At 37.8% G+C, this 144,179-nt stretch overlaps 4 protein-coding genes, 3 long non-coding RNA genes and 1 pseudogene across 9 annotated transcripts in view; 5 read left to right on the top strand and 3 right to left on the bottom strand.

The window, feature by feature from the left end:
* LOC123611121 overlaps positions 1-26,794 on the bottom strand; it is a 206,884-nt gene extending 180,090 nt beyond the window's left edge. Inside the window, exons 1-2 of the long non-coding RNA XR_006718447.1 lie at positions 26,698-26,794; positions 26,439-26,592 (exon numbers count right to left, since the gene is read on the bottom strand). This is a non-coding gene — a long non-coding RNA (uncharacterized LOC123611121). The remainder of the gene's footprint in view (positions 1-26,438; positions 26,593-26,697) is intronic.
* Positions 26,795-31,155: 4,361 nt separating this feature from the next.
* LOC123611126 lies at positions 31,156-36,714 on the top strand. Its single transcript, XR_006718450.1, has 3 exons — positions 31,156-31,169; positions 32,019-32,020; positions 36,555-36,714. It is a non-coding gene; the product is annotated as an uncharacterized LOC123611126 (long non-coding RNA).
* Positions 33,762-35,356, top strand: LOC123611114 (annotated as a pseudogene).
* A 10,150-nt stretch (positions 36,715-46,864) lies between the features above and the next one.
* Positions 46,865-54,266, top strand: CCNG1 (cyclin G1). Its single transcript, XM_045502624.1, has 7 exons — positions 46,865-47,209; positions 48,311-48,574; positions 50,540-50,793; positions 51,363-51,441; positions 51,521-51,619; positions 51,849-52,043; positions 52,837-54,266. The coding sequence occupies exons 2-6, from the start codon at positions 48,311-48,313 to the stop codon at positions 52,038-52,040; spliced, it is 888 nt and encodes a 295-aa protein (XP_045358580.1). The 5' UTR covers positions 46,865-47,209; the 3' UTR covers positions 52,041-52,043; positions 52,837-54,266.
* A 7,476-nt stretch (positions 54,267-61,742) lies between these two features.
* Positions 61,743-67,501, bottom strand: NUDCD2 (NudC domain containing 2). The gene is made up of 4 exons (XM_045502615.1): positions 67,176-67,501; positions 64,945-64,993; positions 64,588-64,739; positions 61,743-62,244 (listed from the first exon to the last, which is right to left on the bottom strand). Exons 1-4 carry the CDS (start codon positions 67,362-67,364, stop codon positions 62,161-62,163), a joined length of 474 nt encoding a protein of 157 aa, XP_045358571.1. The 5' UTR covers positions 67,365-67,501; the 3' UTR covers positions 61,743-62,160.
* Positions 67,500-108,211, top strand: HMMR (hyaluronan mediated motility receptor). Of its 2 annotated transcripts, none has more exons than XM_045502601.1 (18): positions 67,500-67,708; positions 72,147-72,245; positions 72,712-72,791; positions 76,116-76,163; positions 79,738-79,926; positions 81,375-81,461; positions 81,549-81,649; positions 83,177-83,251; positions 83,384-83,562; positions 84,230-84,378; positions 88,821-89,035; positions 92,032-92,148; positions 98,995-99,141; positions 99,411-99,563; positions 99,654-99,753; positions 100,441-100,617; positions 106,713-106,875; positions 107,354-108,211. In XM_045502601.1, exons 1-18 carry the CDS (start codon positions 67,696-67,698, stop codon positions 107,371-107,373), a joined length of 2,112 nt encoding a protein of 703 aa, XP_045358557.1. In that variant the 5' UTR covers positions 67,500-67,695; the 3' UTR covers positions 107,374-108,211. The 2 variants fall into 2 exon arrangements, with proteins under 2 accessions (XP_045358557.1, XP_045358550.1); XM_045502594.1 differs by lacking the exon at positions 67,500-67,708 and adding an exon at positions 67,846-68,075.
* A 15,820-nt stretch (positions 108,212-124,031) lies between these two features.
* Positions 124,032-142,191, top strand: MAT2B (methionine adenosyltransferase 2B). Of its 2 annotated transcripts, none has more exons than XM_045502574.1 (7): positions 124,032-124,206; positions 132,908-133,102; positions 135,422-135,536; positions 135,725-135,877; positions 138,772-138,965; positions 140,546-140,659; positions 141,266-142,191. In XM_045502574.1, exons 1-7 carry the CDS (start codon positions 124,177-124,179, stop codon positions 141,434-141,436), a joined length of 972 nt encoding a protein of 323 aa, XP_045358530.1. In that variant the 5' UTR covers positions 124,032-124,176; the 3' UTR covers positions 141,437-142,191. The 2 variants fall into 2 exon arrangements, with proteins under 2 accessions (XP_045358530.1, XP_045358524.1); XM_045502568.1 differs by lacking the exon at positions 124,032-124,206 and adding an exon at positions 126,455-126,631.
* Positions 124,360-126,874, bottom strand: LOC123611083. Its single transcript, XR_006718424.1, has 3 exons — positions 126,721-126,874; positions 125,047-126,221; positions 124,360-124,824 (listed from the first exon to the last, which is right to left on the bottom strand). It is a non-coding gene; the product is annotated as an uncharacterized LOC123611083 (long non-coding RNA).
* Positions 142,192-144,179: the final 1,988 nt, after the last annotated feature.

Here is a 144,179-nt window from a genome sequence, read left to right as displayed (position 1 = left end):
ACCTTGCCCTTACAACCCCACTTTTCATACACACAGAGATGAAGTGAGGCCAGCAGGATAATCCAATGTGGGCTTTGTTTTTTTGATTTTGTTTCTTTTTTTTTTTCTTTCATCCTCAGTCATTATTTTTTCCACAACTCCCTTCTATACTCTCCCAGTTCTTTGAAAAGTTTCCAATTAAGATCAAATAAATCACTCATCAAAAATATTTCTACGTCTTTCCATTGATTAATTTAATTCAATTGCTAAATTGCCACTGCATGATTTGATTCTTTTGGGGTTTTTGTTGTTGTTGTTATTGTTGTTGTTTTTTGCTTTGTTTTGTTTTGTTTTTGTTTTTTGAGAAAGACAATGCACGCATGTGCATGAGCAGGAATGGGGCAGAGGCAGAGAGAGGGTAGAGAGAATCCCAAGCAAGCTCCATGCTCCCAGTGCAGAGCCCAACACCAGGCTCAATCCCAAGACCGTGAGATCATGACCTGAGCCAAAATCAATAGTCAGGCTGTCAACCAACTGAGCCACCCAGACGCTCCTGTATGATTTAATTCTTTAACTATTATTTATAAGGCAGTGGTTTTTTCATATCCAATGTTGTCCCTCTTTATTTAAGCTGATTTTAAAACTCCAAGTCACTCACTGTTTTTCAACAAGGAAAGAAATATAACTTAAAATCAGTAAAATAATTAAATATTGTATCAGAACATGGTAGATATAATTAATTGCAACCCTAATTAGGTTTATATCTGAAATATTTGAGTGATGGCTAATTACCTTAAAAAAAACAAAATTGCAATTATTTGCCTATATTACTTAATATAAGTCCTTTTTTTTTTAATTGCAAATAATATACCAACCTGTCAATAATTTACATGTTAAAGATGTCAGAATTTGATGCTGCAGTTTTGAAGTTTTTAGAAATATGTCTGGCTTCTTGCCCTGCCTGGAAAAGAGAGTAATCATATCCTACTTACATCTAGAATTCTGAGAAAATTTATGCAATCATTTTTGTTTCATTTTTCTAAGCCCTTTTAAGGTAAAACTCTCTACTGATTGATGAAATGAGAGGTCTGATGAATGTGAAACAAAGCATTGCTTTTCAATTCCTTCTTGAATTTCATATCAGGCTACAAAACCCCAACTAGATAATTCTGGGCTGAAATGTTTGAATTTTCCTTGAGTAAACTTCCAAATACAAATTATGATTGTTTGCAAAAGCCCTGTAGGGCACAACTTGAAAATTTTTCATACTTTAATTGCTAAACCAGAAAACATATTTCAATTCCAAAAGGCCACCACATTGCATATCTTCAAGCAGGACTATGCCGTCCCAAGCCCCTAGGAATGATGCACCTTGGGCTGTACTGCATGGCTGTGGACAGTTGCCCTCACCTCTGGCAACTGCATGTTCAATGTCATAAAAACGCTCTACCAAGAGTAAACACTCCATAAATATTGTTAATTAATTAGTAGTTTCGATAGCAGCAGATTCAGTTGAATATTGGTGAGATATTAGAAGACACAGACTGAAAACTTTCTTTACTGATTAAGTAGTACCTATGAAACAGTTTTTATCATATTAAACTCTCCTAACTTGGGCTATATCCACACAGTGCAAAATGAGTAAATATTTGGCAATCTTTGCATTCATTTATTAAGGAGAGATATACAAACTAGATCTATATTTCAAACCAACAGTGTGATGGCAGGCATTGACCAAGCAAATACAATGAATACCAAAAACCTGTTTTGCTCTTGGAGAAAGACCTAATTAGTCATTTCAATGTCCAATATAACATGGATTTCTATCTATGATTGCCCTGCTCTTAACAAAATGCTACCACAGGGGTGCCTGGGTGGCTCAGTAGGTTAAGCGTCCGACTTCGGCTCAAGTCATGATCTCACGGTCTGTGGATTTGAGCCCCACATCGGACTTTGTGCTGAATGCTTGCTCAGAACCTGAAGCCTGATTCAGACTCTGTCTCCTTCTCTCTCTGCCCCTCCCCCGCTCATGCTCTGCCTCTCAAAAATAAATAAAATGTAAAAAAAAAATTTAATAAAAAAATTAAAAAATAAAATGCTCCCACAGACATCTTATCTTTTCCTTCTTTTTAACATCATGAGGTGGTATTATTATCAGTATTATTGCACACTGGAAGAAACTGAGACTTGGAGAATTTAAATAACTTAACCATGGCATAGCAAGTGATAGTACCAAAACTGAAATCCATGCCTTCTAACTCCAAGACCTGAGCACATTCTACCACACAAGGTCAAGTTCCATTTTAGTTATTCTTTAATTCTCCCAACCTTCTCTCTTGTATTTTGAATGTAAGAGCATAATGAAAAAAGGACTAGGTTACAAGAAATAACTGTGATGAGGAAAACTGCCAAAAATAAAGATAGGCAATCTTTTGATTTGCGAATTTTTGCTTTGGAAGTTTATAAACTGAATGGCATGGAACATGGAGCCTACAAATTGACTTTCTCATTAAGAATTTTTTTCCCCTTCAGTGAGTAGCAAAAGTTGGAGGCAGAGAGAGGTAGAATAGACCAGTAGAACTGGAAGCACACCTTAAAGCCCAGATTTATTCTAAAACTCTGGGTTCAAATCCAACTATGTATTCTTGAGCAATACAGAATGTCTCTGACTCTTCCTCAACCTCATGCATATCCTTGGCTCTCACCTCTGAGTTCCCCTTAACCTTTCCCTCCTGGGCCTCAACTCCCAGGCTGCACTTTCCATCAGCCACCGTCTTCCCTAAGGAAAGGAAGATCAGATCAGATAGGTTACAGGTCAATAAGCCTGAAGGAGGCATGGCTGTGGCCCGGTGTTCCAGCAGGATGGCATTTAGGAAAAGTAGCTGAGGGAAAGTATAGCATGCTTTAACATGGGCGGGCAGGCAATAGCCCTCCTTCTCCAAAATTCCTCTTTCTTAAGTCCCTACTGATATCTCTTTAATTTAGAACACTCTTTAGTTTGATATTCCCTCTATTCCCTAGATTCCATCCCCTTCATCTCTGAGCCCAAACTTCTTTTCCTAAGAACTTACAGAAAGCCCAGCTGTCTTCCCCTCACCTGTTCTGGAAAACTCTTTTCCTCTATTTTCTCCTACCTACTTCTCTCTTTATACTTTTTAATATTTTAATGTTATCTTCATCCCTCATATTTTAATCTCAGTTAAAAGAAAAAAGAGCCATTTTATAAATATTAGCTCAATAGTAGTATAGGTGTAATGACATATGAAAAAAATGAAAAAGATCATGTGGAAACTTAAGTTTGAAAAACAGTGAACTAACCCAAATCTTTTCCTTTGGAAATGAGAAACTGAAATCCAGTGATGTTACATGAATTGCTCAAAGTCACACAGCTGACTAGTGCCAGGGCCTGAACAATCCTTAGTCTTTCCAGCAGCCTGTCTCCCAAAGCAGAGACATATTCAGATTAGCTATGGTTATTCAACACAAAGAGATATAGCATGCCCATTATAAAGAGGCCCAGTTCCCCACCCATCTGGAAATAGTTAAATGTCCTTTTGTTTAAAGACCTCTCAGCCTCTTCTACTACTCCATTTTCAATTACAATCTCAAATTGTAGAATAAATGTTTGTTAATAGTGGAGGAGATATGCTTGGCTGGCTCATTCAGTAGAGCATGCAACTCTTGATCTCAGGGTCATGAGTTCAAGCCCCACACTGGGTGTAGAGATTACTTAAAAATAAATGAATAGGGGCGCCTGGGTGGCTCAGTCAGTTAAGCGACCGACTTCGGCTCAGGTCATGATCTCATGGGTCATGGGTTTGAGCCCCGCATCGGGCTCTGTGCTGACAGCGCGGAGCCTGGAGCCTGCTTCGGATTCTGTGTCTCCCTCTCTCTCAGCCTCTCCCCTGCTCATGCTGTCTCTTTCCATCTCTCAAAAAAATAAATAAATGTATAAATAAATAAATAAATAAATAAATAAATAAATAAAAACATACCCAAAAATTAAAAAAAAGAAAAACACCTCAGTGTACCTGGGTGACTTAGTTGGTTAAGCATCCGACTACAGCACAGGTCATGATCTCACAGTTCATGAGTTTGAGCCCCATGTGGGGCTCTGTACTGACAGCTCGGATCCTGGAGCCTGCTTCAGATTCTGTGTCTCCCTCTCTCTGCCGCTCCCCTGCTTGTGCTCTGTCTCTTTCTCTTTCTCTCTCTCTCTCACTCTCAAAAGTAAATAAATGTTAAAATTTTGTTTTAATTGAAAAAAAACCTGGGGAAAGAATGTGTCTAGCAAAATATTTTCACATAGTAGGCCCTATTAAAGGACATACACACACACACACACACACACACACACACACACACACACACTGACTCTAGACCCAGAGGATATTGGTGATAAATTTCAGTAAAAAAGGAAAGCTGCATCTCTTTTCTTTTAGTGATGAAAGACTAAAATGAGAAAAAAAAAAGTCATACTAGGGATCTTTAAAAATGCTGAGTGACAAAATCTGAAGTTTTTATAGGGACCTCCAAATGCTGCAACCATTCCACATCTAGAACTTAGTCGGTTCTTTTTCTAAGAAAGTAAAGTTAATAAAGATCTATTACCTAACTCTGGGCTGAGGCTGAGTCACTGTGTAAACAAACTTCAGTTACCAGCCTGCTTTCTCAAGGGTGAATCAATTGCCTTGAACAATGAATATAGTGAGTCTCCAGGCTTAGTCCTGCAGAATAGAACCACCCAGCATTGTTCTGTGGGAGAATGAAGTACAAGTCAATGTCTTCTGGGCTTGCTTCTTCTCTTCTATTTTGGAATTTGAATTTGTCCAACAAGCCTGCAAAGATGAGCAACTAAGAGAGGAGAGTTGGTATAGTGCCGTGATGGCACAAGAGACCATAAGCTTAGAGATCTGGATTCTTTTCATAGCCAAAACAAAATAAAATTTCAAAGTCCCTGAAAAGAAAACTTACCAATACATTCACAGTAAGATGCAAAAGACTAATTCACAGGCTCTCCTTCTTTCTTTCTTTCTTTTTTTCAAGACTGCTCTCAGGAAAAAGATGGGGCACTACTATTCCACTGCCCCTTACATCACTTACTAACTAGTCAGGCAAATCATTTAAGCTTTATGACCCTCAGCCCCCATCCCCACTCCTCTAAAATAAGGTGATATTAATATTATCTACTGTTAGTGTAAGAATTAAGTGAGGAAATACATATAAAGCATTTAGTAATATGCCTAACATACAGTAAAAACCCAATAAATGACAGCTATGAGAGCTATCATTTTTATTGTAATGCATGGCAATGACAGTGTTGCTGGAAAATAATTTGAAAATTACTCAATCCAGTTTACATGTGGTTAGGGAACAAGATAAAGGTAAAAAGTTAAAAAGGAAATAGATTTTGTTGAAGAATGGTTCCAGGTTTATAAATAGTCAACACCCAAGCACCAGGAGGTGTTTTATTTTTCTTATAAAATCCAACCAGTCTTCACATGAATAGACCCTGTGCTGACCTAAGCAGACTAGAGTTGCCAGATTTAGCAAATAAAAATACTGAATGCCCAGATACATTTGAATTTTAGATAAATTAATTTTTTTTAATTTTAATGTTTTTAAATTTAGTTTTGAGAAAGAGACAGAGAGACAGAGATAGAGACAGAGACAGAGACAGAGACAGAGAATGAGCAGGGTAGGGGCAGAGAGAGAGGGAGACACAGAATCTGAAGCACACTCCAGGCCCCGAGCTGTCAACACAGAGACCGACGCTGGGCTCAAACTCACAAACTGCAAGATCGTGACCTGAGCCAAAGTCAGATGATTAACCGACTGAGCTACCCAGGCACCCCAATAATTAATAATAATTAATTTTAGTAGGAGTATTCCATGAAATATTTGAAACATGTCCTTATTTAAAAAGGATGTGTTGTATACCTGAAGATCAAATTTAACTGGGCATCTTCTATTTTATCTGGGAACTCTAATGAATACCCCAGCTCCAGAAATCAGATGAATCTAGATGATGTACCTAGAGCAACCTTCAAAACCATAAGTATAGACTGGGAGGCTGATGAGGCTATTTAAAGAAAATAGACACGTGATATTTACTTTCACTGACTTGAGTTTCTTTTCCTTGAAACCAAAAAAGTTTCAATACCAAAACACTTACCTTGTCTGTTTTAAGTTTTCCTTCCTTAAAAGATGAAGGAATAGGGGCGCCTGGGTGGCGCAGTCGGTTAAGCGTCCGACTTCAGCCAGGTCGCGATCTCGCGGTCGTGAGTTCGAGCCCCGCGTCGGGCTCTGGGCTGATGGCTCAGAGCCTGGAGCCTGTTTCCAATTCTGTGTCTCCCTCTCTCTCTGCCCCTCCCCCGTTCATGCTCTGTCTCTCTCTGTCCCAAAAATAAATAAACGTTGAAAAAAAAAAAATTAAAAAAAAAAAAAAAAAAGATGAAGGAATATACTCAAAAGGTTCTTGTAAAGAGAATATAGAAACTGAATGTGAAAGTGCTTTGTAAACTTAGGTTTGGGGGATTTCCAGGTAAAAATACTAGATTAAATACATGCTCCCTCCAGAAATTCTTCTCAAATAAAAGGAAGGGTATTTTTTAAGGCATGAAGCCAAGAGGTAAGGGAGAAGAGAACCCAAAAAGGCAGAGAAGAGACAATAGGAACCCCTCCAGTGCATCACACAGGTAAGTGACATTGTCTTCCACCTTCAAAACCAGACCAGCTAATACCATCAAGTGACTTCAGTCAACAACAGATGGAGAACAATATCCCAGCTAAATCCTATTCAAATTCTTGACCAACAAAATGATGAGCAATAATAAAATAGTGGGTATTTTAAGCCATTAATTTGGGGTGATTTATTACATAACACTGGAACACACAAAAAAGGCAGAATGGGGCTGGTGTCACTAAGACATAGAATGCTATGGGGACATATGGGTGGAGACCCATTTCTAACTAAGCAAGTTGGAGGAGTTTGCAAGGAAGGTAGCATTTCAGCTGGTCCTAAAGGATAACTGGAAAACAAGCATTTCAGATGGTATAGTATAAGCTTAAAGACCTTCTGTCTTCCAGATGGCTTTTGAAAGCTCTGGATACTAGTCTGAATGTTCCCTCAAATTATGAGGAAACACAAGAGTAAACTAAGAAGTAAGATCCCAAGTGGTAACAGGAAAGAAAAGTAACTCCATTAAAAATATTAGCTTCAATTCTAAAAATATATAATTATGAAAAATACATTATTTACCAATACCTTTCAAATATTGTTATCTGCAGAAAGTTTTCCTTAGCAGTGCAGAGACCCTGAACTTTTAATATAAGTATTACTGCTTTTACTTTTTATTGACTGTATTAGAAAAAGATCATTTCTGTTGCAACTGACAGAACACCAACTGAAATCAGCTTAAGCAATGAGACAACTGTATTGACTCAAGAAACTTAAAAGTTCAGACATGAAACCGACCTCCGAGAATTCAAATGAAAATTTCATTATCTCTCTCCTTCCTTCTGTGTGTCATGTGTGTGTTATCCTTTCCTATCATACAGAGGCTTCTGTCATAAGATGTTGAGGAGCCTATGACTTCAGATAAGACTAAGTCATCCCAGCTTAGTAAACCCAAAACGGAGACATTCTTGTTCACAAAATCTCCTTACTAGTATTTAAAATCCCAAGGAAGGTCTCTGATTGGTTGACTTGTTCACATGCCCACCTTTTGTCTAATCATTTTCACTAGCTGATAGTGTAATATGATTGGCCAGTGCCCAAAGAAGTAAGTTATTATCATTGTCATCCCCAAAAGAACCACATGTAATGAAAGAATGACAGTTCCTACAAAAGAAGGGATAAGAGTGCTGTATACCAAAAGCAGAGTAGGGGAACCTGGGTGGCTCAGTTGGTTGGACGTCTGACTTCAGCTCAGGTCATGATCTCACAGCTCATGAGTTCAAGCCCCACGTCAGGCTCTGCACTGACAGCTCTGAGCCTGGAGCTTACTTTTGGATTCTGTGTCTCCTTCTCTCTCTCTCTATCCTCCTCCACTCATGTTCTGTCTCTCTCTGTCTCAAAAATAAATAAACATTAAAAAAAAGGAGAGTAAAAGTATTCTAACTAGATATGAAAAAACAGATGCCTAGCACATGGATACAATGACTCATTTTTTGTGTTTTTGGTTTTTGCAGAATTACAATTTAATCAATGAACCCTCAGACTTTTAAGGGCAGCAAAATTTCAATTCATTCCTAATGCACTCTTTCCTCATCCCACCTCTATTTAGCCTGGTTAACTCAAGACTTAAGAAATCATAGGGACACCTGGGTAGCTTAGTTGATTGGGCATCTGACTCTTGATTTTGGTGCAAGTTGTAATCCAGGGTCATGGGATAAAGCCCTCAATCAGGCTCTATGCTGAGTGTGGAACCTGCTTGGCATTCTCTCACTCTCTCCCTCTGCCCTTCTCCCCTACTCACTCTCCCTCTTTAAAAAAAAAAGAAAAAAAAAGATTTAAGATATCATAATCCTTGAGGGGCTAAACAACTTACAGATCACAAAGAAGGTCAATGAATAGACCAAGTGCCACATCTCACTTTTTCTGAATTCCTTACATGTGTAGCAAAGGCAAAGCATTCAAGCAAGGATACATACCTCTTGAGAATGCAAAATAAAAATATAGACAACAAAAATAATGTGAAGAATGGATACATTTTCCACTCCTGCACAGCAGATTTTATTTTCAAACATCTCATTCCCTCTCAAAAACTGCAGTGCAGATTTTGCAAACACGATGGGTTACATAAGTAGGATTATGTACTCTTCATGCAAACTCTGAAGCCAGCTGTCCATCCAGTTCTATTTCCCAGATAGGAAAAAGGATTACTACACAGTTCCAACACAATACTGGATAGACATTGATAAATTCTGACTGTCTCACTTCAAATTAGGAAGAGGAAAATATATTTGAGAAGTTCCTCTTAATGAAACCAATGGCATTTTGATTGTGATTAGGGTTTTACAGTTATATATGCACATGTATATCAGCAATCCACACAATATAATTGAGTATCACAGGTTTCACTGTGTCCTCCCAAAATTCATACATTAAGTCCTTACCTCCCTTACCTGAGAATGTAACCTTATTTATTGATAGGGTCTTTAAGAGGTACTTAATTTATAACAAAGTCATTAACATGGGCTCTAATCTAATATGACTAGTATCCTTATGAAAAGGGGAAATTTGAAGTCAAACACACACACACACACACACACACACACACACACACACAGAATGCTATGTGAAGATAAAGGTAGTGAGCAGGGAGATGCTTCTAACAAGCCAGGGAATATCAAAGACTGCTGGAAAACTACAGAAACTGGGAAAGAGGCATGGATCATATTCTCCCTCATGGTTTCAGAAGAAACCAACCAAGCTGACACTTGATCTTGGCCTCCGAACTCCCAGAACTGTGCAATAATAAACCTCTGTTTTTTTTAAGCCACATAATTGGAAGTACTTTGTCACACCAATTGTAAAAAACTAATATGCTAAGCAAGAAACTTCACATCATGGGAGTAGAAATAAAAGAGGGAATGTTTTATCTCTGAGAAACTTAATCTGTAATTATTGCATTCATCTTAATAAAAAAAATGGTTTAGTCTATTCTCCCCAGACCAAGTAAAAGTCAGAAATCAAAGTTTAAATATCTTTACAACAGAGGCCAAAGATTCTCCTATGTTTTGTTCAGTAAAATCAGATTAGTGGAAGCAAAATTAGGCTCCTTCCTGGTACGGTACCTAAAGTATCCAGATAATGGTCTCAATCCTAGACTTTGGTTGATCATTGTGAAGTAAACCTGATTTCAAGTAAAGGAGTTTAGATCCACTTTGACCAACAAGGCTTAACACCTCCATCAGTCTCTGTTCATTGGCCCATAGAGAAGAGACCATACAAAGGCAGGATTATCCTCCCCTAACCTGGGACTATCTAATAAACAATCTGGACACAATGTGGATTTCAGTGTGTGACTGACTTTTCCCTTTCAGTTCCATGTGGGTTCATGTTTCTTCTTATGAAAGTGGTAGTGGGGGCGAGGGGGGGGGTTGGGGAGGCAGGGTAGAGATGACATTGGAAAAGCAAATACAGCAATTCAAACCATCTATCTATGTGCCTATGTCAGGTGAATGTCAAGACCAGTAGCTGCCTGGGAGAATATCCAGACTTTTTAACTTTTTTTTTTAATGTTTATTTTTGAAGGAGAGAGAGACAGCACATGAGCCAGGGAAGGGCAGAGAGAGAGGGAGACACAGAATCCGAAGCAGGCTCCAAGCTCTGAGCTGTCAGCACAGAGCCTGATGTGGGACTTGAGCCCACGAACTGCCAGATCATGGCGTAAGCTGAAGTCGGAGGTTTGACCGACTGAGCCACCCAGGTGCCCCTATTTTTCAACTTTCCCATTCCAGATACATTGAAATCCCACTCAGATAAGAAAGGGAATCGGACTTTTACTAAAGAGATTATAAAGCTGATATCCCTGACCCCATAACTCCAACAAGTTTCTTATATAAGCAAATGTTTAGTTTTGGCAGAACTATTTGGTCCCTAGCTCCTATGTTTTGGTCAATCTGAACATGAAATTTAATGGTTTCCCGAATAGGTAGCAAGAAGCAGGATGCAGTGAAAGCAGTTCTCAACTGGTCCTAAGGCAGCCTAGAAAGTTTGAGACTTATTGTCATTTCAACCTCATTTGGGGTTACAGGCAGGCATATTAAATTCAATTAAGTAATCTTATCTGCATCCTTCAAGAAACGAGAGGGTTCAAGGAGATGCATGTGGTCCTGTTCTTGTCTCTGCTGTCTTTTTTTAGAAAACAGGGCTATTTACCCAATTGCAGAAGCCCACTTAGGAATAAAAAGAGCATAATAGATGATGCGAAACTATGATGCTAAACTGGCATTCAAAATGGCAAATGCCAAGGTGTCTTATGTAAGTAGATGGTGAGCATTTGGAAAAGGTTTTGAGGTCAATAGGTTAGGAACAGAAATAAGACTGCAAAGCCTCAAGGAATCCCTTCAACTTTAGCTCTATCTCCTTCCCAACCCTACATAGTTCCCCCAGATGACACTCCTGTCACTTCAGGCTTGGCATTGCCTCTCTGCAATACCAACCTTCCCTAGGATCCCACCCTTCACACTGCCTCTCAGTTTTGAAATTTGTTTCATTTGAATTACTCTATTCATACCACATTGTTATCCTACCTTGACTTCACCCCTAAAGGTCATCTCTGTCTCATTCCTACATCCCAGCAGCAGCTTACCAGACTGACGGCTTAAAGCCTTGGTTTGTTACTGCTATTTTGAGCTTGTTCTATATAAAGAAACATACATGATTTTATCCCAAATGCTAGTTCCTATTAATTGCTATAGACTGCTTCAGGTGCTATGTTAGGAAGGATTCTGAGGTCTCATCCTAACTTAGTCAGAAAAGGATGTCTTGGCTGTTAGAAATATTTGCCATAGTCAATGGAGAGGAAAATGGAAAAACATCTGCTATATATCTGCCAAACATCCTCTATATTACTAAATCCTGTGCTTTGTTTTAGTTATTTCCTCAAACACACACACACGCACACACACATATACACACATAATTTTAAATGAGTGATTTTCGTTTTACGTTCTTACATCTAGTAGTTCAACCCAGGTAATCAAAACAATTTTAACCACATGGTAGCAGCCTGGTGTTGCAAGTCCAGACATTTGAAAATGGGGTTTGTGAAATTAACTTGTAAAAAAACAAGAGTAACGTAACAAATTATAAAACATTTACATGTACATTTATGTTTACTAACCACATTGCCTCAAAAGATCTGGAATAAAAACAGTACAAAACAACTCACTTTGATGGACTAGAAGGGGAAGAAGATATGGTCTAAGCATGGCATAAGGTCTGGGAGGTCAAGCCTAAAGAATGGAAGGTCTTTGCCACACCCGGTTTAGAATCACCCAAGGAGATCCTGGAAAAAAGGGAGGTACCTCTGAAAGAAAAAGACACCAAAATCAAGTTGCGTTAGTTCAGGGCTTTCGAGGGTAGATGCTAACTATAGGAAACATCTTGTGAATGAGATGGTATTAGACTCTGTCCCAAAATGAATAACCTTGAAATTGAAATCCACAAAAAGAAAAATCATATGAGTTAAAGCTTCCGTAGTCTATCTTTAAACAGAATTTTGGGGAAAAATCTATTTAAAACAAGCATTTAGAAAAGCATCATTTCCCTGGCATGATTATAATGTGCTTCATGTTGGCAGGAAGACTTCATTTCCAGTGATATTTTCCAATTGTTAAAATAAAAAAAATCCCTGCCGCTTTCTTTGCAATCCATAATTTTGTATTTTTAATTTCGATAACTCAAGTGTCTCTAAGCAGAAATAAGCTGCATATTCATGAGCCCTGATTTGCTGTAATCATTATTTCTGAGGCTTTCTATCTGTGAAGACTCCAAGTACTTGAGTCCTTGTTCTCAGGCAATTATATCAGATTGGCTTGGAGCTGAGGGAGTTGGGAGACCCCACTTCTTCATTTTCTCTTTGAAGGGCTCTGTTGGTCTCTCTGAGGTCAACTTTCCTTGCTCCCAAACAGGGATGATAATTAGTTGCCTCAACACTGGCAGGAGGGATAAAAGTCTATTTAATATGTTAACTAGAGAACTGTTAACTTTTCATCAATCAGCCTTTGGTCATAGACAGCAAAGGGAAAACCAAAGGGGAAAAAAAGGGTATATTAAACGAGCTGAGCAAAAAGTAAAGGAAGGAAAACATATATCAGCTATGTTTTGTATATGTGAAAAATAATGAATACAGAAATAAAAAATTAAAATAAAACATAGATGACCAAAGGGCAAAACAAAAATAATAAAATAAAATAACAAATTACTAGGAACAAAAGAAACATCTAGAAATCATCGATCTTCCTGTCTAAAACATGGCGTCTCTTGGTGGAAACAGCCCAGGTTTGGGGTTTGAAGAAATGGGATTCTGAATGTCAGCTCTGCTACTCACCAGCTAGCTGTCCAAGCACAAGTTCCTTAACTTCTAGGCTCTGCTTTCTTTGTCAGGACTGACACCCCCAATCTATGAGGGAATAGTCACACTTCCTTCTAAAGTTTTGTTGGCAGACTTAAATGAGATGTCTCAAAGCGTGTAGTGTGGAGTCTAGCACAAAGTATGCACTCAGTGAATGCTAGTGCCTTGTTCTGCCTGATTTCTCTTTTCTCCCTTCTGGCTAAATAGCTATTCTGTTTTTAAAGGCCTTACAGCTCCTCTTAGCAACCATTCCAGATTATAACAAATGTCCCATTTAGGTAGTTCTTCCTAAAAGTACCAGAAGAGATCTCTAAACGTCATCTATCCCTTTGCCTGCGATTGGGCTTTCCTTGGGTATAATGGAGAGAGCACAAACTCGGGTTCAAAATCAGGCTCTGCTATTGACTTGAAAAATGACCTTGGATTCTCTAAACTTCAGTTTCTTCATCTGTAAAATGGGGGGTAAAATACCTATAACATAGGGTATTTTTTGGAATGTTTTTAACAATTGTATCAAAGGGCTTATTACAACAGTAACTGGACAAGACAATAAATGAACAATTAACACTTCATGTTGTGACATGTACTGTAGTCTTCCAACTTCCCCAAGAAAATGCTACCAAGAAGAAACAGCCCACATGGGGACTGTGTCCTTCCTTTCGGCAATTAGTTGGCCATAGTTATATGGCCACGTCATTCAGATCCAGAATCAGTTGGAATCAGTAGCTAGATTCCACCCAAAACCTCCATTTTTCAGATGTTTTAGTTAAAGCTTAGAGAGTTTAAGTACCCTTCTGGAGTCACATAGCAGAGGAAATCTGAGATTTTTAAGGCCATGTGATCAAAATAACTGTGGGTCTTAGGGCAACTGCTCAGCTTTCTAGAACACCATAAATCTGTGTCTTTAACAGTCCAATCCCAAACCATTTTTTCCTGTCTGTCAGTCTGTTTCTATATTTTTTAGGATAAGTTCAATTTGAAATATATGTTAGCAGCATATGAATTTGTTCACTGATTTATAGAATGAATCTCTACCAGGGAAACAATGACCTTTACTATGTAAACTCCTTGAAGATAAGGACTATGACTTAATCTTCAGATAGCTAAAAGTACTTAGTAAAATGCCTCCTAATCAGTATTCATCAAATAAATCATGGAGAATTATCTAACTGGGGCTCTCCCTTAGTTTTGTTTTTCCCCTGGCTCCTTCCTTGCTGTGTAATTCATGAAAGACAGAGCATCTCTTTCCCCCTCTAAACCTTCGCACTTGTTGTTCCTCTCCCTGCATCACTCTTCCCCACCGAGTCAATTAGTTGGCTCATTCTTCTTTCAGTTCTTGGTTCAAGCTCCACTTTCTCCCAGAGAACATCACAGACTTTCCTTTGTAAACGCCAGTTACTTACTATCCAACAACCCTGTAACTTCTTCAATTGTTCCCGTTCCACTCAGAATGACCAGATGGTGTCGTTTACATGAGCTATAGGAGAACATTACTTATCTGACCTGTTCTCTGCTACATGCCTAGGGCCTAGCCTTGTTCCCAGCAGCCAGGAAAGCCTAACACATATTTGTTGGAAAATGAGCAAAAGAATGCAAAGCAAGAACACAGAGTGAATTTCTGATCTAGTGTCAGGAATTCATGAACCAACTCCTATTTGTCTTCAGTTACAGAGTTAGAAACTGTGAACTCAGTGCACTTGGTTTTCTTTCCTCATTATTTAAAAAATGAATCAACTGGGGCGCCTGGGTGGTGCAGTCGGTTAAGCGTCCGACTTCAGCCAGGTCACGATCTCGCGGTCCGTGAGTTCGAGCCCCGCGTCGGGCTCTGGGCTGATGGCTCAGAGCCTGGAGCCTGCTTCCAATTCTGTGTCTCCCTCTCTCTCTGCCCCTCCCCCGTTCATGCTCTGTCTCTCTCTGTCCCAAAAATAAATAAACGTTGAAAAAAAAAAAAATGAATCAACTAATTAAAGCATTCCAAGGTGCAAGTTTAGCACGGTGGTGGATTTTGAAGGCTTCAAGTCCCACCCTGAGGCTTCAGCTTGATTCCAGGTGAACGTTAAGGCTCCTAAAAATCAAGCTTGGTGATTGCACTGGAGAGTTTTGTGTTTCTTTTGAAAATGGAGCTTCATCTGCGATTCAAGAGATGAGCACTTGCACTTTAGATCATTCTTGTTTGGTTACAGAGAAAGAGCATGTCAATTCCCAGGACAATGATTAAAAAGGCATTTCCCCCTCTTCTAATCTTTCTATATGAGTGAATCAGGCTGACAGACCATTACAGCAGTACAGTACCCAGCTAACAATACTGACTGAAAAGCAACTACCTTGCTTATTTTCTGTTGACTTAATGATGGGACAGGCACAAATGGAGCTTGCTGTTAGCTTTTAGTCCGTAATCCTGTCATACTGCTTAACCACTACCATATTGGCCATGTAGAAAGATAGCAAGCTAAAAATAAAAGCCTGCCCAGATATTTTGAAACTACCACAAGGCCGTATTACTCTTACATCTAGAGTTTTCTTCCTCACATCATATAAATGAATCAAATGAAAATATACCCCACATGCCTCATTAAAAGTAATTTTTGTGGGGCACCTGGGTGGCTGAGTCAGCTGAGTTCCAACTTCGGCTCAGGTCAAGATCTCGCAGTTCGTTGAGTTCCAACCCCATGTCAGGCTCTGCATTGACAGCTCAGAGGCTGGAGCCTGCTTCAGATTCTGTGTCAACCTGTCTCTGCCCCTCCCATGCTCATGCTCTGTCTCTGTTTCTCTCTCTCAAAAATAAATAAATATTTTTAAAAAGTTTTCTTAAAAATGAAAGTAATTTTTGCTATATAAACATTCCTTTTTTTAAATTTATTTAAATGTCTTTTTTTTTTATCTTTTTGAGAGAGAAAGAGACAGAGACAGAGACAGAGCATGAGCAGGGGAGGGGCAGAGAGAGAAGGAGACACAGAATCTGAAGCAGGCTCCGGCTCTGAGCTGTCAGCACAGAACCCAAGGCAGGGCTCGAACTCACGAACCCCAAGATCATGACCTGAGCCAAAGTCGGTCACTTAACCAACTGAGACATCCAGGCACCCCAGCTACAAAAACATTCTTAAGCATTTTATAAATTTCATCAAACTATCTGGCTTTATACAGCAAATTTATATCAGTAATCATCGCAAATTCCTATGAGGTGAGAAAATTAATCTAAAAAGGTTGTCAAATTGAGTGAAATTTTATGACATACATTTCAGAATTATTATAATTGACAAAATATTGTGTTTTGTGAATATCTGGTTCAACATTTATTCCATTATGATTTTTTAGCTTTTTATTGTATTTTTGAGCCAATTAAAAGAATTTTTTTTTTCAGGTCTCAAACATAGCCCTTTAAAAAAACCCCATAAACCCTAATCTCTTAGTAGATAAATCACTCCTGCATGTACCTGATCAATTCAAAAGTCAGATTTAGAACTGATCACTTTCCATAGGTAATCGTTCCTCTACAGTAAAACCACCGGCAGATTAAACTGCAATTGTGCATAAAAACAAAATACATAATGTTTGATCTATGGAATAGAGAAATGAATAGTCTGTTGACCCTATTTGGTGAAAGACTTAATGGAGATGAGATAATTTTGACAGACCTAAAGACAGAATCTACCAAATAGTAGGTACTCACAATCATTAGTCCTCAATTTAGTTTATATTATATACAGTAGCCAGAAATGTATCTATTTCCTCAACCTAAACCAAATATTCATGCACCTTCATTTGGTGGTGAAAGTGACTATATTCAAATATTTTACCTTAAATTTATGTTTCTCTTGTTTTCAACAATTTGGAAACTTCTGATACCCCAGAATCTTTTGTTAAAATTGTCATAACCGGTTTCAAAGAAACAGGTTGTACACTATACTTTCTTATATATACGTACAGTGAAAGGGCTCACAGTTATCAGTACTTTCTGAGAAAGTGTATGTGGGGTGTGAAAGTGTATGCCAGGGCATGGGATATCCATATTCTCATTTCCAAACAGTTTGGTATTAGCATTCGGTGTCATCTGAAGCAACCTTTTTAAATCACATTGGTGATTAGGTAATTTTCCTCTTCAGCTATCCAATTTTTCAGAAGCTCATCCCTTGAATTGAGTGTATTAATATTAAAGCTTGCAAAATAGCGACCTTGGAAAAAATGTATGCTCTGACTTTTCCCCTTTCAGAAGTGACTTCATAAGTGGCTGCAGCCCTCTGATGCCCAATCAGCTGAATCGCAATGACAATAATTAATATTTATCGAGCACATGTAATATGCCAACACTGTGCTTTACATACATTACTTCATTTAATTTCTACAGCAGCACTATGAAGCAGATTCTCTCTCCATCCTATAAATGAGAGAACTGACACTTAAAGTCTAAGCAAGCTGTAAAACCTGACAGCTGGCAAACAGTGCAAGCCACATTAAAAGCCAAGAAGCCGACCAAAGAGCTCACACTCCTACCTTCCAGACTACGGTCACTTCTCTTAAGGGGATAATTTAATCCGACTGATTATTTAACAGGCCCAGGTAAAATTCTAAGAGAATGGAATTTTTCTTTTTTTCAGTGGACCAATAATCCTGAGATTATGATACAAAAACACTACAGCCTGAACTCCCCAAACCTAAACTGATGCTCTCTCATTGTCAGATATTCAATAAGATTTAATTGGCAGTGTTATGCAGACAAAACCTTTCTGGATATGGCAAGGGTTGGGGTGTCCAGGCATCCTCATATCGACGGCATCAGCTTAAAAGATGTACGCTAAGAAAGCTACAGCTTTTAATCTTCAACGTAAATATTGATTGACCTCTTTTTTCCTCCAACTTTTCAAAAAGATATGGAAAGAACATAAAAGGGTGAGCCAGGCTGAGAACATGATCAAGAAGAGGGGGGAAAATACCACTATCGGGTGCTGCTTGGTTTCACGTTTCTCCAGTGAACTACTCTATCCTGATAGCTATCTGAATAACTCCACTTGACTTGGGTGATTTGTCAGGGAAACTGATAGCCATAGAACTGGGAATATCCTTTTGAACTTGCAAAAGTTTGCATTATCTTCCTGAAGCTTTCTTTTGCATCTTTTTTAAACACAAGAAAGGGAAGCACAAAAAGGTTCACTAGGATTCAGTGGAGTTCCTCATCTACCTTGGTGTTAGCCCATTCAAGCTGCTGTCGCAAACACCACACACTGGTGCCTTATCAATCATAGAAATTAGTTTCTCATAGTTCTGGAGACTGAAGGTCCAAGATAGGTTACCCCCATGGTCAGGTTCTGGGGAAGGCCCTCTTCCAGGTTAGGCTGCCAGCTTCTCACTGTGTCCACACAAGGTAGAAGGGGTGAGTTAGCTCTCTAGACCTTCTTTTATAGGGGCATGGATCTCACTCCTGAGAGCAGAGCCCTTGTCACCTAATCCCAAAGGCCCCATCTCCTGATACCATCACATGGGGCACTGGGATTTCAACACGTGAATGTGGGAGGACACGAACATCAGACCATAGTACTTTCCTAGATAGGTATAATCTCACTCCCTCCTCCCTCTCTCTCTCTCTGTCTGTCATACACACACACACACACACACACACACACACACACACACTCGCGCGCGCACGCAAAATAACCTTTATTTACTTCACAATTACATGCGCACTCCAGCTACCTAAGGGCTTTTATGATTCTAATATGTATACATTTCCACATGTTTTCATCAAACATTTACTGAATTCCTATTACGTCCTAGATGCTATGAAACAACATCAAGTATACAACATGAATAATCTATAGTTCCTATTGGATTTTGGAGAGTCTTTGTTTAAGGAGACATTGAAAAAAAAGGTCAATTTTTTTGAGTACTTACATGTCCAGCAGAGTGATTTCCATTATGCTCTCACTTAGTCATCACAAGAGCCTCATGATGTAGATAATATTTTTTTTTCCATTTTCCAGTTGAGGTAACTGAAGCTTACATAAGGCAAGTAATGACAAGATCCAGGTGATGAATTATTGCCACTATAACTAGTAGAAGCTCACATATATATTAAGCACTTACTGTGAGCCAAGAATTGTTCCAAGCACCTTCCACGGATTAGTTTATTTACTCTTATTATCTTCCTTCTACCAATAAGGAATCAGGAGCACAGAGATGTTAAATAAGTTCTCCAAAGTTACCCAACCAGCAGATGGCTGAGCTGGGAGGCAAACCCCAGCATTAGGATACCAGTTGTTCTTAAAAACTCACAGACTCAAGTCTGACCATCCCCAAATTCATGCTCATCACCATGATGAAACTGAAAAGCAATGTAGGGCGTCCTTAATTATGATAATGTGTTCATCTTCCTGGTCAGAATACTAATGAGAGAAGAAAACTTAAGGACAACAGTTTATTTCAACAGATAATAACCGTCTTTTGGAATGCTGTCTGATCTCAATCTATAAATTATACTCAGAAGTTATAAAATTCAGAAAAAAAAATAGGGCTCCACTAAATTGCCATTACCTGGTTCAGTTTGCCACCTATTTTTCCTGTTTATAACAAAGGAGTGAGTGACTAATAGTCAATTACTACATAATAATGCTTTCCACCTATGAGTAGTATATTCCATATGCTCCATGAGAGCAAAATTAGGTCCATTTTTACTCCCCATTTCGTTTGGCAAGTTGGGCATCATGATTGGCACATAGTAGTCCCTCAATAATTTTTTATTGGCTATATGTTGAGAAAACCTTTCTGAACAAGCACTTAAGAGGATTTCCAGAGCTGGGACTAGGGCAAATGAGGCACCCATCTTGACTGCAAAATTTAAGGAGGCACCAAAAAGCTGCTTTTGCCTCAGGCTCCAAGTTGGCTTAGCAAGGCATTTAACAGATCCTGTCTTTACAAAAAAGTTTGGTACTTTGTTCATATGGACTATTGTACATTTATTTTTTCTCTGCCCTTATTAGATGCATTCTGGTTACACACAAACTCAATAAAAGCAATATAAGGCAAGAATATAAAGAAATGACTCAGACATGGATCCTATCTTCCTGGACTCACAGGGAAGTAGATTATTTTATTGTGAACACAAATATAGTACAGAGTAGAAAGGGATGCATGCCATAAGAAAATCACACCTAAATTTCTATTATTTTTGAAGCAAAAGGGTCAGAATTATAACATCCAGTTGGAATCAGAAATTTTTATTTCTAAATCCTAACTAAACTGATTTCTTTTCTATAATAAATCTAGAAAAGACTCAAATGCCATCCCACAAATAAAACCAGTGAAACTTCTTTTTTTTTTTTTTTTCTTCTTTTCAATGAAACTTCTAATGTTGGAATATGGAGAACAGTTATTTTAAAACCTTATGTGTGATTCCTATCTTAGAAAACTTGGAGCTCAATCTAGCTGTAATTTACTGAGATTGCAAAAAACCTACTAATTCTCAAGGATTTAGTGAGAATGGTTTACCATTCAGTTAAGCTAACCTGGGCTCCAAACTCAGTTCTACCTTTAGGCTGGGTGGTCTTGGGCTAATTGCTAAACTTCTCTGACCCGCAGTTTTCTCCAATGTAAAATGAGAGGTAATAATACTTAGTTCATAAGGATGTTATGAGAATGAAATGAAACAATTTATGTAGAGTGCCTGGCGCGTGGTGGTTACCGAGGCAGTGCCCCCACGGGTTTAATTAAAGCTTTGGCTCTCTGCCTCTCAGTGAACAAAAAACTTTGAGTGTCATAATTAATGGAAGAAGTCCAAAGGAATAGAATGTCAAAACCACGAGCCAGATAGAAACGAATGAGCTGGCATCCTTTCCAAACTCTTGGCTTTTTTTTTTTTCCTCCTAAATTTAGATTTTTCTGAGTGCTTGAAAAGTGGCCCGAGGCTGCCATCTAGTGGGTGAATGAATGAACACCAAGCCCTTGTATTTAAGAACCAGAGTTATGAATCCTTCCAAAGGGGCTTCTAATGTAAAAAAAAACACCTCCTCCACACAAGACTTGATTGGCAGCAAAGTGCCAGCTTCCTTGAGCACAGAAGTAAAGCTACTGACACATTTTCCTTGAGTTCTCTTCAACTCTGTGCCCCACATTTCCAAAGGTCTTGGCCCCACCATCCTGTCAAAACCTAGGTCAGCCACCTATCACCTTGAAAAGACTGAGTAATTTACACTGTTATTTCTAAAATTTCCTAATGCAAGGTCATTCCATGAGATATGTGCACTTTAATTTTTATTTAATTTGGATTGTCTTCTATTTTGCGTTTCGTTTTATTCTGCATTCAGTTAAGGACACAATTGCTTCAAGGCAGTGGCTCTCAAACTATGGTAGGTATCAGAATCATCCTGAGGGCTTTTTAAATTACAGAATAATGGACCCCATTGCTACACGTTTGGAAACATGGATTTCTAACGAGTTCCCAGATGATACAACGCCATCGGTCTGGGGGATCACAGTTTAGTCCCCACTTCTAATGACAGAATTTCACTTTTTAAAGGAGCTCCTTTACAGACTTTCTTATGCTATTTCCTATACTTCTGAAATCCATCCATTCTCTCCATCCCCACAACCACCTCTGCACTAGTGACCGCTGCCTCTCTCCTCTACTCCTGCAACAGTCTCCCTCAGTTTTGCCCCCTCTAGCAGATTCTTCATATATAGACTTAAGTCATCAAAAGCGTATCACTATCCAGCCCCACCAAAGGCTTCCAATGGACCTCAGGACCCAATTCAAACATATCCTTCAAGACCTTTTATAATCTAGCCCCTACTTTATGTCCATCCCACTCTACCCAGTTCTGCACGTTACTCATTGTGCTCCTTCTAGCCTAGTGGTTCTCAAAGTGTGGTCCCCAGATGAGCAGGATCAGCATCACCTGACAACTTGTTAGAAATGCAAATTCTTCAGCCTTCTTAGGCCTGCTGATACAGAACGTTTGGGGTAAGTCGCAGCTGTCTACATTTAACAAATCTCCAGGAGATTCTGATGCAGCCGACATTTAAGAACGACTGCCCCTGCCATCTTCAACCATTTGCCAAACATGTCATACCTTCCCTCTCACTGCCACAGTTTTGCACATGCCTCTCCTGGAAGCATTCAGCCCTACCGCCTTACCATGACAAGTCCTCACTGTTCCTTATTTATGTTAATCACTTCTTCCCAGATAATTTCCCTGTCCCCCAGTCTAGATTCCAGGCTCATGTTAGGAATTTCACAGCACCCCGCACCTCCCTCAGCACCCAAGTCATTACTATAATATAATGTAAGTTGAGTGCTCACATGTCTCCATCCTTGTCCAGGTGCTGACTACTTTTTATCATATGCATATTGTATCTCAAATGCCTAGGGCAGGGCCTGGCTCAGAACAGGTGTCCAGTATTTGTTGAATGAATAAGTATCACATGAACAGTTGCCTTCTCCACTTGGCACCATACATAAGACATAAAAAAGATGAGTAGTGATGAGTAAGATATTTTCTCACTCAGACGTTATCTGGCCTTGGAAGAAGCTCATTGATTTCAAAGTGAATTGTGAGTAGCTCTGGTCTGAATAACCTATTGCTGTTGTAAGTCAGCCTTAGAATAACAATGTGACGTGAGCAATGCTTTGTTTAAGTTCAACCAACACACTGAGGTCTTATGACCTCGGTCAGGCACTGAGCTAGGAACACCAAATCTAAGGAGCACCTAATAATCTCTCATGCGTTACAAGCCCACAAACAATTAGAATAGTGCCACAGGATCACGGGGGAGGTAGAAATAGTGTGGACCATTCTGGAGAGTCTTCAGCAAGAAAAGTGAGTTAAGCCATTGTAATCGGTTGAATAATGCCCCCCCCCAAGAGATATATTTAAGTCCTAACATCCAGTTTCTGTGAATGTGATATCATTTGGAAAAGGGGTCTATGCAGATGTAATTAAGGATCTTGTGATGAGATCACCCTGGATTTAGAGTGGGCCCTAAATTCAATGACTAGTAGTACTCTTCTAAAAGAAAGGAGAGGGAGGGTGGGTGGCTCAGTTGGTTGAACATCCGACTTCAGCTCAGGTCATGATCTCACAGTTCGTGGGTCCAAGCCCTGCATCAGGCTCTGTGCTGACAGCTCAGAGCCTGGAGCCTGCTTTGGATTCTGTGTCTCTCCCTCTCTCTGCCCCTCCCCTGCTCGTGCTCTGTCTCTCTCTGTCTCTCAAAAATAAATAAACATTAAAAGAAGAGGGAGACTTGAGAAGAGGAGAAATGAGGAAAAGGTCACGTGAGGATCAAGGAAGAAGCTGGAGTGACAGGGCAAGGAATGCCAAGGATTTCTGGCCCCCACCAGAAGCTGGGAGAGGGGCTCAAAGTCTCCAAAAGGAACCAATTCTGCCAACATCTTAATTTTGGACTTCTGGCCTCCAAAACTGTGTGACAGCATAAATTTCTGTTGTGTTAAGTCACCAAATGTGTGATAATTTGTAACGGTGGCCCCAGGAAACTAAAACAGCCTTGAAGGGTGAATTGAAAGTAAGCTGCTAGTCAATGAAAATGGAAAGCACAAAGGTACAATCTCATTAAATCATGTGTTTCCCCCCCACACACAAAAAAAAATCCAGTGAATAAATGAGCAGAAGACATGAATAGACACTTTTCCAAAGAAGACATTCAGATGGCCAACACACATGAAAAGATGCTCAACATCACTCATCATCAGGGAAATACAAATCAGAGCCACACTGAGATACCACCTCACGCCGGTGAGAGTGGCTAAAATGAACAGGAAACAACAGATGCTGGCGAGGATGTGAAGAAATGGAAACGCTCTTGCACTGTTGGTGGGAATGCAAACTGATGCAGCCTCTCTGGAAAACAGTGTGGAGGTTCCAGGGAGACAGGAGTGCTGATACATAGGGGCACTTGTACCCCAATGTTTATAGCAGCACTTTCAACAATAGCGAAATTAATGGAAAGAGCCTAAGTGTTCATCAACTGATGAATGGATATAGAAAATGAGGTTTATGGGGGCGCCTGGGTGGCGCAGTCGGTTGAGCGTCCGACTTCAGCCAGGTCACGATCTCACGGTCCGTGAGTTCGAGCCCCGCGTCAGGCTCTGGGCTGATGGCTCAGAGCCTGGAGCCTGTTTCCGATTCTGTGTCTCCCTCTCTCTCTGCCCCTCCCCCGTTCATGCTCTGTCTCTCTCTGTCCCCCCAAAAATAAATAAACGTTGAAAAAAAAAGAAAATGAGGTTTATGTATACAATGGAATACTACTTGGCAATGAGAAAGAATGAAATCATGCCATTTGCAGCAAGATGGATGGAACTGAAAGGTATTATGCTGGGTGAAATAAGTCAGAGAAGGACAGGTATCATTTTCACTCATATGTGGATCTTGAGAAACTTAACAGAAGACCATGGGGAAAGGGATGGGGGAAAAAATAGTTACAGAGAGGGAGGGAGGCAAACCACAAAAGACTCTTAAAAACAGAGAACAGGGGCGCCTGGGTGGCTCAGTCGGTTAAGCGTCCAACCGGCTCAGGTCATGATCTCACGGTCCGTGAGTTCAAGCCCCGTGTTGGGCTCTGTGCTGACAGCTCAGAGCCTGGAGCCTGTTTCAGATTCTGTGTCTCCCTCTCTCTCTGCCCCTCCCCTGTTCATGCTCTGTCTCTCTCTGTCTCAAAAATAAATAAAAGTTAAAAAAAAAAACCGAGAACAAACTGGGGGTCAATAGGGGAGGAGAGAGGATAAAATGGGTGATGGGCATTGAGGAGGGCACTTGTTAGGATGAGCACTGGGTGTTGTATATAAGCCAATTGACAATAAAATACATTCATAAGAAAAATCATGTGTTCTGAAGACACCAAGAAATCTAATGATAGAACCAATAAATCAACTCAAAAGGTAGGATATCACTGGCTTGTGCAGGGCGGTGAATCTTATGCTGTGTTAGAAACTGGAATCATATTAAGAGGTATTGGATGTTATTACAGGCAGCAAACTCAGAAATAGGAGAATTATAATAGCTATTATCATTGCTCTCAACCAGACACAGGAGAGGAAAGGAACACTTTAATACCAGCCAGGCCTTGAACCCAATCTCAAGAGCAGAAATCTAATAATCAAGTTGAACCAGGTAGAAGCTTTCTTTCTCCTAAGCCTCAGACCAAAACAGACTCTGAGGCCTGTTCTCCCTATTTACTCCCTCAACTTCCAATGCTCTTTGTCACTATGTTGCAATGAAAGAAAACTGTTAAAATCTAAACTGAGGCACCTTAACATTTTCAAAACTTAAGTTGAGCAGACATTGATTGGAATCAGGCAGTGCCAAACGGTCAGTGGTTAGGAGTTGCTCCACTGACAGGCACTAGGGGAGAGGTTTTTAGAGAGGAGACCTAGAAGCAAAGAAGGAAATTATTTGATTGGTGATAGCTTAAGTGCTTGCCTTATTTGGGGATGCCTGGTTGGCTGTTTGTGATTGTTCTTCAGTTTGATTTTCTCGGGTTCCAGTTGGCTCAGGTTTTGGTTTGCTCAGCAGGCTATCAAGCATTAGAGGTACCCCAGTCTAATGGCCAGCTTGTGTAATTACTTTAACAAAACCAAGCCCACACCCTGTGGCATCACCAAAAATGGAGCCGGAGAGTTCCAGAAGGATTGTGTTTACTGGCACTGGGGCACCTAGGCCATTGTTCTGGGACCGGCTTCAATATGGAAAAAAGAGATGGTTAAGAACAGTTACACCCACTCTGGTACATGTCACTGCCCTCTCAAACTTGCCACAGGTTGCCTGATGTAAATTTTACGTATATAAATACACATGTATACTTACACACATACTATGTACACACAGATATATGTGTGTATATATATATATATATATATATATATATATATACACATATATATGTAAAGCAAATACAATTTGCATTAAAGAATTTCTTTATTACTTCCTATTCACTGAAGAGTTCTTTTCTTTTCTTTTCTTTTTAGCTAAAATCACAGTTACTTCATTGCTAGCACACAGGATGGTATCTAAATTGATACCATCAATTGAGTGAATTCTAGGCTTTTGAAAACATTCACTTGTTAGTAAGATACTCTCTATCTTCTTTGACAGATCCTGTAAAGTACTTAATTGTGAAATGTTGTTTGCTCATAGCATCTTTTCATAAATAACTGCAAAATAAGCTATTTCAAATGAAAAGAAGATAAACAGTGATATTTTTAGCCCAAGAAAGAATTCTTCAGTCTACTTACTTTGAAACACATGATCTATCTTAGCCAAGATTTAATTTTATCCTGAAGGTGGTCCTTCTCAGCCTCCAAACCAAATGCCCCCATCATCCTATCCCCAGAAATGTCATTCGTACTACACCCCGAGCCACAGGACTCACCAGCCTGGATTTGATCCATTTCCCCGACTAAGTCATGTGGCGCTCACACATCCGTGATCCTCCTTCCTCTGTGACACCTGCCAACACAGCCGGAAGCCCTTGATCAACATAAGACGTGAGAGGCAAGGGAAGCAGGTCCTCTCTGAGCCAGTTCCTGCAATGACAATGTAGGGCCAAACTCAAACGGAGTCATTTATGTCAGGGGAAAAATGGAGACGGTCAATGCAGGTGTATAAAAAAGAACAAAAGTTAACCTCACCTCACAGGAATTCACAACTCTCCTCAGAGATCAGCAGAGGATGCCAGCCAAACCCCAAACACCAAGGCTCTTCACAGCATCTCTGGACTTCCTTGTTGCCCTGACTCAGCCACCCTATTCCAGATAAGGAAAAAGACCACCTGGCAACCAATCAGCTGAACAAGCCAGATAACTTCTGCATTTACCCTATAAAAGTCCTTCAGTCTGTGAGCAACTTGGAACTCATTGCTCCATAGTCTTGAGTTTCTGGGCTTGCACGTCAAAACTGTTGCAATGAACTCGTCTTTCTGCTTTGTTTTGCTCAGTATGCAGAGTTTGGTTTTGCACAATAACCTGGTTCCTGGAGAAAGCAGGGACCACAGGAGAGAGCATGTGCTCCATTAGTCTTTGCCTGCCCCATACTAGTCTATATCATCTAGACTCAACCTGCCCTCACCCCTTTTCCCATTGTGCTGTTTAAACTCACTTCTACTTCTCGAACACTATAATGCCCCACCCCCCCATAGTTCTAAACATCAAGGGCCAACAAACTAAAGTTTTCATAGCAATAAATAGTCTGCCCTCTCTGCAGTGAAAAAGATCAAGTCTCTTTTGGTTCAACAAGCCTTAAAAACATCCTAGTTCCATTTTAAGTCAGGCCATAGTGAGACAGGGGGACAACATCTCAAACATACATGTTCTATGTGACACTTAATTGTCCAAGTGTGTAAGAAATTTCACATGTATTTCCCTTTAACCCAGCTCTGTCATCATTTCCTTTTCCAGAGTTACATGGGAATCTTGGGAGCTTACCAGCACCTGAAAAATCAACAGAAGTCATCTAATCTTCAGTCCATTGTGACTGTTGCCACTATCCTCACTGTCTGCTTTTGCAGGACCCCCTGAGGTGGGCAGTTCCACTGCTACCATGTAAATGGTGCACAAGGGACTTTGCCTACCTAGCTCAGTAGCCCCAGAATTCTGCTTCCTGGCAATACTGATTTTGCTAGACTTCTGTACTGCCCTAGAATGAGTGGACAAAAGTTAACAACCTGCCTGCTACTTCTGTCTCTATCAATTTTCTCCAGTGAACACTGCTGTCCCAGATCTGATGTGTATGCTCTCTGGTTATCTGCCTTTGCATGTACATCGCACCCCCTATGCCAGAAAAAAGGGGAAAAAATGAATCTCTGGAGTAAGAATCACTTCATTCTTTTATGGCAATCTTGTATTACCCAATACTCCAAAGCCATGCAAAATGACTAAGGGCATTTGGGGGCAACTGGGTGGCTCAATTGGTTAAGCATCCAACTCTTGATTTTAGCTCAGGTCATAATCTCACACATCAGGCTCTGCGCTAACAGCACACAGAGCCTGCTTGGAATTCTCTCTCTCTCTCTCTCTCTCTCTCTCTCTCTCTCTCAACAAATAAATATTTTTAAAAAAAGACTAAGGACACTTTGGACTTCTAAGGTGGCTGACTGAATACAGGTGTTCCGTAAACAATAGTAAAATAAATACAATAGTAAATCAATAGTAAAATAAATACAAACAATATCATTCTTTAAATTTTTTTTTTCAACGTTTATTTATTTTTGGGACAGAGAGAGCCAGAGCATGAACGGGGGAGGGGCAGAGAGAGAGGGAGACACAGAATCGGAAACAGGCTCCAGGCTCTGAGCCATCAGCCCAGAGCCTGACGCGGGGCTCGAACTCACGGACCGCGAGATCATGACCTGGCTGAAGTCGGACGCTTAACCGACTGCGCCACCCAGGCGCCCCCAAACAATATCATTCTAAAATGCAAAGAGAATGGAAGGAAGCTGATGAAGAAGTTAACACATTTTTGAAAGATGAAAAGCTAACTGATTCACCAGAGTGGAGAAAGCTTAAAACCTGACTTCAGGAAAAAGATTATACCCCCAAAGGAAACCTATTCAGTCAGAGAAAGACAGAAAGACAAAAGGAAGGAAGGGAAAGGAGGGACGGAAGGAAAGAAAGGAAGAAGGAAAGAAGGACACAGATGTAAGGGCAGGGAAGGGAGAAAAGGAGAAGAGAGAAGCACACAGGAACTGAAGGCTCCAGGTACCTCAGAAAACAGAGTGAGATGTGGTGATCATTTAAAAATCTGTATAAGGAGTCATTAAACCCCCATATCCCCATGACCACACCACAGCCAGGAATTTACTTTTCCCAGACCACCACAGGACACTGCAGGACTTATTCTATAAAGACACTGAAGCAGAGAGATCCTGGACTCTGGAACACTGGGCACTGAGGAGAAAAAGGGTAGGGCACCTAACTGGAAACAGGAGGACTGAGAATTCCCCCTCCCTATCTCACTCCCAAAACACTGTCAGCTAAACTTTTTTTTTTTATTCTGCAGGCATAATATTAGAGGATCCCTTGGTGGAGAAAATGAATGCTCACTAAGAAGTTCTATAATAATTTTTGAAAAAGGTTTGGGGATATATCCCCAGTTGTCTGATCACTAACACAGCAGAGGTCATTACGTGCAATCACCTTGGTATAACTGACATGTTGGACCATACTATTCTTTGTTGTGGGGCCTGTCCTGTGCATTAGAAGATATCTGGCAGCATCCCTGGACTCTACCACTAAAAGACATAGCTCTTCCCCAGTGGTGACAATCAAATATTATTCCAGGAGCAACTTGGTGGTTCAGTCAGTTGAGCATCCAACTCTTTTTTGTTGTTGTTGTTAAGGTTTATTTATTTTTTGAGAGAGAGACACAGAGCGCAAGCAGGGGAGGGGCAGAGAGAGAGGGAGACAAAGAATCAGAAGCAGGGTCCAGGCTCTGAGCTGTCAGCACAGAGCTCCACACAGGGCTCAAACTCACAGACCACGAGATCATGACCCAAACCAAAGTCAGATGCTTAACCAACTGAGCCACCCAAGCGCTCTGAACATCTAACTCTGGATCTCAGCTCAGGTCATGATCTCACAGTTTGTGGGATAGAGCCCCTCATCAGGCTCTGTGCTGATAGCATGGAGCCTGCTTAGGATTCTCTCTCTCCCTCTCTTTCTCTGCCCTTCCCCAGCTGTGCATGCTCGTTTGCTCACTCTCTCTCTTTCTCTCTCTCAAAAATAAATAAATAAATAAACTTTAGGGGCGCCTGGGTGGCGCAGTCGGCTAAGCGTCCGACTTCAGCCAGGTCACGATCTCGTGGTCCGTGAGTTTGAGCCCCGCGTCAGGCTCTGGGCTGGTGGCTCGGAGCCTGGAGCCTGTTTCCGATTCTGTGTCTCCCTCTCTCTCTGTCCCTCCCCCGTTCATGCTCTGTCTCTCTCTGTCCCAAAAAAAAAAAAAAAAAAAAAAAAAAAAACTTTAAAAAATATTCCAGACATTGTGAAATGTCCTCTGGGGGGCAAAATTGCTCTTAGATGAATGATTGCCCACAGTCCATTTAAAAATACAAAATAAAATATTAAGGTAAATGCAAGAAGAGGCAGTTACAACGTTCAGTGCTTTGTCTCTAATGAACATAAGCAAGGGATGAAAAGTGGGGTAAGGGATTTGAGTCACAGAAGTAGATGGAATTAGCTGTTACTGTAAGTGCTAAGAAGACAAAGATGATAACTGTCAAATGTATAAGACCAATGATGTAAAAACTTAGAAAAAAATGTTTTTCTTTTGGGAACTAGGGAGTTCTTCACTGAAGAAGCTGTGTTTGAAAACTATCTTAAAGGGCCATAACGATTGAGAAGGGTAGAAAAAAGAAGGTGGAAGACATTTCAAGCAGAGGAATTTATGTTTAGATCACACATGCAAGTCAGGGAAAACAGAATCAATGTTACTGGAGCAGTTACGGGGGAACAAGACGACAATTCAGTTTCTTCCACAAGAAAACAGAGGGCTGCAGAGGTGCATTGTCACTTAACAGTGACATGTTAGGTCATGTCAGACTCTAGCATTCTAGAAATCTGCTGTAATTCTAAACTTTTTTAAAGGAGGGTGTGAACTCTAGTATTTGGGACTAGGAAGTGTCTACAGGATTGTAGTCTTGGAGAGAGAATTAATGTTTCAATATCCAAGTTTTAGGGGTGCCTGGGTGGCTCAGTCAGTTAAGTATCCAACTCTTGGTTTCAGCTCAGGTCATGATCTCATGGTTCATGGGTTCAAGCCCCGTGTTGGGCTCTGCAGTGACAGCACAGAGCCTGCTTGGGATTCTCTGTCTCCCTCTCTCTCTGCCCCTCCCCTGCTCAAGCTCGCTCACTCTCGCTCTCTCTCTCTCTCAAAATAAATAAACATTAAATAAATAAATAATTGAATATAGGTTTTAGAAAACTACCAACATGAAGAGCATTGATTTAGGATGTCCTCATTATCTGAGGATAATTAATAACAGGAAAACAACATCTATTAAAAGTGGAGTAGAAATTCATATTAAATAATGAGAAAAAAATTTTTATAGAGACATTCATAATGAGAAGAGAAACCAAAGATTGTAATTTTATCTTATATTTAAAAGTTAGTTTGTAATTACAAATATGTCCTAATACAACAAACAAAAAATGAATTAAGGATTGATTTTGTTTTAGTTCTGGCATGATTCTTTTGATAAAGTTGATGAGAGTCCTAAGTCAGTATTTCCTTCATATTCAATTTTCAAATTTTTGCAAAATATACTAGAGTTTCATCAGTTTTCCCAAGGGCCCCTCCTTATCCTTTGATATTCAAATCATTCCCTTCTGAATTATCTATCCTGTCATCATCCTTTTTACAAGGTTTGCAACTTAATTTTGTAATCCATCTGTGTCCTATTTACATTATATATTCTGCTTGACAAAGACATTGACCTGATGGGTGGGCTAGACACAAGTGTTAATGAGTGAAAGAATCTTTGAGATGAGACTAATTTCATAAGTGCTTGGTTCATTAGTGAATATGTTCATATTATGTCTACTATTGTAACTGGGGGTAACTTGCGTCAGCACTTATGTAACAAGAACTCCCAGTACCTACCACAATGGTCTTGAGCTTACATATAAGATAAAGGCTCTGTTGTCCGGGGCAATGACAAGGGAGAGTTAGTCAAACATTCTGGTTAACTGATAGTATTAGGGTTTACTTAACCATTAACCTAAAACTCATGGGAGTAAACAAAGAAAAACAATGTCTCACTATAACAGTCTGTGAAGAAACAGACTCCTTCTTAAATCAGAATAATTAGCTGTCACAACCCAATATTCACTTAATGCTCTGTTTCAGTGAGTGTCAGCATTTGGTACTGGTAATTAGACTAGAGTTTGCAAAAAATATCAAAAGTATTCATTTGTAGAACTTTCTGATTGGCAAAGTGACAAACAGTATAAATTTGGAGTAGTTCTTTTTCCCCCAGTTACGAGTAACTTTCTCGACAGGTACATAGTAGAAATAATAATAAGATCTGGTTACCAAATGTAAATCACTTAGACCTTAAGTTCAAAAACAGCATGAATAAGGCACTGTTGATATTCTCAGCACTCAGTTCCAACAGAATCACTCTCCACAGAATTCTAGATGACCTTCAAATCCATGTCCTTTTCTGCTTTCCTTGACATAATATTTTTTCAACATTCATCTTTCAAACTGTCTAATCTTTACTAATTTTATAATTAGGTAGCTTCAGAATTTAAAAAAAGAACCCACACTGATAACATCCTGACCATTCTGGATGACAGTATCTCTACACAAATTTAAGCAGCAATGATAAGGAAACTTACTAGAACATTCTCTTCAAATCTTAAGATTAGTGAGTTTTCAAAAATAAATTCTACTTTGCAAGACTTTGCGTAGACAGCTTGACTCACATAGTCCTTAGAAAAGCTCATTGTTCCCTTTTTGAACTGGTCCATGTATTATAGAATATGTGGTTGCCTACCTAATGTTACTGAAAGGGCTGTCCAACTATCTCTGCCAAAACTGTGTTTTATTGCCTGAAACTCCCATTTTGACAATCATTTCTTTAGATTTTTAATATTGCCTTTTCAGAATTTGTATATTGCCATTGTGAGGTATGAAGATTGTATTTCCAAAAATAGCCACAGCAATATTCCTGGCCTTAAATGCTCTCCCAGAACCTTGCAACCATATATCAGTAAGCAGAGCCTATTTTCCCTGTCCTTGAAGTGGACTAGGCTACTTGGCAAATAGAGAACAACAGAAGGAATGTGGCGTGACTTCAGAAACTAGTTCATACAGACCATATGGCTCCTGCCTGCTCTCTAATCTCTATCTCTCTTTCTTTATGTGCTCACCCTTGGAACCCAGCCACCATGCTATAAGAAAGCCCAGCAGTCATATGGAAACATCACATGCAAGTATTCTGGTTACAACCAAAGCTGAAGTGCCACCCAGACAGCATTAAGGCCACACAGGTGAGTGAGTGAGTGAGTGAGTGAGTGAGTGAGTGACCCTTCAGAGAATTACAGCTATCAGTCTCTGAGCCACTCTAGTCTACTCTGGCTGAGTATGGATTTGTTAGTAAGTAAATGGCATCACTGTTTTAAGTCACTTAGCTTTGAGGTAGTTTTTTTTTGTTGTTGCTTAATGTAGCCATAAATAACCAATAGGAAAAACACATTAACATTGGTACAGGTTAAATTCTCAGATTAGCTAGCCACTTTGTGGTAAATATAGGGAACATGAGGGATTACAACATGAAAAGAAAAAGGAAGAAGAGAAATGATTTATCTAAAGCAAAACCTTTTCTGTTTATGTTGGGTAGAGAAACTATAAAACTCTTAGAAGAAGACACAGGGGAAAAGCTTCACAATGTTGGATTTGGTAATGATTCCTGGATGTGACATCAAAAGCATAGGCCACAAAAGAAAAAAAATAGAAAACTGGATTGCATCAAAATGAAAAACCTTGGTGCATGAAGGGACACTATCAACAGAGTAAAAATGCAGCCTATGGAATGGGAGAAAATATTTGCCAGTCATATAAATAAAACCTTGGATTGTGAGTAACTTGTTCTGCAAGATGCGCAAACATTTCTAATAAATTTTAACTTGATAAACCAGTGATGTCTTGCAATATGAGTAGTATATGATGCCAAACATCACATGATCACAACTGGGCCATTGGTTCTTGCAATTCGCTTTGATATTCAAGTGCTTGGGATTACAAACATGTTTCCAGAATGAATTATGCTCACAAACCAAGGTTTTACTGTATATGATAACGGGTTAATATCCCAAATATAAAAGGAATGCCTAGAATTCAACAATAACAAATCTGATTTAAAAATGGTATGGGTGGTGGCCCAAGCCTGATTCTTGGCCTCTCCTCTTACTCCTGGAACAGCATGAGCTTCACCAACCGCTCTACCTTTTCCTCCAACTACAGGTCCCTGGGCTCAGTGCAGTCGCCCAGCCACCAGGTTCAGCCAGTCAGCAGTGCAGCCAGGGTCTATGCAGGCACTGAGGGTTCAAGCTCCTGGATCTCCATATCCTGCTACTCTAGCTTCAGGATGGTTGAGGGCCTGGGACATGGCCACCAGGATAGCCAGGGGTCTGGTGGGCATAGGGGAAATCCAGGGCAAGAAGGAGACCATGCAAGACTTGAATGACCATCTGGCCTCCTACCTGGAGAGGGTGAGGAACCTGGAGGCTGATAATCAGAGACTGGAGATCAAAATCTGGAAACACCTAGAGAAGAAAGAACCCCAGGTCAGAAACTGGGGACATTACTTCAAGACCATCAAGGCTCAGTTCTTTGAAAATTCTGTGGACAATGTCCACATTGTTCTGCAGATTGACAATGCCCATCTTGCTAATGATGACTTCAAAGTCAAGTATGAGATGGAGCTGGCCATGTGCCAGTCTTTGAAGAGTGACATCCATGGCCTCTGTGAGGTAATTGATGACACCAATGTCACTTGGCTGCAGCTGGAGACAGAGATTAAGGCTTTCAAGGAGGAGCTGCTCTTCATGAAGAAGAACCAGGAGGAGGAAGTAAAAGGTCTACAAAACCAAACTGTCAACTCTGGGTTGACCATGGATTTGGATGCCCCCAAAATCTCAGGACCTCAGCAAGATCATGGCGGACATCCGGGCCCAGGATGATGAACTGGCTCAAAAACCGAGAGAAGCTGGACAAGTACTGGTCTGAGAAGATTGAGAGCACCACAGTGGTTACCTCACAGACCACTAAGATAGGATCAGTTGAGATGACCCTCATGGAGCTGAGACGTACAGCCCAGACCTTGGAAATCAACCTGCACTCAATGAGAAACCTGAAGGCCAGCTTGGGGAACAGCTTGGGAGGTGGAGGCCCACTACATGATGCAGATGGAGCAACTCAACAGGGTCCTGCTGCATCTGGAGTCAGAGCTGTCCCAGCCCAGGCAGAGGGGCAGTGGCAGAGAGTGGCCAAGAGTATGAGGCCTTCGTTGCTCAATGTCAAGTTTAAGCTGAAGGCTGAGATCACCACCTACCGTCGCCTGCTGGAACACAGGTAGGACTTCAGTCTTGGTGATGCCCTGGATAGCAGCAATTCCTTGTAAACCATCTAGATGCCCACCACCCACAGGATTGTGGACAGCAAGGTCCTAAGACCAACGATACCAAAGTTCTGAGGCACTGAAGCAGCAGAAGCAGGGTACCTATGGAGAGCAGGAGGCCAATAAAAAGTTCAGAGGTCAACAAAAAAATTAAAAAATTAAAAAATTAAAAATAAATGGTAGGGTGTCTGATTGGCTCAGTCGGTTGAGCCTCCAACTCTTGATCTAGTCTAAGGTCACGATCTTGCGGTTTGTGAGTTTAAGCCCTGCGTTGAGCTGAGCACTGGCAGTGTGGAGCCTGCTTGGGATTCTTTTTCTCTCTCTTTCTCGCTCTCCCCCTTCCTTGCTCGTGCTCACTCTCTTTCTCCTTCTCTCTCTCTCTCACACAATAAGTAAATAAACATTTTTTTTAATGGGGAAAGGACTTGATAGATATTTTTCCAAAGAACATATACAAATGACCAAAAAGGACACAAAAAGACACAACATCCATTCCTGTGGAATGGGTTATTACTTTCACTCAGAAGAGAGAGTGGGTACTCAGACAAGTTAGTAATTTTTTCCAAGAAATTTAAGCATTAGACAATGATGACAACGACGACGACGACAACAACTACTAGACTACACTCTGCTAAGAGCTTCTGGAGATCCTGGATCACGTATTTTGTTTCTGTGTGCCCAGACACCTAATAAACATCAGTTGAACAAAGAAAAGAGAATAAAATAAAGAACATAAAATGATGTCTAACATCACTAATCATTGGAGAAATGCGAATTAAAACCACATAAATCCAATTTCACACCCATTAGGTTCGCTATTATCAAAAAAAAAGAAAAAGAAATTAGCAAGTGTTGACAAAGATGTAGAGAAACTAGACCATTGTGCAATGTTGGTGGGAAAGTAAGATGGTACAACCACTATAGAAAACAGTATGGCAGTTTCTCAAAACATTAAAGATATAATTATAATATGATCCAGCAATCCCACTTCAATATACTCAAAACATTTGAAAGCAGGGTCTCAAAAAGACATTTATACACCAGTGTTCATCACACCAATAGCCAAAAGGTGGAAACAACCCAAGTATCCTTTGATTGATAAATGGGTGAACAAAACAGGGTACATACATACAATGGAATATTATTCACCCTTAAAAAGCAATGAAATTCTGGCCAATGCTACAATATGGATGAACCTTGAGGACATCATGCTAAGTGAAATAAGCCAGTCACAAACATAACAAATACTGTATGATAACATTTATATGAAATACCTAGAATAGTCAAATTCATAGACAAAAAATAGAATTGTAGTTTCCAGGAGCTGGGGATCAAAGTAAGGGGACTTATTTGATGGGCACAGAATTTCAGTTTCAGTTTGGGAAGATGAAAAAGTTGTGAAGATGGATGGTGGTGATGGTTGCATAACAATTTGAATATACTTCATGCCAGTGAACTGTACACTTAAAAGTGGTAAATTTTATCTGATGAATATTTTACCATAATAAATGAGCAAAACATTTTTTTTCCAAAGAAGATATTAAAATGACCAGTAAGGCCATGAAAAGATGCTCGACATTATTAGTCCTTAGACAAATGCAAAACAAAACTATGAGATAACACATCACAGCCCCTAGGATGACTATCATCAAAACACCAAATAATGAGAGTTGACAAGGATGTGGAAAAATTGGAACCCTTATACATTGTTGGTGAGGAGGGACAATGGTGTAGCTACTTTAGAAAAAAAGCTTGGTAATTACTCAAAATATAGAGCTGGCATATGACCTATCAATTCCACTGCTAGGTAAATACCCAACAGAAATAAAAATATATATCCACACAAAAACATGTACATGAACGCAGAATTACTCATAGAAAACAAAAAGTAGAAACAACTCTGTTATGGAGTGAATGTGCTCTCCAAAAATTCATATGTTGAAGCCCTAACTCCTGAATGTAATGGATTTGAAGGTGGGGTCTGTAGGAGATAATTAAGTTTGAATGAGGTGAGGAAGGTGGGACTCAGTTGATGGGATTGGACAGCTCTTCTTTCTTTTTTTTTTTATTTCAAATTTTTATTTAAATTCTGATTAACATGTAGTTTCAGGAGCAGAATTTACTGATTCATCACTTATATATAATATTCAGTGTTCATCATAACAAGTGCCCTCCTTAATACCCATCACCCATTTAGCCCTCCCTTACCCACCTCCCTCCATCAACCCTTAGTTTGTTTTCTATACTTAAAAGTCTGTTATGGTTTGCTTCCCTATCTTTTTTTTTTCTTTACTATATGTTCATCTGTTCTGGTTCTTAAATTTCACATATGAGTGAAATCATATGGTATTTTTCTTTCTTTCCCTGACTTATTTCACTTAGCATAATATACTCTAGCTCCATCCATTTTATTGCAACTGGCAAGATTTCATTCTTTTTGATGGCTGAGTAATATCCCATTGCATATACATGCCACATCTTCTTTATCCATTCCTCAGTTGATGGACATTTGGGCTCTTTCCATAGTTTGACTATTGTTGATAGTGCTGCTATAAACATCAGGGTGCACGGGTCCCTTTCAAATCTGTAATTTTGTATCCTTTGGGTAAATATCTAGCAGGGCAATTGCTGTATCTTAGGGTAGCTCTATTTTTCACTTTTTGAGCAACTTCCATATTGTTTTTCAGAGTGGTTGCACCACTTTGCATTCCCATCAACAGTGCAAGAGTGTTTCCCTTTCTCCACATCCTCACAAACATCTATTGTTTCCTGTGTTGTTAGTTTTAGCTATTCTGACAGGTGTGAGGTGGCATCTCATCGTGATTTTTATTTGTATTTCCCTGATGATGATGTTGAGCATATTTTCATGTGTCAGTTGGCCATCTGGATGTCTTCTTTGGAGAAGTATCTATTCATGTCTTTTGCCCATTTCTTCACTGGATTATTTGTTTTTTGGGTGTTGAGTTTCATAAGTTCTTTATAGATTTTGGATACTAACCCTTTATCAGATATGCCATTTGCAAATATCTTCTCCCATTCTGTTGGTTGCCTTTTAGTTCTGTTGATTGTTCCCTTCACTGTGAAGAAGATTTTTATCTTGATGAAGTCCCAAGAGTTCATTGAGAGCTTGCCTTTCCATCCTCCCAGGGCCCGGGACCCCAAACCCCCTCTGCTATGTGAAGATAGAGCTAAAAGGTGGCTATAAGTATATCAGAGAGAGGGATCTCACCAGGAACCAAATCTGCCAGCACCTTACTGTTGGCTTCCCCAGCCTCCAGAAAGGTGAAGGGAGGGCACAGCGGACATATAATTTGTTTTGATACTCATAAGATGTCTCTATTAATTCCTCTATTTAAAAAAAAAAGAAAATCTGAAACAGCAATAGTTAATTCATGGCCCAAGAGGGGTTTGTAACATGACATCCCTTGCTAGCAATTTCATAACAGCTTCTTTCCCTTTTTTAAGTGTTTTTTGTTGAAGGGTTTGTGAGTTAGGGACTATTAGAATAAGCTAACCCTTAATTTCTCAAGCTAGTCTAAAAGCTATTGTGAAATGACCATCTAAAAATAAACTATAGTGAAGTCCAAGACAGTCAGTTCAGTTGAATAGAGCAAAATACAATCAAAGAAATTCTAAACTTGGATTTCAGGTGTGAATAAAATACCATTCTTTTGTTTCTGAATTTAAATCATTTCACAAATACATGCCATCAAGAAAGCATTTCTGGAGAAATAATTTCAGCAGGAAATGTGAGATGTGTGATGGGGAAAAATAGGATCATGAAAAGCTAACCACAAGCCAAGTGACCCTGAAAAATCTCTGGCCTTACTGTTCTCTCCAAGAAAATATGGACTAAACTGTGTCCCCCTCAAAATTCATGTGCTGAAGTCCTAACCCCACTGTGACTATTTTTAGGAATAGGGCCTTTAATGAGAGAAAATTAAATGAGATCCTAAGGGTGTGGCTCTAAACCAATATGACTGCTGTCATTATAACTAGAAGAAGTGACACCAGCAAGATGTGAGCACAGAGAAAAGTCCATGTAAGAACACAGCAAGAAGGTGGCCATCTGTAGGCCAAAGGGAGACCTTAGGAGAGTCCAAACCTACTGACACCTCGAATTTGGATTTCAGCCTCCAGGACTATATGAAAATAAGTTTCTGTCATTTAAGCCATTCATTCTGTCTGAGATATTTTATCATGGCAACCTAGCAAACTAAAACGTAATCTTTGCCCTGAAACTCTGGGAAGGATTCTAGGAAGTTTAGACAAGAAAATATATGTGAAATTCCTTTGTCAATGATGAAGTTTACTTAAAACAAAAGATGCCATTACCTCTTGATGGGAACCATTACGCACTTTCACGTTATGAAAAGTTTCTTAAGGAAAGTTCTTAAGGAAAATGCTTACCAGAAGGAAGTCTAAAGAAAAACCTAAAATATTGGATTATGTTTATTAGATTTATATTAAGCCAACTCCTCCCAGTTTTTGAGCTCTTATATCTGGCATATTAGGAGATGAATTCCCGCTTCAAGGTTAAAACAACTGGAAGGTTAACTTATTATTGTAAGTAATGAAGGGCAATGTCTTGATAACATTACTCAGTTTAAATACACTTAATCACTGGGGCGCCTGGGTGGTGCAGTCGGTTGAGCATCCGACTTCAGCCAGGTCACGATCTCGCGGTCTGTGAGATCGAGCCCCGCGTCAGGCTCTGGGCTGATGGCTCAGAGCCTGGAGCCTGTTTCCGATTCTGTGTCTCCCTCTCTCTCTGCCCCTCCCCCGTTCATGCTCTGTCTCTCTCTGTCCCCCAAAAAATAAATAAACGTTGAAAAAAAAAATTTTTTTTAATAAATAAATACACTTAATCACTGATGTCAGCAGTGCTATGCATTATAATTTATCTCTCAGAAGGTTACTTAAACCTACAGATAATAATATCTAACACTGGGATGCCTGGGTGGCTCAGTAGGTTAAGCATCAGACTCCTGATCTTAGCTCAGGTCTTGATCTCAGGATCGTGAGTTCGAGCCCTGTGCTGGGTTCTGTGCTGGGTTCTGAAGCCTATGTAAAAATAATAATAACTGGGATGCCTGGGTAGCTCAGTCAGTTAAGCATCCAACTTCGCCTCAGGTCATGATCTCGCATCACAGTACATGGGTTCAAGCCCCACGTCGGACTCTGTGCTGACAGCTCAGAGGCTGGAGCCTGCTTCAGATCCTGTGTCTCCCTCTCTCTCTGCCCCTCCCCAGCTAGCGCTCTGTCTCTGTCTCTCAAAAATGAATAAAAAATGCTAATAATAACAATAATAATATCTAATACTTACTGAGCTCTTACATGTTCTCTTTCCATGTATTAGTTCAATTAAGCCTCACAACTTTTGACGAACTGTTAAAATATGAAAGCACTGAGGCTGTGAACTAATAAGGAGGGAAACAGACCCAAAATGTAGTCTGTCCCTTGTGTCTCAACCAAATTAATTATTAAAAGTTCTTCTACCAGGCAAGGATTGGCAGGAAATGTCTCATAGAGAAATCTGTATCAGTGCTATTTGGCAGTATTATTTATCACATCCAAGTATTTTCATGCTCACATAGACTGTATTTATGGTTGCAGGATGTAAATATATGCATATTTCCATTAAAAATAGAAACTTCAATAATGTGCCTGAAGTTTTTATTCTATTTGAGCTAAATCTATGCATGGGCGACTTCCAACAAAAAGCTAGATATTTTAGAAGGCTTAAGCAAATTGAAGCTTTGTTCCATCATATTTTAACTACACATGGGCACATAAAATGCATGTTTTAATTTATTACTCTTTCTTCAACACTGATACAATGCTCCTAAACTTGACAAGCCAGAATATTTTAAATCAAGAAGAGCCCTTTAAATAATTTCAGACTGGAAATCATGAACATAAAACAATTGTAGAGAACATAAACATATATGAAGCTTTTAGTGATGTTTCTTAACATCTATTTAGAGAATTTCAAGCATGCTAAATACATCGAATTTCTGCTCCTCTGTGATGTTCGCTTCCATTGTAATCTGTGAGTATTTGACTAGAAGCTTCTATAACAATACAGCTGACCAAATGTAAATTGACTAGTGTCACATGAGGCTTTAGATTGTTCCAGTGGTCAGATGCTTCTTTTTCCCTGCTGGCTCTTTCCAGGCATCATTTAAACATGTGCAAATCTAGCTCATCTTTGAAAAGCAAAACATCTCTCTCAATATCATGTGCACCCTCTGCCCATTGCTTCCACCCCTCACAGTCAATATCCTTGAAAGAATGGTTTGTATATTCATTGATTTCATTTTCTCTCTTTTGTGTTCATACATCATTTTATCCTCTTTACAACATCAAGTACTGGTGCTCCCTCTCTCCTTGAAAACTTTTCTCTTGCTTCCTTAACACATTCTCTCCTGTATCTCTTCTCCCTGATTTATTTCTATAACTCAAATCATCCCCTATATTCTGATGAAGCCCACAGCTATCTGGAGCACCCAGAGTTGTTCTGCATGTCTTTTGGACATCGCTATCCTCAGGCATCACTGGCTCAAATATTTCCTCCACAAACCTGGTCTTTTTCCTGTATTCCCTGATCTTAGCACATAAAGAGAATCACCATTCAATCTGTTACTTAAACCAAAAATCTGAACATTATTACTGAACTCTTCCTTCTTCCTGATCCCCTGGCCAATCAAATCTAACCAGTCTCCACATCCACCAGCTCTAGCCCGAAAGGTCCCTTAAATCTATCTCCTTCTTTCCATTCCCATTTTTACTTTCTTACTTCTCAGTTCAATCCTGTCACTTTTTCCCTAGATTAAGGCAATGGTCTCTCAACTACTCTTCGCAAGTACACTCTTGATTCCTTCTTCCTAGCCTCCACACTGTTGCCCAATGGTCTTTCTAAATCACAATCCAATTGTGGTATTCTCTTTAAGTTCCATGGTTGGTTCCCTAAAACTTATAGAATAAAGTCCAAAATTCCAAGAATGGTATACATGGTATACATGGCCCTTTAGGATGAACAACTGTTTCTTTCCCCATCTCATTGTTAGACACCTCCGCTCAACACCCTCCAACCTCCAGCCAGAGTAATCTATATCCCATTTGTAGAAATCCACTCACCCTCTCTTTCCTTGGAGCCTTTTGAACATACTGCTACTTTTGTCTGGAATGCCCTTTGCACCAGCCTCTTCAGTTGGCTAAATCTTTCAAAGCTCAGATGAGGAATTAGAGTTAAGAGGCCAAAGAAATGAGGAAAGTAGTGACATGAAGCAAGGAAGGCCTCAGACAGTTTAAGGCTAACGTAGAGAACAAAAGTTCTGACCTACAACATAACCTTATTCTAGTACAATGCAAAGGAAGAAAAAAGCAAGATTAGCAAATGCAATGTTTCATTTGCCAAACCTCAACTCTGTCAAAACCTTTTGTTTAGATGTGTATGTGTATACGCACATGCTTTGGGGAAGACAGGGTAGCAGCCTAGGCAGAAACCTGAATAAGGAAGGGAATTACTGGGGCTTCCGGGTAGCTCGATCAGATAAGCCACAGACTCTTGATTTTGGCTCAGGTCATGATTTCATGGTTCATGAGACTGAGCCCTTCATCAGGCTCTGTGCTAACAGTGCAGAGCCTATTTGGGATTCTCTCTCTCTCCTTCTCTCTCTGCCTCTTGCCTGCTTACTTTCTCTCTCTCAAAATAAATGTTAAATAAATAAAAATTTTTTAAAAGGAAAGGAATTGTTATCCCTCCCCATTCCCACCCTCTCCTACTAAAGCAGAAGACCACAGAGACCCCCTCAGTGTGGCCTTCAGACTAAAGAAGAGATGCACCTGGAAAACAATGACCCAGCTTCTCCTTCCATCCCCTATCTTCACAGAGAGCAACAACCAACACACCCTGTGGCCCAAAAGCTATTACATTTTTTAAATTTATTTATTTATTCATTTATTTTTTAAGTAAACCGTATGCCCAATGTGGAGCTTGAATTCACAACCCCAAGATCAAGAGTCACAGGCTCTAATGGCTGAGCCAGCCAGGCGCCCCAAGAACTATAACATTTTTACTTCTGGACTACAAAATACAATGGTCTGACACCTCCAAAGTCCTCAGTAAATATTTGTTGAATGGACAGACAAACAGAAAGTAAATAGACAACATGGACAAAATGTTGATAGCTACTGAAGGTAGGTAATGAGTTTGAAATGTTCCAAAATAAAAACTTTTTTTTAATGTAATAAAATCCAAATTCAAGTTATGTATAAAGTATACTTAGTAAACAGTAAATGGTAGCTAGTAAATAGAAAGTATACAAGATATCCCTCATTTCTGAATAATAATAATAATGATAATAATAATATCCGAGTTTTAGAGAACTAAGTAAGATCACGTGGGTTTAAGTTCAGCATACAACCTGAAACATGGTAAATATATGACAAATACAAACTTTTTTGAGAGAGAGAGGGGGCACACACAGGCAGGAGGTTGGGGGGGGGGCAGGAGAAGGGGCAGAGGAGAAAAGAGAGGGAGAGAGAGACAGAGACAGAGACAGAGACAGAGAGAGAGAGAGAGAGAGACGGACCCTTAAGCAGGCTCCATGCTCAGCAGGGAGTCTGACAAGGAGCCCAATGCAAAGCCCGATCCCATGATCCTGGGATCATGACCTGAGCTGAAATCAAGAATCTGACACTCAATCGACTGAGCCACCCAGATGCCCTGCAAACTCTTTTCGTTATTGGCTGATCTTGGCTTTTAGCCCTGCAGTCAACAGAATCGATGACCATTAAACTAAATGCTAGAGAACAGGAGATCTCCCTCTAACGTTTCCCAGTGCCTTTATGAAGCAGTGGTTACTTAACAAAGTTTAGGTGTTTTGAATATAATGAAACCCCAATTAGTTGAAAGCGGTTACCTTTTCTGAGATAGTGAGAATCTCTGAAGGGCAAGATATACCTGACCTTAATCTATTTTCCACGGATCCTTCGTCCTGCCTCCCCACCACCACCCAGACGATACACAATTTCTCTGGTATCCTAGGAGCTAGTAAAGACTCAAAAAAAGCCACTGACAAGCAAGCTGTCTTCATACAAACAGGACTGAGTAGATGTTCTAGTGAACAGCTGGAGGTAGTAGGGGTTGTAATAACTCGTTCCAGGAAGGATCAGGAAACAGAGGGGAAGGTACTAAGCTGAGATCCTTTTCATCCTCACTTCTTAGTCCCTTATCACAACTGGAAAAATCTACATCCAAAAGTTCTGGACATTTGTCAAGGAGCCCAAAGAGGGTGAGGCAAAACCTCCTCCAATCTCCTGGATGGAAACAGAACCAATTAGGAATTTCCCTATGAGTCATGGCAGCATTTGACATACAACCACTGTTATACCTGTTATAATTTTTGTTGCTCAAAGGCACTTCTGCAGTCTAAAATGTAGAGAATATGATTAAATCTTCCTGTGACTGCCTGGGATTCTTGCCCAGCCTCAAGGCTATTATTCTGAGCTTTGGTTCTTGCTGCACTTAACTGTCCACGGAGAAGAAAGTAAGAAGATGGCAGCTGCATATATCATTGAGCCTAGAAAATACCTTAGAAGCCAGTCATTTGAATTATTCCTGACAGAAACTCATTATTAAATCCACACATCTTTAAAAATAAAATCATAACTAATGAATGGCTCATTTTCTTTCTTTCACAAGAGCACATAATTGGGTGGTACATTTGCACATTTTTCTAGTTAGGTCTTTTCAATTATTTAAATGATTGTATTCTAATATTATGAATAAAAATGACGGGGCGAGGGGAACGAGAAAAGGTAAGGAATATCCATTTGACTTGAGTTATTTTTAATCAGTGTTTCTTTAGCGCTATTGAAACAATTTCTTTCATGTAGGGAATTGCAGATTTTAAAATAATAATAATAAGATCCTAATGTGAGAGAAACATTTTTACATAAATAATGATATATTACCTAGAGTCTCATGTGAAAATTTCAAGTATAATAGGTATAGAAAATAATACATGCAACTTAGATACTTTTATTAATTTTAAATAAATAATATTCTAATAGTCCTATTCTAGGCTGAGAACACTAAATCTGACAATAGAGAAAACACAATCGAATGTATGGTTAAGCAAGACATTTCGAAAGAAATGTTAGTAATTTAATAATAAAGGCTACTATTTAGCAAGTATTTACTCTGTTCCAGGCATATTGCCTACTTCTTTATGTACTTTGCTTTAATCTTCTCAATAATGCTATGAAGAGGGTGCTTTTACTTCCCATTTTTGAAAAAAGAATGGAAACTCAATGTGATTTAATAACTTGCTAAAAGTCACATAGCTAGTTAGTAGCCTATGATTTGAAAAAGTTTTATTCCAAAGTCTATGTGTTCATAGTGTCCACAGGCCTTACATGTTCCACAAGGACAGGGACCAATATATGTTGTCACTGGCACGTATTATGTGTTCAATAGATACCAGTGAATGATGCTGTAACTAAAAGCCAAAAGAGAAACATGTACATTTGTAAACTCACACATTATTGTAGTATTTTTTAAATTGTCCATTTATATTCATTATGTAAGTTTGTTTTCAAGGAGGACCAAGACTCCTTCCCCATTTGAAAGGCTGCACTTTGTCAACTAACATGATTTTGTGGCTGAGGTGTTATTTTGAAATATTAACTTTTCTCCCCAGTTTCTCCTCCCCCTTTCTCTCCACAACTCTGCCCCCATTTCAGGACTTGGTTCTGTAGCATTGCCTCAAGAAAATACACCGTAAAGAGCAGAAATACCAGTAAATCTTTCAGAGTTTTACTTTTAATAGCCCAGATGGCCACTAACCAGGAATAGATCATGAGAACAGAGACATCCCAGCACAGTCCATGAGAACTGATAACTGACTCCTTGCTCACCAGTCCTCAGGTCCTTTTAACACAGACCCTTCTCATCTGTGACAGTGAGAGAAAGAGGAAGGGAGTCCAGGAAGGCTTCAGGCCAATTATTTTCCCACCAACATGGCATGGGCTCACTTCACACACGGATCTGTGGACTTAGATTCATAGTTACTACAACTGTTTCCCCATGTACTCCTCTTAGGAGTCAACCACACACCTTCCATTTTAAGCCCTTAAAAAGCTACCAACTTTTCTCTTTCAATTTGTTAAAAAACAAAATTCAGAAAATTGGTAAAGACCAAGAATGTACCTACCCCGACTCCATTCTTTGATAAATTATACAAAAAGCAAATTAAGGCAAGAAATATTGATATCCAAAGCTCACAAGAAGAAACCTATGAAATTTAATACACCACCCCATAGAAAATACACCAACTCTCCATCTGTAATGAAAAATCAAGGCTTTACTTTGTGTTTTGTAACTAGCCACTGTAATTTTAAAAAGAGAAGGCCGAACCACTTTACTAAACCACAGGAAACAAAAACTCCCAGCACACTCTGGAAGGATGTCCTGGCCAATCCGGTTGCCAGAGGAGACCTTACACGGAACAGGGGGCGCGCAGCATTTAGTTCGACCTCCCCTTCATTGAAGACGCTTTAGAAAATTCTCCAATGAGAGACGCTTAGAGGAAGTAGGGCGTGGTCTCAAGGGGCGGAGAATTTGACTCTAATGGAAAGTGTGTGCTGATTGGCTAGACTTCTTCCTCCACAGACCAGCCCTCTTTGGACCGCTGGGGCCATCCATCAAAGGAACTAAACCAATCAGGGGCGAAAATTTCCCCCTCCCCCTCCCGACTCGGGAAAGCCCCGCCCTCCAATATATTACTCCGGCAGTCAGGCGCGGCCCCTTCGGCTCCGAGCTGACTCTGTGGTGGGCAGTGTCGTCTGGGCGGCGCTGCGGAGACCTCCACCCAGGACGGCTCTCCCTCCCCGGGCCACTCACCTCTTACCCGCGAGTCCTCTCGCCTCGTGGGCTTGTCGGATCTGATATCCTGGGGTGAGGTGAGAGCAGGCCCGGGGAGGGAGGTTACCACCGAGGAGCCGCAGTCGCGGTCAAGGTGAGCTGGGACTTCGGGGTTGACTTCGTGGTGCAGCTAGGTAGCAGGGTTGGGGGCGTAGGGTGAGGGGTAAGTTCGGCCCGCGCCCTTTTTCTCAGTTAACTCTCCCGCTGCTGTAAGCAACAAGTCCAGGCTAGTTCGAGCTTGGAGGGGCGGGGCCAGACCCGACCTCCTGAGAAGTATTAACGCCAGGTTGGCCAGGCCCCAGGGACCAGCCCAGGGCTAAAAGAGCTGGACCCATAAAGTTAGTGGTTCCTCATCTGCGTCCGTCGCCCCACTTTAAAGATCTCCCTGCCTCCCTGTCTTTCAGTTGGTGTATGGGAGGTAGCCCTGTATCCGGGGCTTAGTTGTGGCCAGGACATAGTAGCTGTGGAATACCGGCTTTTAAATTAATGAAACTCCTAAATTCAGTTTGCAACTAAATTAGCCTCCTGCCCTCACTACGTGTTCCCATAGCACGCTTTAAGCTTCCTTTCCTGACACCAATAACAGTTACCAATTATTGAGCGCTGTGTGTTACGCACTGTGCAAAACTCTAGGTGAATCATCTTAATAGCCATTCAGAGACCAATATTGTTACCTCGTTTTACAGACGTAGAAATAAGTTGTTATTGTCCCGTGTTTACTAGGTACTTACTATAGGTGCTAAGCACTATACCTAGGTGATTTCATTTTTCCACACAAGCCTGTGAGGTAGGTAGGTAATAATACCCGCTTTACAGATGAGGCACTAGAGATTAAGTAAAATTAACATTAACAGTTCTTGTTGCTAATATGTAGCAGAATACATACTACCATCTAATTTCACCCTTGCAGCATCGATATTCATAGTCATTTCTTGACAGTGAATGGCTTGAACAAGAATTTCTTGAAGGTTTGCAAATTTTTTAAGGCACAGCTCCCACCCTGTAGAAAACTCACAATTTGGGATGTGACCAACTGGTGGGATGGGGTTGGGGGTAACAGATGGCACTTTGCAAGGACTTAGATTCACTAGCAGCTTTGGGGGAGGGGAGACTTGAGTAAAAACTGCTTGGCTTTCTGTTGAAGGCAGGAAGGGCTTTTCTTAACACTCCTTTCTGTGCCTTGTTCTATATATAGATGATAGAGGTACTGACAACAACTGACTCTCAGAAACTGCTACACCAGCTGAATGCCCTGTTGGAACAGGAGTCGAGATGTCAGCCAAAGGTCTGCGGCTTGAGACTAATCGAATCTGCACACGATAATGGCCTCAGAATGACTGCAAGGCTAAGGGACTTTGAAGTAAAAGATCTTCTTAGTCTAACTCAGTTCTTTGGCTTCGACACGGAGACATTTTCTCTAGCTGTGAATTTACTGGACAGATTCCTGTCCAAAATGAAGGTATGTTTAAAGCTACATTACACAGAGTATTTCTTAATTTTGCTCAGTGTGTTTTGGAGATGGAATAGCTAGCTTTGGGCTGGTATTCATAAACTTGACCTTTTTATATTCATCAAGTAGCCAAAACATTGTGATGATTCTGTGTGCTACAGCATTGATGAATACTCTTCCTTAGAATCAAGAGGAATGCATCATTAGATTTAACTTCTGACATTGAAAAACAACCTAATAACAAATAATTGCAGACTCTCCCAGTATGAGAGGTGGCTGTTGTTTTTTAAAAATTTCTGGTTGGGCATTTTCATTTATTTACTGTTGTTTTTAAATTTAAAGAAATTTGTTAGAGGCCGAATGCTAGATTGTGGTTAAGAATTAGAGGTTTGGGGCACTAAGGTGCCTAAGTAGGTTAAGCGTCCGACTCTTGATCTCAACTCAGGGTTTGATCTCAGGGTCAGGAGTTCATGCCCCAAGCTGGGCTCCATGCTGGGCGTAAAGCCTACTTAAGAGAGAGGTTTTTTGCTGTTTTTGTTGTTTTTGTTTTTTTGATGCTGTGAACCACCTGGTCAATAGAGTATCTTAATTTCTAGTCATATATAAAGTTCTAATTGTTTTAGCCCTAGACCTATTCAGATCTTGCTTATAATTGCCATTTCCAACATCAGTTTGCATACAATAGGGAAGACAGTATCTTCTGAAGGAGGAACACATATGTAATTATTTCCCTATACTGGATAAGTGGACATCCATGTAACTTTCAGAGCTTGCTTAACTGTTAAAAATATATCTGCCTTCTCTGTGCCCATGGTCATTAGTGAATGAGATGATACAGCAATTGGAATGAAACTCATCTTTTAGTCCTTCACAACACATCATATACAGAAAGAACTCAGTATTTGCTGAATTGGATGGCTCAAAAAACTTGCTCAGACAGACTAATTAAACTATTCTTTGGACACTACCTTTGAATCTATAAATGTTGCACAGATTAATAATACACATCTGTCCCTTAAAAATATTATAATCTTATGGGAGAATGTTTGCGCCAATAACTATTATACAATGCAAAGTATAATAAAATTAAACATCTAAAGAGGAATAAATATATTAGAGGGGTTCCAAGAAAAGAAGGGTACAAACACTGGTACAAGCTTCTTAAAGTTTAGTTTAAGCTGGAATTTAGGGTGGATAGAAGCTTGACACTGTTACATTGTCGGTATTCTGGAAAGAATAAATAAAAGACTGGGAGTGGGTCAAGCTTTAAAAGCAGAATAAACAGGGGCGCCTGGGTGGCGCAGTCGGTTAAGCATCCGACTTCAGCCAGGTCACGATCTCGCGGTCCGTGAGTTCGAGCCCCGCGTCAGGCTCTGGGCTGATGGCTCAGAGCCTGGAGCCTGTTTCCGATTCTGTGTCTCCCTCTCTCTCTGCCCCTCCCCCGTTCATGCTCTGTCTCTCTCTGTCCCAAAAATAAATAAACGTTGAAAAAAAAAAATTAAAAAAAAAAAAGCAGAATAAACAGTGTGTGCTAAAGTATTTAAAAACTATTTTACACATTACATAAAGAAAACAGCCTGGAAAAACACATCATCCTAGAAAGAAATTTTGTGCATAAACTGTAAAGGTGTTTCAGTCCTCACAGAAGCCTTTGACCAGTTAATTATTTGGCCCAACTAGAACACAGTGCTGACAGTTCTACAGTGAGTTACAAAGGGGGAAAAAAAAGTTTCATATGGGCTGAAGCCAAACATTACACTGAAACTTAGTCCACTTTCTCCAAAATTGGTTCCAAGTAGGTACATAGCATTGACCGGCTGCAGTTGAAGTATGATTGGATATTGTTAGGTCCTTCACAGTTGAAAAATAAACCTCAAGGATACATTGTCATAATGATGGGTCTGAGTTCTATATTATCCTTTATGGTTTTTTTAACTGAAATAAGCTAAAGAAATGGGCTTACTGTCTTTTTAGGTACAGCCCAAACACCTTGGGTGTGTTGGGCTGAGCTGCTTCTATCTGGCTGTAAAATCAATAGAAGAGGAAAGGAATGTCCCATTGGCAACTGACTTGATCCGAATAAGCCAGTATAGGTTCACAGTTTCAGACTTGATGAGAATGGAAAAGATTGTATTGGAGAAGGTGTGTTGGAAAGTCAAAGCTACTACTGCCTTTCAATTTCTGCAACTCTACTATTCACTCATTCAAGAGAACTTGCCAATTGAAAGGTATGTGACCTTTGTTTTGCCCAAAGATTTGGAAATCAAAATGGTATTTTGGATGTTGCAAATAATCAGTATCTTGGGATAATTCTAATGAAAATAAGTAAAATGAGGGAAAAAAAAGTAAACAAAATGACACCTTCAGCACTTTCACTTCACTATCCAGCAGAAGCTGTCAACAGCTTCTTGAAGTCTGTGAAGGCCAATTCTTAGGATTAAAGGACATGTTTACATTTTTTTATTACATTTTCCATTTATAGACTAGTTAACTCATAGAACCTAGTAAGTAAGCATCTAACAGATTTATGGAAAAAGAACCTTAGTAGGTGTAGAAATAGATTAAAAAACTGGATAGTTGTGGCATGATACATTTTTCAAGAAGGGGGAACCAATTATTTAAAATTCATTTATGACATCTTTAAGAAGTTAATGCCATTGAAGGAATTCTTCAAATAATTTATTTTCTGTGGTAAGTGTGCATAAACTTTACTTTAAAATGACTTCAGTGTTCTAAAAATCTCTTGTGACTACATTTAAATTTTCTATATAAAATTAATCTCATTTTCTTTTTAAAGGAAGAATAGTCTTAATTTTGAAAGACTAGAAGCTCAGCTTAAGGCATGCCACTGCAGGATCATATTTTCTAAAGCAAAGGTAAATATTTTATATAAAGATTAAACCTATTTATATACCTATTTTCTATTCAATACTTACTTTAAATTTTATCTTTTAGCCTTCTGTGTTGGCATTGTCTATCATTGCACTGGAGATCCAAGCACAGAAGTGTGTAGAGTTAACAGAAGGAATAGAATGTCTTCAGACACATTCCAAGGTATGTCAAGGTCATAGCCTAAATGGTGTTAACAGCTGTAAAAGAAACTAAACCACTTGTACTATCTCCTGAAGTAAAATGAGATGTCATGTGTCTGTTTGAAACGTAAGTAGCTTATCCTCAGATTTATTTGACAAGGAAAGACACATGTTGGGAAGATGACAATTATTGCTATAGTTAAATACTATAGGACTTTTTTATTGACGGATAATTTTTTTTTTATGTACAGATAAGTGGCAGAGATTTGACCTTCTGGCAAGAGCTTGTATCCAAGTGTTTAACTGAATATTCATCAAACAAGTGTTCCAAACCAAATGTTCAAAAGTTGAAATGGATTGTTTCTGGACGTACAGCACGGCAATTGAAACATAGTTACTACAGAATAACCCACCTTCCAACAATTCCTGAAATGGTCCCTTAATTGGTAAATTTGGTTCAGTTACTCTCCATACAGAGAAAATCTTCTAATGCTACAGTTTTATTCTAGAGTTGAGGAATTAAAATCTGAATTATTTTCAAAATAAACAATGGAATTAAAATAGCAATGGAGAAAATGACTTCACTGATCTAGTTAGCTAATATTTGAGGGCATGTACTACATTTAAAATAGAATGCCCTGAGAGTAAGGAATTTATCCAATCATTGATATGTACATTGGCCACTTCATTAAATTATCAGCTTAGAAAATCACCTTAATAAGCTGAATTGTAAAAGAAGCACTAAGACAGTATTTTTCACCTCATTTTGCTTTATGTAGACTCAAGTTCTTGCACATTTAAAGTTAACACTAGCCTGAGTAGGACAACAGGACCAAAAGTTTCAACCATAAATGAAGTAATTTGAGACTATTGACTTATAAACAAAATCAGTATGAACTTGGATGTTATTCTTAAATCAAGTTATGGCAGATGATCTCCACACTGGGTATCTGCAAACTGCCAGGGTGTCTCAGTGCTGTAGTTGTATACCATTGCTATAGCAGTTAGAACACTGGAAAATAGTTATATGCATAAAAAATGTAAACCTTGTCACGGATACGATACACATTGGTGCCATCTAAATTTACCTGAGTGGTGATTTCACTTTTTCCTCTTCAAACTAAATATTAACACATCTACGTATGATATGATTATAAATCTTCAATTGAACAGTTGATTTTTAATAGTTAATATTTATATTTTGTAGACTTGTAATAACTTGATTTTTTGTTTAAATAGGATTGTTACAATGACAATACTCCTCTGAAGCCTTTCTCCACAATCCTGAGCTATGGATTCCATAATGTTATAATGGATTTAAGCTGTGAAGCCTCAAAACATCACAACAAGATTAGCATTGATGTTCTCAGATTTGGGAAAACTACCTAATTAACATGCTGTAGTGGAATTATAATTAAATTTGAATTCATCTGTGAGGCATACAAATCAAAGCTAAGAGTATAAATGTGAAATGTTAATAACAGGCCTGGGAAGGTTAACTGTGAATCTTCATTTCAAACATTGATCCAACTTTGTAGATTGGGTCAGTATATTGTATTTAGGTGGTATTAAAAGTGGTAACCTAATTAAATTCTAAATTATGAGGTATACATCAAAACCAACAATTCACAAATGCACTTTTAAGGCATAATAAGGGTTACTGTTTTAGGCAGTGAAAATGGTTTCTTGGTACCTGTAGTGCAAACAGATAATCCAGAGATGTGGACTTTATTGCTACTTGGAAATCACATTTAAATTTGAGGGCATTTTATAAAAGCAAAACTACAGACCTAGTCATTTTGGCATATTAGGTTATCTTTAATATTTTTTCTAAAAAACAGGTAATATTTGTATCCATGACAAAACTTACACAATATCTACTGCCTCCGTCTAATCCCATCAAGAAAAACTGGTTTGTGTAATTCAAAATAAATTAACTTCACTCCAAAAACTTGATTTAACACTCCTTAAGCTTCTACTAAGGGCTGTTTTTATAACAACTGCTATTCCAGGGGGTACTGGTTGGCTCATTCGGTTAAGCATCCAACTTTGGCTTAGGTCATGATCTCACGGTTCATGAGCCCTGCATCGTGCCCTCTGCTGTCAGTGCAGAGCCTGCTTTGGGTCCTCTGTTCCCCACTCTCTCTGCCCCTCCAATGCTCGCACTCTCTCTCAAAAATAAATAAACATTTAAAAAAAGAACTGCTAATTTAGAATTTTAAAAGGAAGAGAATATACTTTCACTAATTGTCCCTCTTGTGCCTAAAGAAAGTCATTAAAAAAGTAAGAGATGTCTTCATAATTATGAAGTTGCTAAGGTAGTATTCAGGATTTTCTATTAAGTCTATAAGGAGATCTATGGCATTAAAAGTGTTGTAAACAGTTACGCAGTGCAGTGAGTAATAGCCTGAGTGCATCCAGAATGGCTCTACCCAAATTTGACATGTTATGGGTAAATGTGCCTGGAAAATAAACCAAAGAACCATAATATATCTTATAGTTTTGTAAACTGTGTTTTGTGGATAACCTCAGTTTTCCCAAAAGGCTCATCTATTTCAATAATCTGACCTCATCAGTGATTAATTCTGAGTTGGCAAAGGCAGCCTAACCAACTACCATTATGTTTTGGTACTAAGGGATTTATCTTTCAATAAAGTTACTGACATGCATTCCTTTGCTGGGTAGTTTGTGTTTGTTTCTCTTCTGGTTTAACTATTTTGGCAATGTGATGCCAGAACCACAATAAAAAGCTATCTCCACTCAGTAAATTTAAATTTAGCAGGAAAGTAAGATGCACAGTAGCAGGAACAAAATCTCAATTAATAGTATGGCTTTTACCTAATTGTTGCTTTACTTGCTAATGGCTTTTTAGAAGACAAGATTAGGACAAATATGTTTTAATGTGCATTAAAAAGGTGGTGTTTATGCAACATTGGTTACTTCTCTCATGTAGATTCATGACTACTGCGGATATCCTCAGTACAAATTCACCCTTATATTCAGCCCACTTGAAGTTCTGTACAAACTGTCTTACTTTAAAGGGCATTCCAGCAATGTGCTTGGTAATGACAGATTAACAACCAGGTGCTGTGTTAGCCTGCTTAGATCAATTGGTAATTTGAATTGAAACAACATGATTTTGAAGCAATTATGTTAATTAAGAAGACAATGTGAACATTGCAAGGAGTTACTGATACAAAAACTGTTAATAAAGGAAAGTTCCTTTTGCACTTACCTTAGACATACTTAATAACCCCTCTTTTCAGTGTTAGTTTTCAAAAGGGCACATGAACCTTCTGTATTTCAAATTATGTACCATACTATCTAAAAACACATTTCTGGGGGGCCTAGCTGGCTCTGTCTATAGAGCATGTGACTCTTAATCTCTGGGTCTTAAGTTCAAACCCCATGTTGGGCATAGTACTTACTTAAAAATATAAAAACAGACATTTCTAGATCTAACATTTGTGATTAGCAATGAGTTTTCTACTGTCAGGTACTACTGTCATGTTTCATATGAATCATCTCAAATCCTCCAAATTAAGAGAATATCCCAATTTACAAATGAACTGGAGCCACACAAAAGGTGAGCAATTAGCCCAAGGTCACATATCTGATATTTGGGAATGAGGATTTAAATCCAGGCAAAGGCCGTGCTCTTAACCACTGCACATTACCTCCCAAAATAGACAATTAATTACATGGACTCATGAAATTGTGTACTTTACAACTGAAACTATTTTCTGGCCACCATCATGATCAGAAAATAATACTATGGAATTTACTTTTCCTATTTTTACTAATAAAATGATTTTTATAAGATGTGTTGCTTACTAAGTTTAAAACCTGTAATTTTCATAAATGAAAATGAGTAAACATAAGCCAAATAGGCCTGATTTACAGATGTCAATTTAGGGCGGGGAGGAGGGCATCTGGCTCACTCAGTACAGCATGCAACTCTTGATCTTGGGGTCATGAGTCTCAGTCCCACACTGGGGGTAGAGAATCCATAAAAAAATAAAAACAGATATGCCAATTTTTTGTGTCAATTTGACAAAATAGATGTTGGAGCAATTAAAACCAGGAATAAAATCTTTGTGTGCACCTGACATTAGAACTTAAAATACAAGAAGCCAAAACAACATTGAAAAGAGAAATGGACAAAGCTTCAACTACATCTGGAGACTTAAACACTTACCAGTAATCTATAGAACTACTAGGAAATCAGCAAGAATATACAAAAACTGAATAATACCAACAACTAACTGAATCCCTGACATAAAAAACTTTATCCTATAATAGCAGATTAAGTATTCTTTTCAAATAGACATGGAACATTCACCAAAACAGACCATATCCTGGGTCACAAAACAACCCTTAAGAAGTTTAAATTAACTAAAATTACAAAGTATGTTCTCTGATCATAAACTAGGAATTAAGAACAGTAACAGGAAAATCTACGAACACCTGGAAACCAACAGACTTCTCAATAATTCATGGCTCTAAGGGGAAGTCTAAAGGGAGTAAAATATTTTGAACTCAATGAAAATATCAAAATGTATGAAATGTAGCTATACTAGTGCTTAGAGTAATTCACATTCAAATTACTTTTATTAAGAAAAAAAAAAAAAGTCTCAATAACCTTCCACAGAAAGAAACTAGAAAAAGAGCAGAATAAACCCAAACCCAAAGCAAGCAGATGGAAAATGGTCATAAAAAAAGGAGGGGTTAAAAAAAAAAAATCAATGAAATTGAAAATAAGGAATATCAACAAAACCAAAAACCAGTTCTTTGAATAAAGCAATAAAATTGATGAGTCTCTAGCAAGACTGACAAAAAAAGACATAAATGACCAATCTCAGGCCTGACGAAAGAGGTACCACTATGTTAAAAGGACACTCAGGACCTAACACAAACAACTATGCACATCGAGTTATATGAATCAGTTCCTTGAAAGACACAAACTACCAGATCTAAACTAAAATAATGTAAACTAAAACTAGATAACCTGAGTAAGTTCTGTTTTTAAAAAATGAATTCAAACTTGGGTGGCTCAGTTGGTTAAGTGTCTGACTTTGGCTCAGGTCACGATCTCATAGTTTTGAGTTCGAGCCCTGCATCGGGCTCTGTGCAGACAGCTCAGAGAGCCTGGAGCCTGCTTTGGATTTTGTCTCCCTCTCTCTCCCTCCCAACTCGTGCTCTCTCTCTTTCTCCCTCTCTCTCTCTCAAAAATAAATGAACATTAAAGAAATTAAAAATTAAAAACAAAAAATGAATTCAAGTGCCTGGCTGGCTCAGTTGGTAGAGCATGTGACTCTTGATCTTGGTTGGGGTCATGAGTTTGAGCCCCACGCTGGGTGCAAAGATTACCTAAAACAATTAAAAAAAAAAAACAAAACTGAATTTGTTGTTTAAAATCTTACTAGAAAATCCCATGAAACACTGAAAGAAGGCAAAACAAATTCTACAAATCTCTTCTAGGAAGTAGAAGAATCACTTCCCAACTCATTTTATAAGGCTAGCATTACCCTGGTAGCAAACCAAGATAAATATAATACAAAAACCAAAACTACTGACCAGTATCCCAGATGAACAGACACAAAAATCTTCAAGAAACAAATCCAGATACATAAACTGCAGTAAAATACCATGACCAAGTCTGGGATGTGGGAAAATACAAGCAGGTTCAAAATTTGAAAATTAAATCAAAATTTGAAAATCAAACAGGACAGGGATGGCCACTTCCACCACTTCTATTCTTATAGCAAGTGCAATAGGGCAAGAACAAATAGACTTATGGAGTAGTACTGATTAAATAAAACCTCCTGTTTGTGGTTTATGAAGAAAATCCCAGGAATTCATAACAAAAAAACCCTAGAAATAAGTTTAGAAAGGTTAGCAAGGTCACAGGATGCAAGGTCAACAAACAAAATCAACATTTCTATACACTACTTATATGCAATTGGAAACTGAAATTTCAAAAAATGTATCATTTACAACAGCTCCACAAAATGAACACTTAGGAATAAACCTAACAAAAGATGTAAATGTTTTACAAGCTAAAAATCACAAAACGCTCATGATTGAAATCAAAGAGATCCTAAATGGAGAGATGTCCCACATTCATGGATTGAAGACTTATGCTATTCCAATGAAAACCCTAGCAGGACTTCTTTGTAGATATAGACTAGCTGATTCTAAACTTTATACAGAAAGGCAAAGGAAGTTAAAACAGCCAAAACAATTTTTAAAAAGAATTAAATTTAAGGAATCTTCTACCCAATTTTAAGACTTATCACAAAATTACAATTATTAAGGTAGTGTGGTATTTGTGAAGGGACAGACACAAAGATCAATAGAATACAATAGGAAGACCAAAAACAGACCCATATAAATAGCAACTAATTTTTGACAAAAGTGCAAAAACAATTTAATGAATAATGAAACGCCTTCTCAATAAATTATTCTGAAACAATTGGACATCCACATGCAAAAATTTGAACTAGATTTCACAGCTTATACAAAAAAAAAAATAAGTGACAGATCTAAATGTAAAACATACAATAAAACTTTTAGAAGAAAACACTGGAAAAGAATCTTCATAACTTAGGAGTGCACAAAGAGTTATTAGACACGATGCCAAGAGCATGATGAATTAGAATACATCAAAATTAAAAACATTCACACTTTAAGACACCATCAAGAAAGTGAAAAAACTACACAATAGAACAAAATACATACAAATAATATAAGAGACTGCATACAGAATATATAAAGAACTCTTAAGATAATCCAATTAAAAATGGGCAAAGGATCTGAATAAACATTTCTCCAAGGAAGATATATAAATGGCCAATAAGCACAAGAAAAGATGCTCAACATTATTAGTCATTAGGGAAACACAAAAAACCACAGTGTGATACCAGTTCATATCCACTAGGATGACTAAAATAAAAAACAAAAATTGCATAAAAAGTGTTGGCAAAGATGTGGAGATATTTGGTAGGAATGTAAATGGTGTAGCAACTTTGGAAAACAATCCAGAAATTCCTCAAATGATCAGACATAATTTCTATAGAACTTCTAGGTAAGAACTGAAAATATACACTCACATAAAAACTTGAACTTGAATGTTTTGGCTATTATTACTAATAATAGCCTAAAGGTAAAAACCTCCCAAATGTCCATCAACTGACAAATGGATAAATGTGTGGCAGTTATACAACGGATTATTCAGCTGAATAATATATATTATTCAGCCATATAGAAAGATTGAAATACTGACGTACCAGAACACGGATAAACAACTAAAACATTGTATCAAATGAAGAAGCCAGTAACAAAAGACCACATATTATGATTCCATATATATGAAATGTCCAAAAAAGAGAAATTTATGAGACAGAAAGCAGATTATTCAGTGGTTGCTTGGCTGGGGGTTCCGTCAAGGGAGAGAGTTGATAGCTAATGAGTTTTGAGGTGATGAAAATGAAAACTGACTATAGTAATGGCTGAATAGATGACTATACTAAAGACCACTGAATTATATACTTTTAATGGGTGAAATGTATACTATGTGGATTATTTTTCAATAAAGCTGGGTTTTTTTTTTTTAGTATTATGTATGATTCCATTGCTGTAACATTCTTGAAAAGACAAAACTAGAGACAGTCTTAATCAGTGGTTGCCAGGGTCTGAGGCTAGGAGTGGGGTATGACTACAAAGAAGAGCATTGTTTTTGTGATGATTAAACTAACCTCTTGGGGTGCATGGCTGGCTCAGTCAGTAAAGCATGGGTCTACTTGATCTCAGCGTCATGAGTTTGAGCCCAATGTGGGGCATACAGTTCAATCTCCTGATTTATGAGGTGCTTACACATACCTCTACATGTCAAAATTCACAAAACTTATGAACAGAATATGTTAAAAATTCACAAAACTATGGGGGCACCTGGCTCACTCAGTCGGTTAAGCATCTAACTCTTGATTTCAGCGCAGGTCATCATCTCACAGTTTGTAAATTCGAACCCTGTATTGGGTTCTGCGCTAACAGTATGGACCTGCTCAGGCTTCTGTCTCCCTCTCTCTCTGCCCCTCCCCTGCTGGTTCTTGCTCGCACTCAAAATACATAAATATTTTTTTTTTAATTTATAAAACTATGAACAGGAGAGTTAAATTTAGTTTATTCAAAGTATTTTTTTTTTCTAAATGTCAAGAAGAGAAAGCAATTAGAAGAAAAAAGCCTCTTCCCCAACAATTAATTCCTAAAGTAACTGGGTAAAGTGAACAAGGTAGACATTTTGACAAAGGGTATGGCTGGGTTGCATTGGCCCATAATAGGGTGTTCGGGTGCAAGCAGGTGAGGATATCCTTGCTTGGAGCAGGGTGTCGGGAGCCTGAGCAAAGAAAGAATTCATGAGAAGATGAGAAGATGACCTAGTAGAGGGAACCAAATACATTAAGAATATAGGAATCAGGTTTCTCACTGTTACTGTTTTATAGGAAGGGAGAAAAGAAAAATGAACCCCACGGGATCAGAAATGAAAGCGTAAGTGTGAACTCATGGTTTTCAATATACATATAGAAATAAATACAGATATATATAAGCAACATACACACACACCAACAGCAATTGCTCACTAGCACACAAATCTTGGCTTCTAAATACCATCCTCCATTTAAAAAAACAGGGCACGTTAAAAAAAAAAAAATGGCTTTTTCTTGAGCTAGGGCAGGGAAACCATAAGTCTGTTATATCTCATGGAAGGGAGTAAGAAATTACTCAAATAATGATGGGACATGTCAAAAGGACAGAAGTCACCTAGAATGGTCTTCCCCTGGCCAAATCAAGAAAAACTGTGAGCATCACAGTAATGGTAACAATAGATTTTAACCCACTGAACAAAGTAGCAAATCATGAGTCCATATAGATATAAGTTGGAAGTTTGATGAAAAACAAGGTAGTACTCTGAAACTACTTTCCCACAAAATTATAAACCAAAAAAGGATAGCTTTACTGTGGATAAGACTGGCAGACACTACTTATTCAGTGATCTAAAGTAAAGACCATCAGAAAAAGGACAAATTAAAGTTACTAACTCATGACAGGATGCAATAAGGACGTGGCATCACTTCTGTAACATTCCTGCCAAAGATGCATAACCTGAATCTAATCAAGAAGAAGTATCAGACAAAATTCAGAATGAGGGATATTGTACAAAACTAGCCTGTAATCTTCAAAAGTGCCAAGGCTGCAAAAGTCAAGAAAAAATGAAGACTTGGTACAGATTGAAGTAGACCAAAGACATCTGACATCTAATCTAAAGGCAAGGCATGATTCCAACTGGATCCTTTTGCTATATAGGACGTTACTGGGACAATCAGTTAAACTTGAATGCAATGAAGATGTGAGGATTAGATGGTCAGAAGGTATCAATGCTAATTTCCTGATTTTAATGGTTGTATTGTTGTGATGTAAGAGCATGTTCTTTGAAGGAAATACACACTAAGGTACTCAGAGGTGATGCAGCATCATATCATAAACTTACAAACAGATCAGGAAGAAAACAATTTGCATACTTTACACGTAACTTTTCTAAACGTTGGGACCGTTTAAAATATTTCTTAGGGGCAGGTGGCTGGCTCAGTCGATGGAGCATGAGACTCTTGATCTCAGAGTTGTGGGTTTAAGCCCCACACTGGGTATAGAGCTTACTTAAAAATAAAACCTTTAAAAAATATAGACAGAAATATTTTTAAATTTCAAAGGACATAAAAAGAATGAATCACAGTTTTAAGACAATCCATACTTATGTGTCTGGATCACTGAAGAGCAAAATTATGTCACTTACTTATAAACATTAACCATAATTTGCTTTCTGTCACTGACAAAGGACTCACCCAATAACCACATTCACTTTACTGCTTCTGTTTTGTATTAATCCATTCCTATTGTTAGGTTTCTAACTATTTTTCAAATTTCTTGACAGTCATCTCCCAAGGAATAATATGCTACTTCAGAAATTTTCATTAACTCTTGAAATTACATTACTCAGAATATATTTGTGGACTTTTCCTTTCTTAAAACTTTTTTCAGTAATATAATTCCTTGCATGAACTGGTATACTTAGACAAAGGGGTCCACAATTCCTATTTAGAAAAGTTTATTGATCATTATTCCTGCATTACACTTATTGAAAGAAAAATTTAATTGTCCCTGAAGGCACCCGGTCATTTCACATGATCTATACCCTAATTTTTTTTGTATTAAAAATACAGGTTAAATATGAAATTAGTAAAATGCAGCATATAAAACTTCATGCTGAGCAAAAAAACAAGTCCAAAAAAAAAGTTACTTTCTATTAGTAGAATAGCTTCCACAGTATTTAAGATTTTTCCTATGTAATTCATATTTGAATACAATTTTTAGAACCATAGTTAAATATATTTTGCAATTTGTTAACTGCAGGTATCCACATTTTCCTTCCATCACATAATCTGTTCCTTTGATTAAGTTGGCAACATCTGCTGAGATCCACAGAATGCAGCAAAAAAAAAGTAGTGGTTATTTCTCAAGATTTGAGAAATCTGGTCCACCTTTAGAGTAGTTTCCTGAGATTTCTGCTCCACTGAAGTCAAAACCAGGATTCTAAAAGACATGAAAAAAATTATGATAAAATAAAACTTTTAAGGAAAAGTATAAGTAACCCAAAAGGGAAATGGTAAAGACATGAACTAGCCACTGACAAAACAGGAAATCTAAATGACCAATAAACATGTGAAAAGACACCAAATTTCACTGTAATCACCAAAATAGAACTTAAAATTAGAAGGTATATTTGAATTTTCAGATCTACAAATGTTTAGAAGATCAATACGTATATTAAAAGGTTGGCAAGTGTATGGACAAACACAATACTTAGTATAAAGTGTGAAAATAGATTTTAATAACTAGCATCATTTGAGAGTTTGCTACATGCCAGGCAGGGTTCTAAGAGCAATGCATTTATTAACATATTTAATCCTAATAATAATCCTATGAAGTAAGTACTAACTCATGCTTTAGTCTCTTTGGAGGGCATTTCACTTATTCAACAAACATTTACTGAGTTCCAACTGTTTGGAAGACACCATTAGAAGCATGTGGAATTCAAGAGTGAATAAAACAACGATCCCTGCACTGGTGGAGCTGCCATTGTTATAGGAGAACACAAACAATAAAACTGTAAGTTAGCTAGTAGAGTGGTTGGCCAACTTTTCTGTAAAGAGCCAAGTAATAAATATTTTAGGCTATGAAGGCTGCATAGTCTCTGCCATAACTACTTACATCTGGTATCGCTATATGAAAGAAAGTACCAAAAGAACAAGCATAGCTGTATTGCAGTATAACTTCACTTCAAAAACTGGGAGTCGGCCAGATTTCACCCATGGACCATAGCTTGCCAGCCCCTGATCCAGAGCATTAGAAGTTGGTGCAAGTGCCAGGAAGGAAGGAAGGAAGGAAGGAAGGAAGGAAGGAAGGAAGGAAGGAAGGAAGGGCGAGCAGAGTAAGGGAAATAAGATTATAGTATTTAAATAGGATGATCAAAGATCAAAATATGCTTTACGGAGCAATGACTTGAAAACAATGAAGAAGTCAGCCAAGCTTTGGGAGAACACTGTAGTCAAAAGGACAGAAAAGGAATGGCCTGGAATATTCAAAAATACAAAAAGGCTAAGGTAATACAATATGGCTAAGGTAAAATGACTGAAGCAGACAGTTGCAGGAGAAGAAGTCAGGGAGATCATGGAAGACCACATCAGATAGGGCCTGGAAAAAAAACTTTGTCTTTTACTAGAGTGAAAGAGTTCTGAGAAGAGAAGCGATGTGTTCTGACTTGCATTTTTAAAAGGACTGCTATGCTGTTTTGAGAACACTGCAGCTTAGCAAGGGTAGACGAGAACCATTAGAAGGCTATTAGAGTAACCTAGGCAAGACATTACAGGTGGTCCAGATCAGAGTGGTTGGAAAGTTGGTGGTGACAAGTGGACAAATTCTGAATATACTTGGAAGGTAGTGCCAGTAAGGTTTCTTAACAAATTGGATACAGTGTGTGAGAGAGAGCTAGGAATGGAGGATGATTTCCCATTTCTGAACAAGCAGTTTCTATCAACCAAGATGAGAAGGCTAGAGGTATAACAAGTGTGGCAGGAAGTTAGGAAGTTCATGTTGAGTATGTTGAGTCTGATAGGTCAGATCGACAAGTGGAGATGCTGAATATGCAACTAGAAACGTGAGTCCAATACTTGGGAGAAAAGTCTAGACTGGAGATACAAATTAGGAAATCACCATTATATACATAGAAATTATCCATCAAAACTTGAAGAGTGCTTTGATCCAGTAATTCTTCTCCTAGATAAATTAATGGAACACTGGAATAGTTTCAAAAAGATGAAAGAACAAACTGTGAAATAGATACAAATCGAAAATTCAAAATCTTATCAAAAGGGAAGAGCTAAATAAATAATGATGATACAGTCAAACTAGAAAACATTCTAAAGCACTTAGAAGGAGAAAAAAAACACACAATACATATAGTGTGATCCTGCATTTATGTTACAAACAAAGCAGCAAGCTAATATATCAATGAGATAAAAATGAAACAGAAGCAAGGAATGGAGATGTTAATGAAAGGAACCTATAACTTTTTTACACTATGTAAGTCTATACTAATTAAATTTTTATGAATTCACTCGTGCATTACTGGTGTATATTAAATAAATTTAAATTTATAAACTATGGCAGTACAAACAAAACCCTCCCCAGAAACTTTGAAAAACTAAAATCCACAAAAAAAGACCAGTAATTTTTCTAACCATTTAATTTTAAAAACTCCTTTAAAGAACTTTTGTGATTTTTCTGTAACCAAATTTGAGTTTTAATTTCAAAAAATAATTTTTCTATGATCTTAAAATGCTTAACAATACACATTCATACACTCATCTGACTTACTTCTTTCTGGAATCTTTCTAATGTAAGTTTTCTCTGCATTTGGTCTTGCACCCAAGGATCAGCTGCATATTCAGATTCTAGAAGAGAAGTCCAACAATTTGCTGCATCTCTCTTTGTCTTTGTAAGAACAATACGGACCATTTTTCTGTCCTCTAAACAAAAAACACAAAGAAATTAGAGTTCATCATAAAATTGTATATTTTCAAAAACCATTAGGTAACTATTTACAATACATTTCTATCACTCTATCTTCCAGGGCTGCAAAGACAAAGAACCTGATACCACAGAAGAAACATACTAAGTTTGAAGACAAGATTAATTTTTAAAAAGATTCCAACAATCATAGATCACCCTTACCCAAAGTCCATGTTCCCTCATCAGCTATTGTAGAATCAAAGAGTTTGCCCTGAAAAATAAACATATTTATTTTAGTACAAAAAATAAATAAATAAAAATGTTTACTTTAGTACATGAAATATCTATGTACTGAAAACATTAATGTCATTAATTTTTATAAGACTTTCATGATTTAAGAGTTTGCCAATTTCCTTTTTGTTTACAATTTTTTTTTTAATGTTTATCTATTTTTGAGAGAGAGAGAGAGAGAGAGAGAGACAGAGTGCAAGTGGGAGAGGGTCAGAGAGCGAGACACAGAATCCAAACCACGCTCCAGGCTCCAAGCTATTGGCACAGAGCCCAACGAGGGCTCAAACTCACGAACTGAGATCATGACCTAAGCCAAAATTGGACGCTTAACTGACCACCCAAGTGCCCCAACTTTGCTAATTTCCTATCTAATCCAGATGTTAGTTGTCTAGCTTGGTTATGGTAGGGAGATAAAATTTTATACCATTTCAACATATTGATAGGTGTTCAACCCTATCTTTCCTCCTAGCAAATGAAATGCAACCTAGTTTACACTGCTTGGAATATTTACTGACAACACAGGGCTCTCAAAAGAAAGATCAGAACTCCTTAATTTTCAGGAGATGAATAAATATCACTGATCACTTAGCAGCCAAATGTGAAATTAATATCTGAAATGCTTTGACTTTACCAATTAAAATGAACTACAAGAGCTTCCTGGCTGAAATTAAGAAATGATGTCTTTTAAAATAAACTTCAAAAATCTGGTTCAATCTCTTTGTTGGGCAATGTGGCACTAAAAAATTTTAAAGCACATACTGTAGTTCTGATTTCAGATAAGCTGTGATGAAACTGTTGTTTTAAGAAAGAAATCAACAGAACATAAGTTTAAAAGAGAATGCATCTGCTCAAATCCATTTTGATTTGTTGCTACTTGCCAAATTTAAGTTTTAGGAAATAAAATTAAAATGCCACATAAAGCAAACACATTTTTTCATATTTCAACACCAGTGAGAAAAAAATCTTACTAGTCTAAACATGTATCTAAAATCCTGAAGTTGAAGTTACTGCTAAATTGTAAATAAAGTTATTGTTAAAGTCACTGCTAAAGTTCTGAAATTACTAAGGGAAATTTGAATGGTAATCTTAAACCACTGTTCAGGAAACCACGAACTGCACAACTATTCGGAAAGGTCATTAAAATCCAAGCTGACATAAATCAATGTCTTCCACATGGCTCTCTCCTTTTCTCTGAGGCACTTAAAGCACTTCCATATTAAAAATAACAGTAACAGCTAGCATGTAAACTCATTACATACCAGGCACTTGCCCAAACTCTTAATTCCCATGGATAGCACCTAATGCTCAAAACAATCCTATCAGAAAGGTACTGTAATTATCACACTTCGTGGATGAAGGCATAGGGACACAGAATAATCTCTTGCCCAAGGTTACAAAATTAGAGAAATGGCAGAGCCAGGAATCCTACATCAAGGAATCTCCCTTCGCTACACTATCATCAAACATCGTGAGTATGTAATCTGGGAAAGAAGTCCAACTTCGACGTAATTGAATTTAACAATAAAGCTTACCCAGGAAAATGCAGTTCTCAGATCTAAGGAGCATGATTAGAATAAAAGAAGTATTATTCTCTCCAAACAACCCTAGACTATCTGCTTGACCACTCCACAAACATGCAGATTTTTGTCTCATTTTGATGAAAAAATAAATCACCTGATATCGTCTCTGAATCCTCATCCCTATATCCTTATCCCTTATTTTCTTCTTTACTTTTCCGTGACTTCCTAAACATTTATTAGTTTAGTTTTATTATGCCTCCCTACAAGAACATAATCTGTGTGCAAGAAACGTATGTCTTATTCACCTCTGACCTCCTAGCACCTAAATCAGTGCCTGGACGAAAATATATGTACGATAAACATTTGTTCCTTTAAAGATCCAAGTGAAGACCCGCAGAGGAACAAAAGAAACAGTTTCATTTGGTTGAGAAAGCCAGAAAATTGGGCTCCTCAAATCTCCACTCAACTCAGGACCAGCCTTGAGTGGGGGCTCCGACCAGAACAAAACTAGGCCAATGCTATAGCTCTTTCGGGCAAGGAGCCATTCGGCCTTCCAAGTCTTTCCACGGAAACCCTGAACCTTAGGACTCGGGGACTTAGAGGCCAGGAAGAAACTGGGCACAAGCCCCGACTTGCCGCTACCTTAAGGATCTCGCGACCACCCACGGCCAGCGCCACATGCCGGCTCTGCAGGCCGCACTGGATATCCTGGGCGCGAGTGCCTGGCGGCACCTGAACTTCAATGAACACCTCCTCCAAGGTCTGGTACCACTGACCCCACGGCGTCCCGCAAGGAACCACCCCACTGCGTTCCTCAAACGGGGCCGACATACTCCAGTAGCCTCCCAGCTGCAGCCACAAGAAGCGAGGTGAGCGCACGCGCGGAGCGTCCACACTTAGGCCACGCCCTGTACAGTCCGCTCAGGTCACTGCACATGCGCAGGGACGTAAGCGACGTCTCAGCGTGTTCCTTTTTCCTTTTCAATGGCCATTTAGGACCCTTTCAGTAGCCGGTTTGAAAGAACTGAAACCCGGGGGATTTACACCCAAGGAACGGCGAGAGGAGGTTGGAACCAGTGAAACTAGAACTCACTGCACTGCCACCTATATGACGCCAAAGGCGGACTTCCGACCTTTTCAGCTATGAAATGCGCTTGCGCAAATGCTGCTCTTCTGTAAGTTACAATTGAGTAACGCCAAGAATGATTGGACACTGCTTGGGGTGGGGAAGGGAAGGAGGCAGTAATAGTCTCCTATTGGCTAGTAACCGGAACTCACGGAACCGCTAATTACATGCTGCGAGGCCAGGTGCGCATGCTCTTTAGCTGTTCCCGTCCTGGATTGGTGTGCCCAGGGTTTTGGTTTTCGAACCTGCTGACGTGAAGGTGGGCGGGGAATAAGCGGGGAGATTTGAATTTGGAGCGAGTAGGCTGTAAGGCAGCGGGAAGTTGCCGAGGACCGCTAGTGACCTTCGGTTTGTGGAGCTGGTCGTCAACATGTCCTTTCCTAAGGCGCCCCTGAAACGATTCAATGACCCTTCTGGTGCGTACAGGGAAAGGAGCTGGGGGATGGGATATGGTGTCACGCACCTTGCCCCTCTCGGTTCCCTTCATCAGAGGCAAATAGGCGATTTTAGGGCTAGGATGGGTCTCCTTCAACTGACTAGTTTTTCTGGGATCTATACGAAGCATTTACTACATGCCTAGCACTATTCAGAGTGAGAAGGATACAGCAGCGAATGAAGCAAAGTCCCTGCCCAAGTAGCTTGCATTCAAATGGACAGTACAGCCAATAAACAATTAGTCTGTGGAGAAACTAAAGCAGAGGGAAGGGGATGGGGATAAGGAAGCTATTTGGTAGGTATTTGGTGGTCAAGCCCAGAAGGCCTCACTTATTTAAAAAAAAAAAAAAAAAAAATTGACCACTGCTTTTTCGTATGAACTTGTGGATTTCTTGTAGATATTCCACTCAGGAATACAAGAATGCTGATTGGGAACGGCAGTTTTTGGGTAAAATTATGGTAGCTGCACTTACTGAGAACATTATTAATGAAGTAGTAACAGGTAATATCAACAGTACCATGCTAAGTATTTACAGTTAATTCTTCTTTAATTGTCCAACATTCCTGAGAGGTCATCCTGTTATTCAATATTTTATTGACAAAAATATTGAGACTTAGATTTGCTCAGCGTTACACAACCAAACTAGCAGAACTAGGACACGAAACCCGGCCTCCATGAATCCATCCTGTGCTCTTCACCACTGTAGGGCATAAGCACAATAACCGTAAGACTCAGATGTGGTTGGTGAGGCACTCATTCAGTGGACACAAACTGTATGCAGGGACTGTGCTAAGGTCTTCCCTGTTCGGTCTGGTTTACTCTTTCCAACAGCCAGGTGAGAAAGGTACTGATATTGTCCTCATTGTACACTTGAGGAAATGGAGGAGTTTTGTAACTGTACTGAGCAACAAGTGAGGGGGAGGGCTGAACATCAAAGCCCCTGATTTATCCATTACCCATTATAATACATATTTTTAATGTTTTTTTAGTTTATTTTTGAGAGAAACAAACAAGGGAGGGCAGAGAGAGAGAGAGAGACAGGATCTGAAGCAGGCTCTGTGCTGTCAGCTCAGAGTCTGATGCGGGGCTTGAACTCTGGAGCTGTAAGATCATGATCTGAGCCACCCAGCTCTCCAATAATACACACTTTTTAATGATCATTTGTTACATCTTTAACTTGCCAGCCAACATGCAAGTGGAAATAAGAATCACTTTGTTCACAAACAAAAGCCAAGTGACAAATGGATCAGCACAAGCATATTTTCTAAATTAAGAGATTCAGGGAATGTATATTTCCTGGATATTCAAAGAACTTTCTCTAAATTCTCTCAGCAGTGTGTCTTTTAAGGAAAATTTTATTTTCTTTATAATAGATTAAATTGCCTTTACCAGTGTTACAATATTTCAGATTCACAGTTTCAGGAGTAATAATAGTTATCACTTATTTGATGCTTTGTGCATATGTGAGCACTGTAGTGATTTCTCTTATTACTCCAGTAACCCCAACAACTATGAGGTAGATACTCTTTTATTCCTGTTTCACAACTGGGGAATTCAGCCTTGAATAAAAATAACTTTCCAGGGGTCTTAAAGCTAGATTAGAAAATCAGAGAGTATAATGTTCACATCTTTCCCGTATGACTGAAAGTACTTGGCACATAGTAATGTCTATTGATTGGCATACAAGGCTGGATTTGAAGCCTGATTGGAGGAATTACAAAACTCCATTCCCATTCTGACATCCCCAGTGACTTTCTATGTTTTCTTCACCATACTGCCAAACTCAACCCTGAGCCAAATACTGGGGATACAGGCATGATCAAGAGAGTTTCTAACTTCAACCAATTTTATCTAACTTGCAAGATGAATAAGTACATTATCTGATTTGGGAGATGGATAAGTGTATTAAAAGCCATTACAAAAGTGTCAAGTTCTTTGATAAGAACACTATTCACAGGCTGCTATGGAGGGAGGTTTCCAACCTGATTTGGGGATTCAGAGAAAACTGGAAGAGGCTGAGATCTGAAAGGTAAGTGAGAGTTAGCCAGGCAAACTGGAAGGTGGGCTGTCCATTCGAGGTGGAAGAAATAGAAAATAAAGAGATCTGGAAGTTTGAAGCATTTATTTAATGTAATACATAAAATGTTTGGTTTGTTTACAAGTATTGACTGCCTGTGTTAGCTTCCGATTATTGTTGATCAAAATAGAAGTTGTGCCAGAAAGCTTGTGTTATCTCCCAGGATATCCCATCCCGTTTGTCTAATGTCCCCTCTCCCCACATTTCTAGCAAGTCATATGTATCTGTGATGTCGTACATTTAAGCGTTAGTAAGGAAAAGACCCAGAGCATGAAAATAGCACATACTACAGTCTCACAAAGCCTGGATTTCAACCTAGTTCTTGAATCTAAATCCCCATAAGTATCAAATGGGATTTCTTTGCTCTTTAGGGAAGTTTTTGTTAAGTGTGATTTTAATTGTTCTCAACTTGCGTGTTGCTGCTTAGTCACTGTACACCATCTGATCTTTTGCTGGCCCATATCTCCTTTTGAGAGTGTAGACCTAATGATGAACCAGAATACAAGAATTCAACAGCATTTTATCTTCTGGCTGCTCTGACAAGTCTAGACAAGTGCTTCTCACACTTTGCCACGGAAACATTCCTAAAAGCAGAGAGCAGGGCATCTTGCTGGCTCACTTGGTAGAGCATGTGACTCTTGATCTCAGGGTTGTAAGTTCAAGCCCCAGCTTGGGCCTACAGCTTTAAAAAAAACTTTTTTATGGGGCGTCTGGGTGGCTTAGTCGGTTAAGCGTCAAACTCCTGGTTTCAGCTTGGGTCATGATCTCACAGTTGGTGAGTTTGAGCCCCACATCAGGCTCAGTGCTGACAACGTAGAGCTGCTTGGGATTCTCCCTCTCTCTCTGTCCCTGCCCCACTTGTTCATACTCTAAATAAATAAGGAAATAAACAAACAAACATTTGTAGATAAAAAACAAAAGCAGGGAGCAAAGAATAGCCATACGTTCTGCATACACTCATCCCCACCTCCCCAAAAAGGGCAACAGTGCTGGCAGTTTTCTTTGAAGTCTCTTGTTACTTTAAAATATGATATGTTCTGCGCTGCTTCTGCTGATCCCTATTCCAAATGGGTGACATAGGTGCTTTAAGATGTGCGACCCTTCAGCTGATTTTAGGGAAACCGCTGTCAGCCTCCTGTTTACCCCAGGGTATAAACAGTTGGTGGAGTGTGAGAGATCTGAGCTAGCCAAGACTAATGTTTCTAAGTCTGCCTTTACCTTAGATGCCCCATTGAATTCTGTACTTCATTTTGAGACTCTTTCCTGATTGGAAATCTACTACCTCAACCCCTTATTGACCACATTTAGATCTAAAAGCTCCCAGTATTGGAATCTTTGTGTGAGTACGTATAAAATGATCATTATTCATTTCTAGAATCTGATGGTAATTACCTGTGACTCTTTTTGGGTAGGGTTGATTCCAAATCTTTTTTTTCTTATATTCAATCCTTAATAACAAAGCCGTGTTGCTTGTTCTTTCCTGATGTTTATTTCAAGACTGTCTTTGCTGTTTTGCTCAGTTGCCTGTGTTCCTTTGACTCATTGAAATAAAGATCATTTGGGAAGATAATGATGTTTTCTTCATAAAGAGGCCTGTTTTGTAATATCAAATTTTTACATTTGAAAAAACAAACTATTTATTTTAATGTTTAGGTTTTATTGTTTTTTTTTTTGTTTGTTTGTTTGTTTTTTATTTTTGAAAGCACGTGAATGGGGGAGGGCACAGAGAGAGGGGAAGAGAGGATCTGAGGTGGACACTGTGCTTACAGCAACAAGTCTGATGCAGGGCTTTATGTGACCTGAGCTCAAGTCGGATGCTCAACCAACTGAGCCACCCAGGAACCCCTGAAAAAACAAACAATTTATTAATGGCATTTTACACTTATATTACTCATTATACTATAACATATTTTTAACTTAAGATCGTAAGTAGCATAAGATGAGACATTAATTAATGTTTTATGTTTCCTGTAGGTTGTGCACCATCTCCAGGTGCTTATGATGTTACAACTTCAGAAGTATTGAAAGGACCGGTATCTTTTCAGAAATCACAAAGATTTAAAAAACAGAAAGGTAACAGATTCCCAAATAACATAATGGTTATATGATCTCATAAGCTGTAAAATTATGAGTAACAGTATTTAAATTAAAAGATGCTATAGTATTTCTAAAAATGCAAAGCTACAGTTATATTTAAATTTTCTTATTTGATGAATTTACAAAAGAGTCAACTGCAGACTAATGCTTTAATCATTTCACTGTTGTGTAACCAGGAAAGTTAAGCAAGACACTCACATAGATACATAGTTTCCCTTTTGGTAATCACCTTAACTTTCCATCAGGGAATATTAGGAAAATCAGAAAAGTATTAGATGTGTAAATACTATTGTACAACTAATTATTTGGACATACAGTCAGAAAAAAATAACTTTAATACTACTTCACTAATAATTATAATAAGAAATTTGGAAATTGGGTTTTGTCTGTGTTTCAAACATGTAAGTGCCAACTAAAATCTGTACAATTTATTTTATTTTAGAATCTCAACAAAATCTTAATGTTGACGAAGATATTACCTTGCCTGCTTCAGCAAGAAAAGTTAAGACTTTGGGATTAAAGGTGAGGAACTCTGATATTCTAGCTGGTTTAGTACCTAAATCCTGAAAACATTTCCAAAAGTTATTTTATTTGACTAGAATGGGTTAAGTGTATAAGGTTATAAGTAAATCTATAAATTAATAAAAATATTATCATTAGGACTCTAGCAAGATTTATGTTTACATCATTACTACATACATTGTTTAAATGTGTCTGGAGTTCAGAATTACAAAATGGTCTCCACTTCTCAGTCATTTCTCTATCTAGATAAATTTTATAACACCTAGTAAGCCTTTAAAAAGTATGCAGTGCTTTGATATATTAGTTATTGTTTGAGTTGTTTTGGTTTTGTTTGCTTACTTGTGCAGAAGGGTAAATATTGAAGAAAAAGGAAAAAAGTATTGTAATGCCTAAAAGAGATTTATTTGCTATTCAAAGACTGCCAAGGAGTGGTGGGACATTAAATTCTTAACTTCATGTTGCGGCTTGTGCAACAGCCTACTTATTATCACTGTTTCCATTAGTTTATAAAGCAAGTTGTACTTTCTTAAGGAGTTGCAAAGAGTGATTTGTTAAATGTGGAAAAGATTCAGAGTTGGGAAACCAAGGCTTAGACTTGTTCATTTATTTAGCGATTATCTAAGCTTCTTGTTTTATAGGGCTTCATTATCCAGTATGGAAGTGATTAGCCACATGTGGCTATCAAGCACTTCAAAGTGAACAGCTAAATTTTTGATACTATTTAATTTTAAGTAATATATAAAAAACTGATACTTGATTCTATTCTTGGAAAACTTAAATGTTTTTGGAACAACTTGGAATGTACATCTACTTTTTCATCTGTACATTTTATGAAATCTAAATATAGATGGCTATTTCTGATGAAACTTAAGCATCTGAATTGAGATATGCTGTAAGTGTAAAATGCAAACCAAAGTTTATAGACCTAGTACAAAACATATAAAATATCTCACTAATAATTTCATACTAGTGACATGTTGAAATAATACTTTTTTACATTTATGGTACAGTAAAATATATTTTAAAATTTTTTACTTTTTATTTAAAAGTACATATTTTTTTAATATTTATTTTTGAGAGAGACAGAGTCGGGGAGGGGCAGAGAGAGAGGGAGACACAGAAGCCGGAGCAGGCTCCACGCTCTGAGCTGTCAGCACAGAGCCCAACGTGAGGCTCGAACTCATGAACTGTGAGATCATGACCTGAGCCAAAATCAGACAATTAACCGACTAAGCCACCCAGGTACTCCTAAAATTTTTACTTTTTAAATTAAGTACTAAAAAAATACATATGTGGTTTGTGATATATTTTTATTAGGCAGCACTAATACAGACAGTCTTTTCTTACACATTGATTCAAATAAATACACACACACACACACACACACACACACACACACGCTGGAATATTACTCAGCCATAAAAAAGAATGAAATCTTGCCATTTGCAATTACATAGATGGAGCTAGAGAATATAATGCTAAGCTAAATAAGTCAGAGAAAGATACTATATGATTTCATTCATACATGGAATTTAAGAAACAAAAAAGAAAATGAGCAAAGGGAAAAAAAAACAATCCCAGAAACAGACTCTTAATTATAGAGATCAAACTGATGGTTACCAGAGAGGAAGTGGGAGGGTGGAGTGGGGATGGGTGAAAGAGGAGATGGGAATAAGGATGCACAGGTTCTGATTAGCACCAGGTGATGTATGGAAGTGTTGAATCACTATATTGTACACCTGAAACTAATAGAACACTGTATGTTAACTGTACTGGAATTAAATTTTTTTAATAAAATAATATTTAAAAAGAAACTGATTTAAATCTCTTGACTTGAATTTCTTGAAGAAACAGTTCTGATATTTTGAATTAATTATATAACTTTTAGAAAACTAAATTACATACAAGTTTGTATAAAACCCCTAAATAATAGGCCTTCCTTGATAGAAAATTCCATCAGGTGGGAAATTAATAAATATGATAGTTATGTAGCCCCCTCCCTCCCCAACTTAGAAGTACATAAAACAGGTTGCATTCAATATATTTATCCATTTTCTTCCATTTAACATGGGAAAGGTAGATACTCAGTTTAGGGCCATTGTATCAGAAAGGCTGTTGGATATAAAAGACATAGACCAAAATTATATGTCTTATTTTGAATGAAGGCAATAATTAGATTAAAACCAGTTTTTACTGGGGCGCCTGGGTGGCTCAGTTGGTTAAGCGTCTGACTTCAGCTCAGGTCATGATCTCACGGTCCATGAGTTCGAGCCCTGCATCGGGCTCTGTGCTGACAGCTCAGAGCCTGGAGCCTGCTTCAGATTCTGTGTCTCCCTCTCTCTGTGACCCTCCCCCGTTCATGCTCTGTCTCTCTCTGTCTCAAAAATAAATAAACATTAAAAAAAAAAAGTTTTTACTGGTGCACCTGGGAGGCTCATTCGGTTAAGCATCCAATTCTCGGTGTTAGCTCAGATTACGATCTCGTGGTTTCATGATTTCGAGCCCCACTATTGTCTCCATGCTGACAGTGCTGAGCCTGCTTGGGATTCTCTCTCTTCCTCTCTCTCTGCCCCTCCCTGGCTCATGCTCTCTATGTCTCTCAAAAATAAATAAATAGACTTAAATTTTTTTTTAATCATCTTATACCATTTTAATTTTTATTTCTGTGTGTGTGTGTGTGTGTGTGTGTATGCATACACACACACACATTTTTTTACTCTTTGCATATCAGAGTTTACGTTGATTTTTCTTTGTAAGATTGTTTTCTTTCTGGGATAGCATAATTAAATATTCAAAATGTATTGCTGTTTAACATTAGAAAGAAAGCACTCAGTAGCTTTATTCGTAAAGCGCCACCTGTTCTTTTCCCTGGACTTATTAGGAAAAGCCTAATAATCTATGGGGGGGTGAAAACTTAAACCTGAATATTTTAAGACTTAAAGAATCCATTCCTTCTTTTACCAGGTAAGTCTCCTACAAAATGTTTAATTGACACAGGAAATTTTTAAAATAAAAATTAACTGGGAGGCAGCTCCCCTCTACTTGCTAGATGGGATGGTGCCTGATGCATGAATCAATTAATAAAGTCAATTATATTTTCAAGAAAAGAAGAAAAGGGCGCCTGGCTGGCCCAGTCAACAGAACATGTGACTGTTAATCTTGGGATTATGAGTTTGAGCTCCACTTTGGGGGTAAAGTTAGAAAGAAAGAAAGAAAGAAAAAGAATTTGAACTCTTTAATCTTTTTTTATAGCTAAAAATCAAATTTGGCTGTGATATTTGTGGTGCTTAAATTTGTTATCTCTGTTCTTTGATTTTTAAATAGAAGGAGTCTCAAAAGAATGATAAAGATTTGAAGATACTAGAAAAAGAGGTAAGCAATGATTTCAACTTAATTGAAAAATAAATGTGCTATAAAATGCAGAGTGACTTAGAGTTAAGAGACAGGTATTCTGTTGCAGTTTGGGGAGTTGCATAGCAAGGCAGATAATCTGTCCAGACCAGTGCCTGCGAGGTAACTATTCCTTAGCTTCATTAGATACTAAGTTTTGGAGCCTGGTGGTCAGTGTGATATGCTGACAGTGTCAAGTTTGTTAGGGGCAGATTCAAGATTACCCACTCTATGAAAAATTGATCACTAAAAATTAATATATTGTTATATTGCAATTATGCATGTGTCAAATATTTACATTTACTCAGTGCACACTCTTCCTGTATGCTAATGTTTATGTTAAGACAGTGACTAGCTAGAGAATTTCTTAGCATGAAATCCTAGCAGGTTAGTTGAATTGTGAAAGAGTTGTGCTAATCCTACACATCCTCTGCTCTGTAAGTTATATATGCCTTATTTAAGGATAAAATGGAGCTGGAGGGTAAATCTGGAGCTGTCCTGTCCAGTATGGTAGCCACTCACCATTTGAGACTTATTTAAATTAAGTAAAAGTAAGAACTCAATAGTTCAATTGCACCAGTCACATTTTAAATGCGCTGTAAGCACTCCAGTGAGTGGCTCCCATACTATACAGTACATTTCCACCATGGCAGAAGTCTCTACTGAGCAATGCTGACCTAAAGAGTCCACTTACTTCCCTAAGCAGGAGTAAGATGGTCACTACCAGTTTTGCTTCTCTAGCAGTTTTCTTTCCATGTTTACATTGCTGACTAACTCTTTTTCTAGTGTACATATTCTTATGACATATTAAAACTTTCCAGTGATTACAGTTAAATGTTAGCTTAGGACAAAGAATACGTCAAGATAGCTTTGCAAATCTCTGCCCTGGTTGCTCTGATTCTTTTAGTATTTAATTATGTTGGCCATCATTTTATTAAGGATACATGCCTACAATGTAGGGGTTAATACTTAGAGAGGTGATAACTGAGTCTCAGATAACTGGTAAGTGAGTGGCAGTGCCAAGATTAGAACTGATAATTTGCATCAGTTTCTTAATCGTTTAGAATAGAAAGGTTTTTTTAAGTTTATTTTTGAGAGGCGCAGAGAGAGAGAGAGAGAGAGAGAATCCTAAACAGGCTCCACACTGCCAGTGAAGGCAGTGATACATGCCTACAATGTAGGGGTTAATACTTAGAGAGGTGATAACTGAGTCTCAGATAACTGGTAAGTGAGTGGCAGTGCCAAGATTAGAACTGATAATTTGCATCAGTTTCTTAATCGTTTAGAATAGAAAGGTTTTTTTAAGTTTATTTTTGAGAGGCGCAGAGAGAGAGAGAGAGAGAGAGAATCCTAAACAGGCTCCACACTGCCAGTGAAGAGTTCTATGTGGGGCTCAATCTTGCAACCATGAGATCATTACCTGAGCCTAAATTAAGAGTCTGATGTTTAACTGACTAAGCCACACAGGCACCATTAGAATAAAGATTTTTTTTTTTTTTTTTTTAACAAATAGAGCTCTTTTTTATTTAAGCCCCATAGTATTTGTTGTTTGTTTATTTAATTTGAAATAATTATCAATATTTAAAAGTAACATTTCATGTAAAACATTCAGATTTCTGGCTTATGTTGCAAAATCAGACGATCTGACGACACTGTTTCCACTTTCCACTACAGGGCAACAATATGCTAGGGCTTTGCAGGGCTGCCTCCTTTATACTCCACATTTGCTCCTCAGTCCTCACCTGGCTGTCTCTACTTATTTATATTATCTGCTTGGCCACATAGGCATTTGAGTGTACAAACCCTTTTTTTGAAGCTTAAACTTCCTTAACTGCAAAAACCTGTAAAGATAATCTCGGTGTTCTTTTTTCTAGTTTATAATATTTTGCTATAAATGTTGTTTATAAACCAATAATATAAGCGTAGAGAATCTTCTGGTAGGGAACCTTAAAGCTCATTCAATCGCTAGCATCTAGTTCATAGCCATATATATACATATGGTGTTTGATACATTTTTAGGTAAGCATTTTTGGCCTAAAATACTGAGATTAGTATCAACACAAAGTCAGTTAAGAAAGAGTAGGAAATACTTCATGTGACTTAATACAACTGTGCTGTTTCGATGCTTTTGTACCCAACAAATAATCTATTTTGGTAAATGTTTTATGTGCACTAGAAAAGAATGTCTATGTACTTGTTGGTACAGTTTATATGTGTCAGTTCAATATGTTTAAAAGTTTTGTACTGATATTTTTGTCTGTTTATTCTATTATCTAGAGAAAGAGGTACTTTCTCATTTCCACCTCATACATACACCTATATAATGTACACAATATACATTTTGCTTTGCATATTTTGAACTTAAAGTTGCACAACAAATTTGATTGTTTCTTCCTCTTGAAATGACCTTTCCATTATAAAATTCCTTCTTTATCGCTAATAATACTTTCTGCCTTAAATGTCTACTTTGTATCATATTAATAAGAGCATCCCATCTTTCTTTTGTTTAATATTTACATGGTAGATCTTTCCTGACCCATTATTATGTCTTTCTATATCCTTATATTTAAAGTGCAAATCTTGTAAATATCTGGGATCATTTTTGTTGAGCCTACACACTCCTTTAGTACCTTTTGTTCTGCAGGCTGTTGGCAAATCCTCTCAGCTTTTCTTTTCTCGTAAGACATCATCATGTCACCTTCAAATTTAAAGGATATTTTCCTTGGGAACAGAATTTTAGATTGGTACTTTTCCCCTTATATTAAACAAGTCATTTCATTGTCTCCTGACTTCCACATTTTCTGTTGTCAGATAGGTGGTTTTGATTTTGGTTTTGGTTTTGATCTCATAATTGCAACAAGAGTGGTGGCTTACTGATCACTCCTATTGTAGTGCTTACTATATCCTACACAGAAGCCCCATTCTGCCTTCTTGAAATAAAAAAGATAGTTAGCATTTCAAACTATAATTTGAGTTCATATAACTAGAACTAGAGAAAAGAAGAACTCTTATAGGTAGAAATACCTTAAAAGTGAACAGTTTATTTATACCTGGAAGCTTACAACAATTAAAATCCTCTCTTCTTAAAATGCTTACAGAATTAAAGTTCTTACAGATTTTTAAAACATATAAATATGGGGGCGCCTGGGTGGCGCAGTCGGTTAAGCGTCCGACTTCAGCCAGGTCACGATCTCACGGTCCGTGAGTTCAAGCCCCGCGTCGGGCTCTGGGCTGATGGCTCAGAGCCTGGAGCCTGTTTCCGATTCTGTGTCTCCCTCTCTCTCTGCCCCTCCCCCGTTCATGCTCTGTCTCTCTCTGTCCCAAAAATAAATAAACGTTGAAAAAAAAAAAATTTAAAAAAAAAAATAAATAAAAAAAAAAATAAAAAAAAAATAAAACATATAAATATGAATGTTCAAACAGCTAGTGAAATCAGAATATTTAACATCATGTCACAAAGCTTTTTCTAGAATTTGAATGTTTTATTTTCAGTAGCATCTAGTTACATTGGCATCGTATTGGTAAATCATTCATTTATCACCTTGTTTCCATCCAGATTCGTGTTCTCGTGCAGGAACGTGGTGCTCAGGATAAGCGGATCCGGGATCTGGAAGCCGAGTTAGAGAAGACAGAGGCTAAGCTAAATGCCGCAGTCAGGGAGAAAACATCTCTCTCTGCAAGTAATGCTTCACTAGAAAAACAGCTTATTGAATTAACCAGGACTAATGAGCTACTAAAATCAAAGGTATTTAAATCTCATGGTAATATTTACAACTGAATAAGTTATAAACATGTTGTAGGTTTTTTTTCTTATATCTTGAGAATTTTAGGCTCTAGTTTAGCCTTTTTCCTTTACCAAATGTACCTTAAATGTTAAGCTGCTTCCAAGAAGAATTATCATTGTCTTTTTTATTATGGTATCTGACACATAAGAAATGATAAACAAGTTGCTTTTTGTTTTAACGTCTGACATTTTCTCACCCTCCTTCAAAGTCACTCCTAATAAATAAGGGCATTAATAAAACTTGTAGAATTTATGTCTAGAAGTCACTAGATCTTTCTCTGAAATAATCACATGACAGCAGGCTTCCATTTCAAATCCTTTTGGGATTGAGGTGGGAAGTGAATAAATTTGTGGATTAAATGTGTTTAATAGATATTCTGTTTATAAATATTTTATTTAATATTAGTATTATTAATAATGTTATACTAATAGATCTTAAAGGACATAACACGGTCATTTGCTTTTGTCAGAAGTAAAAGGAGGCTGTACGTCACTGTTCAGTTTAATAGCAATCATTTATTCAGAGCCTGTAATGTGTTGAGCTCTTTGAGTGAAGATGCGTATGAATCAAGTTTAGGGAAAAAAGCAGATTCCTGGGCCCCATCCAGGGAGATTCTGATTTAGTTGGCCTGGGATGAACAGTATAGTCTACATATATCAAAATAGACTAGGCAGTTTAGATGCATTTTGTTAAGCAAGCACATATTACAAAATCCTCTCTGAGAAGCTTGTTTTGGAGGCTTGCAGTGGACTCTCCAGCATGTAGAGGTTGGTAACTACCCAAGGAGCTTTAAAATGTAAGCAGAAAAGGGTGCCTGGAAGGTTCACTTGGTGGTGCATGTAGCTGTTAATCTCAGGGTTGTGAGTTCAAGCCCCGTGTGTGTGTGTGTGTGTGTGTGTGTGTGTGTACAGATTAGTTAAAATAAAATCTTTAGCTGAGCCTGGATGGCCCAGTCAGTTAAGCATCTGACTTTGCTCAGGTCATGATCTCACAGTTTGTGAGTTCAAGCCCCACATCAGGCTCTGTGCTGACAGCTCACAGCCTGAAACCTGCTTTGGATTCTGTGTATCTGTCTCTCTCTGCCTCTCCCCTGCTTGTGCCATCTTTCTCTCTGTCTCTCAAAAATAATAAATGTTAAAAGAAATTTTTTTAAATAAAATAGAATCTTTAGAAAAAGTAAAATAAAAATAAATAAGCCAGAAAGTCACATTAATCAAAAAGAAGGACAAGAACTGTAGCAATATTACATAAAATCAGTAATCCTGGTGTGATCAAAGGCATTTTCTCTACCAGAATATGTTGTAGGTAAATAATAGTCCCAGTAATAGAATAATCAATATTTATGTGATTTTATATAAGATCTAACAGAAAATATATCTAAATGTTTTTATATGTTTCTTGTACTTAGTTTTCTGAAGAAAGTAACCAGAAGACTATGAGAATTCTAAGCCTCGAATTAATGAAACTTAGAAACAAGAGAGAAACAAAGATAAGGGTGAGTGATACTTTTGGTGAGTTTGCTGTGTCTGGATCTGGGGACCTGAACAACTTCCACTTCCTAACACCTATTTTTGTTGTGTAGAGTATGATGGCTAAACAGGAAGGCATGGAGGTGAAGCTACAGGTCACTCAAAAGAATCTTGAGGAATCTCAGGGGAAAATAGCACAACTGGAGGGGAAACTGTGAGTGCCTAAAAAGAAAGAGAAATTGTTAAGTGTAACTAATTGTTGATTTCCCTCTCTCACCTCTCTCTTGTTTACTGAGACTTAACCTTCCTCCATACTTCTCTCATTGCCTCCCTGCTTGCCTTATTTCTCTTCTTTAGCTGAGCCCTGATCACTCCCATTTAATGCTGAAAAGATGTATAAATGTATTACTTTTGTCCATCTTTTGTACAAATTATGAGGAAAGGCCTCCTCATCTTTGTAGTAGCATCATCTTATGGAGATGGTAGACCAAAACTGAGGAATATTGGTATCAGAAGCTGTGATTAATGTATAATCCTAGCCTTCCTTTTTATGATTGAGCTGTAACTTACCTACAAAAAATGTATAGATCATAAGTATTCAGTTTGATGACTTTTGACAATTGTATACACCTCTGTAATCACCCTACAAACAAGACAGAGAACATTACCATCCTCTCAGAAAATTCCTTACTGCGTCTCCCTGCTCCCCTGCTCTTCCCCATTATGAGGCCCCCAACACGTGAAGCCACTTTCTGACTTCCATCATATAAATTAGTTTGGTCTTTGGAGGGTGGGGATGGGAGGTGTTTATCACTGTGTGTGTGTGTGTCTTCTTTTGTTTAACATAGTATTTTAAGATTCATCTATACTGTTGTATTATAATTTTTTCTCTATTTCTGAGTAGTATTCCACTATCTGAATATACCTCCATTTGTTTACTATTCCTCTGTTGATGATTATTTGTGTTTCCAGTTTTCTGATAGTGTGAATAAGTCCGCTATGTATATCTTTTTGTGGACGTAAGTTTTTATTTCTCCTGAATGAACATCTAGGATTGGAATACATGGGTCATAGGGTAGTGTAGTATATGTGTAAATTATTAAAACAAACAAACAAACCAACCCAGAGTAGTTGTATGAGCCATTTTACAGTCCCACTTAGCAATGCGTGATAGGTGCAACTGTTCCACGTCTCCAAGGTTTGATATTGTCAGTCTGTTTGATTTCCACCTTTTAGTAGGTAGGAAATAGTATCTCATCTGTAATTTTGTTAGTCTAAGGCCGAGCTTCACTGTATGTGCTCACTGACCATTCATATATATCCTATTGTAAGGTGTCTATTTAACTTTCTTGCTCATTTTTTAAATTGAGTTGTTTGGAGGAGGTAAACACCGAAGTAATTGCATAAAAATCAACCTAGAACAAAGGCTATTTTGTATGTGTGATGGTGGGGTGGGAACTGGGAAGGCTACAAGAAAAATCATTTCTAACACTTGGAGTGTTATAGGTGATAATTTTCATCATCATGAAATTTATCAGAATTTATTTGGAAAGCTTTCTCACTTTAAAAAAAACCTTCAGTTTCCTATTTGCATATACTAAATTGTCAACGTAAGAGGTCACAGAAAATAAGAATTAAGGATTTGGAGCCTAGAGATAGCCTATCTGATACAGCAGTATCTGGTACAGATTAAACATTATGTGTGACTACTGTGAGTATTCATATATGTAATTTTTTTCAGTGTTTCAATAGAGAAGGACAAGAATGATGAAAAATCCGAAACAGAAAAACTCTTAGAGTACATCGAAGAAATTAGGTAATATTAATCGTAGTTTTAAATTGGACCTTATTTTGTTGAATAGTGATGAAAAATCATTTTCATCCTTTTTAGTTTAATTTTCCCTGTGCCTAAATTATGTGCTCTTCAAAATAATTTGTTTTACTGCAGTTGTGCATCAGATCAAGTGGAAAAATACAAGCTAGATATTGCCCAGTTAGAAGATAATTTGAAAGAGAAGAATTATGAAGTTTTAAGCCTTAAGCATTCTCTTGAGGAAAATGTTGCTATGCTTTCTAAACAAGTCGAAAACCTAAATGCTAAGTGTCAGCTGCTTGAAAAAGAAAAAGGTATGTAACATAAGTAACATGTACAGTGTGTAAGGACTGTACTGCTGTATTAAAACAAACTTTTTTTTTTTTTTTTTATTGTCAAGTTAGCTAACATACAGTGTAGTCTTGGCTTCAGGAGTAGATTCCCATGATTTATCACTTACATACAACACCCGGTGCTTGTCCCAACAAGTGCCCTCCTTAATGCCCATCACCCGTCTCCCCCACCCCTCCTTCAACCCCCGACTCCATCAACCCTCAGTTTGTTCTCTGTATTTAAGAGTTTTTTAAAAAATTGTGGAAATAACATTAAAATCCTATTCCCATATGAGAATGTTTGTCTTTTACAATGTTTGTTTTCTGTTTATTTCAATATATTGCTTGTCTTGATTGAAATATATACAGTGGTACATTTCTTGACTTCCTCATTGGGTGGCCATTTAAATTGAGAAGATATATATCAAACCAGGTTTGGAGGTTTTATTACATACCATAGGATATGCACTACATTTTGTGTAGTAAATGATACAAACTTCAGAATTATGTTTTGGCTTTATTTCTTTGGAAATACTTGATCTGTATAGCACGCTAACAGCAAAAAATGGGTATATGGAAATCCAGTTTCTCTAAATGCAATACATTCTCTAAATACATGTATCTAAATACAGCATTTTCATTTGTATAGAAGACCTCATCAACAGGGATAGGGAACGGGATGAAGCTCTGAATTCTGAAATGCAAAACTTAAAGGAGAAACTTATTCTTGAAAAGGAAGAACATGAAAAGTTACGACAAAAAGAACTGCAAAGTGATTCACTTCTGCAACAAGAGAAGGTAGTACGCTACAATAAAAAAAAAGCAAAAACTTTTGCTTGTTATATGTCATACATTTCCCTGTGTATCTGAAAACCTTTAAATTATAAATGTCTTTCGATCCAACAATTCTATTTTTAAAGTCTTATCTTGAGGAAATAGTCGTGTATATGCTGTTAAGCCATACAAATATTCATCACATTATTGATGATGTGAAAAAATTATAAGCAACTAATAAACCAAAATAAGAAAATAGTTTAAAAATATTTTCTGGCATAGGGGCACCTGGGTGGCTCAGTCGGTTGAGTGTCCGACTTCGGCTCAGGTCATGATCTCACAGTTCGTGGGTTCAAGCCCTGCATTGGGGCTCTGGGCTGACGGCTCAGAGCCTGGAGCCTGCTTCAGATTCTATGTCTCTCTTTCTCTGTGCCCCTCCACACTCATGCTCTCTCTGCCTCTCAAAAATAAAGAAACATAATAAAAAATAAAATTTTTTTTTAATATTTTCTGGCACATTCTTGTGTTAGATTACTACTTAGGCATTTACAGTTATGTTGTAAAATAGTATCTAAATGCATGTGAAACAAAACTGAAAAATTTTTAAAACCCAGGTTACATAAAAAATATTTTATGTGAGAAGACAGTTTATTAAAAAAATGAGCATAGCATGTAAATTTATCATTCTCAGTAGAAATTCAGATAATCTGTAAACACGAATACTCTACCTTAGTAATAAAGGAATGGAAATAATTTTTTCCCCTTACAAGATTGGCACACATTAAAGCATTTGATAATAGGGGCACCTAGGTGGCTTAGTCATTTAAGTGTCTGATTTCACAGGTGGTGAGATTGAGCCCTTCATCAGGCTCTGTGCCGACAGTGTGGAGCCTGCTTGGGATTCTCTCTCTCCCTCTCTCTCTCTCTCTCTCTCTGCCCCTCCCCCACTCATGCACACTTGTGTGCACAGGCACACAGCTGTGCTTTCTATCTCAAAATAAATAAACATTTAAAATATTTGATAATACAGAACACATTAGTGAGAGTGGAGCAAACAGGTAAATGCACTGATGTGAAATATTATATTTTGGGCAACCTGCAACAACTGAAGGAATTAAATAGATCTATATATACTGGCTTGAAGATCTCAACTATTTTTAGGATTTTTTTAAATGTTCGTTACATACGTAGTATATATCATTTATATGTATGTATTTTTTAAGTGTATAAATGTGTAAAAAAGACTAGAAGGCATATATACCAAAACTAGTGGTTATCTCTACAATGAGGAAACTAGGATTGGGGTGTGGTATAGTCAGAAGCATTTTTCCACTTCATTTGTTTTTTGTTTTTTGTTATTTTTATCCCATCCAGTCCCACAACTGCAGTTACTGTTGGCAGACCTTTCAAATGTTTTCTTATATCTTAGTATTTAAGAGATGTGTCTCCTAAATGCATTGTTAGGAGTGTACAGGATGAAGAGAATGCTTATTTACATTGACCATTCTTTTTAAAGTTTTTTTTTAATGTTTACTTTTGAGAGAGAGAGAGAGAGAGACAGACAGACAATCTGAAGCAGGCTCCTGGCTCTGAGCTGTCAAGACAGAGCCCAATGCGGGGCTTGAACTCACAAATCTGGAGATCATGACCTGAGCCAAAGCCATACACTTAATAGACTGAGCCATCCAGGCGCCCCATATGTTGACCGTTCTTTTTTAAAGGCAAAGGGCCCTGTTTTCTTTCATAGAGTGTTCCTGGGCACATCTACACTGGGTTTTGCTTTTGCTTTTTTATTGAGGTATAGCTGACTTACAACATTATGTAAGTTTCAGGTATATGACATAACAATTTAACATTTGTATATGTTGCAAACTTACTACCACAATAAGTCTAGTTAGCATCTATCACTATATAGAACTATAAATTTTTTTTCTTCTGAGGAGTGTTTAAGACTCTCTCAGCAACTTCCAAAGTGCAATACAGTACTGTTAACTATAGTCACCATGCTATAACACTCCATGACTGAAGTATTTTTTAACTGGAAGTTTGAACCTTTTGACTCTTTCACCCATTTTACCCACCCCCACTTCTGGCAACCATCGGTCTGTTCTCTATGGCTGGGTTTTTGTTTGTTTCCAGATTCCACATATAAGTAAGATCATATAATATTGTTCTTTCTTTGTCTGATTTATTCCACTTAATATAATACCCTCAGAGTCCATCCATAGCATCACAAATAACAAGATTTTCTTTTTTATAGCCGAATAATAATCAATTTGTGTGTATATATACCACATTTTCTTTATTCATCCATCCATCAGTAGACATTTAAGTTTTTTCCATATCTTGACTATTGTAAATAATGCTGATATGAACATTGGGTGCATAATCTTTTCAAGTGTGTATTTTCATTTTCTTCAAATAAATACTTAGAACTGGAATTATTAGATTGTATGGCAATTCTGTATTTAATTTTTTGAGGACCATTCATGCTCTTTTCCATAGTGACTGCACCAATTGACATTCCCAGCAACAGTGCACAAGCGTTCCCTTTTCTCCACATCCTTGCCAACACTTACTGTCTATTGTCTTTTTTTTTTTTTCAAGTAATCTCTGTGCCCAACATGGGGCTCGAACTCAGACCCCAAGATCAAGAGTTACATGCTCCGCTGACTGAGCCAGCCAGGCACCCATATTTCTTGTCTTCTTGATAATAGCCATTCTGGTATGAGGTGAATCTCATTATGGTTTTGATTTACATTTCCCTGTTGATTAGTGATGTTGAGCATCTTTTCACATACCTGTTGGCCATCTGGATGTTTGGAGAAATGCCTCTTTAGATCTGCTACCCAGTTTTTAATTAGAGTTGGGTTTTTTGCTTTTGAACTGTAAGAGTTCTTTATATACTTTGGTTATAACCCCTGTCTGCCCTATCTGATATATGATTTGCAAATATTTTCTCCCATGTAAGTAAGTTACATTTTCATTTTCTTGATGGTTTCTTTTCCTGTGCAGAAGCTTTTTTTTTTTTTTTTACATTTATTTATTTTTGGGAGAGACAGAGTGAACTGGGGAGAGGCAGAAACAGGAGAGGGAGACACAGAATCCGAAGCAGGCTCTAGGCTCTGACTTATCAGCACAGAGTCCAACATGGGGCTCGAACTCACGAGCTGCGAGATCATGACCTGAACAGAAGTCGGAATCTTTAACTGACTCAGCCACCCAGGCGCCCCCAGAAACTTTTTGGTTTGATGTAGTCCCACTTGTTTATTTTTGCTTTTGTTTCCTTTGCTTTGCTGTTCTATCCAAAAGATCATCACCAAGAACAATGTCAATAACCTTACTGCCTATGTTTTCTTCTAGGAGTTTTATGGTTTCAGGTCTTACATTTAATACATATTTATTTAATTTTTGTGAATGGTATTAAGGTAGTAGTGCACTTTTATTCTTTTGTTTGTGGTTTTCCACTTTTACCAGTACCATTTATTGAAGAAACTGTTCTTTCCCCTTTGTATATTTTTGACTCCTTTATCATAAATTAATATGTATGGGCTTGTTTCTATGCTCTATTCTTTCCTAGTGATCAATGTGTCTGTTAGTATGCCATCACCATACTATTTTGAGTAACATAGTTTGAAATCAGGGAGTATGATACCTCCAACTTTGTTCTTCTTTCTCAAGAGCACTTTGGCTATTCAGGGTCTTTTGTGCTTCCATACGAATTTTATCTTATTCCAATGTTCTATATCTGTGAAAATTCCCATTTTGATAGGGATTGTACTGAATCTATAGATCGCTGTGGTTGCATGAATATTTTAGCAATATTAATTTTTTCAATTCATGAGTACAGAATCTCTCCATTTATTTGTGTCTTCACTTTATTTTAATGTTAGAACTTTTTCCCAGTATTGATATATTTGTGCATTGTATAACTTTATTTTTTAAATGTTTATTTTGAGACAGAGGGCGGAGGAGAGAGAGAATCCCAAACAGGCTCTGTGCTCTCAGCACAGAGCCCATTGTGGGGCTTGAACTCACAAACTATGAGGTCGTGACCTGAGCTGAACATTTAACAGACTGAACCACCCAGGTGCCCCTGTATATTATATAACTTTAAAATATATTTACGTACTGTCAAAATCATAGTACAGTTTTTCTGTGGTATCCTCTGAGAAAAATATGCTAAAAGTCAGTTGTAGAATATAATTTTAGTTTTATAAGAAGTGTGTGAGTGTGTGTTGCATAGAAAAACAGAAAAAACATTTACCACATTGTTAACAAGGTGCAGAATATAATCAATGACAAGATGCAGGTGATATCCGTATTTTTCAAAGGTTTTTTTTTTTTTTTTTGAGGCTCTTGAATTTAGTATTCATACTTTACTTTCTGTACTTCTTTTTTTTGTCATTAGTAAAAATCTCTTGATGCCATTTCATATTATTTTGGTGGTTTCTATTTGGATGTAGGAGTTGTCCTCCAGTCTTCAACAGAAGCTAGGTTCTTTTCAAGAGGAAATGATGAAAGAGAGAGATCTCTTTGAGGAAGAATTAAAGCAAACACTGGAAGAACTAGATAAATTACAGCAAAAGGAGGAACAAGCTGAAAGGCTGATTGCACAATTGGAAGAGGAAACAAAATCTAGAGCTGAGGAACTGAAACTCCTAGAAGAAAAGCTGAAAGGGTTGGTATCAATAAGATCTCATGTCTCATATGACTTCAGATGTTAAAATATGCTTTCTAGTACATTCTCTTAGCAATCTCACTTCAGTCATGCAAGTAAGTAAGGTTGGAATTCTTTTACAAGTAAGGAGTAGACACAGAAAGGTAAAGTATACCTATAGAGGGGCACCTGGGTGACTCAGTTGGTTAAGCATCTGACTCTTGATTCCAGCTCACGTCGCAATCTCATGGTTTGTGAGATTGAGCCTGGCATCGAACTCTGCACTGACATCACAGAGTCTCCTTGGGATTCTCTCTGCCCCTCCCCCCACCTCTCTAAATATAAATAAATAAAACTCAAAAAAAGTATACCCATAGAATATGCATACAAACAAGTATGACAGCCAAAATCAGAAGCTGTGCCCTTTCCTTTTTTTTTTTTTTTTTTTTTTTTTAATGTTCACTTACTTTTGAGAGAGAAAAACAGCATGAGTTGGGGAGAGGCAAAGAGAGAGGGAAACACAGAACCTGAAGCAGGCTCAGGCTCTGAGCTGTTAGCATGGAGCCCGACGGGGTTCGAACACACAAACCATGAGATCGTGACCTAAGCTGAAGTCGGATGCTTAACCAGCTGAGCCACCCAGGGGCCCCTGCCCTTTCTTTTTTTTTTTTTTTTTTTTTAGGCAAGAGGTTTAATTTAAAAGGCTACTAATAAACTCAAAATTTGGGGTTTCTTTACTGCTGTTACATTGTCTAAAATTGTTGGACATCAGCATTATAGCAATAACAGATTTAGAAAAAAGGCTAAGAATCTCACCCTTTAATAAGAAACATTTTCATTTTTTCCCTGTGTGTACATCAGTTTACATAGCATAAGCATAAGTTATACCTTTAATTACCTTTTCTAAGGGAGCACAAATACTCAGAAGTAGCAATGAAAACAAAATGAGAAAAAAAAACAACCGAACCTGGGCAACATTCAAAAATAAGAAATTTAAGAGATCTTGGGCTTTATTTTCTTTCTTTCTTTCTTCCTTCCTTTCTTTCTTTCTTTCTTTCTTTCTTTCTTTCTTTCTTTCTTTCTTTCTTTCTTTCTTTCTTTCTTTTTTAAAGTAAGCTCTATGCCCAACATGGGGCTTGAACTCACCACCCCAACATCAAGAGTTGCACGCTGTACCAAGTAAGCCAGCCAGGTGCCCCTCAGGCTTTTCTTTTATTGCTATTTCCGTATTACTTTCATCACATTATGCATCCTTCTCTACTACATTTATTTAGGTTAAAATACCAAGTGGATTCTTGAGTTCAAACTGTATCTACAATAATTAACATTATTTGACTGCTTAAGATTTCATTACTAAAAATATTTCTAGCAAGGAACCAAGAACTGTACATGAGTCTACAGACTGTAGTATATCTCACAACTGTGTATCTGTCTCCTGTTGGATACTTTTGTTAAAATCCTTTTTTTTTTTTTTTGTTTTTGTTTTCTTGTGGTGGTAAGTGATAAAAAGGACACAAAGGTTTTTTATATGCCTGCTTTTGCGGGGAGAAGTACCAGAGTATTCTTAGGGAATTGTTCTATATTGGAACCATTCTCAGGGAGCAGGCACTTTAAGAAACTGAGTAGATGACATCAGTTTCAGGGAGGAAAGAAAGTTGAGACAATCATTTATTCAACTCAAGGAATTCAGTGCAAAGGTCAGGAGATAAGGATTTTATTGCTGGATCTGTTAACCAGCTGTGTGATTCTAAGCAAGACAATTCTAATTTCTTTAATTTACTATTTCATCAGATATAAAATAAAGGGATTTTAATAACGTGATCTCTAAGGTCCCTTCCAACCTGAAATCTTAGGCATAAGAGAAAAAATAAGAAAATTGGAAATGATTTCTCTGTGGGGCAGGGAAGAAAATATTTTTATTATAAAGCCTTTAGTACTATGTGATTGCTTTTAGCTGTTGGTGTGTGTATTTTTTAATCCCATGCTCATTACAGAAGGAATTTGATTAGTTCCATTTATTTTATCTGTGTCCAACTTAGCCTATAAGCAAATAAAGCTTCTTATTTAGAGTTCTTAGTTCTATATGTTCTTTAAAAGGTCTCTTACAAGCTCATGTGTATATCTCAAAAATTTTCTCACTATTTTGGTAATATGTAATGTTAATATTTCAAAAACTTTCTGAGGTTTGTAATATATATGAATAAAGATGACTTAAAACCTATTTTGTCTATGTAAGTAATCCAGCAAATAAGTTATTGAATATTTTTTTAATAACAATTTCATATATGGATTACTGAAATAATCAAAATAAATCTACATAGTCCTAAGGGCACTTGCGTGGCTCAGTCAGTTAAGAGTCCAACTTCGGCTCAGGTCATGATCTCACGGTTCATGGGTTTGAGTCCCACATCAGGCTCTGTGTTGATGGTTCAGAGCCTTGAGCCTGCTTCAGATTCTGTGTCTCCCTCTCTCTCTGACCCTCCCCTGCTCGCACTCTATCTCTCTCGCTCAAAAATAAATAAACATTAAAAGAAATTTTTTTAATTTAAATCTACATAGTGCTATCAACTCTTTTTTCAAAGAAATACCAAGTGTAGTTAAAGAGTGTTTCTTAAATGCAGAGACACTTTATTCAGTCAGCCAGCTTTTTAGCTGGTAATTTGGCTGCTATTAAGATTGTGTTTTAGAGTCTTTTTACCCTACCTTCTTCTAAAAAAAAAATGTTTAAACTACCTACATACGTGCATATAGTGTCAAAAGATAAATTTAGAAATGAGTAAATTAGGATGAAAATGAAAGTAAAATAAGGGCAGGAAGGATAAGATGAAGCCAGAAGAGAAGTTAGTACATAAATAAACATGCTATTAGAAGCAGGTCATAAAGTTAGATCTGAACGGTCCAGTAGTTTATGCAGATACAGACATTGGACACATGATTCACAGTGCCAAAGGTAAATACTATCCGCTTTCATAGAATATGATTTGTAATTAGCCTTTTATCTTTTAATTGTTCCTTAGGAAAGAAGCTGAACTAGAGAAAAGTAACGCTGCTCACGCTCAAGGCACCCTGCTTTTACAGGAAAGGTATCAGAGTACAGTGCAAAACCTTGGAGATGTTACTGCTCAATTTGAAAGGTATTTTTATTGGGAGCCTACACTCTCAAATATGATATGAGTAGGGAGGGGTGCTTATCTAGAAAAATCTGAAAAAACAATCACACAGATAGTTGGTATTACTGTAGATTCCATAATGACCAACCATAAATGGGCATTCAGGGTTACCTGGTAATCTTATGCATAGGAATTTCCTTTCCTGCCATCCACTTCAAATTTCATGAACTCTCAATCCTTTGGCCCTTCTGTCTTACTCTCCTGACACCATTATTTTCCTCATGAAGAATTCTAAAGCTTTTATCTCATTACCCTGCCTGTAAACACACCTGCCTTTATGCTCATCCTATCTTCCCACCTGTTACAGGAGAAGTGACTTTATATTTCACTTATCCTTTACAGCCTTTCTACTGGATTTTTTCCAATCTGTATTAAAACATGTTAATGTTCATCTATCTTTGAAATACATAAATTCAGAGTGCCTGGGTGGCTCAGTCAGTTAAGCATCCGACTCAATTTTGGCTTAGGTCATGACCCCATGGTCTTGAGATTAAGCCCTGTATGGGGCTCCGTGCTTAGCGTGGAGCATGGAGCCTGCTTGGAATTGTCTCCCTCCCTCTCCCTCTGCCCCTCCCTCACTTGCATACACATGCACGCTCTCTCTTTATCTCTCTCTCTCAAAATATAAAAATAAATTTAGAAAAAAAAACTTTAAAAAAATAAAGTAAAATATATAAATTTTATTAACTCCTTTGACAGCTCCCCCCAACTTCCTCCTGCAGCTATCCAGCAATACCTCTCACTCCCAACACCCTTTTTTAATCCAAAATTCCACTCATCTTTATAGCTCATCTAAATAGAAGATTCTCAGGGCGCTGGGTGGCTCAGTCGGTTAAGTGGCCAACTTCGGTTCAGGTCATAATCTCACAGTCCGTGAGTTCGAGCGTCGGGCTCTGTGCTGACAGCTCAAAGCCTGGAGCCTGCTTCAGATTCTGTGTCTCCCTCTCTCTCTGACCCTCCCTCGTTCATGCTCTCTCTCTGTGTCAAAAATAAACATTAAAAAAAAATAATAATAATTTTAAAAAATAAATAAATGATTCTCTATACCTACTGTATCCACTTCCTCACTTCCTATATCATCTACTTATTATTTTCCCTTTAAAAAAAAGTTTATTTGTGGGGGAACTATACATTGCAGAGGATAGTTTAAGAAATGTATATGCATCTCACACCAAGAGAGTATTAATATGAACATTTTTGTTATATTTAGACCATTTCAGAAGGTCTCTTTTTCTTGTGTCTATCTTAATATATTTAAGAAATACAAAATATAAACAACAGTTACATAAATTATAAAGCATAAAGATAAAATCAACATGTATGAGCCCATAAAAGACAACCAAACCAGTAAGCCAAAAGATTCAACAACTTGGTATCTATGTAGGAGTTCCTCCACCATCTGCATGCTTTCCACCAACGGAAACACCATCTCAGAGCCTCCATTTATAATTGCCTCACTTTTTTCCTATATATAATTTTATAACATGTATATCCACACAAATAATATTTTATGTAATACTACTTTTGTGCTGAACTTGAACTTGGCCAAAAAATGACGTCATGGTGTATGTCATTTCCTGGGACTTGTCTTTTTTATTCTGCAATATGTAGGTTTCTAGAATTGAATCACATTGTTGACTGAGGTTATAGTTTGTTCATAGTGGCTGCTGTAACGTGTTCGATTTTATTAGTATATCACAATTTGCCCATTCTCACTTTGGACTTTCGAGTTGTTTTCCTTTTTTTGTTGCTTCTTTCATCATAAGTGTATTCTATAATCCCCATCCCCTATTTTCCCCATACCCTCCCACCAACTTACCCTCTAGTAACTCATCAGTTTGTTCTCTATAGTTAAGAATCTGTTTCTTGCTTTGTCTTGTTTATGTATTCATTTATTTATTTACTTTTGCTTGTTTGTTTCTTAAATTGCATGTGTGAGATCGTATAGTATTCGTGTTTTTTGACTTACTACACTTAGCGTTACACTCTCTAGTTCTATCCATGTTGCTGCAAATAGCAAGATATCATTCTTTTTTCTGGCTGAATATTCCTGTGTGTGTGTGTGTGTGTGTGTGTGTGTGTGTGTGTGTGTGTGTAGATATATACACACCACATCTCTTGTATTCATTCATCTGTGGACATTTAGCCCGCTTCCATAATTTGGCTGTTGTAAGTAAGTAAAGCTACAATAAACATAGGGGTGCTTGTATCCCTTTGAATGAGTATTTTTATATATTGGGGGTAAATTCCCAGTAGTGTGATTACTGGGTCATGGGGTAGTTCTATTTATAATTTTTTGAGGAACCCCCATACTTTTTTCCACAGTGGCTACACCAGTTTGCAAACTCCACCAACAGTGCAAAAGGATTCCTTTTTCTCACATCCTCACAATACTTGTTGTTTCTTGTGTTATTTTTGTATTAGCCATTCTGACAAGTGTGAGGTGATATCTCACTGTAGTTTTGACTTGCGTTTCTCTGATAATGAGTGATGTTGAGCATGTATCTGTTGGCCATTTGGATATCTTTGGGGAAATGTCTGTTCATGTCTTCTGCTCATTTTTTTAATTAGACTATTTGGTTTTTGGATATTGAGTTGTAGCAGTCCTTTATATATTTTGGATGCTAACCCTTCATCAGATACGTAATTTGCAAATAGCATCTACCATTCAGTAAGCTGCCTTTTAGTTTTGTTAACTGTTGCCTTCACTCGAAGTGCCAAAACTTTTCATTCTTACATAGTCCCAATCAATTATTTTTGCTTTTATTTCCCTTGCCTCAGGAGACATACCTAGAAAAATGTTGCTATAATCAATGTCAGAGATTAATGCTGTGCTGTCTTCAAGGATTTTTATTGTTTCAGGTCTCACATTTTGGTCTTTAATCCATTTTGAATTTATTTTTGTGTATGGTGAAAGAAAGTGGCCCATTTTCATTCTTTTTCATATAGCTATCCAGTTTTCTCAACACCATTTGTTGAAGAGATTGTCTTTCTCCTATTGTGTATTCATTCTTCCCTTGTCAAAGGTCAATTGGCCATATAATTGTGGGCTTATTTCTGGGTTTTCTATTCTGTTCCATTAATCTATGTGTCTGTATTTTTATGCCAATACCATATACTGTTTTAATTACTGGCACTTTGTGATATAAGTTGAAATCTGGAATTGTGATACCTCAAGTGTTTTTTTTTTCCTTTTTCAAGATTGCTTTGGCTATTCGAGGTCTTTTGTGGTTACATACAAATTTTAGGATTGTTTGCGCTAGTTCTGTGAAAAATGCTGTTGGTATTTTGATAGGGATTGCTTTAAATATGTAGATTGCTTCAGGTAGTATAGACATTTTAACAATATTTGTTCTTCCAAACTATGAGCATGAAATGTCTTTCCATTTCTTCGCATTGTCTTGAATTTCTTTCATCAGTGTTTTATAGTTTTCAGGGTACATGTCTTTCACCTCTTTGGTTAAGTTCATTCCTAGATATTTTATTGTTTTTGGTGCAGTTGTAAATGGTAGTTTTCTCAATTTTTGCTGCTTCATTATTAGTATATAGGAATGCAACAGATTCCTATACGTGGACTTTGTATCCTGTAACTTTACTAAAAGTTTATTTATTCATTTATCAATTCTACTAGTTTTGTTGGAGTCTTTAGGGTTTTCTATATATGGTGTCGTGTCATCTGCAAATAGAGTTTTACTTCTCCCTTAGCAATTTGGATGCCTTTCACTTCTTTTTTGTTGTCCAATTGCTGTAGCTAGGACTTTTTCCAGTCCTGTGTTGAATGAAAATGGTGAGAGTGAATATCCTTGTCTTGTTCCTGACCTTAAGGGAAAAGCTCTCAGTTTTTCACTATTGAGTATGATGTGATGTTAGCTGTGGGTTTTTCATAGATGGCCTTTATTATGTTGAGGTATGCTCCCTCTAGACATACTTTGCAGAGGGTTTTTATCATGAATGGATGTTGTACTTTGTCAGATATTTTTTCTGCATCTACTGAAATGATCATATGATTGTCATCCTTTTTCTTACTGATGTGATGTTCACATTGATTGTTTTGTGACTATTGAACCACCCTTGCATCCTGAGAATAAATCTTATTTGATTGTAGTGTAAGACTTTTTTTAATGTATTGTTGGATTCAGTTTGCTAATATTTTTGGAGGATTTTTGCATCCATATTTATAAGAGATACTGGCCTGTAGTTCCCTCCCTTCTTCTCTCTCCCTCTCCCTCTTTCTCTCTCTTTGTTTTTGTTTTTGTTTTGTTTGGGGGTTTTTTTTTGGTGTCTTTATCTGGTTTTGGTATCAGGGTGATACTGGCCTCACAGAATGAATTTGGAAGTTTTTCATCCTCTTATAAGTTTAATTACTGAAAAGAGTAGGTATTAACTTTTCTTTAAATGTTTGGTAGATTCTTTTGTTACTATTAATAGTATTTTTACTAATATTCTTGTAGTCTCCTAGTATACTTGAATAAGAATTATCTAAAACCATACATTTGTGACTGCTCAACTTTAAAATTTAATGCCAAATTGCTTTACAAAACAATTTGTACACTCTACACTCTCACTAGCGTTGTACGAGTAACCATTGATCTACTTCCTCTCCACAGCTTGTTAGATTTCTTCAATTTTGCCAGTGTACTTAGTATAAAATGGCTTTTTTCCTGGAGATAATCCGCCTTCCCTTTTCTGTAAAAAGCTTATATATAAAAAGTTATAAAAAAAACTTTCTATCCCAAAAGGTATTAACTTATTTTTTTAAGTTTCATTTTTCCATCTAGAATGAATTTCTGTGTGTGCAGTAAAACTGGGATCAAATTTATTTTTGTTTTTCCATATGGAGAACATATTGCTTAAAGCCCATTCATTGAATAGTACTTTCTTTCCCCATGATCTTTTTTTTTTGAAACTAAATACATTTTAATAGAAAGCAAAATACGAAGTAACTCTTATCAGAAAACAGAAATTTTTAATCCTTTTTCGATGAATTCAAACTTGCTTTATCTTCAAAGCACAGTTGTATATGCGTGCGTTATGTACTTAATGATTTGTTCTCAAACTGTTCATTAAACTGCTATTGCAAGCAGGAGGTGGGAGCAAATGATCACAGGAGAAAAGGACACTGAGAAAGCCACCCATCTGAATAGATGGGCATTTGGAAATTTAACATTTTCTCGGGCACCTGGGTGGCGCAGTCGGTTGAGCGTCCGACTTCAGCCAGGTCACGATCTCGCGGTCCGTGAGTTCGAGCCCCGCGTTGGGCTCTGGGCTGATGGCTCAGAGCCTGGAGCCTGTTTCCGATTCTGTGTCTCCTCTCTCTCTGCCCCTCCCCGTTCATGCTCTGTCTCTCTCTGTCTCAAAAATAAATAAACGTTAAAAAATTTTTTTTTTTTTTTAAAAAAGGAAATTTAACATTTTCTAATTCTATCTTTGGACTTATTGCTTCAGTTTATTTTCATTTCTTTACCATAGTCTGTCCTTTCAGGGGAGAAAACTATTCACAGAAGTGCAGCCGCAAGGAGACTCTTCCTCTCCCACCATCACTGCGAAAGCCCAGGACTTGTTCAAACAAATGCACACACTCACTTCTAGAAACATGTCAGCCAGAGTGACCAGTCCATCACCCAGCAATTTTCCCTTTCTCCCAAAACACTGTGCTACCAAATTCTCTGAATTCCCTGAACCTCAAGATTCCAAATATCACAGCCAGTGATATAATGTATTATGACATATATATCATATATTATGCTTTAGTGCTGTTTTCAACCTTGTGAAGGGATTTCCCTTCCTGCTACTTTGAGAAATAGTACCTTAGGAGGTTTCTAGCCACTCTGTGACTTCACTCACCATCGGTATGCCAATAGTATTAAAATTCATTTCTTCAAACCAGATCTTTCCTTTGAGCTTTATACTCGTATATCCAGCTGCCTACTTGACACCTCCAAGCAGATATCTCACTACCGTGTAATATTAACCTGTCTAAAACAACTTGTGATTTCTCTTCTATCTCTCTCTACCTCTCTCTCATTCTTTTTTATTTCAGTCAGTGACATCTTAATCTTCCCATCTTCTCTTTCTGTAAATCTTAGAGTCATCTTTAATCACTTTCTCTCCCTTTCTCCCAATATCCAACGTATTTAGTGAAATTCAGATTTTGCCTTCAAAAGAGATTTCACATCTTTCGACTGCCACTAGTCCTTAGTCTAACCCTCTTTTTCACTCACCAGGGCTGATGTGCACCACGGTGATTACTGGCCCATGGCTTTAGCATCTGCGCCGGCCGCTCTTATTCGGTAGACTCCAATCTCGTGTCTTAATGCAGTGTTCTACCTGCCTCAGAACACATATGCATCTTTTTCTTCTGAAATACTTTTCCTTAAATCCTTAGATAACTTTTCTTTGTCCATCACATCAGTTTAACTATAAATTCCCTAGAAAGGCCTTTTCTGAATCACCAAAGAAAGTACGTTCCCCTGTTTTGCAGTTTAAGGTTTTCTAAAGTTTTCTTCATAACATATACCACAAGTTTAATTATACATATTATTTCCCATTTTTTTTGCCAAGGCCTGGAGAGGAATTTCCATATATTACCATAAGACCATAACTCTGTGACCATATTTGCAGGGATCATATATTTGTTCATTTTGGAGTAATTTTCATGTTAAGTATACTTCATATACATAGTAGGCATTTTTTTTTTTCTGAATGAACAGCCTATGCCATATAAGTTCCTTAGTACCTCAGAACACTGAATCTGTGTAACTGCAAAGTTTATATTGTATAATATATTGTTTTAATTTTCGTTTTACTTAGTTATAAAGCATTAACAGCTAATGAAATAGAAGATCTTAAGCTGAAGAATTCAGCACTTCAGGAAAAAGTGGCCAGTGCCGAGAAAAGTGCAGAGGACGTTCAACATCAGATATTGGCAACTGAGAGCGCAAATGAAGAATATGCAAGGTATGTGGGAAAAATAAAACCTGCCCATACTTGTAGCCTTAGAATTGTTAAGACAGTTTAATGTTGAAAGCCAGCTACGAAGTGATCCAGGGAATTATAGCTTTGGGTGATCTTCAATTGCAAAGTAAGAATTTGCACAGTTAAGAAGGTAAAATTCTTGAAGAGTTCCTTGAGTTGTGTTTTTCATTTGTTTTTTCAGTAAAAGAAAGGGGGGAAAGTTACTAAATGGCTATAAAATGTTCAGTGGACTCTCCTCTCTCAAACCCAAGGATGCTTCTAGATCTGCAGACCAAATCAGCACTTAAAGAAGCAGAAATTAAAGAAATCACAGTCTCTTCTCTTAAAACAATAACTGAATTGCAGAACCAACTCAAGCAACAAGGTGAAGAGTTTAGGAAACAACTGGAAGAGGAAGAAGCAAGGTAATCTAGGTTTAGAACTGCACTGCCACATAACCTCAGTTATTTCTTCTAGCACACTATGTTTTTTAATTTCATTTTTTTCCCTTACAGAAAAGCTGGAAAAGAAAACACAGTGGCAGAATTAACTGAGGAAATGAATAAGTGGCATCTCCTTTATAAAGAACTGTATAATAAAACAAAACCTTTCCAGGTTTGTCAGGACCACACTCACTTGTGTTTGGTTTAGGCACTTTGTTCCCTGTCACAGTCACAACAGTGACATGATTTTACTGAAAGATCATTTTGCTGTGCATTTCGAGTGCCGATTTAACTCCCTATTAAAGGGGACTTTACATTTTTTTTAATTATTCTGCAGACATTTTTTATGCCGCTTTCTATAGGCTAAGAACTACCTTGTCATAAGAGACTTAAAGTTAATAGTTTAGAAGGCTCTCCTGATAGAAATTTTTGATAATGAATCTATGTAAATTTTTGATGCTTATTTTGTTACAATCTTGCTCAGTGTTTCTCAAATTAATAAACTGATCTTCAAAAAGGATAAAAGCTAATCTTGACCCTTAAAAAGAGTGGGAGGGCAGTATTGGTTATAACGTGATGATACAGATGATATACAGAGTAGGCTGGTTCCTGGCCTTCTTTCCATGGGTTTCTCCCTACTTTAATGACCTTTGAAATGAAATACACAAAAGTTTTTTTTTTTAAAGAGCCCAGAATTTATGGAGAACCTGAGAATATGTCAGCATGATCTGTTTTCGTCCATTGTTTTTTATGTTCTTGTACTTGAATTTCCTTGTAGTTTCTTTTTTCTTTTTTCCTCTGTAGTTTCTATGAGACAAGTAAATTTAACATTTCTAATTATAAAAAACCTCTTTTTCAGCTACAACTGGATGCTTTTGAAGCAGAGAAACAGGCTTTGTTGAATGAACATGGAGCAGCTCAGGAACAGCTTAATAAACTAAGAGATTCTTATGCTAAATTACTGGGTCATCAAAATCTAAAGCAAAAAATCAAGCATGTTGTGAAACTGAAAGATGAAAATAGCCAACTCAAATCGGTTTGTAAAATAACACTTAGTCCTACTGAAGATATCAGGGTGGGGTATTTTTTATTCTAACTGTAACATTTAAGTTCAACAAAGAACTTTGATATCAGGAAAACTTAAGTTTATAGGGGAAAATCCATCTGAGAATTATGGATTTATTTTAGACCATTGACCAGATGGGTATTATGTTCTCAGGTTTTCCAAATACTTCATTAGTATATTAGAAATCACTAGTGGGACATCTGGGTGGCTGATTCGGTTAAGCACCTAACTTCAGCTCAAGTCATGATTTCATAGTTCGTGGGTTCAAGCCCCACACTGGCGCCTCTGCTGTCATCACAGAGCCCCCTTCAGATCCTCTGTCTCTCTCTCTCCAGCCCTCCCCCACTCTCACACATTCTCACTCTTTCAAAAATAAAACATTTTTTAAACATTTTTTAAAATCACTAGGGGCATCTGGGTGGCTCAGTTAGTTAAGCGTCTGACTTCGGCTCAGGTCATGATCTCACAGTTTGTGGGTTTGAGCCCCGCGTTGGGCCTGTGCTGACAGCTCAGAGCCTGGAGCCTGCTCTAGATTCTGTGTCTCCCTTTCTCTCTGCCCTTCCCCACCCCTCTCCCCCACCCCCCCCCCACTTCACATTGTGTCTCTCAAAAAAATAAACTTTAAAATTTTTTTTCAAAAACTATCACCAGTGTAATTGGAAGAATTCACAGAGCTTTACATATCCATTTCTGTTTGCAAAATAGCAAAATCCTTGGTATAAATAAATATAAAGATAAGCAGTATTCAAAAATAGTTAAGCATTTGGGATACCTGGCTGGCTTAGTGGGTAGAGCACATGACTCTTAATGTTGGGGTCATGAGATTACTTTAAAAAAGCAGTTAATCATTTAAGTTGTTTTTTAACAGCTTTATTAAGATATAATTCAGGGTCACCTGGGTGGCTCAGTCGGTTGAGCGGCTGACTTCAGCTCAGGTCATGATCTTGCAGTCAGTTCAAGCCCCGCGTCAGGCTCTGTGCTGACAGTTCAGAGCCTGGAGCCTGTTTCAGATTCTGTGTCTCCCTCTCTCTGACCCTCCCCCGTTCATGCTCTGTCTCTCTCTGTCTCAAAAATAAATAAACATTAAAAAAATTTAAAAAAGATATAATTCACATACCATACAATTCACCCATTTAAAGTTGAGTTTTATACAACTCAGTAGGTCTTAGTACATTCACAAATATGCAACCATCTGCACAATTTTAGGATATTTGCATCACCTTAGACTGAAACTCCTTACCCTTTAACTGTCATCTCCTTATCTCCTCATTCACCCCTCCCACTACTAAACTACTTTCTGTCCGTAAACTTCCCTATTCTGAATATTTCCTATTTGTGCGCTCAAATAATATGTGGTCTTTTGTGGCTGGCTTGTTTTAATTAACAGTGTTTTCAAAGTTCATCCATGTAGTATAGCATGTGTCCGTACTTCATTCTTCTTTATGACCTAATAATATTTAATTGCTTAGATATGTCACATTTTTATCCATTTGTCAGTTGATAGACATCTAGCTTGTTTCCATCTTCAGAATGTTATGAATAATGCTACCATAAACATTCATGTACAAGTTTTTGTGTGGACATGTTTTGGTTTCTCTTGGGTTGTACTTAAAAGTGAAATTTCTAGGTAATTGGGTAACTTAATGTTTAATCTTTTGAGGAACTGTTTTCCACAGCAGTTATATCTTTCTGTATTCCACCTATAAAGTACGAGGGTTCCGGTTTTTCCATATCTTTACCAACATTTGTTATGTGACTTTTTCATTCTGACTATACTAGTGGATATGAAGAGATAACTAATTGTGGTTTTAATTTGCATTTCCCTGGTGACTGATGCTGACCATCTATTCATGTCCTTATTGGCCATTTGTATATCTTCCCTGGAAGAAATATCTGTGTATATCCTTTGCCTATTTTTATTTGTATTATTGTTTTTTTTTAACAAATTATGAGAGTCCTTTATATGTTATGTATATGTTCCTTATCACATGTAGTCTTTGAAAATATTTTCTCTCATTCTGTACATTCACCTTCTTTTTAAACTTTTTTTTTTTTTTTCAACGTTTATTTATTTTTGGGACAGAGAGAGACAGAGCATGAACGGGGGAGGGGCAGAGAGAGAGGGAGACACAGAATCGGAAACAGGCTCCAGGCTCTGAGCCATCAGCCCACAGCCTGACGCGGGGCTTGAACTCACGGACCGCGAGATCGTGACCTGGCTGAAGTCGGACGCTTAACCGACTGCGCCACCCAGGCACCCCTACATTCACCTTCTTGATGTTTGTTGAAGCACAAAATTTTGACAAAGTCCGATGTATCTATTTTTTCCTCTGTTTCTTGTTCTTTATTCTCTAACAATCTTTTGCCAAATCCCAGATCTTGAAGATTTATCCCTGTGTTTTCTTCTAAGGGTTTTTACAGTTTTAACTTTTACATTGAGTTCATTGATACATTTGAGGATTTTGTATACAGTGAGAGGTAAGTGTCCAACTTTATACTTTAGCATGTGGATATCTAGTTGTTCTCATGCCATTTGTTGAAGAGACTATTCATTCCTCCAATGAATGATCTGCACACCCTTGTTGAAAATCAGCTGACCACATATTTATGGTTTATTTCTAGAGTCTCAAATGTTTTCCAGTGATCTATGTAGCTATCCTTGTGCTTCCACACTGTCTTAATTACAGTTGGATTGTAGTAAGTTTTAAAACCAGAAGGCATGCATAAATAAATAAATAAATAAATAACCTTAAAAAAGGGTAGGTACACCTGGATGGCTCAGTCAAACATCCGACTCTTGATTTTGACTCAGGTTCTATGGATTCAAGCCCTGTGTCAGGCTCTGCACTGATGTCACAGAGCCTACTTGGGATTCTATGAAGGAAGGAAATGAGGGAGAGAGGGCAAAGGGGAAAGGAAAGGAATGCTTAAAACCAGGAGGCATGAATCCACCTACTTTTCTTCTTTTTCAAGATTGTTTTGGCTATTCTGGGTCCCTTGCAATTCCATATGAATTGCAGAATCAGCTATTCAATTTTTACAAAGAAGTCATCTGAGATTCACATGGGAATTATGTTGAATCTGTAGATAGGTTTGGGTCATATTGCCATCTTAACTATGTTACATCTTCTGATCCATGAACATGGGATGTTTTTCCAATTATTTACATCTTTAATCTCTTTCAACAATGGTTTGGAGTTTTGAAATTATAAGTTTTACACTTTTGTTAAACTTGTTCCTAAGTATTTTATTCTTTTTGAGGTTATTGTAAATGAAGTTGTTTTCTTAATTTCATTTTCAGATGGTTCCTGGCAAGTGTATAGAAATAAAATTGATTTTTGTATACTGAAATTGTATCTTTCAATCTTGCTGAACTCATTTATTTGTTGTAATAGATTTTTAGTGGTTCCTTAGGATTTTCTGTATAGATGATCATTTGTAAATAGAGATAGTTTTACTTCTCTTTTAACCTGAATGCCTTTGATTACTTATGCTTGCCTAATAAGTTCCCTGGCTGGAACCTCCAGACAAAGTTGAAGTGGTGTGAGTGGAGATCCTTGTTTTGGTCCTGATTTGGGTGGGGGAAAGCATTCACACTTTCTCTGTTAAGTATACTATTAGTTGCAGGCTTGTCACAGATACTCTTTATTCAGGGTGAGAAAATTTCCTTCTATTCCTGGTTTTTTTAGTGTTTTTACCATGAAAGGGTATTAAATTTTGTCCAGCACCTTTTCTGCGTCTGTTGAGATGATCATGTGACTTTCATTCTGTTTATTTCTTAAATTAATTGATTTTTGGATATTAACCTTGCATTCTGATCAATTTTGCTTGGCCATGGTGCATAATTCCCTTTGTATTGCTGGTGCATAATTCCCTTTGTATTGCTGGATTCCTTTTGCTAATGCATGCTGAGGTTTTTTTCATCCATATTCCCAACAGATACTGGTCTACAGGTTTCATACAATATTTTTGGTATTATTTGGTTCTGGTATCAATGCTGACCTCATAAAATTAGTTGGGAAAGATTTTGTCTTTTCAATTTTTTGAAATAGTTTGTGAATTGGTATTAATTATTCATTGACTGTGCAATAGAATTCAGTAGTGAAGCCATCTGGATCTGAGCTTTTTGTGTGTGTGGGTAGTTTTTATTATCCAGTCTCTTCTTATGAGTCTATTCATACTGACTTTATTTTTGAGAGAGTTTCAGTAGTTTGTGTCTTTCTATGAAGTTCTCTGTTTCATTTAAGTTATCTGACTTATGGATATACAACGTAATCCTTTTTATTTTGGTAAGGTCAGTCACCATGTCCCTTCTTTCATTTCTGATTCTAGTAATTTGACTATTCACACTTTTTCTTTTTTTTTTTTTTTTTAGTTCTCTTAGTTCTGTGAACATATTTATAATGGCTACTTTGAAACCGTTTTTGAATAAATCCAGTATCTGGTTACTCTCACAGGCAGTTTTTGTTCCCTGCCTTTTTCCAATGTATAGGTCATGCTTTCCTGCCTTTTTTGTTGGAAAGTGGATATTTTAGATTATATGTTGTAGCACCTTTGGTTACAGCCCTTTCCTTCAAGGTGTGTTGTTATTTTCTTGTTGATTTGTTTAGTAATTGGCTGGGTTGTGCTAGTGAAGTCTGTTCCTCCTCCCCCACCCCCCACCCCCCCAGTAGTGTAGTGCCTCTGATACTGCTGCTCAGGGAGGTTCAGTCTGAAGTGTGCCCACGGTCACCCTGGGATGACACTGATTTTGGTAGAGCTGTCTCCTCCATTTGCCTCATCACACGTTAAACTGGATAACTAGTCACTTATTGCTCTTAACAGTGCCCTGGAGTATAAATTGCTCTTCAAACTAATCCAGTTGAATTCTGGCTCCTTTGTTGGAATTATGTCTGAGGTCATTCATTGATTGTGTGCTGACCCCAGAAGGACTTCCAGCTGTCTTATTCACCAGTTCTAAACCTACAGCTTTGCCTGTATTTTGAATCACCTCCCAGCTCCCTTGCGCCACCACCTTGACTGTTATTCACAGCACCCTCCAGCTTGAACTTCTCCAAATGCTGTTGCAAGTGAAGTCAGTTCCTTTGGGGAGAAATTAGGAACTATGTGTTTTATAGTCTACTTCTCTACCCCGGCTGCCCCAGATAAAATCTCTGAGACAGGGTTCTGGAGCTGAAGTAGGAGAAAATGACAAGCTTTTTCTCTGAATGAGACATCTGGCCTAGGAACTGAGTGCTTGACAGACGTGGGGGGGAGGGGCAAGGAGAGCACTCTCAGGTTCTCTCAGCTTGCCTTTCCTGGCATGGAATCATCACCTTATGAGCCAAGGCAGCAAAGGTGATCAGCATTTTCTGCACACAGCATTTTCCCAGCATTTTCTGCACACAGCACCTAAGGTAGAGCCCCTGTTGCACAGAAGAAAGGATCCTTCACCTCTCAACCACATTTGCTTGGGATGTGGCCTCAGCAACAGGAAAAGCCTCTGAGTGGGAGCTGGAGAAACAGAGGGCCCTGTCCTTGCCTGCAGCTGTCTATCCTACCTTGCTAAACTGGGAGTTGCGAGAGAGGGAGCAGACTTGGGTCAAATACCACAGACCCTTACCTTTTTTTTTTTTTTTTTTTACCATATTTTTGTAGATTTGGTTGAATAGATGTTTCTTCATTGGCTGTTTTGCCTTAGAACCATTTTTACAGGCTTTAAATGGTTGCCTTTTTTTTTTTTTTTTTAATAATTTTTAGTTTCATTAGGAAGCAGGTTACTGGAGCTTCTCTTGCTATCATGCCACAAGTTCATCTCAGCATTTAATTTGGAGATGAACTTTTATCGGAAACATAGCTTTGTATCTGTAGAGTGGCAAAAAGACTGAAATGTCTCATTATCCCCTTTGTCACACCTGTTCAGTGTCATTTTATAATTTGTAGTATTAAAGCCTGTATCTAGTAGTGATTTTTTGCCTTTTGGTTTGATACATGAGCACCTTGGGAAATTTGTCAGTAACACTGATAACACATTTCACCAACATGAGGTTTAGTAATTGTTTGTTGTCTATATTTCTCTTACATAGGAGGTGTCAAAACTCCGCTCTCAGCTTGCTAAGAAAAAACAAAGTGAAACAAAACTTCAGGAGGAATTGAATAAAGTTCTGGGTATCAAACACTTTGATCCTTCAAAGGCTTTTCTTCATGAAAGTAAAGAAAATTTTGCTCTCAAAACCCCATTGAAAGAAGGTAAGAAATGAATAAATGGATAAGTGTCATCTTCCTTTGAATTTGCTTTCACAGCATATCACAAATTGTCCATTTTTATGAACTGTGAAAAATTGTTGACAGTTTCTGATATAAAAAATTCATATTGGGGCATCTGGGTGGCTCAGTCGGTTAAGCGTTAAGACTTCAGCTCAGGTCATGATCTCACCATTTATGGGTTCGAGCCCTGCATTGGGCTCTGCGCTGACAGCTCAGAGGCTGGATGGAACCTGCTTCGGATTCTGTGTCTCTCTGTCTCTCTCTCTCTCTCTCTCTCTCTCTCTCTCAAAAATAAATAAATAAACTTTTTTTTTAATGGTGAATGAAAAAATATAATTATGGTACAAAATATTGCTTCACCTGCCTTACAGAAGGTGGAAATGCCTGTTTTTAGTTTATAATGGCTGATAGATTAGTTTTAACGTAGATTACTAACACCTCTTTTTAATAATTCTTCCAGGCAATACAAACTGCTGTTGAGCTCCTGTGGAGTTTCAAGAATGATGCAAGTAAACATCTAAAAGACCTGTTAAAGATGATTTCATTCTTACTATTTTTATTATTGTTATTGCTATTGTTGCTGTTACTATTATGTTTGTAATGAGTATTTTTAATGTATTTAATATTAACTTCCTATCCTTACGTATGTAAATGGAAGTTCAACATTTTTACCAATATGACTTCCGACTTTTTTTTTCTATTGTCTGTACCTCCCCTTGATGCTTACCTTTATCACCTCATTCTAAACCTCACTGGCCTTCCATCTTTACAACTCATCCCAGCAAATCAACGTTCCTTTAAAAATTACTCAGATTATTATTCCCCTACTCTGAAACCTTATTTGGTTTCAAGATTCAAATCCATAGGTTTTTTGTTGTGATACTGGAGGCCTTTCTAATCTGAGCCTCTTAAGCTAGGCTAAAACACGTTGGCCCGTTCCTGCCTCTCCGTTGATTGTCTAACAAGGTTCATTCTATCATACCCATCATCCATTTTTCCAGTTCAAATAAGAAATAAGTGTATGCCTAACTCCATAGTAATCTCTTTGTCTCCTACCAGGGTCACTAAGTTGGTCAACAATTTGTGGATTCCTAGACTCTATCTCAGTCCTACTAAATTAGAATCTGGTGTTTAGCTTGAAAATACGCATTTTTAACAAACTCTGCAGTCAATTCTTAGATTCAGTGACACTCTGAAAACCTATGCCCATAACCTCAACAGAATTTGTTATAGAGTGCTTGCCATCTGACTACTGGCTGTTTGGTTAATATTTTTGTAATATGAAATAAAATCACACATTAAGTCATTTACCCAATTATTCAACTTGTATTATATGAAGTTACATTAATGCTTCTATTTAAGGTGTATTTATTGTCTCTGCTCTCCCCTCTCTATCTTGTCCCCAGAATCATACTTGGTAGTATATTATGTAGACATGGTGAATCTTCATCTAAAATAACTGATGTACAAAGTTGGTATGATATTATAAGCCACAGTTCTGAAGAAATATAGAAATTATAAAAAAAATGTACTTCAAATATAAAGACAAAAATAAGTGAAAATTAAAGCAATGTTAAAACATACCATACTGAGACATGACATTAGCAAGATGGCAGAATAGAACCCTTGGACCTGCCTTCTCCCCACAGACATACTGATTCAGCAATAATACATAGACAAATTCCCCTTGTGAGAAATCCAGAAACTAGTTGAGAGTGCCAAGAATATAAGTAGAGAAAGGATAATATCTTCAACAAATATATCTAAGTGCAAAAGAACGAACCATATATAAAAATCATCTCAAAAACCTTAAAGTATAAAACAGCTAGAAGAAATGTAATAGGAAATCTTCATGACATTGGTCTTAGTGCTGATTTCTCATACCAAAAGTCACAGGCAACAAAAGCAAAGTGGATAAGTGGGACTACATCCAACTAAATTTTCTGCATGACAAATGAAACAACAAAGTGAACCTATAGAATTCAAGAAAATATTGCAAACTGTACATCAAAGGGGTTAATTTTCAAGAGATGTAAGAAATTACACAAATAATAATATAATGTAAAAATTGCTAAAGAAATTGAATAGTTATTTCTCCAAAGAAGACATACAAGTGTTCAACAGCCATAGGAAGAGATGCTCAGAATCACTAGTCATCACAAAGAGACAATATTTCACACCTGTTAGGATGGTTATTATCAAAAAAAAAAAAGTAAATATTAGGATATGGAAGCATTAGGACCCTTGTTTTTTGTGGTTTATTTATTTATTTAAATTCAAGTTAGTTAACATACAGTGTAGTATTGGTTTCAGGAGTAGAACCCAGTGATTAGAACAATTGTACAGTTGTGGTGAGAAGGTAAAATAGTGTAGCCACTATGGAAAATAGTATAGAGGTTCCTCAAAAAATTTAAAATAGACCTACCATGTGATTCAGCAACCCCACTTCTGAATATTTATCCAAAAGAATTGAAATGAGAATCACAAGAAGGTGTTTGCACTTCTGTGTCCATTGCAGTATTATTCACGTTAGCCAATCTATGGAAACAACCTAAACGTCCACTGACAGATGAATGGATAAAGGAAATACATACAATGGAATATTATTTGGCCTTTAAAAAAGAAAGAAACCCTGCCTTACTGCTATAAAAAATTAACACAAAATTAGTGGCTTTAAAGAACACAAATTTATTATATAACAATTCTGGAGGTCAGACGTCTACAATAAGTGTTATGGAGCCAAAAAATAGATGTTGGTGGGGCTGTGTCCCTTCTGAAGCCTCTAGGGACAAATCTATTTTCGTGTCTTTTCTAACTTCTAGTGGCTGCCTGCATTCCTGGGCCCATATCTCCTTCCTCCATCTTCAAAGCATCACTCCAACTCCTGCTTCAATTGTCACATCTTTCTTACTCTGACCTTCCTGCTTCCATCTAAGGACCTTTTGATTATATTGGACCCACAGAGTTGATCAAGTATAATCTTCCCATCTCAAAGTCTCTAATAATATCTGGAAAGTTCCTTTTGTCATATAAAGTAATATTCATAGGTTCCAGAGATTACTATGTGGACATCATTGAAAGAACCATTGTTTTGTTTACCAGTCATCAAAGATGATACAGTATTTCCAAGGTGTTCTTGGACACTTGATCTTGGAATCCAGCCATCTTTTGTTGATTCCCTTCCTTCAAGCCAACTGCCCCAGGTGATGTGGAACAGCAGTGAATGGCCTGGGCTGATCCCTACCCAAATTACAGATTCATGGGCAAAATAAATACCCAAATTATAGATTTGTGGGCAAAATAAATAACAGCAATTAGGATGATAATTTATCCTAAAATTCTTACCAGACCACCTTCTGTTTAATTCACTTTACTATTTATGTTAGGTGTAACGGTCCATTACTCTATCTTTTTGTGTATTTCCTCCCACATTCCTGTTAAAATTCAACACTGCACAAATTCAGTTGTCTGCATCTTATGCTTTTGTACCCAGACTGTTGAACAGTACTAAATAAAATCCTCTAATATTAAAGATAGTGACCATGTCCCACTTTCCAACCTTAAGTAGGCTCTTGATGTCACCAAATAATTCTGTGTTTTTCTTTCCTTTTTTTTCTTTTTTTTTTTTTTTTAGGTAGGCTCCACACCAAACATGAGGCTCAAACTAATGACCCTGAGACTAAAATTCACATGCTCTGCATACTGAGCCAACCAGGCACCCCTCTTTCCCATTTTTAATTTTCCTCAAACCTCAGACTTCAGCATCTCCCTCTTAGCCACTGATAGCTATTTCTACTTAAAGAAAATAGAAATAATCGATGGTGGAATTTCCTCAAAATGTAGGTTATTCAATAAATAGTTTCAGGATGACTGGCTTTCCATATAGAGGAAAGAAGTGGTATATTTCACCTCACTTTCAAACCAAAAATAAAATATAGATTAAATTTAAAAATCTAATCATAGTACAAGATAATGTGTCTTTATAATTTCAAAATGGAGAAATTTTGTAAAGACTATGAAGCCCCAAAATACAGCTGTGATTTCATAAAAAGTAAAAGAATCTGGATGAAGAAAAGCTCCATAATCAAATGACAAACACATATGATAGGCAAAGCAGAATTTCTTTTGATTAGAGAGTTCTATAAATGAATAAGGATAACACTAAAAGTCCAAAAGTTGGCAAGATCTATGTAGACAGAACCTAGAAGAAATGTGAATGTTCTTTAATTTTGAAAAGATAATCTTACTTATTATCCAAGAAATGTAAAGTAAAATGAAATGCCGATACTTCCATATCAGATTAACAATGATCAAAAAATATGATGATAGGGGTACCTGGGTGGCTCAGTCAGTTAAGCATCTGACTCTTGATTTCAGTTCAGGTCGTGATCTCATGGTTTATGGCTCAAGCCCCACGTTGGGGTCTGGCTGACAGTGGAGAGCCTGCTTGAGATTCTCTCCCCCTCTCTGTCCCACTCCACTCATGCACTCTCTCTCTCTCTCTCTCTCTCAAAAATAAACTTTTTTAAAAACTGATTAAAAAAAACTATGATGATACACTATAGATACATTACTAAAAATCAACTGGACAGTATCTGTTAAAGTAAAAAAAACATGTGCTCTTTGACCCAGAAATTTTCTCCCAGGACTTTGTCTTTCAGATATCTATACAAAGCCTTCAGTATAAGAATATTCCCTGTAAAATTGTTTGGTAGCAAAAGGCAATACAGTCCCTAATGAGCTAAGGGGTTAACTAAGATCTTACTTTGCAAAGTACTTAGTGACCTAGTGGAGTCTGTAAGCCCATCCAAGTCAGGTCAGGAGGTAAGCACGACCCAGGACCTGAAGAAATGGGTAGGGGTGAGTCAGATAAAGAAGGATCATAGATACGAGGATTCACTGGAAATGTAACACCAAATGGGAAAGTACAAGAGTTTGGCACATTTGAGAAACAACATTCAATATCACCAGTAGAAAAATGGCAAGAAGTTAAACTGCAAGGATAAGTAGATCTGACTGCGCAAATCACAAGGAGAAAACACATAAGAAATTTGATCTTTGGGATGCCTAGTTAGCTCAGTCAGTAAAGCATCCGACTCTTGATCTCAGGGTCATGAGTTCAAGCCCCATATTGAACTTTAACCTATGGACAATGGTGAGCTATTAAAGGGCATCAGATATGTTTTTGAATGTCACTCTGCTGCGTGGAAAATTAATTCTATGGGAATAGACCAGAAGTCAGATCATTTATCTAGTAATAGTTACTGGTACCTAGTATGTGTTAGATACTATTTGCTTTAGGAAAAGAAGAAAAAGGGGTGCCTGGGTGGCTCATCGGTTAAGTGTCCCACTTCGGCTCCGGTCATGATCTCATGGTTCATGGGTTCAATCCCCACATCAGGCTCTGAGCTGACAGCTAGGAGCCTGGAGCCTGCTTCGGATTCTGTGTCTCCCTCTGTCTCTGCTCCTCCTCAGCTCATGCTCTGTCTCTCTCTCTCTCTCTGTGTCTCTCTCTCTCTGTCTCTCTCAGAAACAAATAAACATTTAAAAAAAAATTTTTTTTTAAAGAAGAAAAAAAGATAATAATCTAAATAAAAGCAGAAGATGGCCCATAGCCTGGTTTGGACAATGGATGAGTGACCTTGGTATTCCCTGAGATAAAGAACTTGGGTGAAAGAGCCCATTTGCCAAGTGAAGTAAACACATTTGGTTTGGAACATACTGAGTTTGAGGTGGAGATATCAGGTAGAATCTTGTATATACAGGTCCTCAGGAGAAGGCTCTGGACAACACATACACATCTGGGAATGGTGAGTGTGCAGATCGTAACATCCTTATTGACCAGTCATGTAACAACTACCAAGGTTGGGGCGCCTGGGTGGCTCAGTTGGTTAAGCATCCACCTTCAGCTCAGGTCACGATCTCATGGTTTGTGAGTTCAAGCCCTGTGTTGGGCTCTGTGCTGACAGCTCAGCTTTGGAGCCTGCTTTAGATTCTCTGTCTCTTCTCTCTGCCCCTCCCCAACTTGTGCTCGCTCGCTTTCTCTTTCTCTCTCAAAAAAAAAAAAAAAAACACCAAGGTTTTTTTGTAATAATCACGATTCCAGAGACTACAGAAATGTATGAAGACAGTTCCTATCTTCACAGAGCTTTCAATCTAGCGAGAAAGAATCACACTTATGCGCATATAGTTACAAACTGATTTCATTATGCTAAAGAAAAAGTAGCACAGCTTTAATAATAAGATAGAGGTACAGAAGGTAATAAATGACTCTAACAGTGGATTCTATCAAGGACTACATGAGTGAGAGGCCAGTGACATTACCTTTCCGTACTGTTGCCAAAAATCATCATCATCATCATCATCATCATCATCACCATCCCAGCCCCAGATCTCCCCAAAGAGAAGTGTATCTAGGGAAGAGTGTTCAGACCTTTCAGAAATCAGCTGTGAAATGAATGGATTACATTTCTGAGGGAGTGCCAGGCTAGGAGGTACTGAAGGTGTGGATGTGGTATCTGTAGAAGGAAAGGGCTGAACTTTGGACTGTTTTAATCCTTTAGGCTTTTGCTTCAAGGGTTTTGGCATGCTGCCTCCCAGGAATATGCAGGATCTGGTCTGTGTCTGCTGAGGCTGACAGGTGAAAATTTGAGTGATCAGAAAACTGGGCTTGGGAATTGAGCACCATGTGTACTTCAGCTCAGGCCCTGTATATCCACATTAGCCCTTAACCTTAAATACCAGTTCATGCTCACACTACTGACAAGAAAGCATCGTCCACAGTTTGGGATGCCCTGCCTCCTTTCTCATCATCCCTGGCACCGTCCCTCCAGATCCTCTCTTTTTGCTGTTATTCGTGATTTCTATGGAAATACCCCCTGAAAATAGGGTGGGGGTCCAAAAAGTGATGGCAATGTAAAACAGAAGGCCCCAGAACCTAGAGACATGAAGACATCCACTCTCTTTACAAAAGTTTTTGTTGAGACTCCTGGTCTAACTCATTCAATATTCGTCTATCTTTTTCAATGTTTTATGTATGTATTTATTTTTGAGAGAGAGAGAGTTTGGGAGAGGGGCAGAGAGAGAAGGAAACACGGATCCAAAGCAGGCTCTGTTCTTACAGCAGAGTTAATGCTGAGCTCAAACTCACGAACCCTGAGATCAGGGTCCTGAGCCAGAAGTCAGACGCTCAACGTCTTAGCCCCCCAGGTGTCCCCAATATTCCTTTAAATTAGGAGTCACCTGTTGGGGCGCCTGGGTGGCGCAGTCGGTTAAGCGTCCGACTTCAGCCAGGTCACGATCTCGCGGTCCGGGAGTTCGAGCCCCGCGTCGGGCTCTGGGCTGATGGCTCAGAGCCTGGAGCCTGTTTCCGATTCTGTGTCTCCCTCTCTCTCTGCCCCTCCCCCGTTCATGCTCTGTCTCTCTCTGTCCCAAAAATAAATAAACGTTGAAAAAAATAAATAAATAAATAAATAAATAAATAAATAAATTAGGAGTCACCTGAGCCTTAATCTCCAATCAAATTTTTGTCAACTAGATTTTCTGGAGACTATCATGACAGAGAGGCTCCAATACCCTCCCTTCCCATCTCAGTCACAATGTTTACCTCTTCTCCCTGAGTCAGGAAAAAGGACTGAGCCTCTCTTACCCCCATCCACTTCATAATCCTCATTAGCTGTACATTCAAGAGAATAACAACAGCAGGGCAAATATTTGCTATTTTGTGTATTTTCACTTAAACCATCCTAATTCTGGCTCTATGGATGCTGCAAGGTGGGTAGGAGAAAATTAAGAGAGTGCTACGAGAAATAAAATTTTTAAAAAATTTCAAAGATTAAGATTTCAAAATCTTATCTTACTACACAATACTTTAAAGCTCATATTCAGAGAGATGACCAAAAGAAGAGAAATAAATGTAAAATCTTTGAAAAACAGTAAGTTGTGCTTATTGACGAGCACAAGCTAGAGATTTTTTTTTTTTTGAGTATTTTTTAAATTTATTTTTGAGAGAGAGAGACAGAGTGCAAGCAGGGGAGGGGCAGAGAGAGAAGGAGATGCAGACTCTGAAGCAGGCTCCAGGCTCTGAGCTGTCAGCACAGAGCCCAATGCAGGGCTCAAAGTCAGGAACCATGAAATCTTGACCTGAGTGGAAGTTGAACACTTAACTGACTGAGCCACCCAGGCGCCCCAGGCTAGAGATATTTAAAGCCACCTGTGAAAAAGGTACGTAGTAAGTTCTTTCTGCATTGTCTTTCTCATTCTAACCCACTGTAGTTTCGTTTCTGTCCCCAGTCCTCTGCAAAACTACTGGCAATTTCTCCAGTGAATTCTTGAAATGCTCTGTTTTCCAGAGAGCCAATGCCATGTATTTGGTTTTCCTTTCACCTAACTGCTGCTTTTCTCACTCCTTTACTGCACCATCTTGTACCTGACTTGTAATTATTGGAGGGAGTAAGGAGTTGAACCTGGACTCTCTTCTCTTCTTTATCAACATTCTGTCCCTAGACAATCTCATTAAGTCTTATGGACTTTGCCACCTCCATATACTCATTGACTTAGCTGAGTAACATCAATGGAGGCAATTAGATGAAAGTTGTTAGGTTACAGGATACTTACAGGTTCGAAAGTGGGACCCCCAAGATTAGTTATTAATTGTAAATGGTGAAAGAATGTGCCACCAGGGGCACCTGGCTGGCTTAGTCGGTGGAGTGTGTGACTCTTGATCTTGGGGTCATGAGTTTAAGCCCCACATCGGGTGTAGAGATTACTAACAATAAATAAATAAATAAATAAATAAATAAATAAATAAATAAACAAACTAAAAAAATATATATATATATACCAAATATATATACACTCTACCAAATGGTAAGACACCACTAATATTGGGATGACTTTTTGTCAGGTGCCTCCTAATATGATACAATATGCGTACGCAGCACTATAATCTAATCAAGTCTCCAAAGGAAAAAAATCACTCTACAGAAAATACAAGGTTAGTGAAGTATTATATGAATGCTTGAAGAAAATCATCAGGTAACTGGGTATCGTCTCTTCAAAAAGCCAATGTGATGGGCAGGGAGAGGGGCGGGGTAGGGGGCAGGAAACAGTGGGGAGTATGACTGTTCACGCAAAAACCTGCACACAAATGTTTGCAGCAGCTTTATTCATATTTGCCAAAACTTGGAAACTACCTAGATGAAGGTATAAATACATTGTGGTACATCCAGACAATGGAATATTAATCAGGGCTAAAAAGAATGAGCCACATAGCCATAAAAAGCCATGGGGAAAACAAATCCATATTAGTAAGAGAAGCCAACCTGGAAAGACTATCTACTGTACAATTCTAACTATGTGACATTCTGGAAAAGACAAAACTATGGAGACAAAAAGATCAATGGTTGCCAGGAGCCGACTGGGGGAGGAAAGGGATGAATAGGTGGAACCCGGAGGATTTTTAGGGCAGTGAAAATGCCCTGTATGGTACCACAAAGATAGATATGTTTAAATCCACAGAATGTACCACACCAAGAGTCAACTGATGTAAACTGTGACTTTGGGTGATTGCAAAGTGTCAGTGTAGGTTCATTCACTATAACAAATGTACCACTCTTGTGGGGGATGTGATTAATGAGGGACACTGCAACTGTGAGGTACAAGGGGCTGGCAGGGGGCATAGGGGAATTTCTGTACCTTCCGCTCATTTTTCCTATGAACCTAAAACCACTCTAAAAACAGTCTTAAGGAAAAAAAAAAAAAAAAAGGAGATGAATAAAGCAAACAAAATGTGAAAATGTGCAGACCTTGGTGGTATGTTGGTTTTTGTTTTTTTTTTTTAAGGTATAAAATACATTCTTGGAACAATTAGAGAAATTACAATGTAGATGATAATATGGAATTGTGAATCTTCCTAAGTGTGACAATGGTATTGTAGTCATATGATAGACTGACCTTATTTTTAGAAAATGAATGCTGATGTTTTTAATAAGACTAAAATGTCATGACATAGAAAGAGTAAAATGTCATGATGTCTACAACTTATTTTGAAGTGTTTCAGAAAAACAAATTTAATTTCAAATATATATAGAGAAAGCAAGTATAGCAAAATAAACAATTGTAGAGCTTAGGTAGAAAGTATAAGGCTGTTTGTTCATTAAACTCTTCTCTAAATTTTTCTGTAAGTTTGAAAATTTTTATAATTAAAAAGTTTTTAAAATCCTCCTACATTTGGGGCGCCTGGGTGGCTCAGTCGGTTAAGCGTCCGACTTCAGCTCAGGTCACGATCTCATGGTCCGTGAGTTCCAGCCCCGCGTCAGGCTCTGGGCTGATTGCTCAGAGCCTGGAGCTTGCTTCCGATTCTGTGTCTCCCTCTCTCTCTGCCCCTCCCCCGTTCATGCTCTGTCTCTCTCTGTCTCAAAAATAAATTTAAAAAAGTTAAAAAAAAAAAATTTAAAATCCTCCTACATTAGATGACACAAAGACCCGCTCCCCCCCCAAAAAAAATCTGCATTAGCTAAAAACTTATGTACAATTTTCTTTCATTTTGAGGCTTCTCCTCAAAGTTCTGACTCATGTATCCCTCCTTCCTCTTCACCCCCAGCTGACGGTATTACCACACACTTAACTGAAAACTGAAACAGATGGGCAGGACTTCCTCATCTTTCCTCTTTTAAATTTCCCAACTGAATATATGTGTCCTCAGATTCTCTTGCCTTTATTCCTTGCAGTACCTTGTATTATTGTTCAAAATACGGTAATTCCAGGGGCAGGATTATACTTCTCCACTCCATTGATGGCAGACTAAACCACAAGACTTGCAGTGTCTCCTTTCAGGAGAATTCTACATCCCTGTCTCCATAAATATGAATTGGACAACAACCTTATTTTCAAACAAGGTCACATTCTGAGGTGCTGTGGATTAGAACTTCAACATGTCATTCTGGGAGGCACAACTTAACCCATAATACCTCCTATCAATTAATTGATCACACTCCTTGTTATACAAACATACTCTAATAGTAGACCTTTTAAAACTAAGCAAAAAACAGGGCAAAACAAAACTCACAGTCTTTCTTGGATGTTAAATCCGCCCCCACTCCCATGCCTTTACTCCTTCCCAGTGTTTGGAAGAGTTTTCTACAATATTGAGCTCATCTTTATTTTCCATTCCTTTCTCTCATCCTTTGGTTGAACTTTTGTACCCCTCCTCCACTAACCTGTGAAATTCAGTGGCCACTTCCAAGAATTTGGCAATGTTCCCTGGAGAGTGGTGGTGGTTTCACAGCTCTGGATATACTGAAAACCATTGAATTCTACACTTTATTTTTTTTTTAAGTTTATTTTATTTTGAGAGAGACAGAGAATGTGAGCGGGGGAGGGGCAGAGAGAGAGGGAGTGAGAAAGAATCCCAAGCAGTCTCCTCACTGTAGGCACAGAACACAATTCCGGGCTTAAACTCACCAACCCTGAGGTCATGACCTGAGCCAAAATCAAGAGTGAGACACTTAACCCACTGAGCCACTCAGGCACCCTGAATTCTACACTTTAAAAGGTTGACTTTTAAGGTTTTTTCTTTTCCCCCTGACTTTCAAGCTTCCTTATATAGCATAGCAATTAGCTCTTGATTTCTCATGCATCATATATATTTTCTCCCAGTTTGTCTTTTGACTTGGATAATTATCACTATTATTGTTGCTATTGTTGTTATGCAGATATTTACCAAAATCTATATAGTCTACTTTGTTGATATTTTCACTGTTGGTTTCTGAATTTTATGATATGCTCATGAAAGACTTCCTCCCACCAAGATTATTATATACATTTTCCTTTAGTAATTTTTCCCCACATTTTAAACTTTTTTAATATGTTAATATGTTTAATATGTTTAATTTATTTTAATGGGGCACCTAGGTGGCTCAGTCAGTTGAGACTCAGCAACCAACTCTTGATTTCAGTTCATGAGATTGAGCCCCTGTCATGCTGTGCATTGATGGCACGGAGCCTGCTTGGGATTCTCTCCCTCTCTCTCTGGCCCTCCCCCACTCTCATTCTCTCTCAAAATAAATAAATAAACATTTATGAAACCCTTAAAAATAACTTATTTTAGTACAAGTGAGGTAGGAAACCAGGAAACAACTATGTTGTTTTAATGATTAAATTCTAATTTATCTTTATTCCCTAATAAATCCCCATATGCATATTTGAGTCTATGAGTTAATTGGTATAAAAAGTATCTTTCTCACAAACCTCAGGGTTAAGAGGAAGATCGGATTTGGAGGACAAGATGATGAATTAATATTAAATTTACTTTTAATTTCTTGGACCTGTGAGTTTGATATACCAGAGGAACATACAGGTAAGATACCTTTTAGGCATCTGGAAATGGGAAAACATAGCTTAGTACAGAGTCATTCATGTAGGTATTAGAGTCACAGAGATGGGAACATCTGAGATAATGGAATCAAAGGGTATTTTAAAAGTAGAGAGGAGGGGCGCCTGGGTGGCTCAGCCAGTTAAGCTTCTCTTGATTTTGGCTCAGGTCATATCTCACAGTCATGAGATAGATCCCTGGGTTGGACTCTGTGCTGACAGCATGAGCCTGCTTGGGATTCTCTCTCACCCACTCTTTCCGCCCCTCCCCTGCTCTCTCTCTCTCTAAATAAATAAATAAAATTAAAAATAAATAAAAATTAAAATGGAGGAGTGGGGAGGTAAGAGGAGGTTATAAAACAGAAGCAACAAAAACCCTTGCTCTTGCCCTTGGGGTATCATTCATTATAATTTAGAGATCTATTTCTTAAACTTGAAAAAAGTGTGCATATCCTATCAAGGAAAAAGTCTTACATTTTTTAGGTCCTAATGAGTTTAAAAATTTAAATACTGTCCATTTAGTTCATCATTTGTACTGTAACAGAACTCAAGGGGTGGAAATGGAACACAATCCAAAGAAGCCTTGAAAGCAAAGAACTTTTTGTTACTTGTTACAAGTTAGGAGGGGGTTGGGGGTGGATAGCTCTCAAAGCATTATCTCCCTATGGGGTTAGTACAGGAAGCATCTATTCAGTGTATTAGGGGGCAGTGGCAGGGAGCTTGCATGTGCATTAAGGAACATATATGCATATTCTATTACTTAGGTACTCTGGTTCAATTGCACATGCCTAGCACATCAACATGTTAGAACATACATTGTATGTTCAAAAACTGGTGGAAAACCCCACCCATTGGAGGAGATCTTAGTATTATAATGAGCTAAAGGTAACTTCAGGACAGCTCAGGGGGAATTATGTGTTCCAAATTCGTTCAAAATGGCTCATACAAGGGGTTCCAGGCAAAACACCTACCCAGGTGTCTGCTTGGCAGGAACTACTGGTCCTGCAAAACAAAACACATTTTGTGCCTCCCCCCACCCCCTTCTGCTGATAGCTTGCATCCTAGAGAACACTACCAATGCAATGGTTAACACTACCTCAAACTAGTATCCTGGATATTGTTGACTGAATCTAAGGGTGTGACCCAAATGCCCAAAATATGACTGTGATATTGTTTTGAAATTGAGGTATAAATTACATATAGTAATACAGTGAAATGAACAGCTCTTAATTCTTTTTTTAAATTCTATTGCAACTTATTTTATTTTTAAACATTTTTATTATTAATTTTTAAAATATTCTATACAGCCAATATAGAGCTTGAATTCAGGACCCTAAGATCAGAGTCACATGCTCTACCAACTGAGCCAGCCAGCCAGCCTCCCCCATATCATAATTCTTATAGTTTGATAAGCATATTGAAGATATAAAACTATCAAGATAGAGGCGCCTGGGTGGCTCAGTCGGTTGAGCATCTGACTTCGGCTCAGGTCATGATCTCACAGTTTGTGAGTTCGAGCCCCACATCAGGCTCTGTGCTGTCAGCTCAGAGCCTGGAGCCTGCTTCAGATTCTGTGTCTCCTTCTGTCTCTCTGCCCCTCCCCCACTTGTGCTCAATCTCTGTCTCTCAAAAATAAATAAATGAAAAAAAAAATTTAAGCTATCAAGATATAAAATGTAAAAAAAAAAAAGATATAAAATATTTCCATTATTTGGGAAAGTTCATTTATGGCCTTTGCAATCAATCCCTACCTTTCCCCCCAAGCTAGTTTCTTTTACCATAGATTAGTTTCAACTGGTTTTAGAATTTCACATATATGGAATCATACTCTCTTGCGTCTAGCTGCCTTAACTCAGCATCATGATTTTGAGTTTCATTCATACAGTTCGTTTCTTTGTATAGCTAAGTAAGATACCAGTACTATGAATATACCATAATCTACTTATCCATTCATCTATTAATGGATATTTGAGCTGTTTCCAATTTTAGGTTGTTTTGAATTCAGCTGCCATGAATATTCTTGCACAAGTCTTTATGTACATATGCTTTAATTTCTCCTGGGTGATCATCTAGAAACAGAATTACTAAATTAGGGGTTCAACTTTATAATAAATTATGAGTTTTCTAAAGCGGTTGTATCATTTGATACTCCGACTAGCAATAAATGAGCAATCTAGTTGCTGAAAATGCTTGTTAGCATCCGATATTATCAGTCTTTTAAATTTTAACCATTCCATTAGGTATGTAACAGTATTGTAACCAAACTAACATAAATTCAATCCTTGGTAAGTCACAGGTAAGAGCTACACCCCAGGTGGAGTTGTCACACACAGTAAACTTTATTTGCAGCACATAAGGAGATCACAGGGAATAGCTTCCAAAGCCATGAGTCCCTGAGCAAGGGTGAATGGATTCCTTTTATTCAGGGTTAGGATGCAAGTAGAAAGGGGAACCTCATCAGCATATGTAGAAGCAGGCATAAGATTGTGCATGCGCCTTAAGGAAACATGCCTATACGTGTGTTCTGTGAATGAGTCTTGTTCCCCGCTACCGCCCCCCCCCCCCGCCCCCCCGCCCCTGCCGGGTGGAGATTTTAGTATTATAATGAGGTAAAGGTAACTGTCAGTCAGCCCACAGATCACTCAATGGTCCATTTCCACAGGCATGAGTCGGGGGTTGAGCTCAAACTTGTCTGGAGGTCTGGGCCAGCAGATTCTTTGCCCTACCATTTGATACTGCTTGAGGGGTAGTTGCAGTTTCGGGATACTCTGTTCTTCAGGTCTTTTGCCTGAGTTAAGAGATAAACTGGAAAGAAGAGCTTAAGGGAAAATGTGGGACAAAGGTCGGTGGGTATAAGCAGGTAAGTAGTAAAGGTCAGGTCTTGGGGTCTAGCCGGTGACAGTATTTCAGTATGATTTTAGTTTGCATTTCCCATATGCTGAGCATCTTTTTATGCAATTATTGACCAATTTTCTGTCTTTGTTAAGTATGTGTTCAAAGCGTGTCCTTTTTTTAAGTTTATTTATTTGGGGGGGGGGCGGGGAGAGAATTCTAAGCAGGCTCCACACTGTCAGCGCAGAGCCCCACGTGGGGCCTGAACCCACGAACCGTGAGTGAGATCGTGACCTGAGCCGAAACCAAGAGTTGGACACTCAACCGACTGAGCCACCCAAGGTGTCCCAAAATTGTGTTCATTTTTTAAATGATTTAAAAAAAAAAAACAATTGAGTTGTAGTGTTGTCAATAACCAACCTCTGTGTTTCGGATCCAAAATCTAACATGAAGACAGCGTTTGGAATAAAAAGGAACAATAGCTTTATTGCTTTGCAGGGTAAAAGCAGCTGCAGCAGGCCATGGCTTTCAAAAACCGCAAGCCCCCTTCCTGCCCACCCCCTCTGCAGACAAAGAGGCTGGGGGATTTTATAGAGAAATAGAGGATCTAGCCAGTTTAGACATGAATTGTGTATGTGTTTTCAGGGTGGAACTAAGTTCCTGAAACAAAAGGCTAAGAAGGGAAGGTTTACTGAATGGAGGAGGGAAGGAAGGTTGGAGGAAGAGAGGGAAGGGGTTACTCAGTTTAAAATCAAGCTTTGCTGAAGCATTCGTGCAGCCATTTTGATTTTTGTTCAGCTTTATGCGTTTTTAAAATAAGTTACTTAAGTAATCTCTACACCCAATGTGGGGCTTGAACTCACAACCCCAGATCTAGAGTCATGCCCCTCTAACTCAGCCAGCCAGGTGCCCCTCAACTTCATGCTTTCAAGCAGTTTCAACAGGTGTACTTTAAATATTCTGACTAGAAATCCTGTTCAGATATATGCACCAAGATTTTTTTCCCTCAGTTTGTGATTTGCCTATTTGTTAATATTGTCTTTTGATGGGTACAAGTTCTTTTATTTTGATAAATTTTAATTTATCAATTTTAAGAAATTGTATAGTCCTCCATTACTTATAGACCTTCTGCATGTCTCATAGTTTACTACGTGCTGTGTGCCCTAAGTGTGTAGAATATAACGAGTTAATATAGAGTTAGCTCTATCTAAATGGCAATTTTTTTTATTGTTGTTAAATTGTTACAGAACCATAGTCCAGAACAATGGTTCAAATTTAACTGAGCATATTAATTGTCCTTGAAATAGTTAAAAATAAGGTTATTGGACTTAACTCCTACAGAATGACTTAGTTTCATAGGTTCTGGGGTACAGACAGGTTTGGGAATTGCTGATCTAGAAGTCCTTAATGCCTGGCCAAACTTAAAGCTACTCAATCTACCATTTTCTCGGTCAGAAGGCAGATCAGTGTTAATAGAAATGACCTGCTGCATTTTAATTGTCGGGAGCTGTTACCACCAGTGCCTTTTAATGTCCTTTGAAATAGTTAATGAGGAGACACCGGGAGGAAAAACACTGAAAAACTTTACAAAGATTCTGTTGTAATAACCATAATGTGTAACTGAATAAAATATTTCAGAATAGGAATCAATCAATTGCATGATCTGCCTTCTTTCCATCTGTGAGCTCTTGCTTTTCTTCTTCCAGAGAAAATTGCAACAAGTATTCACAGGAAGTTTTTTTTTGCTTCTTTGTTTCTTCTTTAAAAAAAAAAAAAAACAACAAAACAACACTGGTTCTCCTAATGGTTTTGTAATGGACCTTAACTTGGCAGGCAATTAAACATGAAACTTCTCATTGGGTATTTTCAAGACTGCCAGGGGGAATCAGCTGCCAGTTTACTGCAATGTGGAAAACTGCATGAGATTCTGGGATTGGAATCAAAATGCTAATTTAAAAGGTCGAGTGAAGCTGAAGCTCACGTTTTTCCGTGCCTGCGCTCTCTTCAGGCAGAACAAAGACCCAGGCAGAAGAGGCAGAGACTCATCCCAAGTCTGTTTTCCTGAGATATTTTGGAATCATGCCTGAAATGCCGGAGGACATGGACCAGGTAAGAGCCACATATTCAAGAAATGAAGCATTCTGGAGTTAGTTTCTTTTAAAAGCATCCCAGTGAATGGTGAAAACCAAAAAGGTGTGTTAAAAGAAGAAAAAAGAAACGGGGTGTCATTCATTTCTTTAAAACATGTAACTTTGGAACATGGAAGAATAAACCAAGTTTAATTATTGACCCTGGGAACCAGGTTATGGAGAGCTCAGCTAAGACTCATTAATTGACAAAAATTAAATGCAAAACAGAACAGCAGCTTCATTTACCACATTAAATGCAATGATGTAGGTGAAGGTTCTATGTAACTAAGGATTTTATCTGTAATTGTGTGCTCCAGCCTTTCTTTGTCTTAGCATGAACTGAATCTGCTAACATAACTTTTAGCTCCAGGCTGCTCTCTTTAAATTTATAGACTTAGCCACCACACGAACTTGGATATTGTCTACAACAATGGCAATTTTGTTCACAAAGAAACTTTCATCTTTAAAGAGAATGATAAAAAACTATGCATGAACATATACCTTTAGAACTATATGCAAATTTTACCTGGGAGCTATCAGACCAGGTTCTCAAAAGTAGGTGAGAAAACTCTTGTTCCTAACTCTACACAAGGCTGCTCTGCAAAAAAAAAAAAAAAAAAAAAAAAAAAAAAAAAAAATTAATATGCAATGAAATCTTATTCACATTGAACACTTACTTTTTTTATTAATAGAAAAATTAGGTTGCATCGCAACGTTGTATCTAGAAATTAAAAAAAAAAACCAAAAATCTCCCAGTTTTTAAAGGAGGAGGATTAGGAGGATCTTAAATTTGCCTCTCCTACCTCCCACCCATACTCACCTTTCTCTTTGTCTGCAGATTGTGAATGTTTAATGCTGGGACAGTCCTCTCAAGGACTGTCTGAATAATGCTAAACTATTAAGGGTAGCAGCTTGCATAAAAATAAAACTCCGAAAACGAGGGGCCTCAGGTTCTCTTCCCCCACCGTTCCAAAAAAAAAAAAAAAGACTGTTAACACGAATAAAGAAATGAGTTCTTGTTGGGGGGTTGGGCAGAAAGGAAATTCACGGGGCTCAGACAAAGAAAAACTTTCAAAAGGCTGCTTAGTCTTTGGCTCTAAAGTAAACTAAAGGGATTATGAAAAGAAGCCCTTTTAAGAAAAATCCAAGCATCGGTCACACTTGTGAGCGACTTTTCAGTTTTGGTATCGTGTATGTCTGAATAAGAACACTCGGATTGGAGCGATGAAACGTTGGCGAACCCTACAGGGTCTATGGCGGGTTTTTTCCTGAGTAAATTTCGCAGGCATTCCAACTGATAGGCATTTTGCTGTTTTGAGCTAGGAAGGAAACCAGTTGCCTGAGAGGTCGTTCTCAACACTTAGAGCTGTTGTTTCTGATTTGTTACTTTTAAGAAGTCATACAGGTGGTGGAAGGTCCAGACATTACTCTGTCTCTTGGTTTCGTCCTTAATTTACGATGGTTACGGAGGCCAGGCTGGCGTAGCCTGACGGGGCAGTTCCTAATGTGATGCTTTTCAAAGGTGGTCGGTGGGGTTTTGACTCTTGTTAAATCCACTAAAATGTAGAGTCCCTGGTTTTATATTACCGCAGATTTTCATTCTGTAAATACAGGTAAAGTCCGAGAATCTGCGTTTTGAAGAGGCACCCAAGTTATTCCTCCCCTTACCCTCCTCTTTTTAACTAGTTAAAAAGTTTGATTTATTTGGAATTTGACACATACTACATTTTAGCATCCCAGAACGACAAATGGGTTGTTGAGGTTGTTAATGATTCAGATGCCAGGACTTGTATTTTTATTCTTCGTCTTTCTAAATCTCTGTAAAAAACATTCCTAATGCTGTACGTCCACGGTGCTCCCTCCTTCCCTTCTTTCCTAAACACACCCCATGGCTTTAAAATGTTTTCTCCTACTAAACGTATTTTATGCTGTTGATTCCCATGCACTGCGCAGTCTGCAAACTTGAAGCCTCAGGCGATCCAATTTAATCCTTCCCTAGTCAAGAAGAGAGACGAAGAGAGAAAATAGTACATAAAATAAACAATCTTCCCCAAAACAAAACTTGTATTCATTGCCTAAGGCCAAGGCCTTTGTTTTGTGTATCCCTTTAAGAGTTGGGGGTGGGCTGGCTGCGTACAGGACGCTGCCCGGCCCCTTTCGGAGGCATTCACGGAATGTGGCCAATCATCGGGCGCGGCCTTGGCGGCGGAAGCCGGAAGCAGTGAACAGGGTGTCGGCCCGGACCTAGGGAGGCGGGCCGAGGGCAAGGAAGCTGCGGCCCGTGGCGATCCTGGGCTGGAGGAAGTGGCGGTCGCTGCGGCTGCGGCGCAAAGACGGCGGGCATGGTGGGGCGAGAGAAGGAGCTCTCTATCCACTTTGTTCCCGGGAGCTGCCGGCTAGTGGAGGTGAGGGAGTCGACCTGGGCGTCTCTTGCAACCGGGAGTGCAGAGGGGGACGAGCCAGGTCGAGGGGGAGGGAGAGTTGGGTGGTTTACCTTGCGCATCCTGCAGCAGTCCTAGCCCCCAGCCCTGAGTCGTCTCAGCACCTCCTTCCTCGCTCCGGGAGGAGAGGGCGGCGCCACCGAGTTTGTTTACCTCGGCGCACACCCGTTTGTGTTTGCTCTTCCAGTCCTGCAGCGGGAGAGGAGTAGGTCTGGTTTCACTTTCTTGTCTTCTGTCTCCCCTCCCAGCAACGAAGAGGCGTTTTTCTGAGCTGTTTCGATTTTGGTTTTACCTTTCTGAATTTCTTTTTCATTCTTTGTTCATATCCCTCGATCCTACCAGTTCTTATGTCTGAGAAAGTAGGGGAAAGTAGCTTTTCAGAAATAGCAGTTTTAGAGATGACAACTTACTGAACTTTTAAGTTTTGTGCAAGGCACTGTATTATGCACTTTACATATATTATTTAATCGTCATAACTATGAGAGGATTTTTGCTCCATTTTACAGATGAGAAAATTGAGGCTTGTAGGGTGAGTCCTTGGCCCAAGTTCATTAAGTAGGCTTGGAACCGACAAATCTCTTTCACTTTCTCGGGCTTTGAACCGCTACAGAGATTGCATAAAGGAAGGTTGTTACGGTGGGAGAGCTATCCCAGGTATTGCGCTTCCTCCATTCTCTCTCATATTTCATTACAAGCCTCCCCACATTCAATCCACAGAACTGCTAGAATTTATCTAGCAGTGGGGATAAAAAGAAATGTTAATGCCTAGACTAATGTCTTATGAAAATAAGAGACGGTATGGGAGGTGGCTGTTTTTGATAATGCAGAATTTTTATGCTTTCAAGATACAGCATAGTTAGTGTTTCTAATCACTTTGGGATTTGGGAGGTTAAGTTAAATTTACGTGTTGTTCCTATGTGCTCCTAAAAGTACTGAACACATAACGTTACATATTGTTTACATATATATGCATACGTGTATGTAAAGCTTAATCTTTTTTTCACAGTGAGAGTTCTGTAGACTAATGAAAATAGGTTTTCAATAGGTTTTCATGATTTCCTTTATTAAAAGTGATACAGCCTAAATCTTTTTTTTTAATTGTTTTTTTTTATTTGAATGTAATCTGTACAGCCATCAGGGCCCTCTAACTCACAGCACCAGATTCAGATTGTATGCTGTACAGACTCAGCCAGCTAGGTGTCCCCACGCTAAATCTTGACACGTATTTGCTGCTCTCTCAAAACATACAGAATTAAAATTCACTTGTGAGAATGAGGACTGCCTTGCATATTGTGTTGGAGAAGACAACTGTACTGGTACCTGTTTACACCGTCTTGTAGGATAGTAATAGGGTAACAGTAGGAGTTAGACCAGTGTTGCCTAGGTACTCAGGGGATCTTGAGTTAAGTCTTGAGTCCGGTACAGTCTACTCAAAAGATCTGCCTCCAGGGGAATGTTGTATGAGGATCAGTGGGGGGGGGGGTGGGGGATGGGAAACTGCCAAATTGAAAAGGTTCCAAATAGCAAATATTATGTTTACCACTAAAACTTAAGAAGATCTCTACTTAGATGTTAGTCTTTTGCTAAGACATTTTTAGTGGAAGTTAATGCAAGTATGCTAAAGTGGAAATAATTGTCCCAGAGTACTGTGGCCATTTGGAAAGATTCATTTATCTCATTACCTATAGTTTGTTATCACTTGATTAGGTAGCATAATAAAAGTGGTAGTTCTGCATTTATTTATATGCATTTAACTTTTCAAAGAATTTTCTGATGTCTATAAATCTGGTCACTTGAAGTTCTGAACTTGTAAACTAGTTTATGCAGAGTGTGGCAAGTATATTCAGAATAACAAAGTGATGTTTGATACTTTACACATAAGATAATAAAAATTAAGAAAGTAGATTTTTCAGGCAGATCATTTTTTTGAGCTGTTTATTGTGGTTTTGGGTTAACTAGAAAACTTTTTATTCTTCATTCTGAGTTCCTTGAAGTGCATGGACATTTCTGTGTTTAGCAGGACTAAAATATTTTATGGCGTAACAGTCCAAAATAATTTTTTTCAGGAATATTTCTTTTCTTTTGAAAATAAAGTAATCAAAACTGCTTTTAAAAAGCTTCAGGTAGATTTCTGATAGAGAAAGTCAAAAATAGAAGAGCTATTTTTGTTAGGCATCTTTTAATTTCAGAGTGAGGCATATTTTATTTGCTAACAACCAACAAATTTGCAGTCCAAATGAAAAACCTTGTCTTGGCTCTTACACTGGTGACAGAAGGTGCTCATTGAGTCTCTAGAAAGAACTCTGTGAAGAGGAAAAATTACTTTAAGTAAATGAAGCTCCTTTCACTCCTTTCAGACTCCGTCTACTCTGTGTTGAGGATAATGTGGAAAATGTTAAAATTGTATGAGGAGCCTTAGTCATCTTGTCCAAATGAGGAATTCGATCAATAGAGATTTCAGTAACTTCCCAATACCATATTTTGTGGCAGAACAGTTAAAATTTAATCATTATGAAGTCAAATAGAAGGTCAAAGGATTAAGACGCAACTCTGTATATATTTGGCTTGGACCATAGAAGCAAGAAGCAAGTTCTGGTCCCAACCTTTCCCGTTTTCCATACAACCTTTAACATTTCTAGGCTTCAGATTCCTCAGTTTGGAAATACTTACCCTACATGTTTAACAAGGTTATCTTATGATCAAAAGGTATGATATAGGCTTACATAACACTCAATAGTTTTCAAATACAAGATAGTACAGTATCATTTTTGTTTTAGGAAATGCTTGCACTTCAGATCTCTGCTATTTTAATAAAGAAAATTCTTGAGCATTGACATCTGACCACTAGGTACCATGGACTGTTTTTCATATTTTCTTCTAGGGACCATACAAGTTACCCCAGAGGATAAGGATATAAGGTGGTATTTTTTCCTCATAACCTCATCCCTTTTTTGAAGTTAAGTGTATTGAATTCCCAAAGAGCCTTGCTGTGCTTGTAATTTAATACTACTATATTGCATCAAATCCAAGATGTACTTGATTACAATATCATCTGGGTTCTTGTTTTAAGATGCACTAAAAAGCAAAAACACTGCAAGTCTAGGACAATAATAAGATGCATCTCTATTTCATTCATTTAACAGGGATGTTAAAATGAGGAAAAAGTGTGTTTCACAGAATCAATGCAGTATGCAGAGATCTGAATTCATTGTTTAATAACCTTTGTGGAATGCGTGATGCTTGTTGTTTGACTTTTTGTTGTTTTTCTTTTTTCACGGGGGAAGAGAGAAGGAAAGTTTGTTGTTGCTTTTAGAAAGATGACAATTTTTGGCTTGTTTGAATAAGATAAATTTATCTTTAGGAAAACCTTGGATTTTCCCTGGAGTTCAAGATTACATTTCTCAAAGTACAGTTCCCAAATCACCATCATCAGCACGTTCCTGAGAACTTGTTAGAAATGTAAATTATCAGGATTTACCTCAGATATACTGGATCTGAAAGCCTCACTCATGATTCTTATCTATAGTAAAGCCTAAAAACCACTAACCTAAGAACTGTTCTATATTCCTTTGCTTCTATAAAGTGAAGTACTAAAGAGTGAGAAACTCTGAAGAAACCAAATTATAGCCACTTTATAATTTCCCAGGGATCTTTATGGTATTTATTCTGTGTAAATGGTTTTCTGATTGTATCTACTAGACTTGGCATGTTTTATCTTCTTAACAATTCAGTCTTTGTAGAGCTGTTTTTGTGCCAAAATTCAAAGAAAATATTTTGTTGGCTGAAATCCTTGTTTTCATGGATCAGTTGGCTTAGAGCCAAGTTTTACACTAGAGAGCCTAGATGAATTTCACTTCAACTTTTAAAATGTTTTGAAGTTGGTTGCACTAAGGAAAAAATATCTTCAAGAATTTACCTTTTGTACTGTTTCTGTCTGCCCTTTCATTTCAGGTTTTTCCTATGGTATAAATAGATAATTTTGGTGGCCTTTTTTTTTAAACTATAGTGCCAAGTTATTCTGCTGACATAAGGGCTAAAAAAGAAAGATCTTTAGTTATTATATGCTTGTTTAAAGTTTTTGACAGCTCAGAATAGATGACTATAACAGCACTTGAAATAAGAAGACCTCAAATTGATAAAACTGTAAGAAATTTTTTTTTTTAAGTAGGCTCAACGTCCAACATGGGCTTGAACTCACAACCCTGAGATCAAGAGTTGCATGCCGTACCAACCGAGCCAGCTGGGTACCCCTAATAAAACTTTGTTGGTGTTTGTTTGTTTATTTATTTATTTATAATTTTTTTTTAATGTTTATTTGTTTTCGAGAGAGAGAGAGTACGAGCAGGAGAGGGGCAGAGAAAGAGAGACAGATGCACAGAATCAGAAGCTGGCTCCAAGCTCTGATCTGTCAGCACAGAGCCCTACGTGAGGCTCGAACCCACGAACCATGAGATCATGACCCGAGCCGAAGTCTGACGCCTATCCAACTGAGCCACCCAGGCGCCCCTGTTTTTGTTTTTTTAAATAGTAAATGTTGATTTTATTCAAGAGTCTGGGAAATTTGATGTTACATGTCTTGGGAAGAAGGGAAGTTTTTTAAACTGCTTTGGAAACAACTTATTTTCTAGATAGTTCCTTTTAATTTCATTGTGTAAGGAATTTTTTCTTTCACAATAGCAACACCGATCAATTTAAAATATTTTAGTTTTTTTTTTTTCTCATCTGTGTTAATTTTTTTGTCCTTTTGTCTGTTAGGTTGTTTTTTTTAATTTTTTTTTTAATGTTTTATTTATTTTTGAGACAGAAAGTGACAGAGCATGAGCAGGGGAGGGGCAGAGAGAGAGGGAGACACAGAATCCAAATCAGGCTCCAGGCTCTGAGCTGTCAGCACAGAGCCCGACCTGGGGCTCGAACTCACAAACCACAAGATCATGACCTGACCCAAAGTCAGACGCTCAACCGACTGAGCCACCCAGGCGTGCCCGTGTTAGTTTTTTTTTTTTTTTTTTTTTTTTATATTTTTGAGTGGGAGAGAGTGTGTGAACACAAGTGGGGGAGGGGCGCAGAGAGGGGGACAGAGCATCTGAAGCAGGTTCTGCACCCACAGCACAGAGCCAGATGTGGGACTTGAACTCAGGAGCCACAAGATCATGACCTGAAACTCAGCCACTCAGGTGTCCCTGTCCTTTTATGTTAGTTTTAACAGGTCTGTGAAGATAAATTTAGAGTTAACTCAGGAACATTTACTGATTAAATTTAGAAATGGTTTAATTTAAACCATTGGTTAAAATTGAATATTTGGTTTGGTTAAACTCAGAATATTATTACTATTAAGACCACATTTTTTTTTCCTCCACATAAATGCCTGTGACATGTGAATTCCTTAACTCAGACCTATCAAAATATGATAAATCAATGAAATGTGAAAGAAAAGTTGAGGTTACAAACTGAAGACCAAAAAATGTCAACTTTTGAGTATATTGTTGAATACAGCCAAATAGTTCATCAGGCCATAAAAAATAAGTAAGCTTCAAACTAATTGTGCATTTTATAAACTGGAGGATGTAATTAAAATTGCTGTTTGTTCATTTTGACATCACTCATCATTAAAATAAGATTTTCCATTATTAACATAAGAAATCAGGGTACCTAGCTGGCTCATTAGGTAGAACATGTGAATCTGGATCTTGTTGTTGTAAGTTCGAGCCTCACCTTGGGTCTAGAGATTACTTAAAATACTTTTTAAGTTTATTTGTCTTCAGAGATAGAAAGAGTGTGCTCATGCAAGCAGGGGAAGGACAGAAAGAGAGAATCCCAAGCAGGCTCTACCCTAAGTGCAGAGCCCAGTGCGGGGCTCAAACCCACAAACTGTGATACCATGACCTGAGCTGAAATCAAGGGTCAGGCAGTTAACTGAGCCATCCAGGTGCCCCCAAAATAAAATCTTTATTTATTTATTTTTTTTTCAAAAAGGCGGGGGGGGGGTTGGAATTTAATTGACTAGGTATATCCTTACAGTATCATTTTGGGTTCTTTTTCATGGATAGGATTAATAAAACTTTTAATAAGTGATATAATTATTGATGCAGTTTGATTTTTATTCTAACTTAAGAGTTGTCTAATAGATGTAGGACATGAAGCTAACTTCTCAGACTCAAAGTATTTAGTGAACAATGATGATGACTGATTTATTAGAATATTTTCAAAGTGAGTAATCTTTATCCTTCTTCACTTTTTTAGGAGGAAGTTAACCTCCCCAGTAGGCGGGTTTTGATTACTGGTGCCACTGGGCTTCTGGGCAGAGCTGTGTATAAAGAATTTAAGCAGAATAATTGGCATGCCTTTGGCTGTGGTTTTAGAAGAGCAAGACCAAAATTTGAACAGGTTAATCTTTTGGATTCTGAAGCGGTTCATCACATCATTCATGATTTTCAGGTATGGTTGAGTCTGTTTATTTTAGCACATACATAAACTATGTTAAGAATTGTCTGGATGATTTAGAAATTGTTCTTTTCTCAAGGAAAATACTGTACTTAAGCTGGAACCTACTAAGCAGCAATAATATACAGTTGACCCTTGAACAATGCAGGGTTTAGGAATGCTGACTCCTGCACAATTGAAAATCTGTATAACAGGGGCACCTGGGTGGCTCAGTTGGTTAAGTGTCCAACTTTGGCTCAGGTCATGATCTCACAGCTCGTGAGTTCGAGCCCCATGTTGGGCTCTGTGCTGACAGCTCAGAGCCTGGAGCCTGCTTCCCATTCTGTTTCTCCCTCTCCCTCTGCTCCTCCCCTGCTCACTCTCTCTGTCTTTCAATAATAACTAAACGTTTAAAAAAAAAAAAAAAAAGAAAGAAAGAAAATCTATGTAACATTTTACTTCCCCCAAACTTAACTGCTAATAGCCTACTATTGACTGGAAGCCTTACTGATAACTCAGTTGATTACACATATTTTGTACATTATATGTGTTATATACTGTATTCTTACAATAAAGTAAACTAGGGAGAAGAAAATATTACTGAGTAAATCATAAGGAAAAGAAAATACATTTAAAACACAGTACTGTATTTATAAACAACAACAAAAAAATCAGCATATAAGTGGATCCATGCAATTCAAATCCATGTTCAAAGGTCAATTGTGTAGTGCACTTTTTTTTTTATAAGCATGCAAAGTATATGTAGTCCTTGAAAAGATTAGGTTGAAACATAGGTTGACAAAAGTTGGAAATATGAGCATTTTATAAAAAGCTTATGTTTGTGAAGTACTCTTGTTAAGTACCACTTTCTATGCAAATGCTTTTTTAATATTATCTGTAAACCTTACAGCACTGCAAAATCGATACTATCATTTCCATTTTAGAGGTGAAAAAAGCTCAGAGAGGTTAAATAACTCTTAACCATTGCCATAGAAAAGTTACGAAAAAATTTAGGTTCTATTCTACGTCTGATCAAATTGAGAGTTAAAGTTCTTTTCAGAAGTATGGTCCAAGAGACACTCGCATCAGAATCACTTGGGGAACTTGTTCTTTAGGTGTGTCTCACTTCCAGAGGTTTTAATTCAGTAAGTCTATGGTGGGGACCAGGACATCTTAAGAAGCACCCTGGATTATGCATATTGAAGTTTTAAAACAACTCCAAAGGTCATGGTTCCTCTAACAGTTGTTGAGGAAGGAGATCATTTGGTATGTTTGTACATGAGCCCTGTGTGTCAGTGGTTTTACCAAATCTTAACCTTGGTTCACCTTCTCTGGGAAGTAGATGCCCCATGCATTCCTCAATCTTTAATTAAAAACATAATGTTTTTTTTTTTTTTTTTTTAAATAAGTTCTAGAGAGCGCCTAGATGGTTCAGTTGGTTAAGCATCTGACTCTTGATTTCATCTCAGGTCCTGATTTCAGGGTTCATGAGTTCAAGCCTCCGAGTCAGTGTCTGTGCTGCACGGAGCCTACTTGGAATTCTCTGTCTCCGTCTGTCTATCTGCCCCTGTCCCTCCCCTGCACCTTCATATTTTCCCTCTCCGTCTCCCTCTCCCAAAATAAACATTAAAAAAAAAAAAAAAAAAAAAAATAGTAAGCTCTAGGCCCAATGTGGGGCTTGAACTCACAAACCCAACAAAATCAAAAGTTGCATGCTCTACCCACTGAGCTAACCAGGCACCCCCCCATTCTATCTGAAATAGAATTGTACTGAAATAGTTTCCTTACATATCTTTTTTTGTTGTTTTCTACTAGATTATGAAATCCCTTTTCCTTGCACAGTGTTTAGTATATAGCTGACATACTAAGTGATGAACTGGGAATTTAGTTTTTGTGAGTAGTTGACATTTGTTAAGTAGTCTAAGAGATTTGAGTTTATGAATTTAATTTGAAATTTGTATTCTCCCTTTAATGTAGATTTATTAAGTATTAAGGTCATATTAATTACATTAATGTTAGCTCTTTTCTCCGACCCGCATTAGAGGACAAAGCTTATTTTGATTGAGAAATAATAGTTATTGACACTGATTTTGGTTTTCCTCGGGATTACTAAATTGCTCTTTGCTTTTCAGGGCCTATATGTATGTTAAGGAAGTTCGAAACTTGAAAAAGGAAAGCATGACAAAACTACAATAAAAATCACAGCGATTCTTTAGTTGAAGGAATGTTGATTTAACACACTTTTTTTTTTATGAATTGAGTTACTGTTGGAAGGTTGTAGCTCCCCTGTTTTATTCCTTATGGTTTAAAAATACATCAATGTTTAACTTCCAGCCCCATGTCATAGTGCATTGTGCAGCAGAGAGAAGGCCAGATGTTGTCGAAAATCAGCCAGATGCTGCTTCGCAACTTAATGTGGATGCTTCTGGGAATTTAGCAAAGGAAGCAGGTAATGATGACTTTTTAAAGTCTTCATGAAATATTAAATAATTGCTGAGTTTATAAAGATTAAAGTTTTGTAGATTGCTTATAAGAGGTTTGTTTTATATATGATGAATAGCTGTTATGAATACCAGTACAGAGTAATGTTGTGTAATAATTTAATAGATGATTTTTTTTCATGTCTTTCTTTTTTAGCTTTAATTGGAGCATTTCTAATCTACATTAGCTCAGATTATGTATTTGATGGAACAAATCCACCTTACAGAGAGGAAGATGTACCAAGTCCCCTAAATCTGTATGGCAAAACAAAATTAGAAGGAGAAAAGGCTGTCCTAGAGAACAATTTAGGTAAGACACAATTTCTTTAGCCTCTGATTGCTTTGAGGAAATGATATGACATCTATACAAACATGTTTTTTAGGGCGCCTAGGTGGCTCAGTCGGTTGGGTGGCCGACTTCAGTTCAGGTTCTGATCCCATAGCCCGTGGGTTCAAGCCCTGCGTCGGGCTCTATGCTGACAACTCAGAGCCTGGAGCCTGCTTCAGATTCTGTGTCTCCCTCTCTCTGCCCCTCCCCCACTCAGTCTGTCTCTGTCTTTCAAAAATGAATAAATGTTCAAAAATAGGTAAATAAATAAAATATTTAAAAAAACAAAGATGTTTTTTAAATTTTGAAAAAATTGAGCATAAATCATTGGAGAAAGAGAAGGTAGTTAATAAAAAAGAAAAATAAGAATTTTAGAAATCATGAAGAATTTATGAATTTTTCCAGACTTTCCAGTAACTATATACATAAATGTCATTTTATAGGGGCACCTCGTGGCTCAGTCCATAGAACATGTGACTCTTGATCTTGGGATTGTGAGTTCAAGCCCCACATTAGGCGTAGAACTTACTTAAAAAAAATACATTGTATAAAGAAAAGAAGTCTTAATAGTATAAATATTTGTAACCTACTTTGAAAAAACAGGTCAGTATCATTTCTCCTAGATTGAGGTATTTGGGTTTTTTGTATGGTTTTTATTTTTATTATTTATTTTATTTTATTTATTAAAAAAATTTTTTTTAGTATTTATTTTTGAGAGAGAGAGAGCATGAACGGGGAGGGGCAGAGAGAGAGGAAGACAGGATACGAAGCAGGTTCCAGGCTCTGAGCTGTCAGCACAGCTGACATTATTTTTATTTTTTTATTTTAGAGTTGGGGAGAGAGGCAGAAAGAGAGAGAGAGAATCTCTTTTTTTTCTTAATGTTTATTCATTTTTGAGAGAGACAGAGCATGAGTTGGGGGAGGGTCAGAGAGAGAGAGACACGGAATTTGAAGCAGGCTTCAGGCTCCAAGCTGTCAGCACAGAACCTGACTTGAAGACCCGTGGGGCTTGAACCCAGGAACTGTGAGATCATGATCTGAGCTGAAGTTGGATGCTTAACCAACCACCCTCTTCCTTTTCAGGGCCTACATATATGGTAAGGAAGTTTGAAACTTGAAAAAGGGAAGCACGAAAAACTACATTAAAAATTACACACATATATATTTATATATATTACAAATGTGATATATTTTATATATATTTGTATATATTTTATAATGAAAACTACATTAATTACAAATACATATTTATGGATATTTTTATATATTTACATATATGTGTGGAGAGAGAGAGGGAGAGAGAGGGAGAGAATGAATATGAATCATAAGCAGGCTCCAAGCTCCAAGCTCAGCACAGAGGGTTGATCCCATGACCCCAAGATTGTGACCTGAGCTGAAATCAGAAGTTGGACGCTCAACCCGCAAGCACCCCTTTAGGATTTTAAAAGAAGTCAAGAGCAGAAGTTCTTTTATAACGCTGCCTCAGAGAAGCACCAGATGTGGTTAGGTATGGAAGCAATTTTTGTGAATTTTTAAAAATGTATGGGTTTTGTTTTATAACCTGGTTCTCCCCCCATATTTGTATTTTAGTACATAGTGAATCATCTCTGGGTTATCTTTTTCCTATCAATGGCTGTATAGTACTTGATGTAATTCCTTGCACTGCCCTAGACTGTACTGTCTTTGAGAAGCATCCTCTAATATAGATTTCCAGGATATATATATTTTTTAATATTCTAAATTATCATGCAGGAATCATCCTTGAATGCATTTCTATACACAGTTATCCAATATGTTGATTTAATTAAAAATACTTTGTGGGGTGCCTGGATGGCTCAGTTGGTTAAGCTTCCGACTTCTGCTCAAGTCATGATCTCCTGGTTCGTGGGTTTGAGCCCCGTGTTGGGCTCTCTGCTGTCAGTGTGGATCCTGCTCTGGATCCTCTGTCTCCCTCTCTCTCTGCCCCTTCCCACTTGTGACCTCTGTCTCAAAAATAAAATAAATATTTGAAAAAAAAATAGTTTGTTAATTTTCAGTTAAGGTGTTAATTATCCAGTCTGTTGTGACAGCTCATTAGGGACCAACATAAAATCTAAATATATCATAATTCCTTACTCAGTGGTTTCAAGAATTGAAATTCAAGAATTGGTTGAATTCTACCCCAGAATAGTTTATGCCATTTATCTTTTAACAAGAATGTTCTTACATAATTACAATGTAGTTATCACACTCAGGAAATGTAACATTAATATAATGTTATACTATACATATTGTTTATATAGGAATTTTCCCACTTGTCCTAATAATGGCCTTCAATGCATTTTATTTCTTATTTTTTTATTCTTTAATAAGTCAAAGATCACTTACTGTGTTTAGTTGTCATGACCAGTTGAATTTCTTCATTACTAGGATTGTTGAAAATAACATATAAAAATACCCCAAATGACAGAGACCTTTAAAAACTCAGTATTACATATGGGGCACCTGGGTGGCTCAGTCCGTTGAGCGTCTGACTTCGGCTCAGGTCATGATCTCATGGTCTGTGAGTTCGAGCCCTGCGTCGGGCTCTGTGCTGACAGGTCGGAGCCTGGAGCCTGCTTCCCCTTCTCTTTCTCCCTGTGTCTCTGCCCCTCCCCTCCTCATGCTCTGTCTCTCTGTCAAAAACAAATAAACATTTAAAAAAATTAAAAAGAAAGTATCACATTTATTAAATGGGCCTTATTACAGAGAAGCCATATGTCATTTTGGTACATTGCAAGTTTCCTACAATCTAGTTTAAATCCTCATACTTTCATTTTATATCAGGACTTAAGATAAGAACCAGTCAGCTTTAAAAGATTTTTTTAAAGATTATTTTTTTTTTAATTAATTCGTAGGAGCTGCTGTTTTGAGAATTCCTGTTTTGTATGGAGAAGTCGAAAAGCTTGACGAAAGTGCTGTGACTGTTATGTTTGATAAAGTGCAGTTCAGTAACAAGTCTGCAAACATGGACCACTGGCAGCAGAGGTTCCCCACACACGTCAAAGATGTAGCCACTGTGTGTCGCCAGTTAGCAGAAAAGAGGATGCTGGTGAGAATCTTGGGAAGGAAGAATTTCTGATTTCCACCATTGAGTGAAAGTCACAGTGCTTTTGCTTTCTTTGCTAATATTTCTTTCTTTTTAAAGTGATGGAAAATCATTGAGGTTTTTTTTTTTTTTTTTTTTTTTTTTTAAGTTTATATGTTTATTTTGGGAGAGAGATCGCATGCGCACAAGTGAAGGGGCAGAGAGAGAGAGAGAATCCCAAGCAGGCTTTGCACCGCCAGTGCAGAGCCGGATGTGGAGCTTAAAATCACGAACTTCGAGATCATGACCTGAGCCAAAGTTGGATGCTTAACTGCCTGAGCCACCCAGGCGCCCCTTAAATAATAGTTTTTAATTAATAATATAAAGAAACAACTGCAAGTTTTTATTTAAAATGTTTAGAACGACAAAGAGACCAAACAAAAGTGGTTTGCAGTAGTAGGCTATATTTATAAATAGTAAAAATATTATGCTCTTGTGTTTGAATTGATTCTCATATACTATGGACCCTGTCTGTCATTCTTTTATTGCAAGATGACTAGAAACTTGTATTTTTTCTTTGGATGACAAAATAATCTAATGTCTTTAAGACGTTACTCTGTTTGGGGTACCTGACTGGCTCATTCTGTAGAGCGTGTGACTTTTGATCTCAGGGTTGTGAGTTTGAGTTCAATGTTAGGTGTGGAGATTACTTAAAAATTGAATCTTTAAAAAAAAAAATTATTTTGTTTAAGATCTGTGTAGTGCCAAAGAAGAATGAATCTACATAGGAATTTATAATTTCAGCCTTTTTAAGAATGATTTGTAGGGGCGCCTGGGTGGCGCAGTTGGTTAAGCGTCCGACTTCAGCCAGGTCATGATCTCGCGGTCCATGAGTTCGAGCCCCGCGTCGGGCTCTGGGCTGATGGCTCAGAGCCTGGAGCCTGTTTCCGATTCTGTGTCTCCCTCTCTCTCTGCCCCTCCCCTGTTCATGCTCTGTCTCTCTCTGTCCCAAAAATAAATAAACGTTGAAAAAAAAAAAAAAAAAAGAATGATTTGTAATATTTTTAGATATTAGAATAGGAATTAGTTTTAGACATGAAAAAGTTGGAACTAAATAGAGTATTCATGGAAAGATGAGACTGATTTATTTTAGAATAGTAATAAGTTTGTCTGTAGTTTTTTAACACATAAAAATGTGTATTTTAAATATGTACTATACTAGTATTTAATGATGTTATGACTAATTACCTCAAAATGATTCTTAACAGTTTTGGTTTTAGCTTCTTAGAATAATTAGAAATACTCATTAAATGGGCCTGTTTCCATAAAAATCTGTAATCATTTTTAGGATTCCCACTAAATAAAATTGGAGTCATTTATATTTTTATTTAAAAAAATTCTTAAGCCTAAATTCAAGAAATTACTTCTCATGTTTAGCTGGGTATATTTATAGGAATTTGATTTTAGATACCTTGTGGAGAGCATTCCAGAAAGGAGGGATGTGTTTCAATTCTTGGACCTGTTAAATTAGCTTTTCTGTCACACCTACCATTCCGCTCAGCTGAAAAAGTTGATCCTATTTTGAATTCTTGTGTCTTTATTAGGATCCATCAATTAAAGGAACCTTTCACTGGTCTGGCAATGAGCAGATGACTAAGTATGAAATGGCGTGTGCAATCGCAGATGCTTTCAATCTCCCCAGCAGTCACTTAAGACCTGTAAGTACATGGCATTTTGTTTTGTTTTGTTTTGTTTTATTTATTTTATTTAAAAAATGGTTTTTTTAGTGCTTATTCACTTTTGAGAGAGCATGAGCAGGGGAGGGACAGAGATAGGACGCAGAATCCAAAGCAGGCTCCAGGCTCTGAGCGCTCAGCACAGAGCCCGTTGGGGGCTCGAGCTCATTAACGGTGAGATCAGGAACTGAGCCGAAGTTGGACGCTCAACTGACTGAGCCACCCAGTACGTGGCATTTTAAAACCTCACTTGTTGAAAGCCCAGATCTGTCACGATAGTATGTATTGTTGATACAATTTTTCTTGTTGCTTTAAAAATATTGAAGGACTTTATTTTCTAGTACTAATTAAAGTTCACTTTGTGTGTTTGCTGGTGGTTTATATTGTTACTTATCTCTAAATCATCATGTACGAGGAAGCCCATGAGTACTGGTGAAGTTTATAGAAAAAAGTATTGTCTTAATTGTTTATTTGTATATTTTTCCAGGAATCAGACAGATTTGCAGTAAGGACAGAGTCAAATAGAGAATATAAAAACATGGGCTTTTTACTTATTTCAAATATTTTTGTTTCTATTTTTCTTTAAAGATAACTGACAGTCCTGTCTTAGGAGCACAACGTCCAAGAAATGCTCAGCTTGACTGCTCCAAATTAGAGACCTTGGGCATTGGCCAGCGAACACCATTTCGAATTGGAATCAAAGAATCACTCTGGCCTTTCCTCATTGACAAGAGATGGAGACAAACGGTCTTTCATTAGTGTATGTGCAGTTTGCTTTTTTTTTTTTTAATTGAGAAGTACAGTATGTGGCACTTTTTAAAGAAAAAAGGAAATAGTTTTGTATGAGTGCTCTTTAATTGTGACTCATGATCTTTCAGGTAAATGATGCTCTTGCACTAGTGAAATTGTCTAAAGAAACTAAGGGCAATAATGCCTCATTCGAAGTAATGATTTTTCTGTTTATCATTTTGTTTATTCTGGCTTAACTTTGAGTATAGTAAATTATGATTCTTAAATATTTACGAGCCAGGATGAGACGGATCTACTGTAGACTTTTTCTTGGATGAAATGCATTGTTCATTCCTATAACCTCTACATTTTCAGGACTTTTGCAACTGTCGACCCTTTTATGTTTTAAAGTGTGTTAAGTAGTATGAAAATCATTGGTGTTCATTATTTGCATTGCTTGAGCTCTGATCAAAATGTTTGAAGAAAGAAACTTTATTTTTGCAACCTAAGTGCAGTTTTTAAGCTTGAGATGTTTCAACAAGTTATGTGTAATTGGAACTCCTGCAGCTTGATGCCTCCTGCTTTTGTAGCAGTGTATGGTGAGCACTTGACAGAGAGACTATGTGTGAATGTGTATGTATTTTTTTAATATGTGTAAAACTGTCCTTTTCACTCCATGTCACTAAGTGATATTTCATATCTGTGGTTATACTAATAAACATGGGCCTTGTAAGTCTTCGGGGCCATTCACGAATAATAATAAACATGTACTGCTGGCATGGTAATGCTTAGTTTTCTTTTATTTACTTTTTAAATGTAAGGACTGCACATCTACACTCATTGTTATTTTGTTGCTTGCATTTTTAAAAATTACGTTCTCGTGTTAAATCTGATTCAGATAAGAAAATATAGTTACTATGGAAGTTTATAAACCAATAATGAACACTGGTGAACTCACCACTTGAGATGCAGAATGTTACAGATATTGTATCTACTTTTGCCAACTGATTGTTTTTTAACTAAACATAACTATGTAATCTTGCTACATATTTACATAGAATGTTCCTTCTGAGGAATACAGAGTATTTGAATGTATTATCTATACTAAGTAGTATTCAGGTGACCTTAGCCTCAAGGATATTTTTTGTCCTTAATAAGGATTCAGAATGGTGGAGTGACTTGTAAATGCCTTGACTTCACCTCCAGAGTCAGTGCAAACCCTGGTTTAGATTTTCTGATTTCGCTTCTAGAATATCCTTTCCCTAGGTTATGATCATATCCTTCATTGGACAAAAAGTATTTGTTTCTAAGTTCCTAATTACTTAGAGTTTTAGTTTAGAGAGAATCCGGTTTGGGTAATTTGGTTAAATCACCAATTCCCAAACCATGTTATATTTTCAAATTAGGAAAATTTTAGAGATATCTGACCCCTAACCTGGAGCCACTGAAATAGAATTTCTGGAATTGAGGCCTGCTAATCTAGTTTTAAATTTTCCCTGGATGCTTCTAAAGTAGCCAGCCTGGCACTTAAATTTAAGCACCCACCTAATTAAAACATTTTTTTTGTTACTTTCACAAAGTACGAAATTGAAAAGTTTCAGAGTAAAAAAACCTTTCTCATTCTTCTTTAGCTACTGACTTTCCATCTGTGGCGGAAACCAATGTAGATCAGATCCTTGTATGTTTCTGCAGACACTCTGTATCTGTAAGAATACACTCACTACCTATGTGTGTGTACATACATGTATGTAATCGTCCCTTCCTACAAATAGTAGCTAATACACATTTTTCTGTACTAAATTAAAAAAAAATTAATATGTCTTTATTCTATACTATAAAGAATGTCTATATTTGGTTTTGGTTTTGTTTTTTTTTACAATTCACTGTGAAATTTTGATCTTTTTTTTTCTAAGATTTTATTTTTAAGCAATCTTTACCGACGTAGGGCTGAAACTCACAGCCCTGAGATCAAAGAGTTCCATGCCCCTGCCGAATGAGCCAACCAGTTCCCCTGAAATTTCAGTCTTAAGGAAAAGTTGCCAGAATAGCACAAAGAAAGTCTGTATCTCCCTTAATATTTCCCAATTATCAACATGTAGCCACATTTATCCTATCATTTTTTCTTTCTCTTAACACAGAGTATGGTTTTTTCCTGAACCATTTAAGAGTAAGTTGCAGACATGCCTTTTAATCATCCACTTAGTATCTAAACGTCAGTGTATAATTTCTAAAAATCAGAATGCTCTTCTTAACCCCATAATGTAACCTTCAAAATCAAGAAATTAATATGGATACATTATTACCCAGTCCACAGACCCTGTTCACATAAGTTGTTCCCAGTAATGTCCTTTATAAGTCTATCCAATCTAGGATAACTCATAGTATTTCTTACCGTTTTTCAGCTTCAACCTGGAACAGTTCCTCAGTGTTGTTTTCTCTTCATGATCTTGACTTCTGACATCTCTCCGTATAAGAAACTGTAAATTCACATTGATACTTCCAATGCCAATATTACCCCACAGGGTTTATTTTAGCTTTCTTTTTTTTTCCTGTGTTTGTAGCTCCATTCTCTGACAGAAACCTAGCTCCACTGTTCTTAATATGCTTACTAATTGGCTCAAGTCACCTATAAGAACCATTCTTCTGGGGGTGCCTGGGTGGCTCGATTGAGCATCCAACTCTTGATTTCAGCTCAGGGTCTTGATCTCGCAGTTTGTGAGTTCGAGCCCTGCATCGCTCTCTGTGGTGACAGCACCAAGCCTGCCTGGGATTC

This window comes from Leopardus geoffroyi, chromosome A1, assembly GCF_018350155.1.
Source record: "Leopardus geoffroyi isolate Oge1 chromosome A1, O.geoffroyi_Oge1_pat1.0, whole genome shotgun sequence".
Classification (NCBI taxonomy): Eukaryota; Metazoa; Chordata; class Mammalia; order Carnivora; family Felidae; genus Leopardus; species Leopardus geoffroyi.
The sequence above is the reverse complement of the archived record's forward strand: the minus strand, read 5'-3'. Positions and strand labels throughout refer to the sequence as shown.

What these genes read in the sequence shown, in the direction of transcription:
- MAT2B (XM_045502568.1), top strand. Translation starts at nt 126,569, where the DNA reads ATGGTGGGGCGAGAGAAGGAGCTCTCTATCCACTTTGTTCCCGGGAGC. An exon ending in ACATCATTCATGATTTTCAG is followed by an intron (nt 133,103 to 135,421) that starts GTATGGTTGAGT and finishes TTTAACTTCCAG; the next exon opens with CCCCATGTCATAGTGCATTG. An exon ending in TAGCAGAAAAGAGGATGCTG is followed by an intron (nt 138,966 to 140,545) that starts GTGAGAATCTTG and finishes TGTCTTTATTAG; the next exon opens with GATCCATCAATTAAAGGAAC.
- HMMR (XM_045502594.1), top strand. Translation starts at nt 68,030, where the DNA reads ATGTCCTTTCCTAAGGCGCCCCTGAAACGATTCAATGACCCTTCTG. An exon ending in GAGTACATCGAAGAAATTAG is followed by an intron (nt 83,252 to 83,383) that starts GTAATATTAATC and finishes GTTTTACTGCAG; the next exon opens with TTGTGCATCAGATCAAGTGG. An exon ending in ATAAAACAAAACCTTTCCAG is followed by an intron (nt 99,754 to 100,440) that starts GTTTGTCAGGAC and finishes CCTCTTTTTCAG; the next exon opens with CTACAACTGGATGCTTTTGA.
- NUDCD2 (XM_045502615.1), bottom strand. Translation starts at nt 67,364, where the DNA reads ATGTCGGCCCCGTTTGAGGAACGCAGTGGGGTGGTTCCTTGCGGGACG. An exon ending in GTGGTCGCGAGATCCTTAAG is followed by an intron (nt 64,994 to 67,175) that starts GTAGCGGCAAGT and finishes TTTATTTTTCAG; the next exon opens with GGCAAACTCTTTGATTCTAC. An exon ending in TAGAAAGATTCCAGAAAGAA is followed by an intron (nt 62,245 to 64,587) that starts GTAAGTCAGATG and finishes CATGTCTTTTAG; the next exon opens with AATCCTGGTTTTGACTTCAG.
- CCNG1 (XM_045502624.1), top strand. Translation starts at nt 48,311, where the DNA reads ATGATAGAGGTACTGACAACAACTGACTCTCAGAAACTGCTACACCAG. An exon ending in GATTCCTGTCCAAAATGAAG is followed by an intron (nt 48,575 to 50,539) that starts GTATGTTTAAAG and finishes CTGTCTTTTTAG; the next exon opens with GTACAGCCCAAACACCTTGG. An exon ending in TCATATTTTCTAAAGCAAAG is followed by an intron (nt 51,442 to 51,520) that starts GTAAATATTTTA and finishes TTTATCTTTTAG; the next exon opens with CCTTCTGTGTTGGCATTGTC.